At 42.4% G+C, this 144,179-nt stretch overlaps 2 protein-coding genes and 4 long non-coding RNA genes across 9 annotated transcripts; 2 read left to right on the top strand and 4 right to left on the bottom strand.

The window, feature by feature from the left end:
* Nucleotides 1-77,952: 77,952 nt before the first annotated feature.
* Nucleotides 77,953-98,288, bottom strand: LOC124389371. Its single transcript, XM_046854748.1, is given in 10 exon segments — nucleotides 77,953-78,332; nucleotides 78,335-78,723; nucleotides 78,824-79,017; nucleotides 79,119-80,460; nucleotides 80,577-80,864; nucleotides 95,367-95,663; nucleotides 95,665-96,616; nucleotides 96,619-97,539; nucleotides 97,542-97,896; nucleotides 98,002-98,288. Coding segments are annotated over 10 exon segments (5,121 nt in total). The 5' UTR covers nucleotides 98,005-98,288.
* LOC124389336 lies at nucleotides 93,634-94,664 on the bottom strand. 2 transcript variants are annotated; one of them, XR_006926565.1, is made up of 3 exons: nucleotides 94,458-94,664; nucleotides 94,288-94,384; nucleotides 93,634-94,197 (listed from the first exon to the last, which is right to left on the bottom strand). It is a non-coding gene; the product is annotated as an uncharacterized LOC124389336 (long non-coding RNA). The 2 variants fall into 2 exon arrangements; XR_006926566.1 differs by lacking the exon at nucleotides 94,288-94,384.
* Nucleotides 98,289-99,830: 1,542 nt separating the features above from the next.
* Nucleotides 99,831-101,615, bottom strand: LOC124389337. 3 transcript variants are annotated; one of them, XR_006926569.1, is made up of 3 exons: nucleotides 101,310-101,615; nucleotides 100,742-100,845; nucleotides 99,831-100,178 (listed from the first exon to the last, which is right to left on the bottom strand). It is a non-coding gene; the product is annotated as an uncharacterized LOC124389337 (long non-coding RNA). The 3 variants fall into 3 exon arrangements; XR_006926568.1 differs by lacking the exons at nucleotides 99,831-100,178; nucleotides 100,742-100,845 and adding exons at nucleotides 100,854-101,048; nucleotides 101,140-101,236; XR_006926567.1 differs by lacking the exon at nucleotides 99,831-100,178 and having other exon boundaries at nucleotides 100,485-100,845.
* Nucleotides 101,616-119,842: 18,227 nt separating this feature from the next.
* LOC124389370 lies at nucleotides 119,843-133,051 on the top strand. The gene is made up of 4 exons (XM_046854747.1): nucleotides 119,843-120,028; nucleotides 128,616-128,709; nucleotides 130,602-131,233; nucleotides 131,756-133,051. The coding sequence occupies exons 1-3, from the start codon at nucleotides 119,843-119,845 to the stop codon at nucleotides 131,162-131,164; spliced, it is 843 nt and encodes a 280-aa protein (XP_046710703.1). The 3' UTR covers nucleotides 131,165-131,233; nucleotides 131,756-133,051.
* Nucleotides 133,052-136,514: 3,463 nt separating this feature from the next.
* LOC124389339 lies at nucleotides 136,515-139,713 on the top strand. The gene is made up of 3 exons (XR_006926570.1): nucleotides 136,515-136,616; nucleotides 138,975-139,079; nucleotides 139,545-139,713. It is a non-coding gene; the product is annotated as an uncharacterized LOC124389339 (long non-coding RNA).
* A 3,333-nt stretch (nucleotides 139,714-143,046) lies between these two features.
* LOC124389340 lies at nucleotides 143,047-144,161 on the bottom strand. Its single transcript, XR_006926571.1, has 2 exons — nucleotides 143,613-144,161; nucleotides 143,047-143,537 (listed from the first exon to the last, which is right to left on the bottom strand). It is a non-coding gene; the product is annotated as an uncharacterized LOC124389340 (long non-coding RNA).
* Nucleotides 144,162-144,179: the final 18 nt, after the last annotated feature.

Below are 144,179 nucleotides of genomic sequence, written 5' to 3'. Positions count from 1 at the left end.
CTCACATACTTCTCTGACACACTTGACTTCCTCATACAGTACCACAGCTCCTCTCTCGGCACCCTGTCGTACGTTTACTCTAAATCCACAAATACACAATGCAATTCCTTCTGTCCTTCTCTATACTTCTCCATCAACATCCTCAAAGCAAATGAGGCATCAGTGGTGCTCTTTCTCGGCATGAAACCATACTGTTGCTCACAGATGGTCACCTCTTCTCTCAGCCTGGCTTCCACTACTCTTTCCCATAACTTCATGGTGTGACTGATCAACTTAATTCCCCTGTAGTTACTGCAGGTCTGCATATCTCCCTTATGCTTAAAGATCGGTACCAGCACACTCCTTCTCCATTCCTCAGGCATCTTCTCACCTTCCAGAATCTTGTTAAACAATCTGGTTAAAAACTCCACTGCCATCTCTCCTAAACCTCTCTTTGCTTCTACAGGTATGTCATCTGGTCCAACAGACTTTCCACTCTTCATCCTCTTAATCGCTGCTCTCACTTCCTCCTTACTAATCCTATCTACATCCTGCTTTACCAACTCCACATCATCCAACCTTCTCTCTCTTTGATTTTCCTCATTCATAAGCTGCTTAAAATACTTAAAATACCACCAAGTCTGGCTTGACAGACAGGATCACGTGCCCAATGGCAGGTAAGGCAACGCCCCTTACCCGAGTGCATAAGGCACCTGCACGCGCTCCCTTTCCTCAGTGAGCATATTCGCTTCTCGTGCAGCAAGCGGGGCAAACTTGGTGGATCTCTACACTCGATGATTCAGAGAACCGGGGTTACGAAAGTAACCTATTGTTCTCTTTCACCATCTCGTGTTCGAGATCCACCTATGGGAGATATAGACGACAACCCGGTTGCCCAATACACTCACAGCGAGGCTCTGTAAGCCAGAGGACGGCCAAACAAGTGGTGCATGGCACGTCACAAAGCAGTAGACACAATATACTGCTCGGGATAAAAACCCAGCCATGGAACAAAACAAGACATGTGGCAACATGCATGTCAGAACCCTAATGATGGCCTACAAGCGGGCCGCCTGTAGGAAGGAAAAACATGTCCATAGACATGTGAATGGACCAACCTGGGTCTCAAGAAAAGGGGTTCCCGTGTTCCCGGCGGGGCCCAAGAGATGAAGAGCTGGTGTTCCTAGAAAAGAGTTTGTCCTGTCCAAGTAAACCTGTAGGGCACTCACAGGGCACAAAGCATCCAACCCCAGGTCCTCCGCAAAGGAAAAGGTGGAGGATGAAAGGCGGGGAGCACAAACACCTCACCAGCGAAGGCTGGAAAGCATTCAGGCACGAAGGCCGGGTTAGGCCTAAGCAAACCCTATCCCCTTCGACCGAGAATTTAGAGCACGAGGAATGAACTGAGAGCGCATGCAAATGACAGGCACGCCCACCGGAAGCCAAAAACCAAGCCTGAGGGAGATATCCCCAGAACCCAATCCGGGACTACATCTTTGAAGACCGGGATGGGGCGGTGCCGCCGTAGTGGCATGACATGCAGCGATAGCCGCTAAATCGGCCTTGATCGTGGAAAAAGTTCCGGCGCGATCGAAAAGGTCCCGCCAAAAAACACAGAATGTCAGAGACCGCGCACAGATATGAAACGAGCCGAAAAGTGCTTGGCCGAACCTCTCACATAGCAGCCCCCCTATCTGAGGGTGGATCTGCCACTCTAGTAAAGTGGGTTTCCCCTCGACAGAAGGTCCGCGCCCTTGTTTAAAACGCCCAGGATGTGCGTCGCCCGTAAGACAGGAAAAGTCATGTGCTCCATACCAGCAACATGTGAGCTAGAACGTGAAGCTTGGGGGAACGCATGCTGCCCTGATGGTAGATATGTGCTACAGCTGTCGTAATGTCACAGCGCACCAGCAAATGATGCCCCTGCAGGCGAGGCAAAAAATGCTTCAGAGCTTTGAACACAGTGCGGAGCTTAAAATAACTCATATGGGCTGAATGGAGTAAGTTCGGCCATACACCGTTCACTGATCTGCCCTCCTGCGTGGCTCCTCACCCCGTGAAGGAGGCATCTGTGGTTACCACTTTCCAAGGCATGATCGCCCCGAGAGGGGTCTCATGCGCGAAAAATTCTGCAACGCTCCAGTGGCTCAGCACAGCCATGCACGGCCGTGCACTGTCACAGTGACAGCGGCAAAGATTGCGCAATGGGCCGAGATGAAGGGACAAAACCACTTCATGAATGCCCTCATTCTCAGAAGTCATAGAGGCAAACACGGACAGCCAAAGCCGTAAGACCCTGTGATATGAGACATGTGTGAAACTGTACGCGCGCTCCTTCCCCGAACCGTGCGAGACAGTTCACGAGCGCAGTGATATGGGAGAGCACACGGGCGGTGATTTGAACCACTTCCTCTCTTGAATTGGCTAATAAGCCAATCGTGTATGTATGTCATACCCCGAAAACCCGCTGTTCAGCAGCGTAGGTCTCGCCTCCGCACACAGACAAGACGTCCCCAGACTCAAAGCGAGACCGAACGGAATGACCGTGAATTCGTAACACACGCCTTGGTAGGCAAAACGAGGGAAGTTCATGAGTGGAGGATAGATGCTTATGTGGAAGAAAAAGCATCGCTCAGATCGGTCGAGCAAAACCAGTCGTTCTGCTGTATCGAACGAATGAGAGCGCCGTGTGATAACAGTCCGAAATTGTATTTCCTTAAATATTAGTTTAATACACAGAGGTCCTGAATAAGATGGAGGAACCGCCTTATTTCGGGGCCAGGAAATAGCGAGAGAAAAGAGCCCTGAATACACAGATGCGGGGGCACAACTCGAATCGCTCACTTCGCGATAAGATATTACGACATTCAGAATGTGAGCGGAGCTCTAGTCCATATAGGACCATACCACTCCGTTGAACTGCGGGGGTGTTATGGCAAACTGAAACCTGTAACCCCTCGTGACTGTGTGAATCACCCAATCGCGGGCCGAGCCAGGCAGACAGCCTGTCACGTGACCCCGGAGTGATCCCCACACAGCCCGGTGGAATGCCGAGAGCCGATCCGGCCAGATCGCTCATTAATGGGGCAATGGCGTCATCTAGTGGTCAAACCAGAGACGACATGCAGGGATCTGGGGAAAAACTCTCCCAAAAACGAATTCATTAGATTCGTTTGATTCATGACGGTTTTTTTGGGGTTTTTTTTTGGATTTCTTTTTATTTTATTTATTTATTTATTTTTAACTGAGGCAGTGCCTTTATTAAATTTGTGAGAGGAGTGTGAAGGGGAGTGTTTGGTGACACTGCTTCTGCACTTAATCTCACATTTTTCCCAACTAGAACAGGGAAACGCACTCTGGGCGACACGGGGAACAGTGAAGCCTGTGCGGAACAGAGAATGACCCTTGCCGGCAAGGTGGGGCCGGCCTCGCTGAAAAAGAACCTCCGTCTTTTGGACGGGCGAACATGGAGGGAAGAACAGGAGTCCGGAGGGCTGACCGCCCATGAACGCGGATCAAAAAACACCCTGTGTAAGAGCATCAGGTCGGCCGTTTCCTATTAGGACCAGAAGGAGCGGAGTAGGGGGGTCTCCTCGCCGCGGCTGCGGCGAAGGACATCTTACCCCAGGGCCTAGCAGGGGGGGGAGGTGGCCCGCTCTGCTGAGCCGGTGGTCTTCCGCGGGGCCTGTAATTTCTGCCAGTGTAGTGGGGCTGACATCCCGCAGCAGAAGCGTTAGATGGCCGCACAGATGGTGTCTGTTGCTGCACCGGCTTCCTAGGAAGACACAGTTTGAACGCCTCGTCCTCCTTCTTTTTATCATCGGATCGTTGTTGCATCAGCACAACAGCCGGGCCAAAAAGAGCTTGACCAGGTTCAACCGGTGCCCCTGCGATGCGACGTTTCTCACTATCAGGGAGACCGGATAGATTGAGCCATAGCGCACGTTCTCCGACCACCAACAAAGCCATAGAACGTCCACTCGCTTGTACAGCTTGACGGGCATTGCGGAGAACAAGTTGTTTACCCAATTTGATCAGGAGTTCGGCCTGATACGCGGACAACAGCGAGGAGACATTGAGAGCTCGAATCGAAAGAGCTGAGGCTTTATACGATGCCTGAAGAAAAAGCGGAAAAGCGATCCATCTTACCCGGGAGGACGGGCTTGGGTGGGGCGAGCAGCCCGCCCTGAGATGGGTTGAGGTGTCTGGCGATAGAAGGGGATCGCCCATGCCGAGACTCGCCATGTCCTTAACCTCAAGTCCCCCAAGACCGTGTTTCAGATCGAGCGGGTCTCCCCAGCAGTATCTCATGTGTTTCGCACATGCAGGGAGGACGGGAAGAAGCTGCTTTTTTGGGCCGGAAGGAGGTCCCAGAAGCTTACCGTCATATACGTCTCTCTCCTGATCAAAAGCATTCAAGAGAGCCGGCCATTCGATGTTGAGCCGCGTGGCAGCGCGTTCACAAAGCTCCAGTAAAACCAATTGAGGCGGGGCGGGGGAACCTGAGGGACCACGGAAGACGGGGATGGCTTCCTCGTCGTCTGAGCCGTCGAGAAGGCCTGCCTCGACCTCATCCCTGGGACCTGTCGGTCCTTCGGGGAAACGGTTGTCGGCCGGTAGCAAATCCTCGAACGGGGAAGGACACAGGTCGGCCCAGTCAGAGGAAGTCGCACCATGGGAGGCGCCCGGGTGCGCCGCGGTGCCGCCTTTTTCCCCCTCCGAGTCGGAGAGCTCAAAATCGACACACTGCGAAGCGGCCGTCTTGAGTCTGCGACGCAGGAGTTTTTTCGGGAGCGCCAGGCAATGGCTACAGTTCTCCGGGAGGTCGATAGCATCTTGTGCATGCTTGAGACCCATACAGACAACGCAGAAGGGATGGGCATCCCTGGCGACAATGAGAGCACCGCACGCGGCCGGGCAGGCTCGTGATAGGTTGTCCACCGGTGTAGCCGGTGCCGCTTTAGAAAGCGCCATGAAAAAGGAGAAAGAAGCAGGCGGGCAGCCTATAGAAAAGAGAGTGCAAGCGTGGGCGGCTCGTGAAGCTAACCTGGCTGAGGACCTGCACGTCCGGCGGAGGCTGATCAGAAGATATGTCCTCCTGAAGACGAAAAAAGTGCAGTCCAGGAACCAGGGAGCTGTGATGTAGGATGGCAGAAGTCGCGAGAAGCGAATGTTAACTGAGGAAAGGGAGCGCGTGCAGGTGCCTTATGCACTCGGGTAAGGGGCGTTGCCTTACCTGCCATTGGGCACGCGCTCCTGTCTGTCAAGCCAGACTTGGTGCAATTGGATGCTTCTGCAGAGGTCAGGTACGGATGTCCTTCCCATAGGTGGATCTCGAACACGAGATGGTGAAAGAGAACTTCTTTTGTTATCACTCGGCTAGTAAGAAGAACGCATGTAGTGGTATATTACAATATAAAATGAGTTATCACAGAAAAAGAGACTTAGCAGCTACACAAAGTTAGCTTGTGTTGGAAGGTTATAGTGTGATCTTGTTGCGCTATAATATAAACACAGCATCATACAATTTGGAAGAATTCTTATGTATCCAAGTCAAACTTTTATTTTGAATGATGTGGGTTAGCATTTTCACTATCATGGTTCCTAGATCTTTTGCGTGTTAATATCATATCCTCAGTATGTTTTTATGAAATTGCGTAAATGAGTACATTGGGTTTTATTTTAAGGTTCCATAAAGAGCAATATTTGGGGTTATCGCTGGAAAAGCATCTTATATTTCAGACGGCACTTGACGCACTTCCATTGGCTTTACTTCTCGTGTGTGGAGATCGTCTTTCAGAGACAGGAAACGTAACTTCTCTCTATTGTTTCACTGTTTTATTGCAACTTGCAAATGTCAAGAGAAGAAGAAGAAGCTTTTATTGTCATTTCAACCATATACAGGGAGTGCAGAATTATTAGGCAAGTTGTATTTTTGAGGATTAATTTTATTTGAGGATTTAATTTGAACAACAACCATGTTCTCAATGAACACAAAAAACTCATTAATATCAAAGCTGAATATTTTTGGAAGTAGTTTTTAGTTTTAGCTATTTTAGAGGGATATCTGTGTGTGCAGGTGACTATTACTGTGCATAATTATTAGGCAACTTAACAAAAAACAAATTCATACCCATTTCAATTATTTATTTTTACCAGTGAAACCAATATAACATCTCAACATTCACAAATATACATTTCTGACATTCAAAACCAAACAAAACAAATCAGTGACCAATATAGCCACCTTTCTTTGCAAGGACACTCAAAAGCCTGCCATCCATGGATTCTGTCAGTGTTTTGATCTGTTCACCATCAACATTGCGTGCAGCAGCAACCACAGCCTCCCAGACACTGTTCAGAGAGGTGTACTGTTTTCCTCCTTGTAAATCGCACATTTGATGATGGACCACAGGTTCTCAATGGGGTTCAGATCAGGTGAACAAGGAGGCCATATCATTAGATTTTCTTCTTTATACCCTTTCTTGCCAGCCACGCTGTGGAGTACTTGGACGTGTGTGATGGAGCATTGTCCTGCATGAAAATCATGTTTTTCTTGAAGGATGCAGACTTCTTCCTGTACCACTGCTTGAAGAAGGTGTCTTCCAGAAACTGGCAGTAGGACTGGGAGTTCAGCTTGACTCCATCCTCAACCCGAAAAGGCCCCACAAGCTCATCTTTGATGATACCAGCCCAAACCAGTACTCCACCTCCACCTTGCTGGCGCCTGAGTCGGACTGGAGCTCTCTGCCCTTTACCAATCCAGCCACGGGCCCATCCATCTGGCCCATCAAGACTCACTCTCATTTCATCAGTCCATAAAACCTTAGAAAATCAGTCTTGAGATATTTCTTGGCCCAGTCTTGACGTTTCAGCTTGTGTGTCTTGTTCAGTGGTGGTCGACTTTCTGCCTTTCTTACCTTGGCCATGTCTCTGAGTATTGCACACCTTGTGCTTTTGGGCACCCAGTGATGTTGCAGCTCTGAAATATGGCCAAACTGGTGGCAAGTGGCATCTTGGCAGCTGCACGCTTGACTTTTCTCAGTTCACGGGCAGTTATTTTGCGCCTTGGTTTTTCCACACGCTTCTTGCGACCCTGTCGACTATTTTGAATGAAACGCTTGATTGTTCGATGATCACGCTCAGAAGCTTGGCTATTTTAAGACTGCTGCATCCTCTGCAATATATCTCACTATTTTTGACTTTTCTGAGCCTGTCAAGTCCTTCTTTTGACCCATTTTGCCAAAGGAAAGGAAGTTGCCTAATAATTATGCACACCTGATATAGGGTGTTGATGTCATTAGACCACACCCCTTCTCATTACAGAGATGCACATCACCTAATATGCTTAATTGGTAGTAGGCTTTCCAGCCTATACAGCTTGGAGTAAGACAACATGCATAACGAGGATGATGTGGTCAAAATACTCATTTGCCTAATAATTCTGCACTCCCTGTATAGCTGATGCAGTACACAGTGAAATGAAACAACGTTCCTCCTGAACCCAGGTGCTACATAAAACAACATAAAACAACAGTCACAGAACAGAAGAACACAGGGCCAGGAACTAAAGATCCTCGCCACATAAAGTGCATGTGTGCAACTGGTGCAAACAGTGCAAAAGACAACACAAGACAGTGCAAGACAACACAGGACAGTGCAGGACAATACACAATACACAAAATATAAAAATAAAAATAGCAATAGCTCCGCCAGTAAAACCTGTCGTGACAGAATAAGGTGCACAGTAGCAGAAAAATGTCAACCGAAAAATGTAAACAGAATTGTGCAATTCTACAATAGCAGAAAAATGTAAACAGAATTGTGCAATTCTACAATATAGCAGCAATCAAAAAAACTGAACAGTGACCAAAGGATTTGGACAGAATATTGTGCAAAGAGAGCAAGTCCCGGAAGAACAAACGGCATGTAAACATTTTGCGATAATGAAAAGTGTGAATGGTACTGAAACCTGGGTGTGCGAAGTATATGATGTGTGTTGAGTCCGGTTGTACAGATCAGTCACACAGTTGTGTGTAAGTGTGTGTGTGTGAGAGAGAGTTCAGTTCAGATGTTTGTTGAGATGTTTGTCGGTCACACAGTTAGAGGGGAGAGAGACTCCGATGATCTTCTCAGCTGTCCTCACTATCCTCTGTAGGGTCTTGCGATCCGAGACGGTGCAGTTCCCAAACCAGGCAGTGATGCAGCTGCTCAAGATGCTCTCGATGGTCCCTCTGTAGAACATGGTCAGGATATGGGGGAGGGAGATGAGCTTTCCTCAGCCTTCTCAGGAAGTAGAGACGCTGCTGGGCTTTCTTGGTGATGGAGCTGGTGTTAAGTGACCAGGTGAGGTTGTCCGCCAGATGAACACCAAGGAATTTGGTGCTTTTGACGATCTCCACTGAGGATCCATCGATGATCAGTGGAGAATGGTCGCTCTGTGGTCTCCTGAAGTCCACAACCATCTCTTTAGTTTTGTTGACGTTCAGAGACAGGTTGTTGGCTCCACACCAGGCTGTTAACCATTGCACCTCCTCTCTGTATGCTGACTCGTCGTTCTTGCTGATGAGACCCACTACGGTCGTGTCCTCGGCAAACTTGCTGATATGATTCGAGCTGTGCGTTGGTGCACAGTCGTGAGTCAGCAGAGTGAACAGCAGTGGACTGAGCACACAGCCCTGAGGGGCTCCAGTGCTCAGTGTGGTGGTGCTGGAGATGCTGTTCCCGATCCTTACTGACTGAGGTCTCTCAGTCAGGAAGTCCAGGATAGAGTTGCAGAGGGAGGTGTTCAGGCCCAGTAGGCTCAGCTTCTCGATCAGGTGCTGAGGAATAATTGTGTTTAATAATTGTGTTGAAAATGTGAAGTTAACTTAGCTAAATTCACATGAAGTCAGTCTATTAGCAGCTAGCACTTAAGTTAGTTAGCTAACGTAACTTTAGCAGGAGGTGAGGAATTTAAAATCAAATGGCACAAACACTCATTTTACAGATTTATAAAATAATACGAAAACAATAATAAATGTATTTTCTAGTAATGTGATATGCTTGCAATATATTTCTGACAGTTTTATACTAAGACAATAACAATTTCATGTTGCAGGACACTGGGAACTTGAATGAACTTGAACACGTCATAATGGCCATTACTGTGACCCCAAAGCCTGGAGCTTCTACAAGCAACAGCCCAAAGAACATTGAGATTGTCATAGAGGGCGTGGAAGTCATCACAGGACTTGGAGATATTGCAAGGGCTTGCTCTGTCCTCCTTGGCTTGACCTATGCGCTGAATCTCGATTATCCCAGACAGCTAAAGTACACCTTTGAGGTGTTCCAAAAACTTTTCTTGAAACTGGATGATTCAAAGTTTTCAAACAAAGTCCAGTCCCTTAAGAGCAAACTTCAGGCTTGAAATTAGACTGTAATGCAGTGCAGACTTTTGTGCTACACAATGTTCATCTTCTACAGAGCACATTTAATAGTGCTTTGTTTGTAAGTTGGCACTGTTTTGTCCTACGAATGTTGTGACATTTCAATTGTTGTACGTTCAAAGTACAAATGTATTTTACTCTGTTCAATTTGCACTTTTATTATTTATGTTTTGGCACATGCCATTATGGAGCATCAGCATTTTGTCCTTTTCAAAGTTCTGGTTTGAAATGCGTGAGCAAACTTCTGGCTTAAAAATGAGACTGTAGTTGCAGTGTACATGTTTTGCTACACAATGTTTAGCTTCTACAGAGCTTGGGAATTGCACATCTGAAAGTGCTATGTTTGTAAGTTAGCACTGATTTGGACTCTTATCCCACGAATGTCAGTGAGATTTCCAGTTCAAAGTACGAAATGTTTTTTACTCCGTACAAATTACACTTTTATTTGTTTTTGTTTTGGTACATGCACCTCTGGAGGATTTTTCTTTAATATCATTATTGACCCAATTTACTGGCTAAGTGAGGTGAGAAAGCATGGAATCAGGTTTATGGACACATGACCATTCTGTGTCATTTATTTTTGTTTTTACAAAATAGTTTAAAGTAAGCAGTGTACAATGATGTGCTACAATGTGTCTCAAACACAACAGTGCATAAAATTGTTTATAAAATTCTTATTTGAGTATTTAAGTTCTGTACTTTCTGGGCTATATTATTCATAAGAAAGGAATATTTAGATTTAATTAATTGCATTGATTAAATTCAAATCAATGTGCAGATTAATGTAGATGATTACTCAATTATGATATGTAGAAATAAATTATTTTTTATTAGTACTATTTACACATTAGGGAGTTTATCTTTTTTAAATCTACTCAATATTTTTGTTTAGTTTATAATTAATTCTGTACTGTTTTCTATTCAAATCTACTCATATTAAATGGATAACTATTAAGGGTCTCATTTAATTAATATTTACTCAATACCAAACCTTGTGAAATTTGATTAATAATTATTCTTGTAATCTGTTGCCTCATTTTTATTGAGTAGATATGGTGTATTTTTTCTTACAGTGTGGGTTTAGGCTCTGAGCTGAGGAAATCCTCAGGATTGAGTGAAGGTGTTCTTCAGTGAGACTCCTGAGTGGTGTTTTGATCATCTTCATTAAAGATAACAGTTACACACACAGATATGTGCTGGTGAACACAGAGAGTGTTTGATCATCTTGGGCACGGAGTTGGAGCAGTGTGTCTCTACACTGAAGTTCAATCAGCTCCATTTGGAGGTTGGTTGGTGCGCTTCCCACGTCAACCACAAACTGATTACTGAGCAGTTCAAATCTGCATTTCTGGGCTTCAAAGTCGGTAAATCTCCGGGTAAATTCAGCGCTGAGTACGCAGAGTTTTTCCACGGTCTCGACTGACGCACCCGCGCACTATTAAAGCATTCTGGGATTTGTAGTATTAGCGGTGTATGGCTATATACTGGCGGGCCAAATATAATTATAACAGATTTGGCCCGCGGGCCTGAGTTTGACACCTCTGTTATAGGTGATTTTTTCAGAAACCTCATCTAAAGAGGGCCTGAAGTTATGGCGCCGGGGAAAAAACTGCTCCTTACGGGAACGTCAATGCCCAAAACTTCCATTGCATTTGAGAAAATTTTAAAGATTTGTGTACTCTGGTAGACTACATACTGTTTTAGATTTACAGGCCGGCAGTGTGTTCTGAGCTTAAGTGCACACTATTTTCAGAATTCTCAGCACCCTGTCAATGAATCATTTTTTGCCACCAATCTGGAAGAGACTTTCTACTAAAAAACATTCATCTTTTTCTCCAAAGTAAAAAATATTCTGGTTCTTAAGTGTATTCTGTGATGCCATCAGCTGCAGAGCAAAAACGATTCACTGACATATATTACAGTGATGATGTGAACATCTAAAGAAATTTGCTTTTGTTCTCTTAAAAAACATTTGAATTGTGCTTCCAATGACACTTGTAAATCATGTAAGATCATGTGACAGGACACAACAAGAAATAAATGACATCCTAAGTATGCAATATCTTAAATATGACAAAATGAGTTTGCACTTCCTATTATAATAAACCAAGATTCAAAACATTTATTTACTAATTTTGAACTTGAAATAGTCTTTTTTTCTATTACTATTTTTGGAGTACTTATTAATCTTAAATGGAAGAAGTCACTTTCACAAAGCTTGTCAGGAAGCTGGTGTCAGCGTGCAGGGTCGCTGGAGCAGAGAGGATTAATTGCCTTGCTCAAGTGCCCAACAGTGGCAGCTTGGTAGTGCTGGAGCTTAAACCCCCTGACCTTATGATCAGTAACCCAGCACCTTAAACTTTAAACAACCACTGCCTCTAAAAGCAAATAATTCTAATTATTAACAATTTAAAAAATATTATTAAAAAAAAATTATAATTATTAAAATAAATTCTAATATTATCTGTAAAAGTAATCAGAAAAAATTAAAGCTATATGTATATACAGTACAGACCAAAAGTTTGGACACACCTGAGTTTTCTTTATTTTCATGACTATGAAAATTGTAGAGTCACACTGAAGGCATCAAAACTATGAATTAACACATGTGGAATTATATACATAACAAAAAAGTGTGAAACAACTGAAAATATGTCATATTGTAGGTTCTTCAAAGTAGCCACCTTTTGCTTAGATTACTGCTTTGCACACTCTTGGCATTCTCTTGATGCCTACTTTGAAGAACCTACAATATGACATATTTTCAGTTCACTTTTTTGTTATGTATATAATTCCACATGTGTTAATTCATAGTTTTGATGCCTTCAGTGTGAATCTACAATTTTCATAGTCAAGAAAATAAAGAAAACTCTTTGAATGAGCAGGTGTGTCCAAACTTTTGGTCTGTACTGTATATATAATATATATAAACTTTTGGTCTGTACTGTATATATAATATATATAAACTTTTGGTCTGTACTGTATATGTAATATATATAAAGTACAGACCAAAAGTTTGGACACACAAGGTGTGTCCAAACTTTTGGTCTGTACTGTATCTAGAAATTGACTTAATATTCTTATATATTGGGTTTATTAGAAAACCCTCCATCATTTCAATACTTCATGATCAAAAATGACCACCACTACTGCACTGTAAAAAACTGTGTTGTTTTTTAATAAAATATATGTGCACCATTTTTGCATCATACTTTTAAAGTAAATTCAACTTAAGTAGGTTTTAAGTAAAAAATAACAAGAAAATAATTGTCCCATAAACTGAAATGTTTAAGTTTACTCAACTTTAATACTAAAAAAAAAAAGTAAGACCAATAATATTTGACAATAAATTACAAGTTGTTTCAATTTAAACTTTAAGCTTCTATGTAGCTCATTTACATTAAAGCAACATAATTAATTATAATAAAGCAACATAAAATATAACGCTTTAGAATTGTAAATATTAAACGAAATTACCAAAACTGGTAACATTCAGTTATGTGCAACATGCTGTTAACATCCTGCCATCTTAATAAACACATTTACATCATTTACATTTACATTTGCGGCATTTATCAGACGCCCTTATCCAGAGCGACGTACAAAAGTGCTTTAAATCTCTAGTAATGAATAAATCTACACTGGTACGCAAGATTACAAACTTAATATAAATATAACTCGAATTCTACAAACTTGGAAAGTGCTAATTTAGGTATTTAAGGAAGAGGTAGGTCTTCAGTCGTCGCTTGAAGATAAACACCTTAAAGACAGTGCAGAAAAACATTGTTTATTCTGGACACAGAAGTTCAAAGTTTCTCCAATATTTTCTTTAGAAATGCACACTTCTTATTTGCTAAGAAAACAATATTTTGGGTCAGATGAGTTTAGACACATTAACATTTTCCTTTAACAGTAATTATCATGCTTTTTTTAAGCCTGAGAAAATAACACAGTTTCTTCAACATTTGCTTTTAAACAATGCAAGAAAAACAGAATACTGACTAACAATACGGAAGGACATGAGTAAGGCATGTACTGTAAGGTAAGTACATGTATTTCTTTTACATACTTTCAGTTCTTGAACAGTAACACTGTTGAATCTGTGATTGTTAAACATTGCTACTAATAAAAAAGAAAAGAACTACTCTCAAAAAAGATTACAATACAACCACCATTTAGTGCAAATTAACAACATTGAACAAAGATGTGTGTCTTTTGGAGAAAGTTTGCTACTCTCTAGCTCCAGTAGAAAATTCTGGAGAAATCCAAATGTGTAGCGGAGTTCATTTGGGTAACTTAGATTAATTGTATATATTAGGCCTAGTAGCAAAACACAGGCCTTTGCAACACCTGATAACCATGTCAAGTCCTTAATACCTTACAGCACTATCACAGTTCCTAAGGGGTTGTTTTTGGAGCCACCTTTTGTGATGATCCTAAACACATACTGTGGCAGTTCCTGCTGGTATATGTCCCCATTAAGATCCTCAAATAAAATAAAAGACATGATTTTTAATTTTAAACAATGATATAAAACAACAATAAAACAATGTCTATTTATTTTTTGCCTTTTTATTTGAGAAATAAAAAAAACATTTACATCACTTCCACACACACACACACACACACACACACACACACACGCGCAATCTCTGGCTCGGTCTCATTTACACATGTAATAATAGGAGATAATGATATTAGATAACACTGACATACAAACCGCAAATGTTTCAACATTTGGATAAATCAGCGTGAACCAATCTTCAGCAGAAGATGGCTGCTGAAGGCAGGAGTGGGTTGTTGGGCTCCACTCATGCCCTTTGTATTTTACAGTTTTTTTTAATGCTATTAAGTGCTTGGATCTAACCCAGCCATTAGGGGGGCACAAGCCAGTGCACTCTTAGTGCCGGTCCCAAGCCCGGGTAAATGGGGAGGGTTGCGTTAGGAAGGGCATCCAGCGTAAAACGTGCCAAATCAAATATGCGGATCACAAATGAGAATTTCATACAGGATCAGTCGAGGCCCGGGTTAACAACGAAAGCCACAGGTATCGTTAGCCGACAGGGTACCGGTGGAAATTGGGCTACTGTTGGCCGAAGGAGGAGAAGGAGAGGAGGAAGACGTCTACAGAGACGGCAGGAAAAGGAGCAGTGTAGGAGAGTGGAGGTTCGGGTTGGTACTTTAAATGTTGGTACTATGACGGGTAAAGGGAGAGATGTAGCTGATATGATGGAGAGGAGAAAGGTAGATATGCTGTGTGTTCAGGAGACCAAGTGGAAAGGGAGTAAGGCCAGGAACATTGGAGGTGGGTTTAAACTGTTTTATCATGGTGTGGATGGAAGAGAAATGGTGTAGGGGTGATTCTGAAGGAAGAGTACAGTAAGAGTGTAGTGGAGGTGAAGAGAGTTTCTGATAGGGTGATGATCGTGAAGGTGGAAGTTGAAGGATGATGATAAATGTCATCAGTGCCTATGCTCCACAAGTTGGCTGTGAGATGGAGGAAAAGGAAAGATTCTGGAGTGAATTAGATGAAGTGGTAGATGGTGTACCTAGGAAAGAACGATTGGTGATTGGGGCAGACTTTAATGGGCATGTAGGTGAAGGGAACAGAGGTGATGAGGAGGTGATGGGTAGGTATGGTTTTAAGGAGAGGAATGTGGAAGGGCAGATGGTGGTAGATTTTGCTAAAAGGATGGAAATGGCAGTGGTGAACACGTATTTTAAGAAGAAGGAGGATCATAGGGTGACGATAAGAGTGGAGGAAGGTGCACACAGGTGGACTATGTGCTATGCAGGAGATGCAACCTGAAGGAGATTGAGACTGTAAGGTGTTGGCGGGGACAGTGTAGCTAGACAGCATCGGATGGTGGTCTGTAGGATGGTTTTGGAGGCGAAGAAGAAGAGGAGGAAAGTAAGGATTGAAAGAAGAATAAGATGGTGGAAACTGAAGGAGGAAGAGTGTAGTGTGAGGTTCAGTGAAGAGGTCAGACAGGGGCTTGGTGGTGGTGAAGAGGTGTTGGATGATTGGGCAACTACTGCAGGAGTGATGAGGGAGGCAGCTAGAAAAGTACTTGGTGTGACATCTGGAAATAGAAAGCAAGACAAGGAGACGTGGTGGTGGAATGAGGAAGTGCAGGAGAGCATTAGGGGAAAGAGGTTGGCAAAACAGAAGTGGGATCGACAGAGTGATGAGAAAAGTAGGCAGGAGTACAAGGAGATGCGGCAGCAGGTAAAAGGGATGTGGCGAAAGCCAAGGAAAAGGCATATGAGGAGCTGTATAAGAGGTTGGACACTAAGGAAGGAGAAAAGGATTTATACCGATTGGCCAGGCAGAGGGACCGAGCTGGGAAGGATGTACTGCAAGTTAGAGCAATAAAGGATGGAGAGGAAATGTGTTGACTAGTGAGGAGAGTGTGTTGAGAAGGTGGAGGGAGTATTTTGAGCAGCTGATGAATGAGGAAAATCAGAGAGAGAAGGTTGGAGGATGTGGAGTTGGTGAAGCAGGATGTAGATAGGATTAGTAAGGAGGAAGTGAGAGCAGCGATTAAGAGGATGAAGAATGGAAAGTCGGTTGGACCAGATGACATACCGGTAGAAGCGTGAGATGTTTAGGAGAGATGGCAGTGGAGTTTTTAACCAGATTGTTTAACAGGATTCTGGAAGGGGAGAGGATGCCTGAGGAATAGAGAAGGAGTGTGCTGGTACCGATCTTTAAGCATAAGGGAGATGTGCAGACCTGCAGTAACTACAGGGGAATTAAGTTGATCAGTCACACCATGAAGTTATGGGAAAGAGTAGTGGAAGCCAGGCTGAGAGAAGAGGTGACCATCTGTGAGCAACAGTATGGTTTCATGCCGAGGAAGAGCACCACAGATGCCTTTTTTGCTTTGAGGATGTTGATGGAGAAGTATAGAGAAGGACAGGAGGAATTGCATTGTGTATTTGTGGATTTAGAGAAAGCGTACGACAGTGCCAAGAAAGGAGTTGTGGTATTGTATGAGGAAGTCAGGTGTGTCAGAGAAGTATGTGCGGGTGGTGCAGGACATGTATGAGGACAGTGTGACGGCAGTGAAGTGTGCCGTAGGTACGACAGACTGGTTCAGGGTGAAGGTTGGACTGCATCAAGGATCGGCCCTGAGCCCTTTCCTGTTTGCAGTGGTGATGGACAGGTTGACAGACGAGGTCAGACAGGAGTCTCCCTGGACTATGATGTTTGCAGATGATATTGTGATTTGTGGTGAGAGTAGGGAGCAGGTTGAGAAGAGCCTGGAGAGGTGGAGATATGCGCTGGAGAGAAGGGGAATGAGAGTCAGTAGGAGTAAGACAGAGTACATGTGTGTGAATGAGAGGGAGGGCAGTGGAGTGATGCGGTTGCAGGGAGAAGAGGTGGAGAAGGTGGAGGAGTTCAGGTACCTGGGGTCAACAGTGCAAAGTAATGGAGAGTGTGTTAGAGAAGTAAAGAAAAGAGTGCAGGCAGGGTGGAGTGGGTGGAGAAGAGTGACAGGAGTGATTTGTGATAGTAGGGAATGCTGAAGATGGAGCCACCAGGTAGGAGGAAAAGAGGAAGGCCAAGGAGGAGGTTCATGGATGTGGTGAGGGAAGACATGCAGGTAGTTGGTGTGAAAGAGGCAGATGTAGAGGACAGGGTGGTATGGAGACGGATGATCTGCTGTGGGGACCCCTAATGGGAGCAGCCGAAAGAAGAAGAAGAAGATTAAGTGCTTGGATCTACAACTTTTCTGTGCATAATAAGGGCAATTTGTTTGGTCCGAATGATGGTAAACAGACTGAACTTTATTATTTTGGACATGGACATGCCATTCTTCAATTTAACTGGGCATTTAAAAGTCTGTGCAAGAAGGACAGAAACAGCGCTATCAGGTCAATATTACATCAAGATAGAGCGCACGCATCCAAAGTAATAATGGTGCTGATACTTTTGGCTGGAGATGTGCATCTGAACCCAGGCCCCATGCTTGATCGCCGGGCTAGCTCTGTGGAGGTAACGCCTGACCCAGGTGAATACGCGCAGGTGATACAGTGCCAGGAGCTGCCGGAGCAGCGTCATGCAGAGAAGCGGAGTGCATCCGAGCCCCGTATGAGGACATCGGGCCGCGTACACACCGGTGAGTCTCCCTGCCTGACAGATACCCATCCGAGGACTGGACCGGGGGATTCTACGGGTGTTGGGTGTAAATAACCCACAGTTATTTGAGTAGTTTTTTAAATATGCTCTATATTCTCTGCATGCACTATACTGAACATAAGTTTAAGTTTTCTAAATATTACTTATGTGTTTATTCTGTTTTGAAAATTTAATATTGGCAATTAAAGTTATTAACCCTATAGAGACTTTTATTTTGAAATGACGGCTAGACGGACTGCCGCGAAGATCGCGCATACACGGAAATCGGGCACATGTGGAGATCGCTCATGCTCGGAGAGAAGAAGCAACACAGTTACGGAGTCAAAACGTTTAAATATAAAGTCAAAGCAGCAAAAAAGTAATTTAGAGTAGTTATATTTGCCTGATTTGTGTAGCATACGGTTGATATTGGTTTATTTTTGCTTATTTTTGTGTTTTTTGGCCTTCTTTTATTTTAGTACCTGGTTGAAGGAGGCACAAAGGTCAGTCAAGTGTATTTGTGCACTTTTAGGTAGTTAATATAGTTTATGTGCTAGCTTATAAGTATTTGATTGTTATACAAGTAATTTTATCTTGTCTATATTAGATGTTATCTTTAAAATGTGATAGTTTTGCTGTTAAATAGTATATTATTTCATTTTGCATGTATCTGAATTATTTGTGAATGTTGTTGTTTGTTCTAGCGCTTATGGTGTTGTTGTGGACTCAAAAAAAAAAAAGGGAATTGTGGATGCAAATAAGGTGTTTTGAAGTCTAATACGGTGCATTATAAGGAAAATAAAACAGGAAAAAGAGTCAAACGCCAACATCAGTGCAAGAGTCAACTTTATTTCAACCGGGCTGCTACATTGGGTCCGGTGAGAGTTTTCGCATTCGGCCGGGTGACAGAGTAGCGGCGTTAGTTACAGCGGAGCGTGTAAACCTTTGTGAATCTCGGGAAACAATCAACATACTACAAACACGCTCAGGTGGCTCAGAAAGTCGTGCTGCACAGAAAATTAAGAATTAAGAATCTTTCAATCTGTTAATCATGCCCGGGTGCTTTCAGATGTTAAGTGCAAACCTAAGGGAATATTAGGCGGGCAGTTAAACATACGCAGCCTGATCCCTAAACGTGATCAGGTCTCAGCACTTCTTCTGGATTCAAACTTGGATTACCTTTGTTTAACAGAATCGTGGCTTCATAGTAACATTCCAACTAATATGATTGACATTGCTGGGTATCAGTGTTTTAGAAAGGACAGAATAACAGGCAAGGGGGATTAATATACATCAAAAACAAATTTAAATGTCACTTAATTGAACTGAATACCCCCTGGAATGTTTAGCCCTAAATGTAATCCTTTCGCCTACTATGAATTTTAATATCTCTGTCCTCTATAATCCACCTTCTCATAATGTTAAGTTTTATGATGAATTAAAGGTTATAGTTAAACAACTGGACTTTTATAGAGAGACAGTATGGTATGGTGACTATAATATTAACTGGTCTGATAAAAACTGTAAACATAAACTCAAAGCACTTATGACAAAATACAATTATCGACAAATAATTGTGGGACCCACAAGAATAACAAGGCACACCAAGACCCTCATTGATTTAGCATTTACAAATAGACCTGAACGAATAATGAAGATTTATAATTTGATTACTGGACTCTCGGACCACAACATGACTTTGACTGTTAGGAAACTGACGAAGAAGCGCCTGCAGTACTTTGGTAAACCTGTTCATGAAAAAATACAGTTTATTATTCCTAAAAGTAGAATTATGCAATTTGAAAGAGAGCTTAAAAATATAAACTGGGAACTAATAATGACACTAGATGATGTAGAGGAGTGTTGTAATTCTATGACCACATCTATTACAAATCTAATGGAAAAATTTACAAAGCAAATAAAACCTAAACACCTAAACAAAAAGATTTCACGGTGCCCTGGATAAATAATGAAATACGTAACCTTATGAAAAAACGAGATTTAGCTCTAAAACATCTTTAAGATCTAAACTTAATATCGATCTCCTGACTTACAGAAGTTTTAGGAACAAGGTTGTATCTGAGCTGCGAAAAGCAAAAGTAACATATTACACTCATTTAATTGATAGTGCTAAAGGCAACAATAAGTCACTTTGGAGGCATTTAAATAATCTGACTAGTAAATCAAATAAACACAAAAAGATTACAGAACTTAACATTAATGGAAATAGTATAACCGATTGTGCCATTATGGCTGATGAATTTATTCATATTTTTTACAATCTGTTGAAGAATTAACAAAAGAACTCCAGCTTGTCAATCCTCTCAATTATCCATTGAGAGCAACCTCAACAGATTCCTTTTATATTAAAGAGGTGTCGGATATAAAAGTTGCAGAAATAATTAATAAACTTCCAAATTCGAAGTCTGATGACATTTTCAGGATGAACAGTTGTTTTCTTAAAAAGTATAAGGATGTCCTTGTCAAACCATTGACCCACCTTGTTAATCTTTCCATAAGAAATAGTACATTTCCTAGTGCATGGAAACAAGGTATAATTATTTCTGTGTTCAAAAGTGGTAGCCAAGACTCAATGAGTAACTATCGCCCTATATCGATTTTACCAGTCTTATCTAAAATTATTAAAAAAGTTGTAGTAGTGCAACTGAGTGACCATTTAGAAGCCAGACAGCTACTCCATCCTCACCAGTTTGGGTTTAGACCAGGTTATTGAACAGAAATAGCAAATTGCTGTTTAATTGAAAAAGTAAAAAAGTCCCTGGACAACTGTAATGTGGTGGGGGCTGTATTTATTGACCTTAAAAAGGCATTTGATATGGTCAATCATAGTTTGCTTTTATCTAAAATGTTAAATTTTAATTTTTCAAATGAGGCAGTGTTGTGGTTTACATCTTACCTCCAGTCTAGAGTACAGTGTGTTAAAGTTGATCAAAATATATCCACACTCTCAAACATAAAAATGGGCATTCCGCAGGGTTCTATACTTGGCCCCATGCTGTTTAGTCTTTTTATAAATGACTTGCCCCTGCACTGCTCTGATGCCAGATGTCAGCTTTATGCGGATGATGCAGTTATTTATGCACCCGCCAAGTCACCTGAGCAGGCTGCAGCTGTATTGTCTACTAGTATGTTTGACATCCAACAATGGCTCATCCAAAATCAACTAGTTTTAAATCTCACAAAAACAGTTTCTATGTGCTTTTCCATTAAAAAACTCTATTTAAAAGGAAGATTTAATATTAATATACAAAATAAAGAAATTAATCCAGTTACAGAATTCAAATATCTAGGATTGGTTTTTAGATCCTCAACTAAAATTTGATAAGCAAATAAAGAACATTTTAAAAACAATACAAAGTAATCTCAATTGTTTTAAATTAATTAGAAGTTTTATACCACACCAGGCAGCCCTGCTGTACATGCATGCTATGATTTTTTCTTATATATCGTACTGCAAGACTCAAGCCACTCCTACTGCAACCAAATGCATACGTTCTGTATACAACAGAGCAATAAAAATTATGGACAAAAAACCAATTCGACACCATCACTGTACGATTTTTAAGAAATATAATTTAATGAATTTTGAGAGTTTTAGCAATTTTTGCTTTCTTAAATTAATTTACAAGTGCATTAATCATTTAGTACCTGAGCCACTAAGTTCATTTATTGAGAGACAGAGCAGCACTCGAGTCACTAGGGGTTTTACAAATCATGACTGTAAAATCCCATACAGTAGGACCAGTTTTGGTCAGACTACCTTCTCTGTGAAGAGCTCCAAACTCTGGAACTCATTACCATCTGACATTAAGACTATATTGGACTTTAATGTGTTTACTTCCAGGCTAAAAAACTGGTTAAAGACAAACCAAAGGTGCACTCATTTTTATCTAGTAGGTAAGAGTTGTATATGATATATGTGTGTATGTAAACTTTACGGGTAAATCTCATGGGTAAATTTTATTGTGTATGACTAGGGACAGGAATTGTCCATATCATGGTATTTGTTTAAATTGAAGTAGTTTAGTATGTAAATTGTATTGTGTTTAGAGCCCAACCAGGGACAGGAGTTGAAAATTAGCATTTGCTATAAACTTTTTATGCAGCATTTCAGTGACAAGCTTGCTCTGACACTATGTATGTTTGCATTGTCCCTGTCAAATAAATAAAATGAAATGAAAATAATTCAGCTCTATTGTTTCATTTATAGCTTATTGATTTTTGTTGTTAAATTTATTATTTAGGTTTAGAACTCTTTTTACATATGATGATGATCAATAAGTTGCTATACTGTAACAAACAAGTAGATTGCATGTCATGCATTCCAGATACTCACCACATAATGCCTGATTAGATTTTCAGTGTTCTCAGACAGATACACGGTTAAACCTTAAATCACAACTTCTCTGCTGTCTGAGATGTGTGAGCAATGCAGTTTCTGTTGGTAATGTGACAGAAGCACAATGTTGACATAAAAAAGAAAGGTGCTCCCCAGGTATCTGTACATCATTTAACAGATGGACGTGATCTATGTCGACCTAGACCAGGGGTGTCATACTCAAATTTACAGTTGGCCAAAATTAAAAATTGGGACTAAATCGCGGGCCAAACTCAATATTTATTGAAAATTTTACTGCAATTGTGCATGTTTTCCGTCTCTCCAGATGTGTAATGTTAAACCTTTTCATATGGAAACAAACTTAGGTTTAGCATACATATTGAATCTGGAACAACCAAAGTTTAATATTATAAACACATGAGAAATTAAATTTGAAATAAAACACACATCAGTGGTATTCGTTTCTGTATTATGTCTGTCTCTCTCTATCTATAGACCTAATTCCTTTTTAATGTAAATCTTTTTTCACAGGGCAACAACAAAACCAAAAATAATAATCTTCTTCTTCTTCTTTCGGCTGCTCCCATTAGGGGTCGCCACAGCAGATCATCCGTCTCCATACCACCCTGTCCTCTACATCTGCCTCTTTCACACCAACTACCTGCATGTCTTCCCTCACCACATCCATGAACCTCCTCCTTGGCCTTCCTCTTTTCCTCCTACCTGGTGGCCTCATCCTCAGCATTCTTCTACCAATATCATTTATATCCCTCCTCTGCACATGTCCAAACCATCTCAAACTCGCCTCCCTCGCCTTGTCACCAAAACATCCTACATGCGCCGTCACTCTAATGACTCATTTCTAATCTTGTCCATCCTCGTCACTCCCAACGAAAACCTTAACATCTTCAGCTCTGCTACCTCCAGCTCCACCTCCTGTCTTCTACTCAATGCCACTGTCTCTAATCCATACAACATCGCAGGTCTCAACACAGTCCTATAAACTTTCCCTTTCATTCTTGCAGATACTCTTCTATCACAAATCACTCCTTTCACTCTTTTCCACCCACTCCACCCTGCCTGCACCCTTTTCTTTACTTCTCTAACACACTCTCGATTACTTTGCACTGTTGACCCCAGGTACCTGAACTCCTCCACCTTCTCCACCTCTTCTCCCTGCAACCGCACCACTTCACTGCCCTCCCTCTCATTCACACACATGTACTCTGTCTTACTCCTACTGACTTTCATTCCCCTTCTCTCCAGCGCATATCTCCACCTCTCCAGGCTCTTCTCAACCTGCTCACTACTCTCACCACAAATCACAATATCGTCCGCAAACATCATAGTCCAGGGAGACTCCTGTCTGACCTCGTCCGTCAACCTGTTCATCACCACTGCAAACAGGAAAGGGCTCAGGGCCGATCCTTGATGCAGTCCAACCCTCACCCTAAACCAGTTTGTCGTTCCTACTGCACACTTCACTGCTGTCACACTGTCCTCATACATGTCCTGCACCACCCTCACATACTTCTCTGACACACCTGACTTCCTCATACAGTACCACAGCTCCTCTCTCGGCACCCTGTCGTACGTTTACTCTAAATACACAAATACACAATGCAATTCCTTCTGTCCTTCTATAAACTTCTCCATCAACTTAAAGCAAATAAGGCATCTGTGGTTCTCTTCCTCGGCATGAAACCATACTGTTGCTCACAGTTGGTCACCTCTTCTCTCAGCCTGGCTTCCACTACTCTTTCCCATAACTTCATGGTGTGACTGATCAACTTAATTCCCCTGTAGGTTTATAGAAACCGTATCTATTCCTCGTGTAGTAAAACCAAGAATTAAATACACAAGATCCAGAAATAATCTCATTGCAGTTAAAACTGAAAAATGCCAGATAAGCAAACACCAAAAAGTTCTAAAGTTCGGTCTTTTAAACATTAGATCACTTGCACCCAAAGCACTGATTGTAAATGAGATGATCACAGAGAATAATCTCGATGCACTCTGTCTCACTGAGACCTGGATTAAACCAGGTGATTATATGGGTCTAAACGAGTCTACACCGTCAGGATATGTTTATAAGCATGAGCCCCGTCAGACTGGTCGTGGGGGGGGTGTAGGAACCATTTATACTGCCTCTCTTAATGTCAGTCAGATATTAGGATTCAGCTTTAAATCATTTGAAGTGCTCGTTCTTCAAGTTGTACTTTCAGACAGACATAGAAAACTCGCTCTGGTCACCGTGTACAGACCCCCAGGGCCCTACGCTGATTTTCTTCAAGAGTTTGCTTGTTTTCTTTCAGATCTCTTGATCAATTTTGATAAAGTGCTGCTTGTAGGAGATTTTAATATTCATGTAGATGATGTAAACGATGCTCTAGGATTATCATTTGTTGACTTATTAAACTCTTTTGGGGTTAAACAAAACGTCACCAGACCAACTCATCGCTTTAACCACACATTAGACTTAATAATATCACACGGAGCAGACGTCACTGATATAGATATTTTACCTCAGAGTGATGACATCACAGACCATTACCTCATACTGTACACACTACCGGTAGAGCAGATTAGCCGTGTTGCACCACGTTATCGACTTGGTAGGACTATTGTTCCAACCACTAAGGACAGATTCATAAATAACCTGCCTGATTTATCTCAATTTCACACTAAACCCATAACTGATAATAATCTTGATGAAATGACTAACAACATAGACCTTATCCTCACTAGCACATTAGACACCGTTGCTCCCATCCGGTTAAAAAAGGTTAGAGAACAAGCACCTGCACCTTGGTATAATAGTCATACGCATGCCCTCAAGAGAACAGCCCGTAATCTGGAGAGAAAATGGAGGAAATCTAAATTGGAGGTATTTAGAATTGCGTATAAAGACAGTATGCTCAGCTACAGACAGGCGCTAAAAGCTGCTAGAGCTGAACACCTGAGCAAACTCATAGAAAACAACAAAAACAATCCCAGGTTCCTTTTCAGTACTGTAGCTAAACTAACTACAAATCAGGGCTCTGAAAATTGTGTTCCATCACAGTTTAGTAGTGAGGACTTTATGAATTTCTTCACTGAAAAAATAGATAACATTAGAAAAACAATTGTGGCAGTTCAACCCCTGACACCATCTCCTGAGACAGTGTTACCTTCAACTCCACAACTACACTGTTTTACATGTATAGGACAGGAAGAGCTGTATAATGTTATTACCAAAGCTAAATCAACAACATGTCAGTTAGATCCCATTCCTACTAAATTACTGAAGGAAGTGTTATATACAACTGGTGAACCTCTTCTGAATATTATTAACTCTTCACTATCGTTAGGACATGTCCCTAAATCCCTCAAGTTAGCAGTTATTAAGCCCCTCATTAAAAAACCTAATCTGGATCCAAACACGCTATCGAATTATAGACCAATTTCAAATCTGCCATTTATGTCTAAGATTTTAGAAAAGATTGTCGCTGCCCAGTTATGTTCCTACCTACAAGAAAACAATATCTTTGAAGAATTTCAGTCAGGCTTTAGGCCCCATCATAGCACAGAAACTGCTCTAGTTAAAATCACTAATGACCTGTTTTTAGCTTCAGACCAAGGCTTCATCTCGCTGTTGGTTTTACTAGATCTTAGTGCTGCATTCGACACTATAGACCATGATCTCCTCCTAGATCGCTTACAAAATTACATCGGCATTCAGGGACAGGCATTAAGCTGGTTTAAATCCTACCTGTCCGATCGTTACCATTTCGTAGATTTAAATGGGGAGCTATCCAGGCTAATGCAAGTAAATTATGGCGTGCCGCAAGGTTCAGTTCTAGGACCCCTGCTCTTCACAATATACATGCTTCCGTTAGGAAATATTATTAGAAGGCATGGAATTAGCTTCCATTGTTATGCTGATGATACTCAGCTATATATCTCATCTAAACCAGGCGATACAGCTCAATTAACTCGAATAACTGAGTGTGTTAAGGAAATAAGAGATTGGATGACTCATAACTTTCTACTTTTAAATTCTGATAAGACTGAGATTTTGCTCATCGGCCCAAAAACTAGTATACAGACGCTCCAGCATCTCAACCTGCATTTAGACGGATGTTCTGTAACCACTAGTTCAACGGTAAAAGACCTGGGTGTTATTTTAGACAGCGACCTGTCTTTTAAAAATCATATCAACCAAGTTACAAAAACAGCCTTCTTTCATCTTAGAAATATTTCTAAGTTAAGAAACATGTTGTCTATATCCGATGCAGAGAAGCTCGTCCATGCGTTCATGACCTCCAGAATAGACTACTGTAATGCATTACTAGGTGGATGTCCTCGTCATTAATAAACAAGCTTCAGTTAGTCCAGAATGCAGCAGCCAGAGTTCTTACAAGGTCAAGAAAATATGATCACATAACCCCAATCCTATCGTCCCTACATTGGCTTCCTGTTAAGTTTCGAATAGACTACAAACTATTACTTCTCACTTATAAAGCACTAAATGGTTTGGCTCCCATGTATCTATCCAGTCTTTTAACACGCTACAATCCGCCACGCTCCCTGAGATCTCAAAACTCTGGGCTTCTAGTAGTTCGTAGAATAGCAAAGTCCACTAAAGGTGGTAGAGCATTTTCACATTTAGCTCCTAAACTCTGGAATAGTCTTCCTGACAGTGTTCGGGGCTCAGACACACTCTCCCAGTTTAAGTGCAGATTAAAAACATATCTTTTTAGCAAAGCCTACACATAACACACATCACATATCATAACCTTGTGCTCCAGAACATCTGATCACATGCACATTATCAACTTGTGCTGTTAATATCATGAACAGCAGCTACGCTAATTCCTCTCCACTGCTTCTCTTTCTCCCCATCCCGAGACACCCTGAGGTTTGGCCAGCTCCAGTCACCTCCCACCTCGTGATGATTACGGACCTTTGAAGAAGTAGATGCCGAACTCGCAATCCCGAAATCCCGAACCATCTAGAGACGTTCCAGTGCCATTTGGATCCCGCTACATGTGTGGAGTTTTGACATTGGACCTCCTGGAGTGTTTAAAGGCTCTGGCATGGAGAAGCTGATGCTGGATCTGTGGTGACCACAAATGCTGAGCTCATAAAACTCAGAGCTACTAACCATATAGACTGTTTAAGACTGCAGAAAGAACATCACTTATAATCTTATACTCCAGTAATCATGTTAGTTCTCACTGTCCAGTGTTCTGTATTGTTGAAAGATTTATGATCAAACTCTTGATGTCACCCAGATGAGGATGGGTTCCCCTTTTGAGTCTGGTTCCTCTCAAGGTTTCTTCCTCATAACATCTAAGGGAGTTTTTCCTTGCCACAGTCACCACGGCTTGCTCATCAGGGACAAATTCACACCATTCACCATCACTGTTGATTTGTGTAAAGCTGCTTTGAGACAATGTCTGTTGTGAAAAGCGCTATACAAATAAACTTGACTTGACGTGACTTGACACAGGTGGACTATGTGCTATGCAGGAGATGCAACCTGAAGGAGATTGGAGACTGCAAGGTGTTGGCGGGGGACAGTGTAGCTAGACAGCATCGGATGGTGGTCTGTAGGATGGTTTTGGAGGCGAAGAAGAAGAGGAGGAAAGTAAGGATTGAAAGAAGAATAAGATGGTGGAAACTGAAGGAGGAAGAGTGTAGTGTGAGGTTCAGGAAGAGGTCAGACAGGGGCTTGGTGGTGGTGAAGAGGTGCGGATGATTGGGCAACTACTGCAGGAGTGATGAGGGAGGCAGCTAGAAAAGTACTTGGTGTGACATCTGGAAATAGAAAGAAAGACAAGGAGACGTGGTGGTGGAATGAGGAAGTGCAGGAGAGCATTAGGGGAAAGAGGTTGGCAAAACAGAAGTGGGATCGACAGAGTGATGAGAAAAGTAGGCAGGAGTACAAGGAGATGCGGCAGCAGGTAAAAGGAATGTGGCGAAAGCCAAGGAAAAGGCATATGAGGAGCTGTATAAGAGGTTGGACACTAAGGAAGGAGGAAAGGATTTATACCGATTGGCCAGGCAGAGGGACCGAGCTGGGAAGGATGTACTGCAAGTTAGAGCAATAAAGGATGGAGAGGGAAATGTGTTGACTAGTGAGGAGAGTGTGTTGAGAAGGTGGAGGGAGTATTTTAAGTATTTAAAGCAGCTTATGAATGAGGAAAATCAAAGAGAGAGAAGGCTGGACGATGTGGAGTTGGTAAAGCAGAATGTAGATAGGATTAATAAGGAGGAAGTGAGAGCAGCGATTAAGAGGATGAAGAGTGGCAAGTCTGTTGGACCAGATGACATACCTGTAGAAGCATGGAGATGTTTAGGAGAGATGGCAGTGGAGTTTTTAACCAGATTGTTTAACAAGATTCTGGAAGGTGAGAAGATGCCTGAGGAATGGAGAAGGAGTGTGCTGGTACCGATCTTTAAGCATAAGGGAGCTGTGCAGACCTGCAGTAACTACAAGTCAAGTCAAGTCAAGTTTATTTGTATAGCGCTTTTCACAACAGACATTGTCTCAAAGCAGCTTTACACAAATCAACAGTGATGGTGAATGGTGTGAATTTGTCCCTGATGAGCAAGCCGTGGCGACTGTGGCAAGGAAAAACTCCCTTAGATGTTATGAGGAAGAAACCTTGAGAGGAACCAGACTCAAAAGGGGAACCCATCCTCATCTGGGTGACATCAAGAGTTTGATCATAAATCTTTCAACAATACAGAACACTGGACAGTGAGAACTAACATGATTACTGGAGTATAAGATTATAAGTGATGTTCTTTCTGCAGTCTTAAACAGTCTATATGGTTAGTAGCTCCGAGTTTTATGAACTCAGCATTTGTGGTCACCACAGATCCAGCATCAGCTTCTCCATGCCAGAGCCTTTAAACACTCCAGGAGGTCCAATGTCAAAACTCCACACATGTAGCGGGATCCAAATGGCACTGGAACGTCTCTAGATGGTTCGGGATGTTTGCGAGTTCGGCATCTACTTCTTCAAAGGTCCGTAATCATCACGAGGTGGGAGGTGACTGGAGCTGGCCAAACCTCAGGGTGTCTCGGGATGGGGAGAGAAAGGGAAGCAGTGGAGAGGAATTAGCGTAGCTGCTGTTCATGATATTAACAGCACAAGTTGATAATGTGCATGTGATCAGATGTTCTGGAGCACAAGGTTATGATATGTGATGTGTGTTATGTGTAGGCTTTGCTAAAAAGATATGTTTTTAATCTGCACTTAAACTGGGAGAGTGTGTCTGAGCCCCGAACACTGTCAGGAAGACTATTCCAGAGTTTAGGAGCTAAATGTGAAAATGCTCTACCACCTTTAGTGGACTTTGCTATTCTACGAACAACTAGAAGCCCAGAGTTTTGAGATCTCAGGGAGCGTGGCGGATTGTAGCGTGTTAAAAGACTGGATAGATACATGGGAGCCAAACCATTTAGTGCTTTATAAGTGAGAAGTAATAGTTTGTAGTCTATTCGAAACTTAACAGGAAGCCAATGTAGGGACGATAGGATTGGGGTTATGTGATCATATTTTCTTGACTCTGGCTGCTGCATTCTGGACTAACTGTGTGCACCTTCCTCCACTCCTATACGTCACCCTATGATCCTCCTTCTTCTTAAAATACGTGTTCACCACTGCCATTTCCATCCTTTTAGCAAAATCTACCACCATCTGCCCTTCCACATTCCTCTCCTTAAAACCATACCTACCCATCACCTCCTCATCACCTCTGTTCCCTTCACCTACATGCCCATTAAAGTCTGCCCCAATCACCAATCGTTCTTTCCTAGGTACACCATCTACCACTTCATCTAATTCACTCCAGAATCTTTCCTTTTCCTCCATCTCACAGCCAACTTGTGGAGCATAGGCACTGATGACATTTATCATCATCCCTTCAACTTCCACCTTGACGATCATCACCCTATCAGAAACTCTCTTCACCTCTACTACACTCTTACTGTACTCTTCCTTCAGAATCACCCCTACACCATTTCTCTTCCCATCCACACCATGATAAAACAGTTTAAACCCACCTCCAATGTTCCTGGCCTTACTCCCTTTCCACTTGGTCTCCTGAACACACAGCATATCTACTTTTCTCCTCTCCATCATATCAGCTACCTCTCTCCCTTTACCCGTCATAGAACCAACATTTAAAGTACCAACCTGAACCTCAACTCTCCTACACTGCTCCTTTTCCTGCTGTCTCTGTAGACGTCTTCCTCCTCTCCTTCTCCTCCTTCGGCCAACAGTAGCCCAATTTCCACCGGTACCCTGTCGGCTAACGATACCTGTGGCGGTCGTTGTTAACCCGGGCCTCGACCGATCCGGTATGAAATTCTCATTTGTGATCCGCATATTTGATTTGGCACATGTTTTACGCTGGATGCCCTTCCTAACGCAACCCTCCCCATTTACCTGGGCTTGGGACCGGCACTAAGAGTGCACTGGCTTGTGCCCCCCTAATGGCTGGGTTGAAAATAAGTATTTGAACACCCTGCTATTTTGCAAGTTCTCCCACTTAGAAATCATGGAGGGGTCTGAAATTGTCATCGTAGGTGCATGTCCACTGTGAGAGACATAATTTTTTTACTATTTTTTAACTATTTATTTGCATGATACAGCTGCAAATAAGTATTTGAACACCTGAGAAAGTCAATGTTAATATTTGGTACAGTAGCCTTTGTTTGCAATTACAGAGGTCAAACGTTTCCTGTAGTTTTTCACCAGGTTTGCACACACTGAAGGAGGGATTTTGGCCCACTCCTCCACACAGATCTTCTCTAGATCAGTCAGGTTTCTGGCCTGTCACTGAGAAACACAGAGTTTGAGCTCCCTCCAAAGATTCTCTATTGGGTTTAGGTCTGGAGACTGGCTAGGCCACGCCAGAAACATGATATGCTTCTTACAGAGCCACTCCTTGGTTATCCTGGCTGTGTGCTTCGGGTCATTGTCATGTTGGAAGACCCAGCCTCGACCCATCTTCAATGCTCTAACTGAGGGAAGGAGGTTGTTCCCCAAAATCTCGCAATACATGGGGTCATCCTCTCCTTAATACAGTGTAGTCACCCTGTCCCATGTGCAGAAAAACACACCAAAAGCATGATGCTACCACCTCCATGCTTCACAGTAGGGATGGTGTTCTTGGGATGGTACTCATCATTCTTCTTCCTCCCAACACGTTTAGTGGAATTATGACCCAAAAGTTCTATTTTGGTCTCATCTGACCACATGACTTTCTCCCATGACTCCTCTGGATCATCCAAATGGTCATTGGCAAACTTAAGACATGCCTGGACATGTGCTGGTTTAAGCAGTGGAACCTTCTGTGCATGCATGATTTCAAACCATGACGTCTTAGTGTATTCAAATCAAATCAAATCAAATCAAATTTTATTTGTCACATACACATACATACAGGGTACGACATGCAGTGAAATGCTTTTAACGACGGTCCGGCATGAGGGAATAAAATAGGGTAAAAAGGGGAATAAAAATATAAATATAATAACAAAATTTAAAGAAAAAGATAGTAAGGAAAAGAAGGCAGATAAATAAAGATATAAAGATATCTAAATATATATGTATATATACATACATATACATATATACATATATATACACATACACAGAAAAAATTTATGGCAGTGTGCAGTTAACCAGTAACAACAGTAAACAGTAAACAGTAAACAAGTTAGGCATGTTTTTGATTGTCCATAAGTGTCCGTGTGCAGTAAGGTGTGGTGTAAAGTGTCCTTGTGCGGAATGGTGTGGTATAAAAAAAGAATATAAGAAATATGAAATAAATATGAAAAAGAAAATGAAAAATATGAAAAGTAAAGTGCACTGTGCTGTGCAAGTCCAGTGTATAATGTGCCGTAGCACGAAAAGTGTGATTGTGCAGGGGAAAAAAAAGGTGATGATGGAGAGAGTGGGCCAGTTTTTAGATCCTGGGTGTTTCCTGGTTTAAACACCGAATGGCCTGCGGGAAGAAGCTCCTCCTCATTCTCTCTGTGTTCGCCTTCAGGGAGCGGAAGCGTTTCCCCGAACGCAACAGAGAAAAGAGTCCATTGTTGGGATGGCTGAGGTCCTTCACAATTTTCCTGGCTCTGGTCCTGCACCGCGTGCTGTAGATGTCCTGCAGGTCAGGGAGCTCGGTGTGGATGGTACGTTCAGCTGAACGCACCACCCTCTGGAGGGCTCGTCTGTCCTGCATGGTGCTGTTCCCGAACCAGGAAGTGATGCTACCCGTCAGAACACTCTCAATAGTGCAAGTGTAAAAAGTCTTAAGCACCTGAGAGGGTAGTTTAAAGTCCCTTAAGCATCTCAGATGGTACAGACGCTGCCGGGCCTTCTTCACCAGGGTGTTGATGTGACAGGACCAAGACAGGTCCTGTGTGATGTGAACACCCAGGTACCGGAAACTGTCCACTCTTTCCACTGGAGTCCCGCAGATGTTTAGCGGTTGGTATGACCGCTCCTGCTTCGTGCTGAAGTCCACGATCAACTCCTTAGTCTTGCTGACGTTCAGGAGAAGGTTGTTCTCCTGGCACCATCTCTCCAGGTTTTTAACCTCCTGTAGGTAGGCCGTCTTGTTGTTGTTGGAGATCAGGCCCACCACAACGGTGTCGTCAGCAAACTTGATGATGGTTGTGGAGTTGGAAGTGGCCACACAGTCATATGTGTACAGTGAGTACAGCAGGGGGCTCAGAACACAACCCTGGGGAGCTCCAGTGCTGAGGGTGAGGATGGATGAGGTGTGTTTTCCCACCCGTACAGCTTGTGGTCTGTCCGTCAGGAAGTTTGAGATCCATTGACACAGCGGCAGGCTGAGTCCCAGGACCTCCAACTTAGAGGTGAGTGTGGAGGGAATTATGGTGTTGAACGCTGAACTGTAGTCCACGAACAACATCTTTGTGTAATTCCCGTTTCTTTGGTCCAGGTGGCTGATAGTAGTGTGGAGAAGATGTGCAATTGCGTCCTCAGTCGAACGGTTCTGACGGTACGCAAACTGTAGTGGGTCCAGTGTGTCCGGTAGTGAGGCAGTGATGAAGTCTCTGACCAGTCTCTCAAAGCACTTCATCACTACTGAGGTCAGAGCTACAGGGCGATAGTCATTTAGGCAGACGGGCTGGGGTTTCTTCGGGACAGGGACAATAGTGGACTGTTTAAAACATGAGGGGACAACAGACTGTTCCAGAGAGAGGTTGAATATCTCAGTGAACACCGGTGCTAGCTGGTCAGCGCAGGCTTTCAGAACCCGACCTGTGATTCCATCTGGTCCTGCTGCCTTCCTGGTATTCACTCTCTTGAATGCCCTCCTCACGTCACGCTCCGAGATGGTGAACGTGTTTACCTCTCTGGCGCTCTCAGCGTGCATGCTGGTTGTGCCACTAGCGCCGCTAGCGTGGTTAGCTGCAGCCTCGAAACGAGCGTAAAAGGTGTTTAGCTCGTCTGCCAGAGAAGCGTCCGCATTCACCATTCTGGAAGATGGTGTTTTATAGTCCGTTATTGTCCTTAGTCCCTGCCACAGGCTTCTAGAGCCACCTTGTTGGAACTGTGACTCCAGTTTCCTCCCGTAGCGCCGTTTTGCATCCTTCACCGCTCTGCGAACACTGTAAGACGCAGCCTTGTATTCATCCATGTCCCCGGTGGCGAGCCCCGTGTTGTAGGCAGCGGAGCGGGATCTCAGAGCGTCGCGGATGGTTTTATCCACCCACGGCTTCTGGTTGGGAAACTTTCTGATAGTGTTTTTTTGCACCGTATCATCCGTTAGTTTCCCGATGAATCCCACAACCGCTTCCGTAAACATGTTGACGTCATCAGAGCTGCGTCGAAACATGTCCCAGTCTGCGTCATCCAAAGCGTCCTGCAGAGCGGCCACCGATTGGTCAGTCCAGCGCGCGACCTCCCTCTGAACCGGAGCTTCCTGTTTCAGCCTTTGTTTGTAAACAGGCATGAGGAAGATGGCAGCATGGTCCGATTTCCCAAACGGTGGACGTGATTGTGCCTTGTAGCTGTTCTTAAATGTTGTGTAGCAGTGGTCCAGTGTTCTTTCGCCCTGGTGGGGCAGGTGATGTGCTGATAAAAGTTCGAGTGCGCGCTGAGGTTGGCACTGTTGAAATCTCCGACCACAATGAGCGCAGCGTCGATGCTGTGTTTGTTGTTGCGTTAATGACTCATGTAAGTCCCATACTGCAGTGTCCGTGTCCGCTTGAGGTGGAATATAAACGGCACTGACTATGACCGAGCTGAATTCCCGAGGTAGATAGAAGGGCCGACATTTGATGGTCAGTAGTTCCAGGTTTGGTGTGCAGGAGCGTGAAAGAGGAACAATGCTCGCGCTGTCGCACCAGTGTTTGTTCACCATCAGACACACTCCACCTCCTCTTGACTTCCCCGACTCCAGTGTTCTGTCCATGCGGTAAACCGAGAAGAACTCGGCCGGCTGGATGGCGTGGTCCGGTACCGCTGGGTTCAGCCATGTCTCGGTGAAGCAGAGAAGGTTGCAGTCCCGAATGTCTCTCTGGAACTTGACCCTTGCCCTGAGGTCGTCGAGCTTGTTCTCCAGTGACTGGACGTTGGCTAACAGGATACTAGGTAAGGGAGCGCGGTGTGCGCGTGCCCTCAGCCTGTTCCTGACGCCGGCTCGTTTCCCTCGTGGACGCCGGTACGGGTCGTGTCCTTTGTTCACCCTCAGGATCTCTCTCGGCCAGCATGGGTCCGGGTTTAAAAGCGGCGAAAGGTGAGTGCATTGTACACCAATAGATATAAGAGTGTCTCTGTCATATCTAATGGTGTCCATCTTGTGTAGATGGAAATAAAACTAGTTAAATAAAAGTATAAAATAAACAAAAAAAGAAAAACCGTAGCCGGAGCAGTCGTGACGGCAGCCGACCTCACCGGCGCCATCTTGAAGTCTCTATTACCAACAGTTTCTCTATTACCAACAGTAACCTTGGAAACGGTGGTCCCAGCTCTTTTCAGGTCATTGACCAGCTCCTCCCGTGTAGTTCTGGGCTGATTACTTACCTTCCTTAGGATCATTAAAACCCCACGAGGTGAGATCTTGCATGGAGCCCCAGTCCGAGGGAGATTGACAGTCATGTTTAGCTTCTTCCATTTTCTAATGATTGCTCCAACAGTGGACCTTTTTTCACCAAGCTGCTTGGCAATTTCCTCGTAGCTCTTTCCAGCCTTGTAGAGGTGTACAATTTTGTCTCTAGTGTCTTTGGACAGCTCTTTGGTCTTGGCCATGTTAGTAGTTAACGACCTTAAACAGGTGTATCTAATTTAGGATAATAAATGTAGTGGAGGTGGACATTTTAAAGGCAGACTAACAGGTCTTTGAGGGTCAGAATTCTAGCTGATAGACAGGTGTTCAAATACTTATTTGCAGCTGTATCATACAAATAAATAGTTTAAAAATCATATATTGTGATTTCTGGATTTTTTTTTTTAGATTATGTCTCTCACAGTGGACATGCACCTACGATGACAATTTCAGACCCCTCCATGATTTCTAAGTGGGAGAACTTGCAAAATAGCAGGGTGTCCAAATACTTATTTTCCTCACTCTATCTATCTATCTATCTATCTATCTATCTATCTATCTATCTATCTATATATATATATATATATATATATATATATATACGCACACATCATATACACATATAAAGATGAATGTGAAATGTTGGGCAGAATGTACATTAAGGATATAAAGATATAAAGATACATATAGATTTAATAGATTTATAGATTTGAGCAACATGGACATTTAGAAATATGGATGCAACATAGAGCATGAAGACAAAAAATTATTGTAAGTGTTTTAAAGTAATAATGGTGGTTTAAATTACATAAATCATCAGGACACAAACGGAACCTTTGCTATGTTTCCACATGGACAGTTAATGAGGTGATACCGGAGAAAGTCAAGTCAGGAAGCTTTTATATATATAATTAAAGACATTTTACAGATATAAATGATGTATTGTTTTTATCTGTACGATCAATAAAGACAGTAATTTAAGTTCGTTTCGCCATTATGAGGGAAAAACCCACAAAACGCCACCCAGAGGGTAAATTGTGTGAATCTTGGCGGATTTGGTGTTTGATTTGAGAGTTGGCGCAGAAATAAAACAAAAGTTTACTGATAAAAAAAATATTTATTTAATTTTTTTATATATAAGTAAAGGAAGGACGTCGGGAATCATTTTTAATAATTTTTATTTAATGTTTTCATTTTGCTTCTTTTATATTTGGTTATTAATTTATGTATTTATATTTTTTATAAAAATGGTAAAACAGAAATGCACGCTGAATTGATGGTGTGTTAATAAAATTTAGTGCCGTTTAAAATAATTGTAATTTTAACAGCCTAATATATATATATATATATATATTAATACAAAACTAATTAAAAATGTTGTTACCTAATGAATGTTTCCAGGCTGAACATCCACATATAGAACACAAGCAGAGAAAAGATGATGATGATCAGGAATGTCTCTGTTTTCAGTCATATTTACATCTCTGACTCCCTCTGTCTCATCCACATTAGATTTACTTCTTGTTGCTTTCAGCTTGATGATTCTTAGCTTTGTAAACTAGTCTACATATGTGGTGAGTGAGAGTCAGGACTTTATACACCAGTGGATTGAAAAAGACGCACAATGACAGGAAATCAGTTGATTGGCTGAAATCAGCGTGCAGTGAAAATAAAAAACAATTTTGATATTTCACCAAATGAATGAATTAAAACTAAAGTAACGAGCCGGTTTAAAAAATGTAAGAAGTGAAAAGTACAGATATTTGTGTAAAAATGTAATGAGTAAAAGTAAAAAGTTGTTTGAAAAATAAATAGGAGTAAAGTACTAATACCAAAAAAATCTACTTAAGTACAGTAGGTATTTGTACTTCGTTACTTCCCATCTCTGTGTATATATATATATATATATATATATATATATATATATATATACACACACAGTTGTGTTCAAAATTATTCAACCCCCACTGAAATTGATTGTTTTGGTCGGTTTGACATTGATTATGATCATTCAGTCATCCTGCTTACAATTAAATCAAAGAGGCACGTGTAGGTCAGACAAATATAACATAACATTTATAATGAAATAACCACAAATGTCTTTTCTGAGCTCACATCATTATCAGTTTTATTCAACCCCCAAGTGACATTCAATCTTAGTACTTAGTACAACATCCTTTTACAGTTATAACAGCTTTTAAACGTGAAGCATAGCTTGACACAAGTGTCTTGCAGCGATCTACGGGTATCTTCGCCCATTCATCATGGGCAAAAGCCTCCAGTTCAGTCACATTCTTAGGCTTGCGCACTGCAACTGCTTTCTTTAAGTCCCACCAGAGGTTCTCAATCGGATTTAAGTCTGGTGACTGCGATGGCCACTTCAAAATGTTCCAGCCTTTAATCTGCAACCATGCTCTAGTGGGCTTGGAGGTATGCTTGGGATCATTGTCCTGTTGAAAGGTCCAACGTCTTCCAAGCCTCAGGTTTGTGACGGACTGCATCACATTGTCATCCAATATCTCCTGGTACTGAAGAGAATTCATGGTACCTTGCACACGCTGAAGCTTCCCAGTACCTGCAGAAGCAAAACAGCCCCAAAGCATGATTGACCCCCCGCCATGCTTCACAGTAGGCAAGGTGTTCTTTTCTTCATAGGCCTTGTTCTTCCTCCTCCAAACATAGCGTTGATCCATGGGCCCAAACAGTTCTAATTTTGTTTCATCAGTCCACAGAACACTATCCCAAAACTTCTGTGGTTTGTCCACATGACTTTTGGCATACTGCAGTCGACTCTTCTTATTCTTTGGGGACAGCAAGGGGGTGCGCCTGGGAGTTCTGGCATGGAGGCCTTCATTACGCAGGGTGCGCCGTATTGTCTGAGCAGAAACTTCAGTACCCACATCTGACAAATCTTTTCTCAGTTCCTCAGCAATCACACGGGGACTTTTCTCCACTCTACGCTTCAGGTAGCGCACAGCAGTCGAAGTCAGCATCTTCTTTCTGCCACGACCAGGTAGCGTTTCAACAGTGCCCTTTGCCTTGAATTTGCGAATGATGCTTCCTATGGTGTCTCTTGGTATGTTTAACATCTTTGCAATCTTCTTATAGCCATTGCCCTTCCTGTGAAGAGTAATCACCTGTTCTCTTGTCTTCCTGGACCATTCTCTTGACCTCACCATGTTTGTAACCACACCAGTAAATGTCTAGAAGGAGCTGAGTATCACAGTCATTTTAAAGCTGCCTAATTGGTGCTTATTAGGCTTTATTGCTGCTCCCTGATATCCACAGGTGTTTTCAATACCTGATTGAAAACACTTCATTGAACCTCTGTTCTTCAGAGTGGTAGTCTTTAAGGGGTTCAATAATTATGTCAATGAAGAATTCACAAAAGAAACATTTACTACTGTATTACAAAACTAATTGATGTCATTTTAGTTGCATATGGTTCTTTAAGAAGTCCTTGTAGGATTTCATTCTGAATACAATTACAAATGTACACTAAATTCCCTAAAACCATTTACAGCATTGGGGGTTGAATAATTTTGAACACAACTGTATATATATATATATATATATATATATATATATATATATATATATATATATATATAAACTATTGAAAACGTACGATAGACCGAAGGATAAAGAATATAAAATATACTCTTGCAAACGGATGGATCTATAAACAGACATATACTTATAAAATTTAAAAACCTATTAATCCAAAACTCAGACAGTATGACATTATCAAGGAACACCGCTAATTAAATAAACAAATCTTAAATGATGTTTAAAAGACAAGGTTATTGTCTTACATAGTTAAAAATGTCCAATATAAAACTTACCTGAGAAAGTTTCACCACCTTCACCTCCACGCTTCATAAAATAGCTCCTGTTCTTTCCGGATTCACGTTTGCAAATAACGTGGGTAAATAGGTATCACCACTCACATTTTTTCATTCACATTATGCATACTGTGATTTATATTTTAGAGTTGTATGTTGAATTAAGCCAAGAAATTTGGAAATATGTATGCTTTTAAGTAAAATTTTCATATAAAAATACATCATAGTTGTTGAGACAACTAATGACTTTTTACAGTGTGGGATGCATTGTAACAGTATCTTACTCCAATTTAACTATACTATATTCATTTTAAAATATAGCGATGTTCATCCAATATTTGTTAAATCAGATTAACCATGTGTTTTGCACTTTCCTGTTTGACTGCATAGTATGTTCAGTATGTAGAATAAAAAGAATGCATTTCCAATTTAATAGTTTCTAAGTAAACCCACTGAATTCAAATGAACAGTCTAATTGAATCATTATACTTTAAAAGCTCAATAATTACAATAATAGCTTTGATAATAGTGCACTGATTTGCACAATTATAACAAAATAATGGACTGGCTATGTTTCACAAAGTCCTGAAGGACCTTGTGTCTTTAATTTTACTTTCTACGCTATATGCCACTGAATAAATCTTTGGCATTATCAATCAGGTTGGGGGGTCTGCTTGTGATGCTGCATGCTCCAACTTCAGCACATTTAGTGATTTACCAGCTCTATGTATATGTCTGAGATATACCGGGGACAGAACATACAATCTCCTGTAAGATTTTGAAACAACAATCAGTGGTCTCTTAAGTCTAAGCATCATATATATATGGCAATCAGGAATAACTTTATATCCACCTGTTGGTGAGTGGGATATATTAGGTGGAAAGTAAAGAGGTATCTTTTTTTCTAAACAACCGGATATATCCACAAACCTGTGAATCCCTGTCTCTTTGAACCCAGACTTAAATGTAGGTGAAAGCATCCAGCATCTCAACGGTTCTGAATTTATATTGTGACTGTGAATGATTTTTTTCTAATAATTCATATATGCAAATATTGCTATGTCTAATAGTAGGAAGTCATGGTCACTGGGACACTGTCCTGCTCATCTATGGAAATTTCATTCACGCACCTTTATTGGGCCAAAAATTATACATGGAATCCTTGTAGACATCTGAACCACTCTAAAAAAGCTGTAAAAAAGTACAAAATCCAGACAGCAATAATCTGGCTTAAAACTAATTTGTGATTTCTGGACAGAGGCGAGCAACAGCAGTCCACAGTCTCGAGTGGGAATGGTGGGAGGGACGGAGCAACCCAGATGAGGATGAGTTCCCTCTTGAGTCTGGTTCCTCTCAAGGTTTCTTCCTTATGCAATCTTGGTGAGTTTTTCCTTGCCACAGTCACCATCAAGTCAAGTCAAGAGGCTTTTATTGTCATTTCTACTATACACAGTGGTACACAGTACACAGTAAAAATAAAACAACGTTCATCCAGAACCCTGTTGCTTCACTAAACAACATAGAACTACAACACATAACACAAAGCTACATAAAGTGCATCGAGTGCAACCTAGTGCAAACAGTAACCTGAACTTAACACACACTCATTACTCATCTCAATCCATTCCACCACCATTTTTTTTTTCCTTTTTTTATTCCCTTCCTCACAGTGGATTGACCCACTGCCTGCTTTCCCAGTTCATCTCACCTACTCTACACACACGAGTCAGGTGTGAGGCTGTGGCTCAATTAATGTATAACTCCATTAACTAGGGTATTTTATTCACTTTAAATAAAGCGATTCTCTTTAATCTAGCTACTTATTTATCAATTAGTTGCGGCAAAAATGCTGATTACCGATGTAATTTTCAATGAATCTGCTCTAATATGACTTATCTAGTGAACGTTAGCTTGTTTACAATAGCTTGTTGCATAGTGCACTGCAGCTAACACACCAAAGCCGTTTCCCATGCAGTGTTTTATTTGGGGCGACTTGGCATAATGTTAACTTAACATTAACGACCACAATTAGCATATTGTTTAGCTGTGCATTTACTAAATGAAACTGTGCTACGTCCGAACTGACCCCACTGTATTTTTTTGAATAATCAATTTCTATTTTGTTCTTAAGTGTCTTAATTAATTTTAAATAAAATTTTTAATGTTTTTTTTAATTCCTTGTTTCTATTGTTGTGATTATTTTTTTGTGATAGTTTTAATTTCTTTATATAAAGCACTTTGAATTACCATTGTGTATGAAATGTGCTACAGTATAAATAAATTTGCCTTGCAGTGTCATAGAATGGATAAAAAGATGGAGAAAAGGAAAATGGACATAAGACCATTTTTCAGTGCACCTAAACCATAAGAACAATTTGACTGTATTATTTGTCCCTTTCAAAAATTGTTCATGAGAAATTTTATATTCATTGATCCCTCCCTCCCCCCCCCGCCAACTGTTAAATGAAATTTACGCCCATGGTTGTACAGTTTCACTAACATACAGTTGAGTGTGTGTGTGTGTGTGTGTGTGTGTGTGTGTGTGTGTGTTCCAGTTTAATTCTATGAATCAAGGAAAGGAAAGGCTTGCCGGAAAAGCTGTTTCACAGTCTGGATGTGACGGCCTAAATGCTTCGGAACCGCTTTCCTGATGGCAGGAGGGTGAAGTGTGTGTGTGAGGGGTGTGTGGGGTCATCCACAATGCTGTTGTCTTTGCAGATGCAGCGTGTGGTGTAAATGTCCATGATGGAGGGGAGAGAGACTCAAATGATCTTTTCAGCTGTCCTCACTATCCTCTGTAGGGTCTTGCAATCCAAAACGGTGCAATTCCCAAACCAGGCAGTGATGCAGCTGCTCAGGATGCTCTCAATGATCCCTCAGTAGAACATGGTCAGGATCGAAGGAGGAAGATGAGCTTTTCTCAGCCTTCTCAGGAAGTAGAGATGCTGCTGGGCTATCTTGCTGATGGAGCTGGTGTTGAGTTGAGCTGTGCATTGATACAAAGTCATGAGTCAGCAAAGTGAACAGCAGTGGGCTGAGCACAAAACCCTGAGGGGCCCCAGTGCTCAGTGTGATGGTGCTGGAGATGCTGTTCCCGATCCAGACTGACTGAGGTCTCTCAGTCAGGAAGTCCAGGATCCAGGTGCAGAGGGAGTTGTTCAGGCTCAGTAGGCTCAGCTTTTCAATCAGGTGCTGAGAGATGATTGTGTTGAATGCTGAGCTGAAGTCAATGAACAGCATTTGTACATACGTGTCCTTGTTGTCCAGGTGGGTAAGGGCCAAGTGGAGGGTTGTGGAGATGACATCGTCCGTGGTGTGGTTTGGACGATACGCAAACTGCATGGGGACTAGTGAGGGTGGAAGCTGGGTCTTGATGTGCCCCATGATGAGCCTCTCGGAGCACTTAATCACGATGGGCGTGAGCACGAAGGGGCGATAGTCATTGAGGCAGGAGACAGTAGACTTGCTGGTCTGAGTAGCCGAGATGGGGCGGGGCTCCACATGATACGCGCGGAGGATGTTCGTGTAAACAAGATCCAGCGTGTTCGCTCTACTCAATGCAAAGTCCACATGCTGATGGAGTTTAGGGAGCACAGTCCTGAGATTCACATGGTTCAAATCTCTGGCGATAATAAACGATCCATCAATCCATCCAACAATTCACACAGTGGGTGGAATGTACACTTTGACGATGAAAACAGTGATGAATTCCAGTGGTAAATAAAACTGTCTGCATCTTACAGTGATTAGGGACAAACTTACACTTATAAAGAACATCTTATTCATTGTTTATCACCACATTATCTGTGTAAAGCTGCTTTGAGACAATGCTAATTGTTAAAAGTGTTATAAAATAAAAATAAATTGAATTGAAATAAAGTCAGAATTGCAAAAAAATAATGTCAGGTTTGCGAGAAATAATGTCAGATTTGCGATAAATATATAAATATAAACATTTTATTACGAGTGCAATGATAAGTGTAGGAACTTTGATAATGGTACAGTGATTTCCATTACAGTAACCTCTATGATATTTATGTAACCGGGTGTAAAATGGCATTTAAGTTGTTTTGCATGTATTCACCTATAATTCTTAAAGCTGGCGATAGGGGGCCGTATTCGGGTGTGTGTATGTGTGTTTGGTGCAGATGAGGAAGTGCACATGCGCTCTTGTAAATAAACGTTTTTGACACGTGCTCAGCAAGCAGAGCGAGAAAGATGCACTCTCGGGAAAGTTGCAATGTTTAAAATACAATCCTAAGGTAAATGTGATGTTTCTTGACAACATTCTTTAAAATACTGAAGGGAGATGTGCATTTTATAGTTTCATTTAAAATAGTTGTTTCATTTTATTTTGTGCACTGTCTATGTCTATCTTAAGTCACACCATGCGGTGTAGGCCACTAATTTAGGATGTTATCCAATATATGCACTAAAGCTTGTTAATTAGTTCATGTGATTTGAACTGTATGTAACTGTTTGCACAGTGTACAACATGATGGGAATTGCAACTTTTGTGAAGTGAGTGTGGCTGGTTGTCTGGAAGCTCATCATCCTGTAAGTGATATACTTTTCCTACTTTATAGTTGCATTTAGTGGGTAATATTTTATACTCGTGTTATTTTGTATATTTTTTTCGTATAGTATTCCCACTGCCGTATTTTGGGTATTAAGGGTTACAGTTCTGAAGTATATGTGCTTTTTTTTTTGGACCAGTAATCTTTATATTTTGTTTTATTTCTTTTTTTTGGTGCAAATTTGGGTTGTACTTTTGTGTACTGACAAATTGAGATCATAGGTTATTGTGCAAATGTCCCACCGTGAACTACAAGATTTGAATGTGTAGTGTATTCTCAAAATCATTACACTGTGAGTGATATTTCTGTTTTAATTTTTTTTGTTTTTGATCCTTGTGCTTTTGTGTTTTTTGTTTAGAACCAATATAAATCTGTGCACATACAGTGGAAAACAAAATGACTAAAAAAAAAGTTTTATTTAGTAGTCAGAAATTTAATAAACTCATAAAAAGTTAAACCCGTTTAATGTGGTCCTGGTGGTATACTGAAAATCCCTAGCCCACATTTAAAACTTACAAACTGCACTTTTATGTGTTAAGCAAGAGAGTAGTTTGTTCCTCTCACTAATCGGACATACATTTTCATGCATATGTTTTTTTTGCAAGGCAATAGTGTGCACAGAATGGTCATCTAACACAGTTTCTGGTCCCAAAAAGACAGGTGTTTTGGCAGGTGCTCTTAATAATCCTAAAAACACCTGAGTGCATCTATTATTAATGTATGTGCAGGATGATCATGTCGGCAACCTAAACATGGTTTTGGAAATCGAAGAAAAACAGCTAGATATTCCCAAAATGCTGGATCCAGAAGGTACTTCTGTATATGTATATGAATAGGAATTCAGTGGTGCTTGAACATTATTTTTTTAGGATTAATGTCCAAAGACAACCTAATTAAACAACTGAGAAGAAAATATGAAATATGTAATTTTTTTATTGAGGAAAAGGATCCAATATTACATGTGTTAGTGCCAAATGTAAGTGAACCTCGAGGATTAGTAGTTAATTTGAAGGTGAAATTAGGGTTCAGTTATAATCATTGGGATAACAAACAGGTGTGACTAAGAGGCATGTTTTTATAGCAATTTCCATGCTTCACAACACGTTTGTTGAAGTGTTATCGAAAATAGGATATTACGACCCAGTCTAAGGTTAGGCCCACAGAGTAACTAGCTTGGGATTCAAGGGAATTGATATCTTTATAATAACCACAAAACAAGACACACCCAAAAGGTTCTCTTTCTCTCTCATATATATATATATATATATATATATATATATATATATATATATATATATATATATATATTCCTTGAATCCCAAGCTAGTTACTCTGTGGGCCTAACCTTAGACTGGGTCGTAACATCCTATTTATATATATATATATATATATATATATATATATATATATATATATATATATATATATACACACAGTGGAACCAGGTTATGTCGATGTCCTAGGGGGTTGCCAAAAAGCATCGAGATAACCGATGATGGAGATACACGAAAATCAATATGGCGGCAATATTAACGTGCTTGAAATTTCTTTATGTACATGATGTGCGTTAATAAATGAGAATGTGCATGCACGTGTTTTTGGAGGGGTTCTTACACAACAGCGTTGCCGCGATTTGTTTAATGAAGTCATGCTATAAAAATGTACATACAGTACATGTTTGTTAACTGTCAGGAATCCCCTTCGGCGTGGCAGGTGCTTTCTCGGCCGCTTTCTCTGAAGCTCCTGGCTTCAATCGCGCACATATGGTGCTCGTTTAGCACTCATCACCAGCTCCTATTTAAACTTCCACACTCTTACCGTCCGTTATTGTTGGTATATGTTGGTTCACGGCGGTCGTTGTTATCGCTCATGCGTATCCCGGTACGTGCCTTCCCACCGGCACTCTCTCAACAGCTGCTCTTTTCTTCCCAAAGCGCATCGCGGATTTCCCCCGATCCTTGATTTTTCCGCCACTTTCGCGAGTTCTTCTGCGGCTGCACAGTGCCGAAAGAGATAACTGACGTTAAGTGGCAAATTTTTCTCCCCTTGTGCTCGAGATATTAGGGTTCGGCGACATAAAAAAGTCGACATAACCGATAAAAAAATGCTTAGACAAAGCGAGAATTTGGCGGTTCCACTTCAAAAACGTCGACTTAATAGGGTTGTCGAGTTAACCGAGGTCGAGATAAGTGGGTTCCACTGTGTGTATATATATATATACATATATATATATATATATATATATATATGCTATTTCCTACATTCAGCACATTGTCTCTGGTACCTTTTGATATCTCTTGAGAATCCAGTAAGTTCGCCTTAATTCTGCAAAGACTTTCTCAGATCCTGCATGCATCAGGCGGTTCTCAGTATTATAAGTGGATATATTATATTATAAAGGAGTTTAGTTATGGGAGTTTTGGGGCCAACACAATAGGATGTATTGCATCCTCTGGGAGTGTTGCAGCTTTGCATAGCCTACCACCCACTCTAATCCGACTAAGATCTATGTCTAGTGTTGAAGAAATTGATCTTAATCGACTATTTGAATGCACAGGTTAATGGGCTTCAAGAGCATGCATTTCATCTGGATAGCTTACAGTCTGTGTATTTTTGAGGACAGCCATTTTAGTCTCTATGCGTTTTATAGCAGACATATGGTGCGCATGCATGATATGTGGTCACAATAAAGTCATCCCATGATTTGCAATCCTGTATATTATTGTCAGGGATCCACCTGCCACGCCCCCTTTGGTGGCTCTCTATGCCTCCGCTCTCCCTCGAGCTCCAGGTTTAACCACACACACCTGGAGCTCATCATCACTCATGCCTCCACTCTCTCTGGATCAGCTACGCTTCTCCCCATGAGCACCTCGGGCTCTATTAAGGACTTGTGTATGAGTTGGACTTTTCGTGCGATCTATGTTTACGTGTGCAGGTCTTCACACAGAACTCTACTTATCCGTTCCATCCGGACTCCACAATCCCATACCGGCTGCGCTTCACCTCCCCCGCGCATCTCGGGTCAGCTAGCGCACCTCGGACTCTCTCAACCGTAGGACTGCCGTGTGCTTGTGCTTGTGTGTGTGTGTGCGTGTGCTCGTGTCTCTCTCTCCCTCACACTTGCATTAAAACCCAAGCGAGCTGTACTCCGGCTTCCGCCTTCTGTTTCGCTCGCCCCCTGACAGAATAACGAACCTCCTGAAAAGGATTGAAAAATAAAAAATAAAAAAATGATCGGGTTGCTGCCGTGGTCCCAGCGCGATCCAAACCTCGGATGGAGGATTTGCTGTGCCACGATGAAGCGACGGCCAAGCTCCGCCTCTGGAAACACCCGGAAGCACGCAGCTGATTCATCCTCGCCGGCTCTGGAACGTGCAAGCACGGCTGCGCCACGCCCCCTGCTAGTCTTATGGAATTCCCGGATCGATTTTCTGGCGATATGGCGGAGTGGAGCGTTTTGTATGGAGCGTGGGTAAATATGAGTTTCTATCCGTCCTCTTACACCACCGAAACAGCTAAAATCAGGCTCCATATCTCCCTCTTGTCTGGAGACTCTCTCTCTCGCCAGTAAGCTGTGGAGCGCATTCAGAGGGGATTTCCGCTTGTGTACTCATTTCATTGAGCTTCTCACGGGGATGTTCGGGATGAATCCAGCATATCTGCTTTGCAACCCTCTCGATTCTGAACAGGCTCCGCCCCAGGGTTTCCAGGAGGACTTTTTTCCGCTCCAGAGTCCTGAAGAGAGCTCCGTTCCGCTCCAGAGTCCTAAAGAGAGCTTTGTTCCGCTCCAGAGTCCTGAAGAGAGCTTGGCTTCGTCCCAGGACCTCCAGGAGAGCTCGGCTTCGTCCCAGGACCTCCAGGCGAGCTCGGCTTCGCTCCAGGACCTCCAGGCGAGCTCGGCTTCGCTCCAGGACCTCCAGGCGAGCTCGGCTTCGCTCCAGGACCTCCAGGAGAGCTCGGCTCCGCTCCAGGACCTCCAGGAGAGCTCATCTCTGCTCCAGGTCTCCACAAAAAGCTCCTCTCCATCACAGAGTGTCTCCGAGAGCTTCTCTCCGCTCCACAGAGTCTCCGAGAGCTCCTCTCAGCTCCAGCATGTCCCCGAGAGCTCCTCTCAGCTCCAGCATGTCCCCGAGAGATCCTCTTCGCGCCACAGCGTCCCCGAGGGCTCCTCTCTGCTCCACAGCGTCCCCGAGAGCTCCTCTCCGCTCCACAGCGTCCCCGAGAGCTCCTCTCCGCTCCACAGCGTCCCGAGAGCTCCTCTCCGCTCCACAGAGTCTCCGAGAGCTCCTCTCAGCTCCAGCATGTCCCGAGATCCTCTTCGCCACAGCGTCCCGAGAGCTCCTCTCCGCTCCACAGAGTCTCCGAGAGCTCCTCTCAGCTCCAGCATGTCCCCGAGCTCCTCTCCGCTCCAAGGTCTCCAGGCGAGCTCAGTTCCGCTCCCGGATCTCCAGGACAGCTCCTTTCCGCCCTGGAGCTCCCCAGAGCACTCAGCGCAGCCCCAAGGTCGCAAAAGGGACGTCGTGCCGCCGCCCGGCCGCAAGAAGGAGGCCATATCACCTCCGTCCGCCTGTGACGGTGGCATGGCAACCCACAGCTCCTCCGATGGCGACGTCTCTCTCCTGAGCTTCCCCGTTGGTGACGACTCGCCCCAAAGCTCCTCCTTTGGCGACGCCGCGCCCCAGAGCTCCTCTTTTGGCGTCGTTTCGCCTCAGAGCTCCTCCTTTGGTGACGTCTCACCCCAGAGCTCCGTCTTTGGCGTCGTTTCGCCTCAGAGCTCCTCCTTTGGCAACGTCTCGCCCCAGAGCTCCGTCTTTGGCGACGTCTCGCTCCTGAGCTCCCCCGTTGACGACGTCTCGCTCCCGAGCTCCCCCGTCGACGACGTCTCGCTCCCGAGCTCCCATGTCGGCGACGTCTCGCCCCCGAGCTCCTCCGTTGGCGACGTCTCACCTCTGTGCTCCTTCGAGGGCGACGTCACGCCTCTGTGCTCCTCCGATGATGACGTCACGCCTCTGAGCTCCTCCGTTGACTACGTCACGCTTTTGATCTCCACAGATGGCGACGTTTCACTCCTCGAGCTCCTTCGTCAGCGACGTTTCGCTCTTTGGCACCCCTGAAGGCGACGTCTCGCTCCCTTGCTCCCTTGGAGGCGACGTCTCGCTCCCGAGCTCCCCTGAAGGCGAAGTCTCACTCCCGAGCTCCCCTGGAGGTGACGTCTCGCCCCCGAACTCCTCTGTCGGCGACGTTTCATCCAAAGTCTCCTTCAATTGCGGCGTCTCGCCTCTGAACTCCTCCGGAGGAAACATCTCGCTACTAAGCTCCTCCGACGAAGACATCTCTGCCACGTCACCCAAAAGGCGAAACCACACCTCCTGGACCCTCTGAAGGCGAAGTCACGCCTCAGCGTCCCTCTACAGGAGACGACTCAACTTTGGTTTCCGCTGTGAAGGTAGCTCAGCCTCTGGATTCTGCTGCGGGCACAGCCTGGTCCCTGTCCTACACCGGAGACGGCTCTCCATTTCCAGCCTCCGCTGCAGGCGTCCCTCCGTTCCCGGTCTCCGCTACAAACAGATCTCTGTCCCCGGTCGCCGCTGGAGGCGTCTCTCTGGATCCGGCCTTCGTCCTGGCTCCGATCTTCGCCAGTGGTTTCGCTCCATTTCTGGCCTCCGCGATAAGCTACGCGCCGTTTTGGACCTCCGCTGGGAGCATGGTTCTGTCCCGTGCCTTTGGGATGGGCATCGTCCGGTTCCTGTGCTCCGCCTGGGCTGTCTGTTCTGACCAGGTCCCTTTCGACCCTGGACGGACACCAGGATCCTCCTCCGAGTGCCCTGGCTCTCCGAGCTGTGGTGCCGCCCCCTCAGGGGGGGGTAATGTCAGGGATCCACCTGCCACGCCCCCTTTGGTGGCTCTCTATGCCTCCGCTCTCCCTCAAGCTCCAGGTTTAACCACACACACCTGGAGCTCATCACTCATGCCTCCACTCTCTCTGGAGCTCCAGGCCCAATCACGCTCACCTGGGGCTCATCATCACTCCACCCTGCTTCTGTATAAGCTCCTCATTCACTCCCAATCCCCGTTCGTTATTAAATGTGTTAGATGCTACGTACTGCTGCATGGTTTTACAGTTGCATGCAGTACTCTACGGGTTCCGTTCCGTTCCGTTCGAACTCTACCACCCTCGGTACCGGCTGTGTTTCTCCTCCCCACGCATTTCGGATCAGCTACGCTTCTCCCCATGCGCACCTCGGACTCTATTAAGGATTTGTGTATGTGTTGGACTTTTCGTGTGATTTATGTTTACGTGTGCAGGTCTTCACACAGAACTCTACTTATCTGTTCCATCCGGACTCCACAATCCAATACCGGCTGCGCTTCACCCCCCGCGCATATCGGGTCAGCTAGCGCACCTCGGACTCTCTCAACCGTAGGACTGCCGTGTGTGTGTGTGCACATGTGCTCGTGTCTCTCTCTCTCCCTCACACTTGCATTAAAACCCAAGCGAGCTGTACTCCGGCTTCCGCCTTCTGTTTCGCTCGCACCATGACAATTATATTATTACAGGATTATTTTCTGAATCCACGTATTTCCAATTATTATATCCAACAAGGTCTTACATTTTTGTGTACTCTACTCACACTACAGTTCTCTATGAATAACTCTCTATAGCTGACAGGCAGTTTGGACAGTAAGGTGTCAACATGAGATCCACATTGCAGTTCATATCTGTAAGGCTTTTTTATTGTATTCAGCATGCCTACCAGTGTGTTAACAGCAACTGCAAAATGCTTAAATCCTTAAGCATTGCCTGGCCGAATTGCAGGTGCATTCAAAATAACACGCAGCTCACACTGAATTAGATGTCTTGGTTAACCATACCTCTGCTTTAAGGCTTGCATAGCAATGGTTTAGGGAAACTGGCTGTTGACATAAATCTTAGCTACCTGGTAAGCAACAGGCAGTTGCAAATGATCTAAGAGCACCTGATACTTTTGGTCCTCAGTCAAATGCCTGTGAGGGCCAAGGATACTGTCTATTTCTTTAACACTCTGGAGTCTGAATTGCCGCCGGTGCCCAAACGTGCTTTTTTTTCAGATGCCAGCAAAAAGAGCTTAAACTGCTCGGTCATATTTGATCAAAAATGTCAAAGTAATACATCATTTAAATCTGTAAAGGGTCTACTTTCATTTGTGTATGCTCACTATATAAACAAAATGTATTTTTTTTAAATGAATAAAATAGTCAGGGTGCACCATCTGTCGCCTTTGTCTGCGTAAACTTCGTTTAAAAACACGTCATCAAAAAGCGCTGAAACTCGGCCAATAGCTGACACACGGAAATAAAAAATATATCTTTAGACAGCTTAAAGTGTGTAGTTTTAGAATAAGTCGGTGAAATAAAAAACATATGTTTCCAATGAATATAAATCATGTGAAACCAAGTAGAGGCACAGATTTTCCACCTGATAATGAGCTGCGACCAGAGACGCCCCCCCGCTATTCACAGGTAAAACAGTTCACACCTTGAGTCTCACACACACACACGCCCCCCGGACAGTGGCATAAAACAATGCCAGAGAATTTACCTTTTCATCCAAAGAAGATTGCGATTCCGACGAGGAGCGTTTGCATTTTGAAGAGCGAGGACTTTCCAGCAAGTTGCTACGATGAGTAAGTTATTTAGTCTTACATTCTGATCATATAAAACTCATATTGTTTTTAGACATCTCTGCCTCGCTTTTGTCAGCATTGCCTTTTAATGTTACAACAGAAATCCTCCAATATCTGTTCATTTGTAACATTAACTGTTTGTGATTGTATGCCCTAAATATTGTTGACGTTATATAGTTATATTTTAGCCTCAGTTCAGTTCACCGAAAGACTTTGATCACTGAAAAAACACGGCCGTGTCACATAAACAGATGTGATCAGTTTGTTGTGATGACGCAAACAGAAACCGCGGCCCGCACGTGCCTGTCTAAAACAACATGTCTGCGGTGTGGACTTATTTCAGTATATCTGAGAAAGACCCACGGATATCGATTTGCAAAACATGTAATGCCGAAATTTCGTCTGCAAAGACTTTCTCCACGTCGGGTTTAATTTATCACCTGAAATCCAAACATCCCGATCGCTATGCTGAATATGAGAGAAACGCGGCACAGAAAAGCAAAACCCCTCCGAGCACGCGCACTCCGTCTGTGGCGGACGTTTTTGAAAAGGCAGGAAGTTTCCCAGTGATATTGTTGTATTGTATCTTTAAGCAGTTGCACTTGTTCTGAATGCACTTTGTTTTTATGAAAGAACATATTTCAATTTACAACCTTTCAGCAGGCCAGAGGGCCTGTACATTATTATTTAATGTACACGAGTGCATTTAAGTTAAACATTTAAGTTTGAATTTTAATTTATTTTATCCTGTGCATTGTTGCAATGTGCTATAAATAAATATTTTCATAATTTGTAATTGATTTATTCTTTGAAACTTTAATATTAATTTATGCAATTGAAATGCCTTGATTTTAGTAAGGTTAGTACACAGTCATAGCCATTAATACAATGGTAATAATAATTGGCATAATTTCTTTCGGTGTTTTCGGTTTGCTTTCCTTTTTTTTCGGTTTTTGGTTTCAGCCCAGAATTTTCATTTCGGTGCATCCCTAATTTTTAGGAATGTGGCTGCATCACCCCTGCCTTCACTGGAAACTCACACCGGGCCACGCAGGTGTCGCTCCATTTTGAGTTCGACCGAGAATCATCCTGAGTAAGTACATATTTTTGTATTTTCTTAAATTATATTTAGTTTGAATCATTATTGCATTGTATAACATATGCAAACAACTTTACCAATGACACAATTAGTGATGTGTGTGTGTGTGTGTGTGTGTGTGTGTGTGTGTGTGTGTTTCATAAACAGATGTGATCAAGCACCTGCTCCAAAAAGGGCAAAGGCAGCACACACAGTCCACCATGTCATGGAAGGATCAGACAGATAACGACACAGTTCCACAGACTCTGCGATTCCTGCCCACACGTGAACCTGGACCTCAACTGAGGTCTTCGTAAGACATGCAAAGCAATTTATCATCCTAGTAGACATTTAGCCGTGAATGAGAGGATGGTAGCATGCAAAGCTAACACTGGGAGGACACAGTACATGAAAGCCAAGCCAACTAAGTGGGGGTTCAAGTTGTTTGTTCTTGCCGATTGCTCAAATGGATACACTATTATTATTTAATAAGGACTAGACAGTAGTCCTTTACTAGAAAGTAGACCTTTGATCTGCGGTCAAAGTATTTGACCGAAGATGGCAGTGCGATCAGATGCAGCAACCCCTCTCTCTCTCTGATATCGGTGTTGAATTGTGCATTTCTGAATGCTATTCTTTCCTGTTCATGTTCGTATACTTCGCTGTCATCTTTGTCCCACGTAAGATATTCTTGCTATTTCCTTTTGGAAATTGAAACAAGCACATAGACTTTCCCACAAGGGACAATAATACACTGGACTTGGCATACTCAAACAGCAAAGGAGCATACAAAGCCTCCCCTCTTCCCCACCTCAGACTCTCTGACAACATCACCATCATGCTCAGACCTGCGTACCAACTGAAGGTGAGAGTCAAAAGACCAATCAAAAAGGAGGTATGTGTGTGGCCAGAGGGGTCGCATTCCACCCTAAAAGACTGTTTTGTTACAACAGAATGGGACATCTTCAATGAAGCGGCAAATTACAATGACCACACAGACATAGAGGAATATACTGAGGCTGTTACTGCTTACATTTCAAAGCGCTCTGATGATGTCAAACACAGGAAAACCATCACTATTTGGGCTAACCAGAAACCATTAGTGATAGGAGAAGTACACAAGCTTCTCAGGGGTTCGGCGCGCAGCCTTTAGAGTCTGTGACTCTGCAGGCCTAGCAACAGCAAGAGCCGGACCAGACAACATGCCAGGTCGGTTTGTAAAAGACTGTGCAAAAAATCTCAAGGATGTACTAACTGACTTGTGTACCCAGTTACAGCACCAACCACATTAAGTTTGCAGATGACACGACTGTACTGGGCCTCATTACCAACAACAATCAGGCCAACTACAGGAGCGAGGTGAGCCGACTGGACTTCACCACTAACTATCAGTGGTGCCGCAGTGGAAAGGGTGAGCAGCACCAAGTTTCTGGAAGTGCATGTCTCTAAGAACCTTGTCTTGATGACAAACACCACATCACTGACCAAGAAATCTGAGTCATGCCTCTACGTCCTCTGCAAACTGAAGAAAGCACAAGTTCCACCTCTCATTATGTGCTCTTTTTACCGGGGTGCCATTTAGAGCATCCTCACCAGCTGCATTAATGTGTGGTATGGTGGCTGCACTGCCTCCTGTAGAAACACTCTGCAACGCATAGTGAATGCAGCCAGCAAGATCACTGGTGTCTCTCTGCCCTCACTTATGGACATCTACCACACCCACCTCAATAGCAGAGTCATCGGCATAGCTACTGATAGCTCACAACCATCAAACCTACACTTCAACCTCTGCCTTCAGGGAGAAGGTACCAGAGCCTCCAGGCTCGCTCCACAAAACTTTCAAACAGCTTTATCCATCAGGCTGTCAGGATGCTGAACTCTGTCCATTACCTCGCCCCTCTCCCACCTACTCCTGAAATCCTGAAGAATTTACAGCTCACCCCACACTTCTTCATTGCAGTTACTTTATACTCTTCTACCTTGATAAGTACTGTTTGAAGAACAACTTCTGTTACTGTTTGTGCACCTACTACTGTATGGAGGGCATTTTATAGGATCGAGGCTCTTTTTCCCAGCTGCCACCAAAGTGGGGTGCATTAGGTGGGTTGAACCGAAATTCAATCTTTTGTTTGGCGAGATGTCTTTGGAGTTCCTAGCTGCAATTCATTATGGCATCTCTTAACTCTCTCTCTCCACCCTGGAAGTTAGTGCCCTGGTCGGATAACAGTTCTGAAGGGGTGTCTCTGCATGTTATAAATCTCCTCAGAGCCATAAGGAAGGAATCAGTGTCTATAGATGTGAGGAGCTCAATGTGTACACATCGAGTCGTGAGACACTTAAAGACCCCATCTTTACTCTAGGCGTCTGCCTATTTTGATTTGGAAAGGCCCAAAACAATCCATATGAGTACTGTAAAAGGGTGGTTTGTGGAGTCTCAAGCGTGCTGAAGGGAGATCAGCCATTCTAGGGGTTTTAGGTTTAGCCTTCCACTTACGAAATTCCATGCAGTTATGTTGGGATTTTATAATTGCCTCACAACCTCTTAGTATCCAGACGCTCCTCTTCATTTCAGCAAATACTCGTTCTGGTCCTGGGTGACACAGCTTGCTATCATAGTCCCGAATGAGTAGTTTTCTGGCTCAATGTTAAGGATAACGGGGTGAATTGTCTGCAGTTTCACGACGTGGCCGCCCTATGACCCATATAAGATGGCTGGCTTTGTCAATCTCTGGGGCTAAAGTGAGTAATCTGCTTGTAGTGAATACGGGCTTCCCAGACTTTAGTTGTTCATATTCCTCTGGAAAGATGTCTTGTTGTATGTTATGGAAAAGGAGATGTTTTGTTGTCACATAGTCCTTAGCCGTAGGTAAACTAGACTGATATAAACCACTTTGACGGTGTTGAACTGTGGCTTTAACAAGGTCTTTCCAGGAACTGTACTCACTTGGCTCTAACGAACTTGATGTTTGTGTGATGCCGCAGAATACACTAACTCTCTTTTCCACTTTATCTTCAGAGGATTTTAGGGATGGCAGAATTGGCCACTCTGATTCAGCTTGAAGCAAGAATGGTGGGCCTTGACTCCACCTGTTTAGTGTAACAAGATCTAGTTTCCTAATCTCTTTATTATATGCAACTGCCTTCATGAAATGTATTGCCAATTGCCGCTTTATGCTTCTTAAGTTGGGCATAACAAAGTCTTTAGGGGTACAGAGTTGTGGCTTATTAGCTTTCCTCAACAGGGGTGTTGCATAGCGATTCACTCCATGTACCATCACCCTGGTCAATCTGGTTTGTAGTAAATCCATTGCCACTTGATCCTGCTTTGATCATTTGACTAATTTCTCATTCCTGTGTGGAATAGTATTACCTTGCCAAAGAGATAGAGATAAGTAAACATTGCTGAGGCTGTAGCTGTTGCTGCAGGAAGCGTGTTGGGCCTTGTCATGTCCAACCTAGTGTAGTTCTGATTGCTGCTGGACCTCCAGGGGTATATAGGTATATATATATATATATATTAAAAAGAGGGGTTGTAATTTGTCAATGGGATGTAAAGCAATGCCTTTTAGGTGTTGGCATCTCTGCTGGAGCATTGCAATGGGTTAAGAGTGCTCAGCCAAACCTTTTTCAGAGTTTTCAGAGGTAAAGGCATTCTGGATCCGGTAGCTCCATTGGGGCTGCGATATAGAGTGTACTCTAAAGAAAACTGCTGCCCGATTAAGTTTCTTGACATCTTGTCGAATTGTTCTTAATGTTAAATCATCTTTGTGTCCTTGTAGCCCTAGTTTCTGAACTGCAGCTGAGAGTAGCATGGTCGTTTCGGATCCGTCATCGAGTATTGCATAAGTGTTTAGGGTTCGATTGTTGTGTTGTAATACAACAGGGATTACTTTCAGCAAAACATGCTTGGACCCTTCAGGCCTGTCTAAATATAGGGTTTTGTTTAGGGATGCACCGAAATGAAAATTCTTGGCCGAAACCAAAAAAAACGAAACACCGAAAGAAATTGTGCCAATTATTATTACCATTGCATTTATGGCTATGACTGTGTACTAACCTTTCTAAAATCAAGGCATTTCAATTGCATAAATCAATATTAAAGTTTCAAAGAATAAATCAATTACAAATTATGAAAATATTTATTTATAGCACATACAATGCACAGGATAAAATAAATTAACTTAAATGCACTCGTGTACATTAAATAATAATGTACAGTCCCTCTGGCCTGCTGAAAGGTTGTACAATTGAATATGTTCTTTCATAAAAACAAAGTGCATTTAGAACAAGTGCAACTGCTTAAAGATACAACAATACAACACCATCACTGGGAAACTTCCTGCCTTTTCAAAAACGTTCGCCACAGACGGAGCGCTTTTCTGTGCCGCGTTCCTCTCATATTCAGCATAGTGATCGGAATGCTTGGATTTCATTTGATAAATTAAACCCGACGAGGAGAAAGTCTTTGCAGACGCACCCCATCTTGAAATTTTGGCATTACATGTTTTGCAAATCGCTATCCGTGGGTCTTTCTCAGATATACTGAAATTTGTCCACACATGTTGCTGCAGGCGCGGTTTCTGTTTGCGTCATCACAACAAACTGTTTCGGCCGTGTTTTTTCGGTGATGAAAGTCTTTCGGTGGCCGAATATTCGGTGCATCCCTAGTTTTGTTCATAGAACTCACTAGACAGGTACTCTGTGTTTGAGGTTCGCTATTAACCTAATGAAGGATATGAAGGTGTTTCCCACTGCACAGACGACAAGGCTTCTTTAGGGTAAAATTTTTAGCTAAGTGTGATCGCCCACCTTTCCAACAACGCTTGTTGTCTTTGATCTATTTGATCATCTGCTCTGTACTAAACGCCTGGAAAGTGGTACACTGGCTCAAGTAATGTTCGGTACTGTTGCAGTATGGGCACAGAAGTCTGCACGCACGCGCACACACACACACATGCATGCACACGCACACACGCACGCACACACACACACACACACACACACACGCACGCAGAAGCGCACACACACAACCCCGACAGCCAGATTGGCCTCTCTGGTTGACTTCACAGGGACCCTCAAACCATAAAACAATTCACTGTTGAAACTCAGTACGCCTGTTTGTGACTCACACACACACACAGAGACACACACACACACACATACAAGGGAGCATTCTTTTATTAATTAAATAATAATAAAATGTTCCACATCACATGACACAAACATACATCTTGTATATATTTTCTTGTGTAAATAAACCTAGTGTTTAACTCTACCTTAACAATAGTTACACTTTGAAGGTTTATTAATATACCCCTGTTTTAATGCTGTCTTCTTTTTTAAGGATTAATGTCAAAGTTGCTATAAAATTATCTGCTCTTTACTTTCCTAACAAGGGTGCATTTTATCTATCAGAATATAACATTGTATTAACATCAGTTATACCTTAAATACTGGTCCCAGTATATTAATGTACCCTTGTTTTAATGCTGTCTTTTCTTTTAAGGCTTGATGTCAAAGTTGATATAAAATGATCTGCTCATGACTTTCTTAACAAAGGTGCATTTTATATACAAGAATATAACATTATATTAACATAAGTTATACCTTAAATACTGGTCCTGGCATGTTAATGTACCTCTGTTTTAATGCTGTTTTTTCTTTTCATGTTTAATATCAAAATGATACAAGTGAATTATCTGTTTCTTATTTTCCAAACAATGGTGCATTTGATCTGATCATGAAATGCACCATACTGTCTTAATACACTTTGGATAAAACTTTAAGTTCTCCAAAGAAAGAATAAACCGGAAACCACACCTACAAACACATAACCAAAGGAAGTTTCTCCCTCCAAGAAAATTCAGGGTAGCATTGGTCATTTCGCCAAAGATGGGTGTGGTTCGGGACCTTTAAAATATTTTGAACCCAACAGCTCAGATCGCTCGGCTCGAACGGAAAGGCTCAGAGGCCCGGACGCCTTGTTGGATGTGTACCATTAAATAAAAATACATTATGATTTAACCTGATAGCCTTCACCACAGCTTTTGGGACTCACAGCTGACAATTCCCCCACCTAACTATAAGTGTTTAGTTCCTGATAAAAGTGGGCTACATAAACAATTTAAATATGTTTGAAAAGAAGACACTTTGAGCTTTACATCATTCAAAGTTGATATTGCTCAAAAAGATAAGTTATAGATAATCCAGTACTTGGTTTGAAAGCCACATGTCTCATGAGTTTATATTTCAAATTTTATGAAGATTTTCATGAAAAGTAAGATGCTTACTATACATTTATATGAGACTATGTCTGATTCTTTTCTCCCTCCCCCTGTTTGAGAGCCACTTGCTAAACTCAGGTGTCCATTCATACTCTATTTATACAGTCTGCATATAAATGAATGGCTAACCATTAATGCTATTGTTATACAATATACATTTGACTATAGATATAGATTTGGCATTTATATTGATGGAGAGGTAGCTATTATTTTATAGTCAATGCCATTCATATTGATGTGCAGCCATTCCAATCCCAACGACACACACACCCACACACACACACACGGGCCATAAAACGTATAGCATTGTATGAAACTGTAAAGGGAGATATATTGTAACTTACAGATGTAAAATAGGCTCAGATTTTCCATCCTCATGCAGATCAACAAGTCACTGTTGTTACTCCGCCCTAAGAATATTTTTCTCATCGGTGCTTTGTGCAAATCTTTGATTAAAATTTTGGACTGTTCGTACTTTTTTCTTTATTTTTTTGTAAACAAAACTCAGTTAGCACGAGCTGGAAAAAAGCTGTTCATTCAGAACTGAAAGCTGCATCCAATTTCTGGTATGACACAGTGCACTTGCTCCTCTCTTTGACCACTAAGAGTTTCTGAAGAGTAATAAAACTAAGAGCTCACCCACGTGGGGAAAAATATCCTCCCTATATGTCGGTAGAATCCTGCACTCATTGGCTACATTTTCAATCAATGATTTTGTTTCCATAATGTTACTGGCTGGGAATAAAAGGTTTGAAATGATAGGTGGTGATCAGGTGCTTTTACTTTGTTTTATTTTTTAGTGGGCAGTCTCATTTGTTTTCTAACAATATATTCTACCAGCCATATATTTTTTTTTTACCATCAAGATAAAGTTTTTTATGCGAAAGTTATTCTAAAACATATACAAACAATACACCAACTGAAGTACTGTGACGTAAACAAAATAATAACCATCTAAATTACAACACTATTGTTTTGTTGGAGGAAAAATTCTTTATGGCATGTTGTTCAGTGGACCCTTATCTTTAAAAAAAAAAACGGGATTTGCAGCAGTGGATGCGCTTGTGACTCGTTATTACAATAATTGTGTAAGTACTGCATTTTTTTTGCATGCTGTTTGTTTGTACTGCTCAAACAAATTCAGCAATCTAAATCGCTGCTTGAGGCTTAGACCTTTAGAATGATGCATAGTTAGTCATGGTTACTCTTCTCCCTTTTTATTTAATCTATTGTTAAACATAAACACCTCCGAACAATAGGACATCGGTTGCGCTTGCGCAGCGCTGAAGGCTAAGGAGTTAACTAGAACAATTGGTGAAGCATATGGGCTACAACTCTCCCGAATGATCTCAGCCTCCAACAAATGATTTATATGGGGCTTCACCAAGTCATAATCTAACGGGGAAATTCACAAAAAACGCTGCCAAACTGGCGTCTCATCTCATCTGTCATGGGAAATCAATTTGGTTCACCCCAAGTCTCCCTCCCTAGTAATGAACACTGACTGAAACTTATAGAGTAAAGCCCTTACCTGCCTTTGTTCTACCTCAGACAATCTTGACAGATCCAATGTCTCGACCTGCTCCTGGATAGTGGGTACCACCTCTGCATTCTGAGCACTCACAACAGTCACAACTGGCACAATAACCACATAAACACTATTCAACATGCCAATCATGGAACAAGGATAAAGCATGACATTGAGCATTGAGTTATAAAACTTCAAGTGAACTGTGGTTGCACATTTAACAGGGACAAGTGTTTTGTGTGTAAAATTGTGAATGTTCATTGAAAACTTTTGTTTTCTCACTGTTTTGAATGTGATTGTGTTTCAAAAGGTCAATTTAAGTGGATCAATTTAGTTCTAAGTGAAGTTCTAAGTGATTTTAGAATTTGAAGAAAAATAAGAGTTTGTGACCTTTTATTTATTTTTCTTTGTTTTCATTCTTTCAAGTAATTGAGACTAATTATTGTTTAATAAATTATATATAGTAAATAAACAAGGTTTATATTTCTTTATACTGACCTGAAGTGTAGTCTTTAAGTGAAGTCTGTCAGGGAGTAAGGGCGTCTCACCTACCTTAATAGACTTGGGGAGGGAGGAGTATGTGAACCTTTTATATATAATTCTGTCTCACACATATTTTTACTTCAGAAGGCTTTCTCGTGACATTAAACTAACTGAAGCCTACCCTGAAGTCAGTCTGTAGGGCCATTCACCCATAAGGTAGGAAACAACATACATAATCTATTGTGTACAGAGACTAAAAGCACTGGGAGCGGGGACAAAGATCCTTTCGTTACACAGTCTTCCAGGGCAGCACTAATTCATTCCCTTACTATACGAGAATAATTGTTCCCATTACAGTAGTACCAGTCGATGGTGGAAATAGAGGTGCAGCAAATATTGCAAAGCTACTGGGCCCAGCATCCCCTACCTACCGCACTGCAAACACCCTTTCCTGTTGCAATCTCTCATTGTCGGCCCTAAGTTGAGCCACAAGCTTGTTAAGTTCCTGTAATTCTCCCGCCATTATGAGAATATATATATATATATATATATATATATATATATATATATATATATATATATATATATATATATATATATATATTTGTTTTTATTATTTTTTTTTTTTACTATAAATCACACCTAAGGGAGTAAAACTAACCCAGCCATTAGGGGGGCACAAGCCAGTGCACTCTCAGTGCCGGTCCCAAGCCCGGGTAAATGGGGAGGGTTGCGTTAGGAAGGGCATCCAGCGTAAAACATGTGCCAAATCAAATATGCGGATCACAAAGGAGAATTTCATACCGGATCGGTCGAGGCCCGGGTTAACAACGACCGCCACAGGTATCGTTAGCCGACAGGGTACCGGTGGAAATTGGGCTACTGTTGGCCGAAGGAGGAGAAGGAGAGGAGGAAAACGTCTACAGGGACGGCAGGAAAAGGAGCAGTGTAGGAGAGTAGAGGTTCGGGTTGGTACTTTAAATGTTGGTACTATGACGGGTAAAGGGAGAGATAGCTGATATGATGGAGAGGAGAAAGGTAGATATGCTGTGTGTTCAGGAGACCAAGTGGAAAGGGAGTAAGGCCAGGAACATTGGAGGTGGGTTTAAACTGTTTTATCATGGTGTGGATGGGAAGAGAAATGGTGTAGGGGTGATTCTGAAGGAAGAGTACAGTAAGAGTGTAGTAGAGGTGAAGAGAGTTTCTGATAGGGTGATGATCGTCAAGGTGGAAGTTGAAGGATGATGATAAATGTCATCAGTGCCTATGCTCCACAAGTTGGCTGTGAGATGGAGGAAAAGGAAAGATTCTGGAGTGAATTAGATGAAGTGGTAGATGGTGTACCTAGGAAAGAACGATTGGTGATTGGGGCAGACTTTAATGGGCATGTAGGTGAAGGGAACAGAGGTGATGAGGAGGTGATGGGTAGGTATGGTTTTAAGGAGAGGAATGTGGAAGGGCAGATGGTGGTAGATTTTGCTAAAAGGATGGAAATGGCAGTGGTGAACACGTATTTTAAGAAGAAGGAGGATCATAGGGTGACGATAAGAGTGGAGGAAGGTGCACACAGGTGGACTATGTGCTATGCAGGAGATGCAACCTGAAGGAGATTGAGACTGTAAGGTGTTGGCGGGGACAGTGTAGCTAGACAGCATCGGATGGTGGTCTGTAGGATGGTTTTGGAGGCGAAGAAGAAGAGGAGGAAAGTAAGGATTGAAAGAAGAATAAGATGGTGGAAACTGAAGGAGGAAGAGTGTAGTGTGAGGTTCAGGGAAGAGGTCAGACAGGGGCTTGGTGGTGGTGAAGAGGTGCCGGATGATTGGGCAACTACTGCAGGAGTGATGAGGGAGGCAGCTAGAAAAGTACTTGGTGTGACATCTGGAAATAGAAAGCAAGACAAGGAGACGTGGTGGTGGAATGAGGAAGTGCAGGAGAGCATTAGGGGAAAGAGGTTGGCAAAACAGAAGTGGGATCGACAGAGTGATGAGAAAAGTAGGCAGGAGTACAAGGAGATGCGGCAGCAGGTAAAAGGGATGTGGCGAAAGCCAAGGAAAAGGCATATGAGGAGCTGTATAAGAGGTTGGACACTAAGGAAGGAGAAAAGGAGTTATACCGATTGGCCAGGCAGAGGGACCGAGCTGGGAAGGATGTACTGCAAGTTAGAGCAATAAAGGATGGAGAGGGAAATGTGTTGACTAGTGAGGAGAGTGTGTTGAGAAGGTGGAGGGAGTATTTTGAGCAGCTGATGAATGAGGAAAATCACAGAGAGAAGGTTGGAGGATGTGGAGTTGGTGAAGCAGGATGTAGATAGGATTAGTAAGGAGGAAGTGAGAGCAGCGATTAAGAGGATGAAGAATGGAAAGTCGGTTGGACCAGATGACATACCGGTAGAAGCGTGAGATGTTTAGGAGAGATGGCAGTGGAGTTTTTAACCAGATTGTTTAACAGGATTCTGGAAGGGGAGAGGATGCCTGAGGAATGGAGAAGGAGTGTGCTGGTACCGATCTTTAAGCATAAGGGAGATGTGCAGACCTGCAGTAACTACAGGGGAATTAAGTTGATCAATCACACCATGAAGTTATGGGAAAGAGTAGTGGAAGCCAGGCTGAGAGAAGAGGTGACCATCTGTGAGCAACAGTATGGTTTCATGCCGAGGAAGAGCACCACAGATGCCTTATTTGCTTTGAGGATGTTGATGGAGAAGTATAGAGAAGGACAGAAGGAATTGCATTGTGTATTTGTGGATTTAGAGAAAGCATACGACAGAGTGCCAAGAGAGGAGTTGTGGTATTGTATGAGGAAGTCAGGTGTGTCAGAGAAGTATGTGAGGGTGGTGAAGGACATGTATGAGGATAGTGTGACGGCAGTGAAGTATGCAGTAGGTACGACAGACTGGTTCAGGGTGAAGGTTGGACTGCATCAAGGATCGGCCCTGAGCCCTTTCCTGTTTGCAGTGGTGATGGACAGGTTGATGGACGAGGTCAGACAGGAGTCTCCTGGACTATGATGTTTGCAGATGATATTGTGATTTGTGGTGAGAGTAGAGAGCAGGTTGAGAAGAGCCTGGAGAAAGAACAAAGAAAGAACAAAGGATAGGGAAAGTGTGACATGCTCTCACTCGACCTGCTTTAACACACACAGACACGTAAAAAAAGCAACACATCACTACAACCTTGATTTAAAAGCATGCAAGGTTTTTATAATTACAACACTTATGATATGACAGCGGATACAGAACTCGTACGGTATCTTTTCCAAAGGTGAAAACAGTAACAGCTGGCACCCCGACCTAGATCACGTGATAGCTGTGATGCTGCACCACGGGAGCACTGAGGGCACACCACACTAAAACACATAACTGTAGCCCCTGTTAAACTAAAACCAACTCCCGCAACCCCAAGCACAAAACATTCAACTTACCTGACAGTAAGCAGCACACCGCTCTGGGTATTTTTTGGTAATCTGTTGTTACACTAAACGAGTAAAATCGCATATGTCACAAAATAATACCTATGTACAGACAACTAGCTAAACAGCTAAAGAAACAAATACCTCTGCTATCTACGGAAATGGAGAAGGAGGGGGCGGGCTTTCGACCATGACTCATCCCGTGGGGCATAAGCTAGGCGCTTATATACGATGACTTGATGCTTATTCATTGACAACATATTTAATGACTTTGACATTTTAGACATCACCAACATGACCAGACGTCACCAACATCACAACATATACATATAATATATATGTACCGTATTTTCCGGACTATAAGTCGCTACTTTTTTCCCACGCTTTGAACCCCGCGGCTTAAACAATGAAGCGGCTAATTTATGGATTTTTCCTGGGTTTTTTCCCTTTTTCACAAACGTCAAGCCAAAAAACTGAGCCCTATAACATTAGACCAATGAAATTGCGGAACGGGTTCAGGTGAACCAATGAAACTCTTTATATTAAATCAGATGCGCTCCCACTGAATCGGGCCGCACCACATCATATATATGGATGCGGTTCCTCTGACGTTTGACCTGCCGCTCACTCGGACTGTCTACAGGAAATGCGAATCATTCGTCACGCTAAAAACAACACTTCACCTGTGTTCTGAGCTGCACGGCATCAGGAGAAAAACTTCACCGATGATGATTTTTAAACGCACGACGATGCCAAAATATAAACTTCCGAGAGAAATTGTGAAAGGAAGGAGGAAGACAGTGAACAATGACTTTCTTGGTAGGCTACTGTTTAGATACAAGCTGTGTAACAGACACTGTCTTTAATTAAAGCCTGTGTAAAGTTAATTAGTTTAAATGTGGACACCTGCGGCTTATAGACAGGTGTGGTGTATTTATGTTCAAAATAAAAATCTTTGTCAAATTCAGTGGGTGCGGCTTATATTTGTGGTTAATAGTCCGGAACTACGGTTAACTACGGTATATATATATATATATATATATATATATACACAGTATATATAAACCCTAACCCAAAGGGAATGGCAGCCACACCCATACTGCCAGTAAAGTAAGAGACTATGTACAGTGTTAGATATATACAGAAGTCCAAAAGGGAATACCAAACTTAGGGTCAGAATACAGGTGCAAGTAAAAACCAATACAAACATTTACCAAACTAAGCCAAGCACAAGAGATCATGAACAACACACCAAACACCACTACCACAACCCTCCCTGGTTACATCTTTTCCTCTTCCTTAAATTGGAGCACCAGTCATGATGTCATCAATGGGGATGTGGGATCAAGGCAGGCTAGGGCAGGCTGGAAACTTTGTTTGGGTGTTGGACCCGCAAACAACACAACATACAATGAACACACAACAGAATACAGACACATATCAAGGGTTGTGAAAATGGTTTCTGAGGCCCCCAGAAAAAGAGTTAATCATGCTATAAAAGGTTATAAAATTATACTAAAGTGTATGGAGGCCACCAGTCCACAGACAGTCAGAGAGATTGTATAGAAATTAAGAGGATTCAAGACCTGTGTGATAGATATCCAAATTGAACATTCCAAGTAGAACATTGCTGGCTGTCTGCAGTTTGTCTAAAGATCACATCGACAAGCCAAGAAGGCTACTGGAAAAATGTTTCATAGACAGCTGATATATGACCAAAACATCAAAACAGATATTTTTTATTGTCTCTTGCAGTAAAGAGATGTCAGTATGTTAATCCTGTTTTGTTTTCAGAATTATATATGGAGCAAATATTTGTGTTTTTTCAGCGAGCTAATAAAGGCTGAGTTTTTAGCAGGCTACACTCATTCATTAGAGAGAGAGGTAAATGCCAGAAGTCGGCAAATTGGTTTTCAGTGGAGATAGAGATGCTTGTATTCAAGGTTGCTGCACAGTAGAGCACAAATGTGCCACTTATTTATAGTGTTTTGTCTAAGCTCATTGTGTCAGGTTTGATATTTTTGGAACTTATTTAAAGAAACAGAACAGAAAAGGTCCTTGATATCATATATTTATATTACCAGATTACCAGACTTATTATCTTATCCCATTCAGGTCTATAACGAGTATAAATATAAGGTAGACAAATGCATGTTCCTTTTGTTTATATGCAACAAACAAGTGTTTTTAACTGTATAAAGACGTACTACAATAAATATATAAATGTACAGATGTTCAACTTTATTAAAAAAAAAAAAAAAAGTCAGCATGAACAGCAGCTTTTCACAATGAGCAGGAGTCCAGATAAAATTGAATGGTGAAGTATGGAATGGTAGCCATGTTGGTTCAGTTTTTTCTTCTAGTCAATTGCTGTATAATTCTTGTCTGGGTTTTTTTGCCTTTTACCTAGTTTATTGCGTACAAACGAAACATCCATGTGTCTCAAAAGCAATTAAAGTTTCCAAAATTTCAACAGGCACTCTAGTGTATATATAGTGAGGAAAATAAGTATTTGAACACCCTGCTATTTTGCAAGTTTTCCCACTTAGAAATCATGGAGGGGTCTGAAATTGTCATCGTAGGTGCATGTCGACTGTGAAAGACATAATCTAAAAAAAAAAATCCAGAAATCACAATATATGATTTTTAAACTATTTATTTGTATGATACAGCTGCAAATAAGTATTTGAACACCTGTCTATCAGCTAGAATTCTGACCCTCAAAGACCTGTTAGTCTGCCATTAAAATGTCCACCTCCACTACATTTATTATCCTAAATTAGATGCACCTGTTTGAGGTCGTTAGCTGCATAAAGACACCTGTCCAAAGAGCTGTCCAAAGACACTAGAGACAAAATTGTACACCTTCACAAGGCTGGAAAGGGCTACGGGGAAATTGCCAAGCAGCTTGGTGAAAAAAGGTCCACTGTTGGAGCAATCATTAGAAAATGGAAGAAGCTAAACATGACTGTCAATCTCCTTCGGACTGGGGCTCCATGCAAGATCTCACCTCGTGGGGTCTCAATGATCCTAAGGAAGGTGAGAAATCAGCCCAGAACTACAGGGGAGGATCTGGTCAATGACCTGAAATGAGCTGGGACAACCGTTTCCAAGGTTACTGTTGTTAATACACTAAGACATCAAGGTTTGAAATCATGCATGGCACGGAAGGTTCCCCTGCTTAAACCAGCACATGTCCAGGCACGTCTTAAGTTTGCCAATGACCATTTGGATGATCCAGAGGAGTCATGGGAGAAAGTCATGTAGTCAGATAAGACCAAAATAGAACTTTTGGGTCATAATTCCACTAAACGTGCTTGGAGGAAGAAGAATGATAAGTACCATCCCAAGAACACCATCCCTACTGTGAAGAATGGGGGTGGTAGCATCATGTTTTGTATTAAGGAGAGGATGACCGGGGCCATGTATTGCGAGATTTTGGGGAACAACCTCCTTCCCTCAGTTAGAGCATTGAAGATGGGTCGAGGCTGGGTCTTCCAACATGACAATGACCCGAAGCACACAGCCAGGATAACCAAGGAGTGGCTCTGTAAGAAGCATATCAAGGTTCTGGCGTGGCCTAGCCAGTCTCCAGACCTAAACCCAATAGAGAATCTTTGGAGGGACCTCAAACTCTGTGTTTCTCAGCGACAGGCCAGAAACCTGACTGATCTAGAGAAGATCTGTGTGGAGGAGTGGGCCAAAATCCCTCCTGCAGTGTGTGCAAACCTGGTAAAAAACTACAGGAAACGTTTGACCTTTGTAATTGCAAACAAAGGCTACTGTACCAAATGTTAACATTGACTTTCTCAGGTGTTCAAATACTTATTTGCAGCTGTATCATACAAATAAATAGTTAAAAAATCATACATTGTGATTTCTGGATTTTTTTTAGATTATGTCTCTCACAGTGGACATGCACCTACGATGACAATTTCAGACCCCTCCATGATTTCTAAGTGGGAGAACTTGCAAAAAAGCAGGGTGTTCAAATATTTATTTTCCTCACTGTATGTATGTGTACTGTATATGTATATGTATATACTATATGGATAGTTGTATTGGGACTACTGACCATTACACCAACATGGACTGTAATAGTATTGCATTCTCAAACTTAGAGATAATAATATTGATTTGGTTCTTCGCAGCTTCTGGTAAAGCTTTTCACAACATTTTGGAGTGTTTCTGTGGGAATCTTCGCCTATGTATCCAATAAAGCAAACACCCCCATACTATTTTCCCTCTTCCACCAAATTCTACAGTGTATATAGTGTGGGGTGAGTCTAATGGCAGCGTGCTTTACTGCTCCGTCCGATGCTTGCATTATACTTGGTTTATATACTTGGGCTATGGAAACACTTCCTTGGAGCTCCCATTACACAGTTTTTGTCATGATAATAATACCAATGGAAATATTAACTGTTCAGCTATAGACTTAGCAGAGTGGTGGTGACTTGTATGCACCATGCGCCTCAGCACTCAGTGATTCGATTCTGCTTTGGTTTCTTCTAAATGTTTCCACTTCCTAATAAAACTACTTGCCGGCGACCATGGAATATCTTTCACGGATGAAATTGTTTTAATGCTTTCTATGCTTTCACTGGGCTCCTAAGAATGACAGTTATTTTAAATTTTTAGTTATTTCGTTATTTATACACCTGTGGCAATGGGTCTGATTTAATGTAAAAATTAAGTGTGGTATCCCACTACTTTTGTCCATAGTGTGCAATCTATGTTGCTCCTTTCATTTCATGTCACTACTCCAGACATCATCAACACCCCCATCATTAAATTATTATTTCAGTTTTTAATCTGGTGCATTATAAATACTTATTCAGATCAAGAAATCAGATGAAACATTTGTTGAAAACACCCCAGTTAGGGGTAAAATGCTTTATTGTGAACATACATATAACAGGTTGTTTTTCTAAAAGCACAACATAAAACTAGGCACCTGGTATCAGGAGCAGTAGTGCAACGATTCAGAACACCACTTAACACTGCAAACTGATTTTCCTCAGTTTTTGGTTTGTTAATCTGAATGAAACCAGACATATCAGTGCCAATCCAATAACATAAAATAGAAAAAGTGCATAACAGTGCAAACACAACATTTTCCTAAAAGAACAACAAACAAAAAAATTAGGCACCTGGTATCTGGAGCAGTAGTGCAATGAGTTAGAACAGCACTTTACACTGAAAACTGGCTTTTTCACAGTTTTGGGTTTGTTAATCTGAATGAAACTAGATATATCAGTGCCAATCCAATAACATAAAATATAAAAAGGGCATAACAGTGCAAACAAGTCGCTTTTCTAAAAGAACAAACAATATTTCTCATATCTGGAGAAATAGTGTAACAACACCTCTTTACACTGTAAGTTGGTTTTTCAGAGTCTGAATTTTGGGTGCCAGCTCACTTTTACCCAGGTTCAACATCACCTGCTGAACAAAGCAAAAAGTGTTTTTCATGTATTTGGGATAGTCCAGGTGCAGGGCATATATGAGTCCAAAAAGGACTCAGAAGGCCTGAGGAAGGTTGGCCAGGTCATCCATCACCACATTCCCTTCCAAGATGATTCCCACTTTGGATGGGTTCAGCTTAAGGTTCTCTTCACCGATGAAAAGCAATCCCACTGGAGTTTGCCTGTACAAGTCATTGTCAGCTGTGTCCTTACAGAGAAACAAATGTACAATCGTGTGTTAGTTAGCGTGTGTTTCATGCCACTGATTAAACATACAGACAATTTTATGGTAAAAATAAATTGAAAAAAGTCCAAGTCTGAAATACTGAATAAATCTGTAGCACATAGTCCTGATTAATGGTTTGAAAATAAAATAAAAACAAAGAACATGCATCAAAAAAAATGAATTTGCTTACAAAGCAGGTCTTGAAGAAAGCAGAATGATCATCGCCCAAGATGATCGGAAGTCCCCGAAGACAAAGGCATCTGACGTCTGTTGACACAGTTGTCTAGACGATAGTGGACATTGAATAAAACACTTTATAAGGATACTGACTGTAATTTACAAGAAATTAAAAGAAGAGATTAGGAAAAAATAAACTGGAAATAGGAGATAAAATTATGAGAATAGAGAATGCAGAGGTAAAAAAAATCTTCATAAAAAGGAAACGCTTCATAGGAAAACAGGACTGATGTAGATATGTTAACTTACCTTTGTCTGGCATAAAAGTTCAGCCAAAAGCTGACCAGTAAGGCCTTTCTTCTTTTTGAAGAGGTCCATGAGGCTTGGAGTGCATCCAAGAAGTTTTCTCTGAGATTTTTCCCTACCACTCAAATTCATAAGAAACCTTAAACATGGCAAACAATGCATCAGTCAATGTTCACACTGTTTTAATCTGACACACTCAACACTACATGATATGTAGACACTTAACACAAACCTGATTTTCTGTAAAAAAGAGCTGGCCAACGATGCACCAGCTGGCTAATGGCAGGCTTCTCTTTGACAATCTCCTTTCTGCGAAAAGCAAATGTCACATCCATCTCTTTCTTAACCAGGGATTCCTTTGGCTTTGTCTTCATCATTTCATTGACCAGAACCTCACGAGCTACTTCCATGTTCTGGTCATTCATCCCCTCTGGAAAATCAGGCAGGACATTTATTTCCTCTTTCTTTGGCTTCTTGATCTGTGTGTTGGGAGGATCGCCATTTGTAGTGTCACTTCCTCGCTTGCCACCATTGGCAGTAACATCAAGTCGACCCAGCTGCCGCATTTTGTTTCTATAATTATTCATTTTGAACTTAAGGCTATTCTTCCAACCGTTCCAGCCAGAGGGTGACCCGGTTTCTTTAAGGCATGGGTGTGTTTGCACTAAAGCCTTAGCAACAGTCTCAAAATCTTCTTTCGTTGGGTATGCTTTAAATGCATACATGGTCTACATGCATACATGGAGAGCTTATTGATTTGACGGAGCTGCTCTATCACATCTTGCACTGCATTCTCTGGTATGTGCAAAACAGTGTGCATCTTTAGTAGTAAAGATGTCAAGTTGTGCTCAAGCTGTTTTTCTAAATCGTGCAGGTCACATTGTTACCTCATTCAACTCTTCTGTGTCCTCAATATCATTAGCATCTGACATCTGCTCTTGTGAAGCATTACTGTCATGGCTTATAATATTGTCACCAACAATTTCTGATTTAAACCTCTTTGAGATCTGTTGTTTGTGTACCTTACTCTTGTGTGCTTTGAATGTGGAGTAAACACTGCTTTCAAAATTACGTCTTCATAAGGGCATCTGACTTTATGATTTACTTTTAGATGTGCTTGATGCAGGTGAGTGAAAAAGTCACTCTCTGAACAAGACTCTGTAAATCCACACGACAGACAACTAAACTTAGTTGGTATATCTGTACTTTGTTGCTGATCTGGAGTTTTTGTGTGAATGCGGGACAGGTGAACTTTTAGTGCATTTAATGATTTAAATGTGCACAGACATTCCTGATGTAAACAAGGAAAAGGCTCGGTTCTGGTATAACTTCCGTGTTTTAGCCTGTAATGGTTAAACAATTGTGCTCTTTTTTCACAGCTAAAAGGACAATACTTGCACTTCCAAACCATTATTTAATCTGTTTCTTTAGACTTAACTCAAAGAATTTCTCTTTATTTTCCTGCAAATGAGCAAACATTTACAACATTTACCTTATGAAACCTAACAGACTGGAAATGTCTGAACACTGACATCACATTTATTATTTTGCTAGTTCACGGAGAATTAGCTAATAAAGGGCATTTTAAGTCACATACACATCTTAAGATACACATATTCGCTTACGTTGTCTTAAAGGAACTTACCAGATACAATAGGCCGTGGTAAACCACATAAAACAGCTGCACGTGTTCCCGCTATCTTCTTGGAAAAAACGCTGCTTGCAGCCAGCCAGGTGAAAGCCTAAATGCAGTGAAACTGGTTAAAATCATGTTTTTACTGCACGCGATCAGCAACTCGCGTGAGAAAGTGATCTAGCGTTAGATATCGATTAGTTGTGGATAAAAAGTGAACGAACCGGTAAATGTTAAAAAATTGTTTCCACCGCTGCCCCAAAACCCCTCCCCCCACAGTTAGCTAAATATACATTACACAGGTAAGTTAGCCAGTGTCTAAAAATGCCTGTCGAAATGGTGAAAGTTTAAATGAGGTTTTTACAACTCTCTGAGTTATACTCACATTCCAGTTCCTCTCCAGCAGTGCCTGAATCCACACAACCGCAACAAAGACAGAAAACGTCGACTCAGTATGTGGCTGAAATCAGTTTTGGACTGTTTTTGTTTTGTATTATATGTCTGTATGTATTTGTGTGTAAGAGCAAGCTGTAATCTTCTTCATCTTTCGGCTGCTCCCATTAGGGGTCGCCACAGCGGATCATCCGTCTCCATATTTCATATCCGTCTCAGGTTTATTTGTATAGCGCTTTTCACAACAGACATTGTTTCAAAGCAGCTTTACACAAATCAACAGTGATGGTGAATGGTGTGAATTTGTCCCTGATGAGCAGCAGTGGCGACTGTGGCAAGGAAAAACTCCCCTTAGATGTTATGAGGAAGAAACCTTGAGAGGAACCAGACTCAAAAGGGGAACCCATCCTCATTTGGGTGACATCAAGAGTTTGATCATAAATCTTTCAACAATACAGAACACTGGAGAGTGAGAACTAACATGATTACTGGAGTATAAGATTATAAGTGATGTTCTTTCTGCAGTCTTATACAGTATATATATGGTTAGTATGGTTAGTAGCTCCGAGTTTTATGAGCTCAGCATTTGTCATCACAGATCCAGCATCAGCTTCTCCATGCCAGAGCCTTTAAACACTCCAGGAGGTCCAATGTCAAAACTCCACACATGTAGCGGGATCCAAATGGCACTGGTACGTCTCTAGATGGTTCGGGATGTTTGCGAGTTCGGCATCTACTTCTTCAAGGTCCGTAATCATCACGAGGTGGGACGTGACTGGAGCTGGCCAAACCTCAGGGTGTCTCGGGATGGGGAGAGAAAGAGAAGCAGTGGAGAGGAATTAGCGTAGCTGCTGTTCATGATATTAACAGCACAAGTTGATAATGTGCATGTGATCAGATGTTCTGGAGCACAACGTTATGATATGTGATGTGTGTTATGTGTAGGCTTTGCTAAAAAGATATGTTTTTAATCTACACTTAAACTGGGTGAGTGTGTCTGAGCCCCGAACACTGTCAGGAAGACTATTCCAGAGTTTAGGAGCTAAATGTGAAAATGCTCTACCACCTTTAGTGGACTTTGCTATTCTACGAACAACTAGAAGCCCAGAGTTTTGAGATCTCAGGGAGCGTGGCGGATTGTAGCGTGTTAAAAGACTGGATAGATACATGGGAGCCAAACCATTTAGTGCTTTATAAGTGAGAAGTAATAGTTTGTAGTCTATTCGAAACTTAACAGGAAGCCAATGTAGGGACGATAGGATTGGGGTTATGTGATCATATTTTCTTGACCTTGTAAGAACTCTGGCTGCTGCATTCTGGACTAACTGAAGCTTGTTTATTAATGACGCAGGACATCCACCTAGTAATGCATTACAGTAGTCTATTCTGGAGGTCATGAACGCATGGACGAGCTTCTCTGCATCGGATATAGACATCCTACATGCGCTGTCCCTCTAATAAACTCATTTCTAATCTTGTCCATCCTCGTCACGCCCAACGAAAACCTTAACATCTTCAGCTCTGCTACCTCCAGCTCCGTCTCCTGTCTTTTACTCAATGCCACAGTCTCTAATCCATACAACATCGCAGGTCTCACCACAGTCCTATAAACTTTCCCTTTCATTCTTGCAGATACCCTACTATCACAAATCACTCCTGTCACTCTTCTCCACCACTCCACCCTGCCTGCACTCTTTTCTTTACTTCTCTAACACACTCTCCATTACTTTGCACTGTTGACCCCAGGTACCTGAACTCCTCCACCTTTTCCACCTCTTCTCCTGCAACCGCATCACTCCACTGCCCTCCCTCTCATTCACACACATGTACTCTGTCTTACTCCTACTGAGTTTCATTCCCCTTCTCTCCAACGCATATCTCCACCTCTCCAGGCTCTTCTCAACCTGCTCCCTACTCTCACAACAAATCACAATATCATCCGCAAACATCATAGTCCAGGAGACTCCTGTCTGACCTCGTCCGTCAACCTGTCCATCACCACTGCAAACAGGAAAGGGCTCAGGGCCGATCCTTGATGCAGTCCAACCTTCACCCTAAACCAGTCTGTCGTACCTACTGCACACTTCACTGCCGTCACACTGTCCTCATACATGTCCTGCACCACCCTCACATACTTCTCTGACACACCTGACTTCCTCATACAATACCACAACTCCTCTCTTGGCACTCTGTCGACGCTTTCTCTAAATCCACAAATACACAATGCAATTCCTTCTGTCCTTCTCTATACTTCTCCATCAACATTCTCAAAGCAAATAAGGCATCTGTGGTGCTCTTCCTCGGCATGAAACCATACTGTTGCTCACAGATGGTCACCTCTTCTCTCAACCTGGCTTCCACTACTCTTTCCCATAACTTCATGGTGTGACTGATCAACTTAATTCCCCTGTAGTTACTGCAGGTCTGCACATCTCCTTTATGCTTAAAGATCGGTACCAGCACACTCCTTCTCCATTCCTCAGGCATCTTCTCACCTTCCAAAATCCTGTTAAACAATCTGGTCAAAAACTCCACTGCCATCTCTCCTAAACATCTCACGCTTCTACGGTATGTCATCTGGTCCAACCGACTTTCCACTCTTCATCCTCTTAATCGCTGCTCTCACTTCCTCCTTACTAATCCTATCTACATCCTGCTTCACCAACTCCACATCATCCAACCTTCTCTCTCTCTGATTTTCCTCATTCATCAGCTGCTCAAAATACTCCCTCCACCTTCTCAACACACTCTCCTCACTAGTCAACACATTTCCTCTCCATCCTTTACTGCTCTAACTTGCAGTACATCCTTTCCAGCTCGGTCCCTCTGCCTGGCCAATCTGTATAAATCCTTTTCTCCTTCCTTAGTGTCCAACCTCTCATACAGCTCCTCATATGCCTTTTCCTTGGCTTTCGCCACATCCTCTTAACCTGCTGCCGCATCTCCTTGTACTCCTGCCTACTTTTCTCATCACTCTGTCTATCCCACTTCTGTTTTGCCAACCTCTTTCTCCTTATGCTCTCCTGCACTTCCTCATTCCACCACCACGTCTCCTTGTCTTCCTTTCTATTTCCAGATGTCACACCAAGTACTTTTCTAGCTGCCTCCTCATCACTCCTGCAGTAGTTGCCCAATCATCCAACACCTCCTTAACACCACTGAGCCTCTCTGACCTCTTCCCTGAACCTCACACTACACTCTTCCTCCTTCAGTTTCCACCATCTTATTCTTCTTTCAGTCCTCACTCTCCTCCTCTTCTTCTTCGCCTCCAAAACCATCCTACAGACCACCATCCGATGCTGTCTAGCTACACTGTCCCCTGCCAACACCTTACAGTCTCCAATCTCCTTCAGGTTGCATCTCCTGCATAGCACATAGTCCACCTGTGTGCACCTTCCTCCACTCTTATCGTCACCCTATGATCCTCCTTCTTCTTAAAATAAGTGTTCACCACTGCCATTTCCATCCTTTTAGCAAAATCTACCACCATCTGCCCTTCCACATTCCTCTCCTTAAAACCATACCTACCCATCACCTCCTCATCACCTCTGTTCCTTCACCTACATGCCCATTAAAGTCTGCCCCAATCACCAACCGTTCTTTCCTAGGTACACCATCTACCACTTCATCTAATTCACTCCAGAATCTTTCCTTCTCCTCCATCTCACAGCCAACTTGTGGAGCATAGGCACTGATGACATTTATCATCATCCTTCAACTTCCACCTTCACGATCATCACCCTATCAGAAACTCTCTTCACCTCCACTACACTCTTACTGTACTCTTCCTTCAGAATCACCCCTACACCATTTCTCTTTCCATCCACACCATGATAAAACAGTTTAAATCCACCTCCAATGTTCCTGGCCTTACTCCCTTTCCACTTGGTCTCCTGAACACACAGCATATCTACCTTTCTCCTCTCCATCATATCAGCTATCTCTCTCCCTTTCCCCGTCATAGTACCGACATTTAAAGTACCAACCCTAACCTCCACTCTCCTACACTGCTCCTTTCCCTGCCGTCTCTGTAGACGTCTTCCTCCTCTCCTTCTCCTCCTTCGGCCAACAGTAGCCCAATTTCCACCGGTACCCTGTCGGCTAATGATACCTGTGGCGGTCGTTGTTAACTCGGGCCTCGACCGATCCGGTATGGAATTCTCATTTGTGATCCGCATATTTGATTTGGCACATGTTTTACGCTGGATGCCCTTCCTAACGCAACCCTCCCCATTTACCCGGGCTTGGGACCGGCACTAAGAATGCACTGGCTTGTGCCTCCCTAATGGCTGGGTTAAAAGGCTTCAGTAAAGACAAAGTATGGAAAAGGGTTGGAAGTACAATGATAGGAGCAATTCCAGAAGGAGGGCACTAAGATGTGTGTCCAAGGTGGCGGCGTGGCAGTAGCTCGCAGCGGCCGCTCCGGACCCACAATGGTGCTAATTTCATTTTGAAGCCCGCCCTACACAACACATGGACATTGGAGCAACCGGTGTCTTTGTGTACAACCTCAAAACACTGAAAGAACTCAGAAACAACCCAAACAACACAATTAATGATGACCTGCGGCAGATGTTTCTGCGAGAGGAAGCAGAAACGCGAAAAGCCAGCGGGTGCTAATGCTAGGCTAAAAGCTAACCCTAGCCGTCCCGCTCTACCATCACTACTGCTGGCAAATGTCTGCTCCCTGGACAATAAATTAGACTACATCAGACTCCAACAAGCTACTCGGCGTGAATACAGACACTGCTGCCTTTTTGTGTTTACTGAGACGTGGCTGAGCGACAGAGTTCCGGACGACCCATCCAGCTGGACGGGCTAGCCGTGTTTCGTGCCGACAGAAATGCAGCTCTGTGCGGTAAGACTCGTGGCGGCGGTCTGTGTGTTTACATCAACATGGAATGGTGTAAGAACTCTGTGCTTGTTTCCACCTACTGCTCATTGCTGCTGGAGTTTATTGTTGTGAGATGTAGACCTTTTTATTTACCCTGGGAATTCACCACTGCTATTGTGCTCGGAGTGTACATACCACCTAGCGCTAATGCCAAGGAAGCGCTCAGTGTGTAAAGTGGTGTTTATTTACAGCGTGCTCAAGTGCAAAGTCCAAAATATATATAATACCCCAGAAAAGAAAAAGTGGCAAAATAACAAAACAAGGACAATTACGAGGAAAGTAAAGAAAACTATATACAAAATAGGCGCACCTGCTCATGTGCATTCACTACAATAGTTCTCAGACTCCGTTATCTCCACAATGCACCACTCCTACAACTCCACACTGAATTGAAGTAGGAGACCGGTTTATAACGTGTAAGCCCCTCCCCTTGGACTCAACCATCTCACCCAAAAGGGGTTTGGTAATTGGTAGCCAGTCATAGAATGGCGTAATAACATTATGTATATCATAATAAATAATAAACATAATAACAATAACAATACTAATAATAACAATAATAATGATAACGAAAATTATAACAATACCAATAATAATAATAATCACCCCAAAAAAAATGTCCCATCAACATAAACTTGCCGACTTCCGGTTTTACCGCGCATGCGCGATGCAGCGCTGGCGCTTTAAAGCCAGCCGCTATTCAGCGCTCCGGTTGGCTGCTATCCAAACCCAACCCGGAAGACCGACGCAACAAACAGGTGAGTACACAAAGTTTTAGGAAGTCCTTCCGTTTGTGTGTGTGTGTGTGTGTGTGTGTGTGTGTGTGTGTGTGTGTGTGTGTGTGTGCACTTATTGTCCGGGACGAGAGATGAGAGAATGAAGTGAGTGTGTGTGTGTGTGTGTGTGTGTGCGGCGTGCTACCTGGCGTGTGTGCACCCACAGCGCTGTAGCGAGAACAGAGGAGAAGTGAAAGTGTAATGTGTGTGTAGCATCATGCGGACCATAGGGACAGTTCACTCTGTCACATCACCTTCCCCCTCTCCAAGCCGCGAGCTTGCCGGGTGGCGAGACAGGTAGTCAGCAGTCAGGTTCTGTTTCCCTGGTCGATGTCTGATTCTGAAGTTGTACGGCTGCAAGGAGAGGTACCACCTGGTCACCCGAGCATTGTGGTCCTTCATGGTGTGGATCCAGGTTAATGCTCTGTGGTCTGTTTCCAGGGTGAATTCTCTTCCTATCAGGTAATACTTCAGGCTCTCCAGGGCCCATTTGATTGCCAGGCATTCTTTTTCAATAGTGGAGTACCGGGTTTCACGTGGCAGCAGTTTCCGACTCAGGTCGGAAACTGGTCTCTGGTTGCCTTCCTCACCCTGGGTCAAGACTGCTCCAATGCCCACGAGGATGCATCAACCTGGACAGTGAACCGCTTTGTAAAGTCTGGATTGCGTAAGACAGGCTCTGCACACATTCCTTCCTTCAGCATGACAAAGGCTGTCTCACAGTCGTCAGTCCACCGTATTGGGTTCCTCACTGCCTTTCCCAGCAGGTTGGTCAGCGCTCCTGCAGTGGTGGAGAAATTTGGGATGAACCGCCGGTACCATCCCACCAGTCCTAAGAAGGACCTGACCTCCTTCTTAGTTGTAGGCCTCGGGCTGTTGCGAATGGCTTCCACCTTGTCCACTTGCGGCCTCAGCTCTCCGTCACCCAAGCGGTAACCTAGGTAGTCTGCCTCAGCCTTGGCCCACACACATTTATCCACGTTCAGTGTCAGGCCCGCCTCCTGGATCCTCCTCAGGGACAGAGATTACGGGCAATGGTTGTAGAGGGGCCCTGTCTCGTCGTCGCACAGCACTAGTCTGCTGACAGGTGGGGCATGTGGTGCAGTACTTTTGTACATCCGTGTACAACGCCGGCCAGACGAATCGTGAGCTGATACGTGCGTAGGTCTTCTGCAGAGCCAGATGTCCTGCCCAGGGAACTGTATGTGCTAGATGCAGCACCACGGGGCGACAACATCTCGGCACCACCAACCTGGTTACATCCGGGGCTTGCATATATAGGATATTGTTGTTAATGACATACTGCTCCCCACACACGTCCGCTTGCTTGCCTTGCAACGCTTTCTCAAATAAAGGTTTTAACGACTCGTCTGCGCGCTGTAGCTCCACGATGTTCCACTGACCTCCAGTCCTTCGGTTTTAATCTCCGGCACCGGGGTACCAAGTCCTTTCTCTAGCCGACGTTGGCGACGTGATTTTCTGGGCCCCTTGGTCCCGCCTTGCAACAAGCTACTGTCCATGTTAGGCAACGGCTGCAGTCCCATCTTGGCTTGGGCCCGAGTGACGACTGGACAGGCTAGCTGGACGTTGGATCTCGTTCGTTCGTCCTCCCAGTTTGCTTGTACCAGTTCGGGTAATACCGGTACATCACGTCCCAAAATAACATCTGCCGGTAGGGTTTCCACAACAGCCACAGTGAGTAGGTAGGTCTGCCCGTTTATGGACACATTCACCTCGGTTTGGCGGTACTGTTTTACCTCTCCATGCACACATTGTAACTTTGTGTGATGCGTGAAAGACACACTGGTCACGTGACATCTTTTCACCAGTGACATTGAACTCCCAGTGTCCAACAAAGCCTTCAACTCCTTCCCATTAACGGTCACTGGAACGATTTGGGGGTTCCCCATACAGTTCACTGTACTGTCCTCCTTCCTTGGGACATAACAAAACCCCGTCAGCTTGGCCTTTCTTGCTGGGCACACGGTTGCTTTGTGTCCTGGCTGTTGGCAATAGTAGCAGATGAGTTTCTGTTCTCTGGTGTCTTTGTCCCCCTTGCTGGCTTGAAGGTGGCGGGGAGATTCTCCAGCGCTCCATCCACTGGTAGAACTCTTCTGGTCACCTTTCACCAGTTGGAAACGACGACTCTCCTGGTGAGCGTTTCGATACTGCTGGGCAAGTTTGGCAGCAGCTAGCCCAGTTCTCGGCTCCCGTTCCTTTACCCATATCCTGATCTCGTATGGCAGGACACGGAGAAACTGCTCCAGGATGACCATCTCACCAATCTCCTCCTTGGTGTGTAGTTCCGGTCGCACCCAACAGCGGTACAAGTGCCTCAGCCGATTATACGTCTCTGAAGGTGTCTCTGCAACTGGGGTCGTAGTCGCACAAAACCGCTGACGATAGGTTTCTGGAGAAACATTAAACTTCTCCAACAGCGCCTTCTTGAGTGCACTGTAGACCACTGCTTGGTCTTCATCCATCGCCAGGTAGGCCTCCAGTGCTTGTCCGGTAAACAGTGGAACCAGCTGGTAGCTCCATTCGTCCTCTGGCCACTTCCAGGTTCTGGCGAGCCACTCGAACTGATGCAGATAGTTCTCAATGTCTTCCCCTTGCTGGAAGCTTGGCAACTTGGGCTCGGTTCTGAGCATTGGCTGACTGGTGGGCGTCGGTGTGCTCTGGACCCTCAGTGCAGTAGCACTTCCACGGGGGGAGCTGGTGTAGGAAGCTCCAGTTGTGGGCTTCCTGTTGGAGTGTGCGAAACCCTTGGGGACAGGCTAATTCTCTGGGGTGCTGGTGTGGGCAGCTCCATTCGTGGGCTCTCCAGGCCCAGTGATGAAGAAGCTGGTTGGATGGCTTGCTGCATGGTCTCCTGCAGAGTCTGCAGCGCTTGGAGGTAGCGTTGCTCTTGCTGCTCCTGTGCATGCATGAACTGCCAGAACACCTCTGCCATCCCTTCTTCGAATGGTTTAATGGGCGGCCCTGCTCCAGTCCTGGATGCCGTACCCTTGGGTCGTACAGGAGGCAACCAATCCTCCTCTCTTTCTTCCTCAGTTGAATCCACTGTTCCCCAGGCTCCATCTTTATCAGTGGCTGCCTGGGTCTGGGAACGAAGCATCATCCTGGCCTTGCGTCCTCTTGGCACTGTCCTGCGAGTAGCCATCCCACTTTTGACACCAAATGTGTTAGAGCGGCCTTACGGATTCGCCTTCTACCCAAATTATGGCAATACTCGCTGTGATGTTCCGTGTAAAGTGGTGTTTATTTACAGCGTGCTCAAGTGCAAAGTCCAAAATATATATAATACCCCAGAAAAGAAAAAGTGGCAAAATAACAAAACAAGGACAATTACGAGGAAAGTAAAGAAAACTATATACAAAATAGGCGCACCTGCTCATGTGCATTCACTACAATAGTTCTTAGACTCCGTTATCTCCACAATGCACCACTCCTACAACTCCACACTGAATTGAAGTAGGAGACCGGTTTATAACGTGTAAGCCCCTCCCCTTGGACTCAACCATCTCACCCAAAAGGGGTTTGGTAATTGGTAGCCAGTCATAGAATGGCGTAATAACATTATATATATCATAATAAATAATAAACATAATAACAATAACAATACTAATAATAACAATAATAATGATAACGAAAATTATAACAATACCAATAATAATAATAATAATAAAATCACCCAAAAAAAAATGTCCCATCAACATAAACTTGCCGACTTCCTGTTTTACCGCGCATGCGCGACGCAGCGCTGGCGCTTTAAAGCCAGCCGCTATTGAGCGCTCCAGTTGGCTGCTATCCAAACCCAACCCGGAAGACCGACGCAACAAACAGGTGAGTACACAAAGTTTTAGGAAGTCCTTCCGTTTGTGTGTGTGTGTGTGTGTGTGTGTGTGTGTGTGTGTGTGTGTGTGTGTGTGTGCGCTTATTGTCCGGGACGAATGAAGTGAGTGTGTGTGTGTGCGAGCGGCGTGCTACCTGGCGTGTGTGTGCACCCACAGCGCTGTAGCGAGAACAGAGGAGAAGTGAAAGTGTAATGTGTGTGTGTGTAGCATCATGCTGACCATAGGGACAGTTCACTCTGTCGCAGCCATCAGAGAGGCAAAGCGCGCACACGCCAAGAGAATCCATGGCCACTTCCAGGACAGCGGAGACACCCGGCGCATTTGGCATCCAGGCGATTACGAATTACAAGACCGCATCACCTGCTTGTGACCGTGACGCCTCCCTTCCAGATGCGCTGAATGACTTCTACGCCCGGTTCGAGGTGCAGAACAACGTGGTGGCGAGGAAGACCATCCCTCCTCCCAGTGACTAGGTGCTCTGTCTAACCACAGCTGAAGTAAGGAAAACTCTATGCAGAGTTAACCCACGGAAGTCTGCTGGACTGGACAACATTCCTGGCAGAGTGCTCAGGGAATGTGCAGAACAGCTAGCGGATGTCTTTACCGACATCTTCAACATCTCCCTCAAGACGACGACCATCATTCCTGTGCCAAAGAAGTCTTCTGTCTCCTGCCTCAATGACTATCGTCCCGTTGCACTCACACCCATCATGATGAAGTGCTTCGAGAGGCTCGTCATGAGGCACATAAAGACCCAGCTCCCACCCGCACTGGACCCCATGCAGTTCGCGTATCGTCCAAACCGCTCCATGGACGATGCCATCTCCACAACCCTCCATCTGGCCCTCACCCATCTGGATAACAAGGACTCTTATGTAAGGATGCTGTTCATAGACTTCAGTTCAGCATTCAACACAATTATTCCTCAGCACCTGATCGAGAAGCTGAGCCTACTGGGCCTGAACACCTCCCTCTGCAACTGGATCCTGGACTTCCTGACTGAGAGACCTCAGTCAGTACGGATCGGGAACAGCATCTCCAGCACCACCACACTGAGCACTGGAGCCCCTCAGGGATGTGCGCTCAGTCCACTGCTGTTCACTCTGCTGACTCACGACTGTGCACCAACGCACAGCTTGAATCATATCATCAAGTTTGCCGATGACACGACCGTGGTGGGTCTCATCAGCAAGAACGACGAGTCAGCATACAGAGAGGAGGTGCAACGGTTAACAGCCTGGTGTGGAGCCAACAACCTGTCTCTATACGTCAACAAAACTAAAGAGATGGTTGTTGACTTCAGGAGAACACAGAGTGACCATTCTCCACTGATCATCGATGGATCCTCAGTGGAGATCGTCAAGAGCACCAAATTCCTTGGTGTTCATCTGGCGGACAACCTCACCAGCTCCATCACCAAGAAAGCCCAGCAGCGTCTCTACTTCCTGAGAAGGCTGAGGAAAGCTCATCTCCCTCCCCCCATCCTAACCATGTTCTACAGAGGGACCATCGAGAGCATCTTGAGCAGCTGCATTACTGCCTGGTTTAGGAACTGCACCGTCTCGGATCACAAGACCCTACAGAGGATAGTGAGGACAGCTGAGAAGATCATCGGAGTCTCTCTCCCCTCTATCATGGACATTTACACCACACGCTGCATCCACAAAGCACACAGCATTGTGGATGACCACACACCCGTCACACTCACACTTCACCCTCCTACCATCAGGGAAACGTTCCGAAGCATTCGGGCCGTCACATCAAGACTGTGCAATCAGGCTCCTCAACAAACATCTGAACTGAACTCTCTCTCACACACACACACAACTGTGTGACTGACAAACATCTCAACAAACATCTGAACTGAACTCTCTCACATACACACACTTACACACAACTGTTTGACTGATCTGTACAACCAGACTAAACACACATCATACACTTCGCACACCCAGGTTTCAGCACAATTCACACTTTTCATTATCGCAAAATGTTTACATGCCGTTTGTTGCTGATCTTCCTGGATTGATCTCTTTGCACAATATTTTGTCCAAATCCTTTGGTCACTGTATAGTTTATTTTGATTGCTGCTATTGTTGAATTGCACAATTCTGTTTACATTTTTCTGCTATTGTAGAATTGTACAATTCTGTTTACATTTTTCTTCTACTGTGCACCTTATTTTGTCACGACAGGTTTTACTGGCGGAGCTACTGCTATTCTTATTTTTATATTTTGTGTATTGTCCTGCACTGTCCTGTGTTGTCTTGCACTGTCTTGTGTTGTCTTTTGCACTGTTTGCACCAGTAGCACACATGCACTTTATGTGGCGAGGATCTTAGTTCTTGGCCCTGTGTTCTTCTGTTCTGTGACTGTTGTTTTATGTTGTTTTATGTAGCACCTGGGTTCAGGAGGAACGTTGTTTCATTTCACTGTGTACTGCATCAGCTATATATAGTTAAAATAACAATAAAAGCTTCTTTACTTGACTCTTGACTCTTAAAAGATTAGTCAGTGAATTGATTGACAATGAGCAACATAGGGAGGGGGAGGTGGAGGACAATTTGGAGTTAAGTGTTTGTGTTGATGATTCAGGGAAATCAGAGATGGAAATTAGTGATGAAGAAGGTGGCCACCAAAATATTTAGTTGGATGTTGAAGATAAGGAAGTAAATGAAGAGACTGCAGCTTCTGTTGAGGACCACTCTGATCTTGGAAAACCTTGTAGTCAGAGAGATAGTGATTTGCAGAGTTCACTAGCAGTTGAATTTAGAATTTCACTAATTGGTTTGTCAGCACTTCTTACCATTCTCAAAGTCCATCATTCCTCTCTGCCTAAGGATGGAAGATCGTTGCTGAAAACAAAAACACGCTACAGCATTAGCAGTATAGCTGGTGGTGTGTTCCATTATTGTGGAATTCTGAATTCTGTTTGGAAAATCCTTGATAAAGTTTGGCATACTGTGCCAGACAAACATGTCTTCAAACTACAGTTGAATTTTAATGGACTACCACTATTTAAGAGTAATAGTACATAGTTTTGGCCGATTCTTGGTTTGCTGCAAGGTCACACTAAGGCACCTGTGTTGATTGGACTCTTTTGTGGTGCTTCAAAGCCAAATTCTTTGGCTGATCTTCATGGCTGATCTTCTGTTCAAGAAGAAAACTTTCTTTTTGCATGTTGTTCCTGTTGTGTGCGATGCCCCTGCCCGAGCCTTCATCAGAGGTGTGAAGTCACACACTGCATATCGTGGATGTGAGAAGTGTCACCAAACAGGTGTTTGGAAATCAAATCGAAATGACATTTCCTGAGTTGAATGCAAAGCGCAGAACTGATGAGAGTTTTAGGCAAGCATGATGAAGAACACCACATCCAGCACTCTTACAGACATTGGCATTGACATGGTCACTTGTTTCCCACATGATTACATGCACCTGGTTTGTCTGGGTGTAATGTTGCGTCTCTTAGACTTGTGGATCAGCACCACTGGTCCCTTGCACTGTCGCATATCATCCATTCAAGCTTCCATGGTGTCAGATAGACTTATTGCCTTGAGAAATTACATTCCACGTGAGTTTGCTCGAAGGCCTCGGGCACTAGCAGATCGATGTAGGTGGAAAGCAACAGAGCTATGCCAATTCTTTTTGTACACTGGTCCAGTTGTGCTGAACGATGTTCTACAGCATCAAATCTACAACAACTTCATGCTTTTGTCTGTAGCTGTGTAAATTTTGGCAAGTCCAAAATTTTGCATGAAGATGAATGACCTTGCAAATACTCTGTTGCTTTCATTTGTTGAACACTTTGGCCAGCTTTATGGTGAAGAGTTTTTGGTTTACAATATTCATGGCCTGGTGCACCTCAGCAAAGATGTCAAAATCCATGGCAATCTAGATCTTATATCAGGATTCCCCATTGAAAATTTCTTAGGAAAAGTCAAAAAACTGGTTAGAGGGCCTTGCAATCCTTTGACTCAGGTTATGCGTAGATTGTCAGAGATAGAAAATAGCAACTACAGTTGTGATGTTCAAGAGGCAATTCAAAAATCGGATAAAGAACATACAGATGGGCTAGTACAGGGGTGGCCAACCCGCGGCTCGCGAGTCTCATGCCGCTCTTTGGCTGGTTTCATGCGGCTCTTACGTTCATATCGAAGTTTGTGTTTGTTTGTTTTTAAATGTGCGTGTTCGCTTCGCTTGAGTTCAATACAGTATTTTTAAGACTTAAATGAGCTTGCCCCTACTGGGAAACTACGGCCAATCATAAATTACAGGGATGCACCGAAAATTTTCGGCCGAAATACCTAAATCACCGAAACAACACGGCAGAAACACAATTGTAATGACGCAATAAAAAAGCACAGCCAGCACACGGTTATCTAGATAAGAGCCAACATGTCCGCGGTGTGCGGATAGCGATTTGAAAAACATGCAATGCTGAAATTTTAAGAGAGGGTGTATCTGCAAAGAATTTCTCCAAGTCAGGTTTAATTTATCACCTGAAATCCAACCATCCCGATTGCCATTCTAAATATGAGAAGAACGCGGCGCAGAAAAGTAGTCAATCCGAGCATGCGCACTCCGTCTGTAGAGGACGTTTTTGAAAAGGCAGGAAAGTTTTCCAGTGATGGTGCCAAGGCAAAAGGCATAACACAAAAAATTATGGAATTTATTGCCTTTTGAATTGAATTTTCATTTCGGTACATCCCTAAAATATTATCGTTGGTGTGGCCCTCTGACACAATTCAGGTTTCTCATGTGGCCCCTTGTAAAAATTAATTGCCCACCCCTGCGGTATATTCATCTCACACACATGCGCATTTGACGAAAATACCGTGTTGCACTCATGCGAAGTAAACACGCACATAAAAAAAAAAAACACAAACAAAGTCTGTGTTTTCTACCCTGAAACACGTGAAATCAAAGCATCGATCTGTTCTGACTGACACCCATGTGAAAGAATTGCTTCAAGTGGCAACAACGGAATACGAGACAGATTTGAAGGGGATTGTTCAAGGCAAGTGTGAGACAGTGCACACAATGTTCATTGTTGAAAATGACTGTCCTGTGGTCTTAGAACAGTAGGAGTCAATTTCTGTCATTATGTTGGTGTGTGCCATTTACAATAAATCTGGCTGAGCAGAGGTGTGTGTGTGTAAGAGGAAGGGATGGGTGATGTTCATGTGTGCCCATGTGTATGATGTGGCTCTTTGAGGTAACACAGTAAAAAATGTGGGTCTCGGTCTCTGACTGGTTGGCCACCCCTGGGCTAGTACCAGAGTGCTTCTCGCTACAAGCTCGTCAATTTAAAGTTCTTGCGATTGATGATATAGTTGTGAAGCTCAATGAGAGAGATTCTTGTGTCCAAATCGACAATCAGTTGGTTTTAGTCCAAAACCTTGTTGAGGATGAAGGTGCAGTATACCTTGTGGGCAATGAATATAAACAAGTGGAACACTTCTTTAAATATCCTTTGATAAAGATAATATATTATCTTTGTCTCTTTAGATGTTTCACATTGTTGTCTTTGACAAGACAAATGAGGTTGAAGTTGTGCCTACAGTCTGGATTAAAAATGGAGAGTGCATGTGGCCTCCAAATAAAAGTGATAACAAAAGCTGTTAAATCGCAAGAGAGTCCTGGAGATGATTGGAAGCCCCATAAGGCCAGAATTATTTTCACATCATGCCACCACTTCCTTTAAATTAAATAATAGTAATTTAATTTAAAATCATTGTTTTACTTTTTACATTTCTTCTTTTTGTGATGCTACTTTTCCAGTTAGCTACAAGGAAGCAAGACGTAAAATACCTCTAGCTGTTGATCACACAGACATTGATCAGACCGATGGAGGGAACTCACCCATGACATAAGATATTTTGTACTTTGCAGGAGGCATGCCTTACCTAATGCTCCAGTGATCACTATGGAACAGATTTCTCCTGTAGTAGACAACCTCCAACTTAGTGGCCAAAGCAGTCCTGACCTTCATTCACATGGTCAAAACAGTCCTGACGTTAGCCCACATGGCCAAAGCAGTCTTCACCAAATGAGTCACAATCTTCGCCCAAGTTGCTACTACAGTCCTGACTTGTATGCAGATGGTCACAGCACTCCTGAGATCCACTCAAGTCCCCAGACCAGCACTACTATGTTATCCTCCGGCTGGCATGTTCGCTCTGAGAGCAGTACATCAGGTAAATCAAGCACTGAGACCCTTGCAAGGCATGCCGACATTGAGGTCAGAAAAACAGCCTACAAAAGTAAGGAGATCCATAAAAAAAGGCACTCTGAACCTTCAAGGTCACACCACACCAGGGACATCCAGCAAACTTCCAGTCACCAAATGTGTGAGTATATTAGTGTTTATCACTTTTCACAAAGAGAATGCACTTATAGTATGTCACAGGATTAGCTTTAGGATCATCTGATTTTGGTTCATTCACATTGCCAGTGATTTTAAAATTGATGAGCTTGTTGTGAGAAGCACTCTGGTACAGGGCCATCCATATGATCTTTATCCAATTTTTGAATTGCCTCTTAAACATCACAACTTTGCTATTTTCTCTCTCTGACAATCTACACATCACCTGAATTAAATGAGTATAAAGAATAAAAACAAAATTACATGTGCATTTATTTGTGACACAGCAAACAGTGGGATCACTAGATAGCAATTGGTATGTGGGCATTTCATTTTATAACATTCAAACCTATTTGGCTAGCTTTTATTTTCCAAATAAGCCTTTTTTTCTCTTCAGCTTTAAGGTATATTTAACCCAAAAATCTTTAGTGTATTCCTCCTTTCAGATGAATACAATTGGAGTTATGTTTGAAAATTTCCTGTATCTTTAAGCTTTATACAGTAATTGTGATAAGTAGTCAATATAGAGTTTGGTTGGTTAAAGCCAAAAAAGTGCATCCACCCATCATAAAAGCAAATCACATGGCTGTATGGTGTTAATTAAGGCCTTCTGAAGAAAAACAACAATTTTTTAAGAAAAAATATCAATATTTACAACTTTATAAACTAATTAATAAAGGATTTCAGGTAAACACACTGGCTCTTAAAGGTGAGAGGGACGTTCGGGAGTGTGTTAGGAGAATCATGCATGGACTGTTGCAAACTCCTTGGCGAGGAAAGTTAACATGAGAGGAGTGAATGGAAAGACTGGCTTCCTACACCTACAGATACGAGATTTTGTGATTGGTAAGTTGCCATTTATGCCCAATATATACTGTCATTCTGTCAGGGATCCACCTGCCATGCCCCCCTTTTGTGGCGCTCATGCCTACGCTCTACCTGTAGCTCCAGGTTTAACCACGCACACCTGGGGCTCGTTGTCTCTCATGCCTCTGCTCTCTCTGGAGCGCCAGGTTTAACTATGCACACCTGAAGCTCATCATCACTCCACCCTGCTCCTACATAAACCCCTCACTCACATTCACTCCCCGTTCGTGATTGAATGTGTTGGACGCTACGTACTGTTTGTTTTATGCTATATTCTATGTTTTCCGTTCCGTTCGGACTCCACTATCCGGTACCGGCTGCACTTCTCCTTCCCACGCATCTCGGATCAGCTACACTTCTCCCCAAGCACACCTCGGACTCTCGCAAGGACTTGTGTGTTTGTGAGTGCGTGTGAGTGCGTGTGTGTGTGTGTGCGTGCGTGCGTGCGTGCGTGTTTGTGTATATCTCTCTCCCTCACTCTTGTCAATAAAGCCTGAGCGAGCTGTACTCCGGCTTCCGCCTCCCGTTTCTCTTGCACCCTGACCACATTCATACTTTTAATAAACATGCGAAGGAAGAAACAATAATTAAAACAGGAAGACGGGTACACATGAAAAGACAACACAGAAGTTTATCCAGAGGTCCTAGGTGCAGTTTGTCTTGTAATATTGTATTTTATCCTATATCCACGTTACCTGTTGGTGCAAAAGTTAATTACACGCCATGTGTGCTTGTGTTTTTCAGCGGCTGTGAGGCGTAACCGTCTTACATCTGAGGCAACAGAAAAAGAAATCGATTCCACAGTTAAAAGACAGAGATGGTGGCCGAAAAGAGAGAATGAAGAGCAAGGTCTGTGAAGAGAGTCTGACTGGTTAACAGACTTCAGGAATAAATAAATGTTCAAAAGCTCTGTCCAGAGCTTGTTCATTGACAGAATCATTAATGTTTCGGATTTATTTGAAGCGTACTACTTGTTACTGATTATAAAAGTGGAGGCTCAAGTGTTATGTGAAGTGAAACTTGTTGATGACTAGAAACACGGATGTTTAAGTGTTATAGGTTGAGTAAATTTTGTTATTAACCAGGACGTTCAAGTGTTATGCAAAGTGTGAAACTTGTTAATGACAAACATGGATGTTCAAGCGTTACATGTAACTTCATGAACAAAAACATAGCGGAGAACTTCTACTTGTTTTATTTTTGCTTTTATTTTAATTGCAGAACTGACGGGTGGTATTTTATCTGCTGTAGATATTGTTTACTTATGGTTGTATTTTGGTTCCAATGTCATATTTTGACCTTGTATGGGATACCAGACCTGGTCCACACTAGGACAGTAATTCATTGCAGTATGTGGGCCAAGCAAAAGCTGGTTGTGTGGGCCAGAGCTGGGCCAGAGAAAAATTGCTATGTGGGTAGGGCCTAAAGGAGAGGAATGTGGAAGAGCAGATGGTGGTAGAGTGGAGGAAGGTGCACACAGGTGGATTATGTTCTATGTAGGAGATGCAACCTGAAGGAGATTGGAGACTGTAAGGTGTTGGCAGGGGACAGTGTAGCTAGACAGCATCAGATCTGTAGGATGGTTTTGGAGGTGAAGAAGAAGAGGAGGAGAGTAAGGATTGAAAGAAGAATAAGATGGTGGAAAGTAGAGTGTAGTCTGAGGTTCAGGGAAGAGGTCAGACAGGGGCTCGGTGGTGGTGAAGAGGTGCTGGATGATTGGGAAACTACTGCAGGAGTGATGAGGGAGGCGGCTAAAAAAGTACTTGGTGTGACATCTGAAAGGAAGACAAAGAGACGTGGTGGTGAAATGAGGAAGTGCAGGAGAGCATAAGGGGAAAGAGGTTAACAAAACAGAAGTGGGATTGACAGGGTGATGAGAAAATTAGGCAGGAGAACAAGGAGATGCAGCAGCAGGTGAAGGGGGATGTGGCGAAAGCCAAGGAAAAGGCATGTAAGGGGCTGTATTAGAGGAAGGAGAAAAGGATTGGCCAGGCAGAGGGACCGAGCTGGGAAGGATGTGCTGCAAGTTAGAGCAATAAAGGATGGAGATGGAAATGTGTTGACTAGTGAGGAGAGTGTGTTGAGAAGATAGAGGGAGTATTTTGAGCAGCTGATGAACGAGGAAAATGAGAGAGCGAGAAGGTTGGATGATGTGGAGTTAGTGAAGCAGGAAGTGGATAGGATTAGTAAGGAGGAAGTGAGAGCAGCGATTAAGAGGATGAAGAGTGGAAAGTCAGTTTGACCAGATGGCATACTGGTAGAAGCATGGAGATGTTTAGGAGAGATGGCAGTATAGTTTTTTACCAGATTGTTTAACAAGATTCTGGAAGGTAAGAGGATGCCTGAGGAATGGAGAAGGAGTGTGCTGGTACCGATCTTTAAGAATAATGGAGATGTGCAGACCTGCAGTAACTACAGGGGAATTAAGTTGATCAGTCAAACCATAAAGTTATGGGAAAGAGTAGTGGAAGCAAGGCTGAGAGAAGAGGTGACCATCTGTGAGCAACAGTATGGTTTCATGCTGAGGAAGAGCACCATAGATGCCTTATTTGCTTTGAGAATGTTGAAGGAGAAGTATAGAGAAGGACAGAAGGAATTGCATTGTGTATTTGTGGATTAAGAGAAAGCATACGACAGGGTGCCAAGAGAGGAGTTGTGGTATTGTATGAGGAAGCCAGGTGTGTCAGAGAAGTATGTGAGGGTGGTGCAGGACATGTATGAGGACAGTGTGACAGCAGTGAAGTGTGCAGTAGGAACGAGAGACTGGTTCAAGGGGAAGGTTGGACTGCATCAAGGATCGGCCTTGAGCCCTTTCCTGTTTGCAGTGGTGATGGACAGGTTGACGGACCAGGTCAGACAGGAGTCTCCCTGGACTATGATGTGTGCGTAAATGAGAGGGAGAGCAGTGAAGTGGTGCGGTTGCAGGGAGAAGAGGTGTAGAAGGTGGTGGAGTTCAGGTACCTGGGGTCAACAGTGCAATGGAGAGAGTGATAGGGAAGTAAAGAAAAGTGTGCAGGCAGGGTGGAGTGGGTGGAAAAGAGTGACAGGAGTGATTTGTGATAGAAGGGTATCTGCAAGAATGAATGGGAAAGTTTATAGGTCTGTGGTGTGACCTGCGATGTTGTATGGATTAGAGACAGTGGCATTGAGTAAAAGACAGGAGGCGGAGCTGGAGGTAGCAGAGCTAAAGATGTTAAGGTTTTCGTTGGGAGTGACAAGGATGGACAAGATTCTCTTGAGAGCGCCTCAGGTCACCGCTCTCGCCAAGGCAAGGTCGTAGGGCTCGCAGGCCGGCCTAGCAAAATGCATGGATAGATGGTTTGGGGAATGCGGCTATGGGGTGATGCCCAGAGTTGACAAGACACTAGCAAATGGCTATCTCTTCACAGGTAATGCGTCACAGTACACCCCGGTATTGCCTACAAAAGCCCAGAGCAAAGAAGTTGCCCAACCTGAGGGTGGTCCTCTCCTTAACCCTCTGGAGTCTGAGGGTGTTTTTGGCCCCTTGAGAGATTTTGACATTCTCTTAAATTTGGTTCTTTTTAGTTGCTTTTAAAATATATTATTGATATGTGTGTGTTTGTATTTTTGACAAAATAAGGGTTATGCGTGGTTTTTAAAAAAGCAAAAAAAAAACCTCACTGAAATAAGGCCACAAACCTATAGTAAACATGTTTTCACAAGACTTTTTGAGAACAGAGATTCTAATGTAGGGTTTTTTTTTTTTTATCATGTGAAAATCATCCTGCCTGTTCATTCACAATAAACAATATGGGTCGCATAATTAGCTGTCGATTACATAATGAGCTGTGGATCACTAAGCCAGGATCACAGTGAGAAGTACAGTACTACAAGAAAGAATGTGTTTCCTTTGTGGTTTATTTAAAATACACATTAGCAAGGACAGCATTAAAACGGGAATTGTGTAACAATAAAACAATACAGTACAGTATGTATAAAAAATAGAGTGCAACAAAAACAATAACACAATACACTACAGTAGGGTTCCTCAAATCCTAGCCTGTAGGGCTACAATACTATGCATTAAAAATATATATATATACAGTGAGGAAAATAAGTAACACCCTGCTATTTTGCAAGTTCTCCCACTTCGAAATCATGGGGGGGTCTGAAATTGTCTTCGTAGGTGCATGTCCACTGTGAGAGACATAGTCTAAAAAAAAAAATCCAGAAATCACAATATATGATTTTTAAACTATTTATTTGTATAATACAGCTGCAAATAAGTATTTGAACACCTGTCTATCAGCTAGAATTCTGACCCTCAAAGACCTGTTAGTCTGCCGTTAAAATGTCCACCTCCACTACATTTATTATCCTAAATTAGATGCACCTGTTTGAGGTCGTTAGCTGCATAAAGACACCTGTCCACCCCATACAATCAGTAAGAATCCAACTACTAACATGGCCAAGACCAAAGAGCTGTCCAAAGACACTAGAGACAAAATTGTACACCTCCACAAGGCTGGAAAGGGCTACAGGGAAATTGCCAAGCAGCTTGGTGAAAAAAGGTCTACTGATGGAGCAATCATTAGAAAATGGAAGAAGCTAAACATGACTGTCAATTTCCCTCGGACTGGGGCTCCATGCAAGATCTCACCTCATGGGGTCTCAATGATCCTAAATGTAGCGTGAGGGGCCCAAAAGACCCCAATATGTACTTGTTACTCGACTACGCCACCCTGGGATCTACCCATGGGAAATACTAATTTAAATTAAACAGGTTCAGTGTGTACCAAATAAAAAGGAACAGAGACAGATTTCTTATTTTAGTGTTGAATTTTATTAACCTCCTCAACACATCCAGAATCAGTTAAAATATAAACCTTTATTATTGGTACCTTATTTTATTTAAATCTGCAACATGAATCATATTAAAAGGATACCAACTGTTACAATTACCAATTAACACCAAACATTCCAGTGGATACAAAGGAAAACTGACAGGCCACAGGTGCAGGCCCACTTTAACCCCAAAAGGTTCACCCAAAATGGTGCCTGTAAAGAAAAACACATCAACACACACACACACGCGCGCACACCCACGCAAAGTGCCACACACCGTAAATTCATAAAATTCACACAGCATGCAGTGTAAACCGTAGCACAGATTCCACCATCAAAGGACCAACACCCACAATCCAACCAGTGCTCCCAGATGATCCACTGGAAAGGAACAGATACACAAAATCAGTTGGTTATCATACAGTAAAATATCTGCAAACAATCCCCCTATAGTCTTTTTAACAATCAGCTAAACACAGCATCCATACAACGTGATGGGTGCCTTAAATAAAGAAAACCAAACAAACATTAAATCACAAAACCCAAAAATAAAGGGTAAAGAAGGACAGCAGTGACCAAATGCAGTTCCTAAAAAAACAAAATAAAACATTAGAACTGCATAATCACATCATAACTAAAAACACACGTTTAGCATTATTTATTAAAAACCCTACAAACCCCTCCGTTTAACCAGGCCTGCACAACAATACCACACTCAAATGGCAAACAAACAGCACATCCACAGTCCAGCCGCCAAAGAGCAAATCTGATCACCCTAAAACCAAACTCTTACAGATTAAAAAGCAGGATAGCAACCAAACACCAAAAGGGAAAATTATCCTCCTTACCTCTTATTAAATGCACAACACTTGCACATGAAGGATAAACGCAGCCTATGGAAGAGAAAAACCCCATAAAACAATACTTCTTTCTACCTGAACACAAAAGAAAACATCGATTGCTCACCTTATTAGAGAAGAAATCTGACGATGAAACAAACAGACAATCAAGCAGCAACCATTCCTCACAGCTGCTCAGACACTTTATAAGAGTACGGAATCAAGCGTTTGTTCATTCGCTCACGCTAATCGGGACACTTCCTCTTAAAGGGGCAATGCACTCACTGGGGCCTACCTCTTAAAGGGGCTACGCTTTTTTTATGCTTTTAAAAAAAAAAAGGTACATTTTAAGATAAAAGGCCCCATAAAGGACCTCACTACAATCTACCAACCTTTTGTTATCGGCGCCCCGACGATAAGAGAAAAACTAAACCCCATGGCCTAAAAACAGCCAATGTCATATTACTAGACCCAGGGACTTGAGAGGCTGCAGCCCTATCAACTCTACTTATAGCTACTGGCAAATGATGAGGATTGGAATGTCTTCCTGCAGTCTCTCTGGTACTCCGTCTGGGCTGAAATCCACTAGTACTAGGAACAGAATCCCAACTTTCGTCCGTGTGATTTACATCTTCATCAACGACTGGGACACCCACTTCTTGACTCAAGGTACGTTCAACAAGATCCAAAATTGGGGCCTCTTCTACAGACTGAGGAGCAATCCACCAATCTCCCTCCAGCTCTTCATCACCTACTGATGAACCAGTATCTGTTGATGGACCCGGGGATGCAGGTGGCAAGTTGACAGGTGCAGCTCGAAGATGGACACAGCACATGTTTGACATTACCACTTCCATGAAGGGACAAGATGGAATAGACAGCCCCACCGTCCTTGGGGGCTTTAATTATTCTATAAACTGTAGGCCCCAAACATCTTGGATTTTTGCTCTTCCTCGAATATCATTAGCTCGAAGATAGACCAGCTCACCTTCCCTGAAACCCACAGAAGTCACCTGCTGGTCATGACGCTCCTTCCGAAGGACTGCAGCAGCTTTCAGCCGTTCCTTAGCTGTATCAAAAGCTATTTGCAGACGTTGGCGATGCTCTTGCACCCACTCACTCACAGATCCTGTTACTGGCTCCTTAACTCTACCCAAAAGAAAGTCAACAGGTAAATGAGGTTCTTGACCAAACATTAAAAATAAGGGACTCGCCTGTAGATTGATGAATAGTGGTATTATATGAAAAAATCATCTGGGGGAGATAAAGGGGCCAATCATGCTTCTGATCTGGCTGAAGAGTTCTCAGAAGGCCATGCAACGTCCTATTAAATCGTTCGCACTGTCCATTTCCTTGAGGATGATAAGGAGAAGTGCGGGTCTTCTGGATTCCATAGAGTTCACACAACTGCTGAATTAGAGCACTTTCAAAATTTCGACCTTGGTCGGAGTGGATACGAGCAGGCACCCCAAACTTATAGAACCACTCTTGAACAAGTACTCTTGCCACTGTAGGGGCCCGTTGATCTCTAGTAGAAACTGCCTGGGTAAACTTAGAGAAGACATCAGTCATAATTAAGACATGCTCTCTTCCATCCCTTGAGCGATCGAGAAGGGTGAAATCTATGGCCAAGATCTGATTTGGTCTAGAGGCCAACAGATGCCCCATTGGAGTACGAGTTATGGATGGAAGGGGTTTTGCCATAGCACATCGCTGACAGCGCTGGCACCACTGTTTTATGTGTTCATACATCCCTGGCCAATAGCACCTCTGCCGCACCAACTCCGTTGTCCTCTCGATGCCCTGGTGCCCGTGACCCTGATGCAACTGCTGCAATACTTCTTCCCTCAAGGCTTCAGGTAGGATCAACTGGTATTGTTCTTCACCACCATCGGGCCGGTGGAATCTACGATACAGGAGCCCCTCTCGATCAAACAAACGATCCCACTGCCGTACCAGTTCTTGAACAGACCTAGAAAGTCTTTTCCGTTCCAACCGATCAGGGCTTCTTTTCTGATGCCAAAAATTAAGAAAAGGGCCTATAACTGGATCCTGTTGCTGAAGAGTGATCAAGTGATTAATGTCATGACTTGGGAGCACAGAAATTGCCAGTTGTGTTACCAAAGTAGGTATTAAGTCAGGATGTAACTGCAAACTTTCTGGAAGGGAGTCCCTGGAAGAAGAGGTTCTAACCCTGATGAGATGTCAACAGAATGGGGTTGCCTTGAAAGAGAGTCTGCATTAACATTTGTTCTTCCTGAGCGGTAACAAATTGTAAAATCAAAGTCAGATAACTGGGCTGCCCACCTCTGTTCAGTCGCTCCCAATTTTGATGTATTCAAATAATTGAGTGGATTGTTGTCAGTCCACACAACACACTTATGCCCCAAAAGATACTCACGAAACTTTTCTGTCATTGCCCACTTCAAGGCCAAAAACTCAAGCTTCATAGAGCTGTAATTGGACATATTTCTTTCAGAGGGGGATAAAGCTCTGCTGGCATAGGCAACTGGCCTTACCTGTCCATCCTGATCTTGAGACAGCACAGCTCCCAAGCCACTATGACTGGCATCAATCTCCAAAATAAAAGGCAGAGAAAAGTCTGCATAAGCCAACACTGGGGCAGTGGTCAGGGAGACTTTTAAGTTATTAAAACTCTCTTCACACTCCTTAGTCCATGCAGTTCCTATTGGGTGCCTTGCACCCGTCCTATGGTGTTTGCCAGTAAGCGTAGCAACCAGATGATGCAATGGTGCTGCTAATTTGGAGAAACCCTCCACAAAACGTCTATAATAACTGGTGAATCCAAGGAATGATCTCAGCTCGGACACTGTGGTGGGATGACCCCAAGTTGACACAGCCGCTACCTTTTCAGGGTCGGTGGAAACACCCTCTTCAGTGATCACATGGCCAAGATACTTCACTTCTGTTTGAAAGAAGCAGCATTTTTCCAGCTTAACTTTTAGTCCCTCCTTCTGTAGTCTAGACAGCACGGACTCCAACCGGACAAGGTGCTGATCTACGGTAGATGAAAACACAATAACATCATCCAGGTACAACAGTAAAGACTGAAAATGTTGTGCACCAAAAGCCGTTCCATAAGTCTCTGGAATGTACTAGGTGCATTGCAGAGGCCAAAGGGCATACGATTGAATTCAAAAAGTCCAAATGGCGTGCAGAATGCAGTCTTCCCCTTATCCTTCTCAGCCACGGGCACCTGGTTGTATCCACTGGCCAAATCTAAGGTAGAGAACCATTTAGCCCCAGAAAGTGCATCCAGGGATTCTTCAATGCGTGGCAATGGAAAGGCATCTCGACGAGTCTTACTGTTTAGCTGTCTATAGTCCACACACATCCGCAGGCTGCCGTCTTTCTTTTTAACAAGAACTATAGGGGATGCATAAGGACTGCAGCTCTCCCGAATCACCTGGGCCTCTAAAAGCTGGTTTATATGGGCCTTAACAGTATCATAATCAGATGGAGGTATCGTCTGTACCTCTGCCGAACAGGCACATCATCGACTAAGGGAATTTCATGCATTATAAGATTTGTACATCCCAAGTCACCCTCATGTGCTGAAAAGACAGAAGCATATTTATTCAACAAGTCTCTCACCTTCAGCTGATCTAACGCAGACAACGCCTGCAGATCTACAGATTTTATAATCTCATGCATGGGGTCTACCTGACCTACGTGGGAATTTACCATAGCTACCTCTAGATCATTGGATTCAGTGTATACTTCTGAAATCCCTGCCGGTAAACTGACAATTTGAGCTTGATGTAACATCCCTAATGGACATCGGGGACGAAGCTTTACAGCAGTCCTATTAACATTCACTACGGGACATAGGCTGTACCCTACAAACCTTGACTACAGCTGGATAAAGTACTAGACCTGACGGAAGAGAAGTACATCCAGAAGACGGCTCAAAAAGTGCAGTATTAGCTAATGAAAACACCTGCTGGGAGCATGTAACTGCAATAAACCTCACAGACTCAGCAGGGACAGACATAGCATATCTACCCCTAACCCTAGCCAAACACCCAGTACGCTCAGGCTGAGTTTGATGGCATAACTGAAGGGCTTGTTGCAAAACATCAGGAGCCTGCGTGACCTGTGGGAGGGCAAATAAATCCGGACCGTAGTGCCCAAATAACTCAGTGTAACATTCCCTTATAATATTCATGCCCAACACACCAGGCACGCAAGTTGTGGATGTAGAGGTTTGAGGGCCTCGCACCACCAGGATGCCACGCTTAGGAATAACCCTATCCAGTACTTGAACATCAAGCTCCACATACCCAATGTAAGGAATGTCAAGACCGTTAGCGGCCTTAAGCTGTAACCACTGACATGCATGAGGAACTTGTGAAAAATGCTGAAAAAAATAGGTATCAGAAATGGTAGAAACCATCGACCCAGTGTCTAAAAGACATTTTACTTGCACTCCCCCCATTGTCACAGTAATTGATGGACACATACCAACTAATTGAGAAACAGTCTCATTACTTACAGGACTGGGCAACCTTGAGCCAGTAATATCCCCTTCTGCTCTGTGGCTCTGCAAAACAGAGGGTGCTAGTTTTCCGTCGGCTGATTGGAAGCCACATTCTGTGGCGGGCGAGGCTGCACACGAGGCTGATGGTGCCGAGCCTGCAAAACACGCTCATTATCACAACTACTAGCAAATGGCCCGGCTGCTGACAACGTCTACATATTATTGGGGCATTACGTGACAGTGAAGTGTGTGTACGAGGTTGCTGCAAAGACATAAACCGTTCAGAAAGTTCATTAAGCTGTTGCTGTTGTTTCAACATCATCTCTTTCAATTCTGCTAATTCAGATATCTGGATAGAGGGCTGCTGCTGTACACTATTATCCTTAAAAGTCTGTATGGCACAAATGGATGGAACAGAATGACTCCTAGCCCTATCAATAATAGGTCTACCTTCCCGTTCCCATCGAATTGCTTCAGCCCTTACATCAAGTAGTGTGCAACCTGGTTTAGCTCGGACCGTCTGCTTCAAAGTCCTGCGAAGATTAGGATCATTAACATGTTCAACAAACTGATCTCTAAGTAAAACAGCAGAATTAGGCAGTCCATTAGGTGCACACTTAACCACTCTTTCCATTAAACTAAACAGGGCATGTGAATACTCTTGTAAGGACTCTCCCTCTAGCTGCTTCCTAGAGAAAAGTCCTCCTGTAAGGCAACATAAGATTGAGAACAACCATATAGTTCTTGCAAAATGGACAAGATCTTTTCAGGATCTTCCCGCTCTTCCTTAGATCTATACCTTATTTCATTTTTAGCTTCTCCCTCCAAATGATCATAAATAAAATAAGCTTGATCTATTGGGGCTAAATGTCGAGCCGAATACTTGCACGTACCTCTTCAATCCATTCAACAATATTGAGCCCTACATTACCACGGAACAAGGGACATTTTCTCTCTCGTGGCACATATAAAAGACGTTCAGAGCCCGTTGTTGGGGTAAAATTATTATGTGAACCAGGGTTGTTAGAATCAGAGGCCCCTGATGAAGGTACTAATGTCACCTCAGTCCGTTCATGTACAAGTCTCTCATTTTCTGCCCTTAACTGGATCACCAAGTCTCGAAGCTCCTGCAGCTCGTTGTCCATCTTAATGAAGACCAGGAAATCGTGTCCACCAGAAGCCTCTTACAATGCTTGTTGAATAGTGAAGTTTGATACACCGCTGTCCTTCTAAACAAACAAAAAAAAAAAAAAAAAAAAAAAAAACACAACCACAACCAAAAAGAACTACAGGGGGACAAAAATAAAGAAAAATGTCTCTGTTTATACACATCCTGCCGACTACGCCAGATTGTAGCGTGAGGGGCCCAAAAGACCCCAATATGTACTTGTTACTCGACTACGCCACCCTGGGATCTACCCATGGGAAATACTAATTTAAATTAAACAGGTTCAGTGTGTACCAAATAAAAAGGAACAGAGACAGATTTCTTATTTTAGTGTTGAATTTTATTAACCTCCTCAACACATCCAGAATCAGTTAAAATATAAACCTTTATTATTGGTACCTTATTTTATTTAAATCTGCAACATGAATCATATTAAAAGGATACCAACTGTTACAATTACCAATTAACACCAAACATTCCAGTGGATACAAAGGAAGACTGACAGGCCATGGGTGCAGGCCCACTTTAACCCCAAAAGGTTCACCCAAAATGGTGCCTGTAAAGAAAAACACATCAACACACACACGCAAGCGCACACCCACACACACGCAAAGTGCCACACACCGTAAATTCATAAAATTCACACAGCATGCAGTGTAAACCGTAGCACAGATTCCACCATCGAAGGACCAACACCCACAATCCAACCAGTGCTCCCAGGTGATCCACTGGAAAGGAACAGATACACAAAATCAGTTATCATACAGTAAAATATCTGCAAACAATCCCCCTATAGTCTTTTTAACAATCAGCTAAACACAGCATCCATACAACGTGATGGGTGCCTTAAATAAAGAAAACCAAACAAACATTAAATCACAAAACCCAAAAATAAAGGGTAAAGAAGGACAGCAGTGACCAAATGCAGTTCCTAAAAAAAACAAAATAAAACATTAGAACTGCATAATCACATCATAACTAAAAAAAAACCACATTATTTATTAAAAAAAAACCCTACGAACCCCTCCGTTTAACCAGGCCTGCACAACAATACCACACTCAAATGGCAAACAAACAGCACATCCACAGTCCAGCCGCCAAAGAGCAAATCTGATCACCCTAAAACCAAACTCTTACAGATTAAAAAGCAGGATAGCAACCAAACACCAAAAGGGAAAATTATCCTCCTTACCTCTTATTAAATGCACAACACTTGCACATGAAGGATAAACGCAGCCTATGGAAGAGAAAAACCCCATAAAACAATACTTCTTTCTACCTGAACACAAAAGAAAACATCGATTGCTCACCTTATTAGAGAAGAAATCTGACGATGAAACAAACAGACAATCAAGCAGCAACCATTCCTCACAGCTGCTCAGACCCTTTATAAGAGTACGGAATCCGAAGCATTTGTTCATTCGCTCACGCTAATCGGGACACTTCCTCTTAAAGGGGCAATGCACTCACTGGGGCCTACCTCTTAAAGGGGCTACGCTTTTTTTTATGCTTTTAAAAAAAAGGTACATTTTAAGATAAAAGGCCCCATAAAGGACCTCACTACATAAAGAAGGTGAGAAATCAGCCCAGAACTACACGGGAGGAGCTGGTCAATGACCTGAAAAGAGCTGGGACCACCGTTTCCAAGGTTACTGTTGGTAATACACTAAGATGTCATTGTTTGAAATCATGCATGGCACTGAAGGTTCCCCTGCTTAAACCAGCACATGTCCAGGCACGTCTTAAGTTTGCCAATGACCATTTGGATGATCCAAAGGAGTCATGGGAGAAAGTCATGTGGTCAGATGAGACCAAAATTTTTGGGTCATAATTCCACTAAACGTGTTTGGAGGAAGAAGACTGATGAGTACCATTCCAAGAACACCATCCCTACTGTGAAGCATGGGGGTGGTAGCATCATGCTTTTGGGGGTGTTTTTCTGCACATGGGACAGGGTGACTGCACTGTATTAAGGAGAGGATGACCGGGGCCATGTATTGCGAGATTTTGGGGAACAACCTCCTTCCCTCAGTTAGGGCATTGAAGATGGGTCGAGGCTGGGTCTTCCAACATGACAATGACCTGAAGCACACAGCCAGGATAACCAAGGAGTGGCTCTGTAAGAAGCATATCAAGGTTCTGGCGTGGCCTAGCCAGTCTCCAGACCTAAACCCAATAGAAAATCTCTGGAGGGAGCTCAAACTCCGTGTTTCTCAGCGACAGGCCAGAAACCTGACTGATCTAGAGAAGATCTGTGTGGAGGAGTGGGCCAAAATCCCTCCTGCAGTGTGTGCAAACCTCGTGAAAAACTACAGGAAGCGTTTGACCTCTGTAATTGCAAACAAAGGCTACTGTACCAAATATTAACATTGATTTTCTCAGGTGTTCAAATACTTATTTGCAGCTGTATCATACAAATAAATAGTTAAAAAACCATACATTGTGATTTATGGATTTTTTTTTTTTTATATTATGTCTCTCACAGTGGACATGCAACTACGATGACAATTTCAGACCCCTCCATGATTTCTAAGTGGGAGAACTTGCAAAATAGCAGGGTGTTCAAATACTTATTTTCCTCACTTTCATATATATATATATATATATATATATATATATATGAGTGCAACAATAACAATAAAACAATACACTACAATACTATGCAAAATCCCTGTGCCACTATTGAAAGCAGTTCCTGTTCAACTGAAGACACAGGTGAACATCGCACGCCAAGCATTTCCATGGTGTTTTGTGGTGCTTACCATGCAATGTTTTGCAATGTACACAGCTCTTGCGGCCAGCAGTGGCAACATTTCTGACATCAGAGGACAGTTCAGCTCCTGGAACTGGTACATGATCAGAGTTGGTCCATTTTGGCACTACTTTCTGTGTGACAATACAAAGCTAGGCAATAAGTTGTTCCATAAATTCTTTATGGGACACGTCACCATACAGTTATTTATGCACAATGAAACTGTTGGTGGCAGCGATGTCCAAGAAATGTAGAAAAAATCTTTCAGTACCACTTCATTGTTTTGTGCTGTGCTGTGTAGTATTGTACTGGTTGATCAGACAGGCCAACGCCCCCCATGTGCTGGTTCTATGCAGTTACAATTGCAGTGCATGGAAATGTCTTTGTTTTCCATTTACCTTGTAATTTCACCCTCCTCTGCACAGTGTCTCCTGTATATGCAGAATTTATGGTGGAACACAATGAGACCTCTTGTGTGTCCATCCACTTCACAAATACAAGAGGCCCATCCCGAATACACCTGATGGATCCCCTAGGAGAGTTTTTAGAGAGAGAATTATCTGCATTTCGAGGGCAATCTTTCCTGTTTTCTCCATACGTCCCACATGCACCAAACTGCACACACACAGACACATGAACATCATTAATTGTGTCATTGGTAAATTTGTTTGCATATGTCATACAATGCAAAAATGATTCAAACTAAATATAATTTAAGAAAATATAAAATATGTACTTACTCAGGATGATTTTTGGTCACACTCAAAATGGAGCGAAGCCTGCGTGGCCTGGTGTGAGCTTTCAGTGAAGGCAAGGGTGATGCAGCCACATTCCTAAAAATAAATCAAACAATGTGTTTTAGGACGAAGAATACACTTGAACAATAAATATTTGTTAGCATGCATTGTATAGCCTATAGGCCTATTTGTTGATGGGCAATAGGACAGATAAATGTTTGTTGATGGGCCATAGACCATAATGCATCTCAGACATTTACACCATCACCATTTACAGCTGAGCAAATAATATTGTAATTGATAAAGTTGTTTGCATATGACATACAATGCAATAATGATTCAAACTAAATATAATTTAGGAAAATATAAAATATGTACTTACTCAGGATGATTCTCGGTCGAACTCAAAATGGAGCGACGCCTGCGTGGCCTGGTGTGAGTTTTCGGTGAAGGCAAGGGTGATGCAGCCACATTCCTAAAAATACCCAAACAATATATTTTAGGATGATAAATACACTTGAACAATATATATTTGTTAGCATGCATTGTACATATAGCATTTACACCTCAGCATTCTGAAACATCTCTGCTAGCTAACACTACATAACAGCCTTTCAGGATGATAAGTGAGACTAACCAAAACTGAACTGAGGCTAAAATATAACTTTATATAACGTCAACAATATTTAGGGCATACAATTACAAACAGTTAATGTTAGAAATGAGCAGATATTGGCGGATTTTTGTTGTAACATTAAAAGGCAATGCTGACAAAAGCTAGGCAGAGATGTCTACAAACAATATGAGATTTATATGACCAGAATGTAAGACTAAATAACTTATTCATCGTAGCAACTTGAATCGTCGGAATCGCAATCTTCTTCGGATGAAAAGGTAAATTCTTCATCACTGTCCAAAACCATCTGAAGAGCTTCCTCACCGGTGTAGCGGGTCATCTTTCAAATGCAGCTAAAAGTGTAATAATCTCAGTGGAATCGCATTGTTTAATGCCACTGTCCGGGGGGCGTGTGACTCAACGTGTGAACTGTTTTACCTGTGAATAGCGGGTCGCGTGTCCGGTCACAGTTTATTATCAGATAATGAGCTGCGGTGGAAAATCTGTGCCTCTACTGGGTTTCACATGATTTGTGCCCCAGCAGTTCTGGGAGAATTAGTAACTAGCCTCGAGAGGTTGGTTCCCCGATCAGGTGTCTTGGCTTGGGATGCCACGGCATGTGCCTTGGAGCGCAGCCTCCCTCGAAAGGGTGCTTCCCCCTATCTCCTCCTGAGTAGCCGCTGTGGGTGGCGGGGACCCGCCGCTATTCGGGAGGCTTTGTCGGCACCTCTCTGGAGGTTCCAATGGCTGCAGGGCATTACTCCATCCACTTTGGGAGGGTCAGAGGCCAACCACAAGTGGTTGGTTTCCCTGAGAGATTTTCTGACAGCCTGGAAAGAGCTGCCGGTCGTATCTCCATTTTGATGCAAGGGCTGAGGCCCGGGGAATGGAGGCTCCAACCCGAGGTGGTGGAGCAGGTATGGCAGAGATTTTACAGAGCCAAGGTAGATCTGTTTGCGACTCGGAAGACCTCTCACTGTCTTATCTGGTTCTCTCTCTCTCTCTCACACGGCCCCACTGGGGCTGGATGCTATGGTGCAGACACCTTCCCTCCCATCGCGCTGCTCCCAGGAGTTTTGGACAGAATCTGCCGGGAGGGAGTACGTCTCCCTGGTGGCACCCAGTTGGGGTGGACCCCTGGAGCCCCCTAAAGTCCCATGGATCTCCATCCACAGGCTGGGGGAACCCTGGTTCACCCCCACCCAGATCTATGGAAGCTATGGCTATGGCCCCTGAGGGGGTGCAGTTTCTAGTGAGGTAGTTGAAACCATCCTCCATTCCAGAGCTCCCTCCACGAGGAGGTACCATGCTGCTAGATGGCAGCTGTTTGCCACGTGGTGTGAGCACCACGAGTTGGACCCAGTCAACTGCCTGACCAGCGGGTCGCCCGCCGATGACATCACGACTTGCCTATTGGGCGGGTTTTATACGTGATTCAGAGCGTGGACCACGCGGGGCATTCCCAAAGTGTTTCGACGCAGCGTCTTGTTCCTTTAGGGAACTAGGGTTACATCCGTAGAGAAGTGCTACACAAAAAGTGTGTGTGTGTGTGTGTGTGTGTGTGTGTGTGTGTGTGTGTGTGTGTGTGTGTGTGTGTGTGTGTGTGTGTATACGCAATCATCCTTTCCCATTTATTTATTTTATTTTATTCATTCTATACTAGATTCAGAATGTTCAAAGGATAATATATTAGCATCTCTTTAATTGGGGTGTTGAAATATTGTATTGCTCAAAAGAGATTGATAATTAATTAAATACTTTGGTAACATGCTCCAGAATCAGTGTGTATTTGAATTATAATTCAGCATTGGTCATAATAACCCAAGTTGCCTGTTTAAGCTTATACATTAGTTCTCACACACACACACACACACACACACACACACACACACACATACATATATATATATATATATATATATATATATATATATATATATATATATATATATACACACACTATAAAATAGAAAGGGATTAGTATGGATTTGACAGAGATATTGACAGTAGTCTAGAAGTGTCCCAGTGTGACTGTCAACAAAGTGTTCATATACTTCACCCTTCACTCTTATTCTTATTTTTCCTGCACTGACAGTATACCCTTAATTCTACTGCATACTGTTCCATTTGCACCCACATCCTGCCCTGAAGCAGAGTTTTCACTAGATTAGAATAGATTAGATTAGATTAGATTAGATTAGATTAGATTAGATTAGATTAAACTTTATTGTCATTGTGCAGGGTACATGTACAGAGCCAATGAGATGCAGTTAGCATCTAACCAGAAGTGCATAGATAGCTGATTTACAGTGGCAGTGTAATAAATAAGGGTATGAGGTTATACAGAAGGTGTAGTAATATGTACATATAACTGAATAAGGGTATATATATAGTGTGGTTTTCATATAAGTATGATACAGTATGAAGTGGTATGACCAGATATAGCTGTACAAAAGGAATGTCATTATGAATATATACATATATATATATATATATATATATATATATATATATATATATATATATATATATACAGAATAAACAGAATAAATATTGCTGGACATACAGAAGTTTAATGTGGAAAGTGGAAAGTTTTTGGGTGGTGCAAGGATGCATGATTTTAAAGTGGTGCAAAATAGTGCAAAACACAGAAGAAAAGTGACAGTGCAGTGGTGATTGTTAACACCATATAAGATGTTCAGTGGAGAAACAGCCACAGGGAAGAAGCTATTTTTCAGTCTATTTGTTCTGGCTCTGAGACAATGGTAGCGTCTGCCCGATGGGAGAAGTGTAAACAGTCTGTGGTTGGGGTGAGAGGGATCTTTGATGATGCCCCTCGCCCTTTGCAAACAGCTTTTTTTTTTTTTTCTTCAAGGTGGGTAGTTCAATACCGATGATTTCACCACCCTCTGAAGGGCTTTACGGTCTGAAGCTGTGCAGCTGCTGTACCACACTGAGATGCAGTTTGTGAGGATACTCTCAATGGTACAGCGGTAAAAGTTCTCCAGTATCCTGTAGCACAGACGGGACTTTTAAAGTCACCTCAGAAAATATAGGTGCTGTTGTGCCTTTCTGATCAGGATGAAGGAGTTCAGAGACCAGGTGAGGTCCTCAGGGATGGTAGAGTTTATTGCGGCAAACCACAATCAACCCGAGAGCATCCACATGTCATGACATCGATGGTCTGACCACACCTGGCATTTCCTCCTGTTTTTATACATTTTGACCCTTAACATTGATAACTCCCCAAACTTGTGCCCTCCTCAGTTGCCATAAGTTATTACCATTATTGGAAGTTTTCAGATGTTAAACCTTCCCCCAAGTATTTTTAACTATCATTAACATTCAAATATTTCAACATTCAAAAGGTCAATTCTGATTACCATTATCTTTAAATTCTTTGAGAGGGTTGAACCACAAAAATTGGGAAGTGTACCACTGTTTCACTTCATTATTTTACTTCGCTTGGTTGCCCGTGCAATTTGATCATGCGTAAGTACGTTGCTTTTTCCTTATTTCATAGATTATTCTATATTATTATTTTGTTAGCAATTTTATTACTTTGCATAAGCTCATTAGTATTTTTTTTAATATATTCTTAACTTTATTACTTTGATGGTTTTAGTAGGATGCTTAGGCTTTCCACAAATGTGGTAGATTTCACTGAAGAGGTATCATTCCCTTTTTTTGGCCTGCACTTGGGGCGAGCTTCACGGAAGACATGTTCTCCATTCCCTTTTACGGCAATATCAATAAACTTCCCCATTCATGACTCCCACTGTGTCTGCGTACAACCTACATGTTGTTATTGAGTGTCATATGACCTGTGGGACTTTCCTATGGGCTATGTTTACTCAAACACAAATAAGCTAATATTGAATCCTTCATTCCCCCCTTAATCCGCAACCAATATGCCACTGACACTGTAACCGTCCACTCTACACACCTACATTCCCCACAACGCATGAACAACATTTGAGCGCCAGGAGCCTGTAAAGCCAGGAGCCTGTAAAGCCTGTGCAGAGACAAAAGGCAGATATATGTATACATTGAATATATATATTCATGTATATGCGTCTGGACAGAGGTGGCAGAACAATCTACAAACAGGTTTTAGACACCCAGGGAAACCAAAGTGAAGCTACAAATTGATTGGCATGAGACAGATTCCATACATTTGGGCAAATAAAAAAGTCTGTGCCATGTTTTTGAGATGAATAGACAGTACAGTCCTTGGTCTCATGTGAAACTGTGCAAAGGTAAGCCTGTGGGTCGACCAGGAATGAAGCTCACAGCGGAGTGGGTCTGCTGGGTGTCTACTGATCAGGGGTGCTCCCTTCATGGTCATATACTGGCGCAGAACAGCATAGCAGACTGGTCAGAGGAAGTGGTTGAAGTCGATCACATCAGCTGAGCCTCGAAGGTTGCCAGGGGCACACACTCCAAGTGAACAGCCTTTCGCCCATCGGTGGAATGGCCTATGCAGCCAGTGTCGGACAGGTCTAGACTGCATACCTGCACAGAGAACTTTAAAAATAGAAACACCATAGTTCTGGATAGGAGAAGCAGAAGGGTGGTTTCTAATCAGAAAAGCGACAGGGGGAGGAAAGACGCAAATCTTCAAAGAGGACAAACGATTGTGGGGTTCAGGTTGGGGGTGCAAACTCTCATATTTGGTAGAGTCATCTTGGTCAGGGACATGAACTAAGACTGTGAGGGGTTTCTAGCGTGTCTAGGGATTAGTACACTATATTGTCCTATGGACCAGGTAGTCAGGGAGTTGACAATATTATGGAGGATTGGAAAACAGCAGCAAAGAAGGAGGAAAGTGCAAAGTAATGCAATGCCTATGGTGAGTCCCAGACGTGTTAATAAGGAGGTCCAATTGGCGGAGAAAACCATGCCCACCATCCAGTTTGGGCAACGCTAGTGTGGTGAATGTGTTCTTCCTTTAGTTTTGTCATTTGATCTAAGACCTTATTTAAGGCTCCCTGACTGCCAATATGCGGTGGAATAATCGTGCAACATTCATCAACGATAAGTTTACAAACACCATCATGGGGGCCATTATGGAATCCAATATAAATCTGTTCTGGACTGCCATTATAGTTATGGCATGTAGTTGACCTTTGATTAAATCTAGTGCGGCAACTGTGTAAATAATAAAACGCTGCTGATTATACCATATGTAATTTATCAAGTGGGATTTGCACAATATCTGAGCCCAGGGGAGCAAGGCGGTTAGTGCAGTTGCCCCCGAAGAATCCATGGCCCGATGTGCATTGGGAACACCTATAGGTGCCCCTAGCCAATCCATTTTGATAGTAGGGTCTTTTTCCCATTGAGGGAACGAGCTGACATTTGAACTATCCTCTGAGATATATTTATGCCAAAGGGCTGAACGCTTTGCTTACGGCTGCGAGGCGGAGAGTGTACTAGTTCAATGATACAGATTTTTCCTTCTAGCAAAACTGGAGCACAACAATTCTTCCAGTCGGGAGGGAGAGTCTGCCTAGTGCCATCTCCTCCGCAATACCAAAAGATGTCTGCTAAGGGGTTGGTGCCATTGTTTACTGTTACAATAAATGGCACGGTGCTGCTAGTATTAAGTATTTAGTATTAACCGCATCGCTAGTGGTGTGTCAAAACAAATTTCTGATGCTAGATGAGTGGACTCGCATTGCTCAAAAAATTGTGCCAAGAAAATTACTTCCGTTGCCACAAAGACAAAAGGGATATTGACGATCTTTGGGCACTCTTACAAGGGGATGGCTTTCTAACAGGGTAGGGATAAAGCGATGGGTGAGCTGATGGTCGCAACTGGCTATAAGGTTAACAGGCGAATATCTGTCACCTAGCGCTCTGAGTAGGCAAGTAAGTGGGCACAAGTGTTCTACATCATATGGGGTAATGAACATTCGGTAGGACCTCGAGTAGGTTGTACGTGGGGAAGATGACTGGCCCTATCGTGACATACTATACACGAATGATGTGTCACACTCCGAGCACTGTAGTACAGCCATTTTTGGTACAGATTACCAATATAATAGTGGCCACTAGGGTCGTTTGAATCTTCCTTAGGGGAAACAGAAGGGTCTTAAAAATTTTGGTGCTGTTTCTGTACAGAGTTAAGAAGGAGTTAATTTTGCTCAGGGGTACTGAAGTTGGGAAATTAATATTACACGCCATGCAGTGAGTTGTGTTACAGTTGACACCGAGTGATAGTTGGAGTGTTGGAAGGCCATAAGGCATATGTGTACGTGAGACAGAGTTGTCAGGGGACGCAAGAACTGATGAACCAAAGGGAGAATAGAAGAAAGATCGGTTCTATATAGCAGTTGGCATGGAGCAGTTCAATGGCGTGGCTGTTGCAGTAACGCGAACGTTAGCGATGTCTATCGTTGACATGACAGCGGAGTGGTTGGAGTATGTGGCTTGAAATTGTGCATGCCTTGGTCGAGGGGAAAGATGAAGGATGCCATCTAAGGCTGAGGCACACGTCATGTGAATTTGGAAAGCTTTGTACATTTCAGCTGCTCGATTTCTACCAGATCCTCGACCAAAAGAGCATTTCTGCTGGTACAGAGGTGATGGAACATCAGTGACGCTTTCAGATATGTTCTGTGGATAAACAAGAGTGGTTGGGTCGATGGACATGCAGGAAAAATAATAATACACGATATAATACGTATAATACTTCGTCCCACGCTAAAGTGCTTATTACTTTGATCGCAATATGCCATGGTGAATTAAAGAAGAATGTCAATTTGCAGCCTACACAGGGCAATTCAAGAGCTGAGAATTAGCAATTAGGTGAGAAAGCTGATTGTTCTTTGGCAGCTTGCCGCTTGTTGCGCTTTTGTACTTGAGCACGGGTATGTTTTGCAGGACCCGAATTAGAGTCACTGCCTGAGGCGCATGTGGGTGTAGTTCCGTCTTGGGGTCCCCCCTTTGTCTCTGGTGCCTCTTGCGGGTCGTGGGCCCTGCTGCAGTGGTTGAGGTGGTACCAGTGCTCCCTACCTTCTACCCTCACTGCTGTAGGAGTTGTTAATACCACTTTAAATGAGCTGTTTCGCTTTGGATCAGACCAGTGCTTTTTCCTAAAGTGTCTAATGTACATCCAGTCTCCTGGTTCAACAGGACATTAGTTTGTGGGTGGCTCTCCGTGTGTGGTTTCTGCAGTATGTGAAAACAAATTCCTATGGGTTTTTTGTTAAGTGTTTACCATAACTTTGAAGCTCGCCATCGACAAAAATGAGCTTGACATTTAACTATAGCTGCTTTGGCTGGCAAAGGCATAGCATACAGTATAAGAGTTTAGCTATATAGGGACCAATTTTAATTGTTGTCCCATTTGCTTGTTGCTGTGCCAATGTTGGGCCAAACATGTCAAAGAGGCCGTGTGCATAGGCTGAAACTGTGTATATTGTGAATGTTTTCCCTTGTGCTAACTTACAAGGTGCTGTTAATACTTTAATTTCTGCTAATTGGGCAGAGCATGGCTGAGGCACTGATACTGAGGAGACAGCATAAAAGGAGTCCCCTTGTGGTGTGACTATTGCATACCTAGCTTTATTTCCGTCTACGTCACGAAAACATGACCTATCTACAAACAGCACCAGGTCTGCATTTGGTACTGGTTGATTTTGAGCTGTCGCCGCTAGGGCACGATAGCATGGTGGCATTTCCATGTATATGTTATCTAGCGCTATAGGTGCTATAGTATGCAATGGGTTGTTTTCCCATTTCATGCTGTTGTTTGCTTTAACACAGAGGAGACAAAGCCTCATCTGTCATACACATACAGGTGAAATGGTTTCTTATAATCAGGACTAGCTAATGTTAGTGCCAAGGACAATGTTGTCTTAATTGCATTAAATGCTGCTAACACTCCTGATGTCTATTTTAGTGAAGCTTCGGGTTTAGTTTGGTCTGCTGTCTTTATCATGTTCCTCAGTGGTTGTACCTGCTGAGCAAAATCACATATCCAGGGCCTACTGAACCCTGCCATTCCTAGGAAAGATAACATCTGACGAACTGTTTGTGGTTGTGGAGCCTTTTGAATAGCCTCCATATGTGCAGGGGAAATTTTCTTTGTATTTTCCTCCAATACTCTCCCCAGGTATTCAACGGTTGCACGACAGAATTGCAATTTCTCTTTATTTACCTTGTAGCATATTAAGTATGCTTAGTGAATCTTGCTGACGTTGTTCTTTTGTCAAACAACAAATCAGTAGATCATCTGTATATTGGAGGACTGTGCTAGTCACATCTAATGAAGCTATGTCTTTTGCCAACACTTGATTAAAGATGGATGGACTCTCACAGTAGCTCTGTGGTAACCTAGTGTAGGTATACTGTTGCCCTTCATAGGTGAATGCAAATATTGGCTGTGAGTCAGGATGGAGGGCAGAGGTGGGAAGTAACGGAGTACAAATACTTTGTTACTGTACTTAAGTAGATTTTTTTGGTATCAGTACTTTTCTCCACTATTTATTTTTCAGACAACTTTTTACTTTTACTCATTACATTTTTACACAAATATCTGTACTTTTTACTTCTTACTTTTCAAAACCGGCTCGTTACTTTAGTTTTAATCCATTGATTTGGTGAAATATAAAATTTTTCTTTTCACTGCGTGCCGATTTCAGCCGAACAACCGCTTTCCTGTTACTGCGCGTCTTTTTCAATCCGCTGGTGTATAAAGTCCTGACTCTCACTCTTTACGAAGATAAGAATCAGCAGGCAGAAGGCAGTAAGAAGTTTGGGGTTAACGTGGATGAGACAGAGGGAGTCAGTGATTAAACATGACTGAGAACAGAAACATTCCTGATCATCATCATCTTTTATCTGCTTGTGTTCTATATGTGGATCTTCAGCCTGGATACATTCATTAGGTAACAACATTTTAAATTAGTTTTGTATTATATATATATATATATATATATATATATATATATATATATATATATATATATATATATATATATATATATATACAGTACAGACCAAAAGTTTATATATATTATATATACAGTACAGACCAAAAGTTTGGACACACCTGCTCATTCAAAGAGTTTTCTTTATTTTCATGACTATGAAAATTGTAGATTCACACTGAAGGCATCAAAACTATGAATTAACACATGTGGAATTATATACATAACAAAAAAGTGAACTGAAAATATGTCATATTGTAGGTTCTTCAAAGTAGGCATCAAGAGAATGCCAAGAGTGTGCAAAGCAGTAATCTAAGCAAAAGGTGGCTACTTTGAAGAACCTACAATATGACATATTTTCAGTTGTTTCACACTTTTTTGTTATGTATATAATTCCACATGTGTTAATTCATAGTTTTGATGCCTTCAGTGTGACTCTACAATTTTCATAGTCATGAAAATAAAGAAAACTCAGGTGTGTCCAAACTTTTGGTCTGTACTGTATATATATATATATATATATATATATATTTGGCTGTCAAAATTAAAATTATTGTAAACGGCACTAAGTTTTATTAACACGCTATTAATTCAGCGCGCATTTCTGTTTTTACCATTTTTATAAAAAAATGTAAATACATAAATAAATATCTAAATATAAAAGAGGGGAGATTAAAACCTTCGGGAAAAAATACATGTATCCACGATGTCCTTTCTTTAAGATATAAAATAAATAAATAAACTCCAGATAAAAATATTATTAATCAGTAAACTTTTGTTTTATTTATGCGCCAAGTCTCAAATCAAACACAAAATCCGCCATGTTTTACACAATTAACCCTCCAGGTGGCGTTTTGTGGGTTTTTCCCTCATAATGGCGACACGAACTACTTTTTACTTATGTACATGTCAGAGCCAAGACTTCTTTACTTTCACTTGAGTAGAAAAGTTTAATCAGTACTTCAACTTTTACCCGAGTATTTTAAAACATGAGTATCTGTACTTCTACTTAAGTAAAGGATGTGTATACTTTTGCCACCTCTGATGGAGGGGAACGCTAAAAAATGCAGAGCATAAGTCAATGACAGTATACCACTTTGTATTTGACAACAGTGTGTGTGTGGATCTGGAACATTAGGTATGTCTGCTATGACCAATTGATTTATTGGTCTTAGATCATGAACTAATCTCCATTTGTCTGAATTGGGCTTCCTAACAGGAAAAATTGAGGTGTTGCAATTGCTACACCTAATTGTATTAATACCCCTGCCTCTATTAGGCCTTTAATAGTGGGCCTTATCCCTTCCCTAGCCTGTACTGACAGTGGATACTGCTTCTGGTATGATAGTTGAGCACCTGGCTTAACCGGTATTTTCACTAGTCCTGCAGATTTTACTAGTCCTACATCAGTTGAGTGTTTTGTCCACAAACCTCCTGGCACTGTTTTCAGTTATTCCTCTGTCTGCTCATCTATCTCAATCCCTGTCAATGCTAACTGTTTCACTTCCCCTTCTCCTATTTCTATCTCTGTGTGTGTAGCTAAAGTCTGATCTACTGATACCTGTGAAATTCGCAGATAACATTTATCGGGTGATAGGTGTATGTAAGCATTGTGTGTTGGCACCCACATCCCAACCCCCTGTGCTTCCTGCATCATAGAACCTACATCTTCCCACTTGAAATTTTTCGCATCCATCAGGGAGACATTGATATCAGTTTCGAGCTTTCCTCCTCTTCCTCTTTCCCCTTTTCCTCGGTGAAATGTCTAGCATTTTGGTTGTGCTGGGGCCATTGCAGTCCGCTGGCAAACACATATACTGGGGCTGCTAGTTGGATCATTGGCAGGGTTGCTTGTTGGGCCACTGATCCACTTGGTTGCGTCATTAGTTGCGTCCGATGTGCCCCTGCTTGAACTGGGGCCTGTGCTTATTGCATTTGGTCCTGTGAATTAGACATAGCTGTTGGAATCATTACTGCAACTTGCTTTACTGTAATGTCTCTCTTCTTTTCTTTCTCTTTTCTGGTTGTGTCAGGTGATCTCACTCAGTTGGGCCTTGTGCAACTCTGTCAATACAGCCTCACGTGCCTCTTTGTTCTCTTTTTTTTTCTTGCTGTATTGGTTTACAAAATGGATCATGTGGGCTTGGTAAGTTTTCCAAGGCATTATGCTTATGCCTATTACTCCTTCCAAGGACCCCTGTACTTCAGACGGAAATGTTTTTTTCCAACACCATTCGAAACAAGCTTTTATTGGTGGCAGAATCGTCACAAGGGGCACCAGTTTCCTTTTTCCAAGCATCTTGGAATGTTTGGATAAACTTTGCCACATTTTCCTTTTTTCCCAATCGCATGGTTTCCAATCTTTCTGGGTCCAGCTTTGTGGTGTATTGTTTTCTCAAGGTACCCCAGATGTCGTTTCGGAAGGGACCGAACGGAAAATGATCATGTCTGGAATCTTCCACATCATATCCGACTTTCGCTTCTTTAAAGATCCCCACTGTTTTTGGCCTTCCTATGGTTTGTGCCAGAATCGCTTTGATATCTCCAGGTGCAAGCTGGTGTCCCATCGTTTTTTCTTCAAATTGTGTTATCCACCGTTGTGTTCCTTCACACACGTCTGGCAGACGGTGCATTACTCCCGCTACGTCCATGAATGACCATGGGACATATTGGAGATCTTTTCCTTTTACTATTAAGGGTAGCTGACGTACCGCATACTGCTGTGGTGGGTGCTCCTGACTCTTGCCATATACAGCTTGTTCTTCGTCACTTGAGGTGTCGTCATCGCTGTGGTCACTCAGCCTGTTCTGCATTTGAGCGGGAACCCTGTTTATTTCTCTTTGACTGTCTTATGTGTCTCTTGTCAGGCTTCCCAGTATGGCTGTAATGTGCTGGGGGCTTTAACAGAGTTCTATCTCTCAATGTTCTTCCTTCTTTTGGATCAGATGGCGTTAGGACCATGGGTGTTGTTTCTGTACTTGTTTCTCTTCTTGTGCCTCGCTTGTCCACTCACATGTTTTTTCAAACTGCTTCAGGCTGGTGTTCAGTAGTTTACTTCCTTCTTGCACCAGCCCATAATTGGCGGCCACTTGTTCCTGGCTTTTCCTGGCCAGTTCTTCTATCCCTTTTACTTCTTTCTTGAGCTCTGCTACTGATTCTGCTATCTTCTCCAGGTCTTCCTCTTGGTCCAGTGGAGTTATTCTTACTTCTCCTTCCATTCTCACTAATTTACTGTTTACTTCCCTCTCCCTGGAGGTTTTGTCGCCTTTTAGGGGACCATGCTGTCCCTTACCTCCAGACATAGGTGTGATCTTGGTGCCCTTGGGGGTGCTTTTCGTTCTCTCGGTTCTTGTTCCGGCTCATCGCCAAACAGTTTCATCCCCCTGGCCTCTCTCTCCTTCTGGCTCTCTGCTTCGCTGTGTTCGCTTCCCCTCAGCCCATAGGGAGTGCTGCTCTTGATGAACTTGGCATAATATTGTTTGACTTTTTCATTAGCCTCGTCCACAGTTCTTTTACTCTGAGAGAGATTGTCTGCCTGTTCCACTCGGAATAACGGCTCTGGGCAGAGCTCCCGGTGTGCAGTTGCCAGTGTTGCTCTTCTCCTATTTTCTTCAAGCTTGTAGCATCCGCTTAGAACGCCATGCACTTTTATGTCTCCAGTAGTCCATCCATGATTTTTTAGTTCCATCTGTGGGTAAATTCCTGCTGGCTTTTGAAGACATGCATCATTGTAAGGTGGTGACCAACTGTGTCCATCATGCAGCCCTGAAAGTGGCGCTGTTCCCTTCTCTTCCTGGCTTTCTACACCCTGCTCCCCCCTTCCTATAACTATTTCCCCTTTCTTCTTCCGCTCTTCTGTCTCTCTTATTCTCCCCTCTGTTTCGCACCACCACACTATGGTTTTCTTCCACTCCAATTTACTTTGTCCCTTTCTTGCCATTTTGTGCTCCTCCCACTCATCTAATTTTTCCATCAGTCCACACAATAAAACATTAAATGTGCCTTCTTTTGGCCATTGCAACTCCCCACTTGTCCTGTTATGCCATTTTTTCATGTATTTTTAATATCCTTTTCAAAAGGCTTATGCTAAAATACTATGTCGTCGACAGGACATTCCTCTTTATGCATAATGTTAGCTTTGCTTTTTCACTTCCTCTTTAATCAAGCGTTTCATATAAAGTCTCCCTATGAAGTTATTTTAAGAACATGACAGTCAGACCAGATTCAACCCAAAGTTCTTTATTGACAGAAATCTCAGTTTACCTGATTCTTGTTAGTCTCGCTGCTTCCTTATCACCGTGATCAGTGCCTCTGTTCTGCTCTGTTTGGATAACTTCTTGCCTCTGTTTCTACACAAAAACAGTCTTAGTTTCTTAACACAGCTGTCTGTCACAGGCTATAATGTTTTATAACAGTTTTACTTTATCCACACATTCATGTATTTAATATTACAATATATTTTATAAGCTTGCTTGTATCTTGTATCTAGTGTAGTGTTATACTTACCTTCCGGGCACACCCAACTTTTTCCCTAAGCCAAACCACTTCCCCAAACACATGCAGACAAACACCCCTTAACCTTAAAACACTAACACACACACTGGGTCCAACCCTGTCCTAGTGACAGTGACTCACCAGCCCGAGCTCGGGTCCCTACCATGCAGACCTATCCTCACTGATAGCGGTATCTTGGGCAGGCCTCACACCTGACCATTCAGTCCTGCCCGCCCGTGAAAATCCAGTCACCTCGGCAGCGGTATTCTCAGGAATTTCAGTGCACTCCACTCGCCCGTGCAAACCTATATCACACAAACCGTCATCACACCTGGAAATGCTCTTGTCATGTGCAATATAGTGGTATCCGCGAGACTTCCATTCACACAATTCACATTTACACACATCCAGAGTTTCCCTATTCCTCTCTCTGGAGGCACAAACTTAAGTTACATCCTCTGCAACTGCTCATCCATTCACCCACAGGTAAATTAACCAAATTGTTTGCCAAACATCCCAACTTTTGTACCTGGGGTCCTTTTCTCCGGGACTAGTTTTACCCTACCCCCACCCTGGGCCGAAGCATTCCCAGGACAGCAGATAACTAAGCAGAATTTTGATTAAACAGGCTTTTGCTCACCTTTTATGAGTTGGCCATTCTGCCGCCTGTGAGATGCTGCAGCCCCGAAGGGGAGGAGGGGCTCCGCCAGCCTCACCGGGAATCCTGCCAACAATGCCAATCATGTCAGAAATTTCTTGTCCTCCTAGACAGAGTGGCTTCCAACTTTAGTTGGGACTTACACAATCAATGTAAAATAGTCTCTTCAAAAGAAGCCAAGCCACTAGGATGAGTAGAGCAAAGGTAGAGTTTATTGCGGCAAACCACAATCAACCCAAGAGCATCCGCATGTCATGACATCGTCTGATCACACCTGGCATTTCCTCCTGTTTTTATAAATTTTTACCCTTAACATTGATAACTCCCCAAACTTGTGCCCTCCTCAGTTGCCATCAGTTATTACCAGTATTGGAAATTTTCAGATGGTAAACCTTCCCCCAAGTATTTTTAACTATCATTAACATTCAAATATTCCAACATTCAAAAGGTCAATTCTGATTACCATTATCTTCAAGATTCTTCGAGAGGGTTGGACCACAAAAAGTGGGAACTATACCACTGTTTCACTTCATTATTTTACTTCTTTTGGTTGCCCGTGCAATTTGATCATGCTTTAGTACGTTGCTTTTTCCTTATTTCATAGATTATTCTATATTATTATTTTGTTAGCAATTTTATTACTTTGCATAAGCTCATTTGTATTTTTTAAATATATTCTTAACTTTATTACTTTGATGGTTTTAGTAGGCTGCTTAGGCTTTCCACAAAGAGGTATCATTCCCTTTTTTGGCCTGCACTTGGGGCGAGCTTCACGGAAGACATGTTCTCCATCCCTTATTATGGCAATATCAATAAACTTCGCCATTCATGACTCCTACTGTGTCTGCGTACAACCTACATGTTGTTATTGAGTGTCATATGACCTATAGGACTTTCCTATGGGCTATGTTTACTCAAACACAAATAAGCTAATAATGAATCCTACAATCTCCTCCCTGTAAGTCGTCTCGTCGTTACCTTCAATCAGGCCTACCATTGTGGTGTCGTCTGCAAACTTTATAATGCTGTTTGAGGTATGGACAGGTATGCAATCATGGGTGAAAAGGGAGTATAGCAGTGGAGACAATACACATCCCTGAGGAACCCCAGTGCTGATGGTGAGACTGGAGGAGGTGACAGTGTTCAGACGAACAGACTGTGATCTGTTTTTAAGGAAGTCCAGAGTCCAATTAAAGAGTTGTGTGCTGATGCCAAGTTGTTCCAGCTTCAGGGTTAGCTTGGAAGGGCTCACTGTATTAAAAGCTGAGCTGAAATCAACAAACAGCATTCTGGCATAGGTGTCAGGGTTATCCAAGTGAGTCAGGGCAGAATGAAGTACAGTGGAAATGGCGTCCTCAGTTGATCTATTTGGGCGATAGGCAAATTGGTAAGGGTCCAGGCTGGGTGGCAGACAGGCTTTAAGGTGGATGAGGACCAGTATTTTGAAGGACTTGGCAATGACAGGTGTGAGTGCGACGGGATGAAAGTCAGCCAGTTCTGTTGCAGTGGAGCGCTTTGGCACTGGCATGATGGTAGCAGACTTGAAGCAGGTGGGAATGATTGCCTGGGCCAAGGATAGATTAAAGATGTTTGTGAAGACCTCGGCCAGTTGGTCCGCGCATGCTCTGAGTACACGACCAGGGATGCCATCAGGGCCAGCTGCTTTCCTTGCATTCACCCTTCCAAGGGTGGCACACACTTCAGAGGTGGAGAGTGTAAGTCAAGTCAAGTCAAGTTTATTTGTATAGCGCTTTTCACAACAGACATTGTCTCAAAGCAGCTTTACACAAATCAACAGTGATGGTGAATGGTGTGAATTTGTCCCTGATGAGCAAGCCGTGGCAACTGTGGCAAGGAAAAACTCCCCTTAGATGTTATGAGGAAGAAACCTTGAGAGGAACCAGACTCAAAAGGGGAACCCATCCTCATTTGGGTGACATCAAGAGTTTGATCATAAATCTTTCAACAATACAGAACACTGGAGAGTGAGAACTAACATGATTACTGGAGTATAAGATTATAAGTGATGTTCTTTCTGCAGTCTTATACAGTCTATATGGTTAGTAGCTCCGAGTTTTATGAGCTCAGCATTTGTGATCACCACAGATCCAGCATCGGCTTCTCCATGCCAGAGCCTTTAAACACTCCAGGAGGTCCAATGTCAATACTCCACACATGTAGCGGGATCCAAATGGCACTGGTACGCCTCTAGATGATTCGGGATGTTTGCGAGTTCGCATCTACTTCTTCAAAGGTCCGTAATCATCACGAGGTGGGACGTGACTGGAGCTGGCCAAACCTCAGGGTGTCTCGGGATGGGGAGAGAAAGAGAAGCAGTGGAGAGGAATTAGCGTAGCTGCTGTTCATGATATTAACAGCACAAGTTGATAATGTGCATGTGATCAGATGTTCTGGAGCACAAGGTTATGATATGTGATGTGTGTTATGTGTAGGCTTTGCTAAAAAGATATGTTTTTAATCTACACTTAAACTGGGTGAGTGTGTCTGAGCCCCGAACACTGTCAGGAAGACTATTCCAGAGTTTAGGAGCTAAATGTGAAAATGCTCTACGGCCTTTAGTGGACTTTGCTATTCTACGAACTACTAGAAGCCCAGAGTTTTGAGACCTCAGGGAGCATGGCGGATTGGAGCGTGTTAAAAGACTGGATAGATACATGGGAGCCAAACCATTTAGTGCTTTATAAGTGAGAAGTAATAGTTTGTAGTATATTCGAAACTTAACAGGAAGCCAATGTAGGGATGATAGGATTGGGGTTATGTGATCATATTTTCTTGACCTTGTAAGAACTCTTGCTGCTGCATTCTGGACTAACTGAAGCTTGTTTATTAATGACGCAGGACATCCACCTAGTAATGCATTACAATAGTCTATTCTGGAGGTCATGAACGCATGGACGAGCTTCTCTGCATCGGATATAGACAACATGTTTCTTAACTTAGAAATATTTCTAAGGTGAAAGAAGGCTGTTTTTGTAACTTGGTTGATATGATTTTTGAAAGACAAATCGCTGTCTAAAATAACTCCCAGATCTTTTACCGTTGAACTAGTGGTTACAGAACATCCGTCTAAATGCAGGTTGAGATGCTGGAGCTTCTGTATACTAGTTTTTGGGCTGATGAGCAAAATCTCAGTCTTATCAGAATTTAAAAGTAGAAAGTTATGGGTCATCCAATCTCTTATTTCCTTAACACACTCAGTTATTCGAGCTAATTGAGCTATATCGCCTGGTTTAGATGAGATATATAGCTGAGTATCATCAGCATAACAATGGAAGCTAATTCCATGCCTTCTAATAATATTTCCTAACGGAAGCATGTATATTGTGAAGAGCAGGGGTCCTAGAACTGAACCTTGCGGCACGCCATAATTTACTTGCATTAGCCTGGATAGCTCTCCATTTAAATCTACGAAATGGTAACGATCGGACAGGTAGGATTTAAACCAGCTTAATGCCTGTCCCTGAATGCCGATGTAATTTTGTAAGCGATCTAGGAGGAGATCATGGTCTATAGTGTCGAATGCAGCACTAAGATCTAGTAGAACCAACAGCGAGATGAAGCCTTGGTCTGAAGCTAAAAACAGGTCATTAGTGATTTTAACTAGAGCAGTTTCTGTGCTATGATGGGGCCTAAAACCTGACTGAAATTCTTCAAAGATATTGTTCTCTTGCAGGTAGGAACATAACTGGGCATCGACAATCTTTTCTAAAATCTTGGACATAAATGGGAGATTTGAAATTGGTCTGTAATTCGATAACGTGTTTGGATCCAGATTAGGTTTTTTAATGAGGGGCTTAATAACTGCTAACTTGAGGGGTTTAGGGACATGTCCTAACGATAGTGAAGAGTTAATAATATTCAGAAGAGGTTCACCAGTTGTATATAACACTTCCTTCAGTAATTTAGTAGGAATTGGATCTAACTGACATGTTGTTGATTTAGCTTTAGTAATAACATCATACAAACCCAGCCATTATGGATGCACAACCCAGTGCACTCTTAGTGCCGGTCCCAAGCCCGGGTAAATGGGGAGGGTTGCGTTAGGAAGGGCATCCAGCGTAAAACATGTGCCAAATCAAATATGCGGATCACAAATGAAAATTTCATACCGGATCGGTCGAGGCCCGGGTTAACAACGACCGCCACAGGTATCGTTAGCCGACAGGGTACCGGTGGAAATTGGGCTACTGTTGGCCGAAGGAGGAGAAGGAGGAGAGGAGGAAGACGTCTACAGAGACGGCAGGGAAAGGAGCAGTGGAGGAGAGTGGAGGTTCGGGTTGGTACTTTAAATGTTTGTACTATGACGGGTAAAGGGAGAGAGGTAGCTGATATTATGGAGAGGAGAAAGGTAGATATGCTGTGTGTTCAGGAGACCAAGTGAAAAGGGAGTAAGGCCAGGAACACTGGAGGTGGATTTAAACTGTTTTATCATGGTGTGGATGGAAAGAGAAATGGTGTAGGGGTGATTCTGAAGGAAGAGTACAGTAAGAGTGTAGTGGAGGTGAAGAGAGTTTCTGATAGGGTGATGATTGTGAAGGTGGAAGTTGAAGGGATGATGATAAATGTCATCAGTGCCTATGCTCCACAAGTTGGCTGTGAGATGGAGGAGAAGGAAAAATTCTGGAGTGAATTAGATGAAGTGGTAGATGGTGTACCTAGGAAAGAACGATTGGTGATTGGGGCAGACTTTAATGGGCATGTAGGTGAAGGAACAGAGGTGATGAGGAGGTGATGGGTAGGTATGGTTTTAAGGAGAGGAATGTGGAAGGGCAGATGGTGGTAGATTTTGCTAAAAGGATGGAAATGGCAGTGGTGAACACTTATTTTAAGAAGAAGGAGGATCATAGGGTGACGATAAGAGTGGAGGAAGGTGCACACAGGTGGACTATGTGCTATGCAGGAGATGCAACCTGAAGGAGATTGGAGACTGTAAGGTGTTGGCAGGGGACAGTGTAGCTAGACAGCATCGGATGGTGGTCTGTAGGATGGTTTTGGAGGTGAAGAAGAAGAGGAGGAGAGTGAGGACTGAACGAAGAATAAGATGGTGGAAACTTAAGGAGGAAGAGTGTAGTGTGAGGTTCAGGGAAGAGGTCAGACAGGGGCTCGGTGGTGTTGAAGAGGTGTTGGATGATTGGGCAACTACTGCAGGAGTGATGAGGAGGCAGCTAGAAAAGTACTTGGTGTGACATCTGGAAATAGAAAGCAAGACAAGGAGACATGGTGGTGGAATGAGGAAGTGCAGGAGAGCATAAGGAGAAAGAGGTTGGCAAAACAGAAGTGGGATAGACAGAGTGATGAGAAAAGTAGGCAGGAGTACAAGGAGATGCGGCAGCAGGTAAAGAGGGATGTGGCGAAAGCCAAGGAAATGGCATATGAGGAGCTGTATGAGACACTAAGGAAGGAGAAAAGGATTTATACCGATTGGCCAGGCAGAGGGACCGAGCTGGGAAGGATGTACTGCAAGTTAGAGCAGTAAAGGATGGAGAGGAAATGTGTTGACTAGTGAGGAGAGTGTGTTGAGAAGGTGGAGGGAGTATTTTGAGCAGCTGATGAATGAGGAAAATCAGAGAGAGAGAAGGTTGGACGATGTGGAGTTGGTGAAGCAGGATGTAGATAGGATTAGTTAGGAGGAAGTGAGCGCAGCGATTAAGAGGATGAAGAGTGGAAAGTCGGTTGGACCAGATGACATACCGGTAGAAGCGTGGAGATGTTTAGGAGAGATGGCAGTGGAGTTTTGACCAGGTTGTTTAACAGGATTTTGGAAGGTGAGAAGATGCCTGAGGAATGGAGAAGAAGTGTGCTGGTACCGATCTTTAAGCATAAAGGAGATGTGCAGTCTTGCAGTAACTACAGGGGAATTAAGTTGATCAGTCACACCATGAAGTTATGGGAAAGAGTAGTGGAAGCCAGGCTGAGAGAAGAGGTGACCATCTGTGAGCAACAGTATGGTTTCATGCCGAGGAAGAGCACCACAGATGCCTTATTTGCTTTGAGGATGTTGATGGAGAAGTATAGAGAAGGACAGAAGGAATTGCATTGTGTATTTGTGGATTTAGAGAAAGCGTCGACAGAGTGCCAAGAGAGGAGTTATGGTATTGTATGAGGAAGTTAGGTGTGTCAGAGAAGTATGTGAGGGTGGTGCAGGACATGTATGAGGACAGTGTGACGGCGGTGAAGTGTGCAGTAGGTACGACAGACTGGTTCAGGGTGAAGGTTGGACTGCATCAAGGATCGGCCCTGAGCCCTTTCCTGTTTGCAGTGGTGATGGACAGGTTGACGGACGAGGTCAGACAGGAGTCTCCTGGACTATGATGTTTGCGGATGATATTGTGATTTGTGGTGAGAGTAGGGAGCAGGTTGAGAAGAGCCTGGAGAGGTGGAGATATGCGTTGGAGAGAAGGGGAATGAGAGTCAGTAGGAGTAAGACAGAGTACATGTGTGTGAATGAGAGGGAGGGCAGTGGAGTGGTGCGGTTGCAGGGAGAAGAGGTGGAAAAGGTGGAGGAGTTCAGGTACCTGGGGTCAACAGTGCAAAGTAATGGAGAGTGTGTTAGAGAAGTAAAGAAAAGAGTGCAGGCAGGGTGGAGTGGGTGGAGAAGAGTGACAGGAGTGATTTGTGATAGTAGGGTATCTGCAAGAATGAAAGGGAAAGTTTATAGGACTGTGGTGAGACCTGCGATGTTGTATGGATTAGAGACAGTGGCATTGAGTAAAAGACAGGAGATGGAGCTGGAGGTAGCAGAGCTGAAGATGTTAAGGTTTTCGTTGGGCGTGTCGAGGATGGACAAGATTAGAAATGAGTTCATTAGAGGGACAGCGCATGTAGGATGTTCTGGTGACAAGGTGAGGGAGGCGAGATTGAGTTGGTTTGGACATGTGCAAAGGAGGGACATGAATTATATTGGTAGAAGAATGCTGTGGATGGAGCCACCAGGTAGGAGGAAAAGAGGAAGGCCAAGGAGGAGGTTCATGGATGTGGTGAGGGAAGACATGCAGGTAGTTGGTGTGAAAGAGGCAGATGTAGAGGACAGGGTGGTATGGAGACGGATGATCCGCTGTGGCGACCCCTAATGGGAGCAGCCGAAAGATCAAGAAGAAGAAGAAGAATAACATCATACAGCTCTTCCTGTCCTATACATGTAAAACAGTGGAGTTGTGGAGTTGAAGGTAACACTGTCTCAGGAGATGGTGTCAGAGGTTGAACTGCCACAATTGTTTTTCTAATGTTATCTATTTTTTCAGTGAAGAAATTCATAAAGTCCTCACTACTAAACTGTGATGGAACACAATTTTCAGAGCCCTGATTTGTAGTTAGTTTAGCTACAGTACTGAAAAGGAACCTGGGATTGTTTTTGTTGTTTTCTATGAGTTTACTCAGGTGTTCAGCTCTAGCAGCTTTTAGCGCCTGTCTGTAGCTGAGCATACTGTCTTTATACGCAATTCTAAATACCTGACCTTTGCGGTCAGTGATAGCCTGTATACCTTGCCACATGCGTTGGGGGTCAGCATAGTTGAAGTGCTCCTCAATCTGCTGTTTGTAAGCATGTTTGGCCTTGCAGATTCCCCTCCTCAGATCGGCTCTGGCGACGCTGTAGGCCCCCCGGTCTCCAGACCTGAAGGAAGTATTGCATGCTTTGAGCCGAAGACGGACCTCCTGGTTCATCCATGGCTTCTGATTGGGGAACACTTTGATTTTTTTTGGTCTAGTCACCTGATCCACACAGCTATTGATGTGATCAAGAACAGCGTTGGTGTAGGTGATGATGTTAATGACTTTTAGGGAAATTCTTGCTATTTTACAGACATGCACACACACACACACACACACACACACACACACACACACACACACACACACAAAGTCTTTCCAGAGAATTGCATTATGGGTAAAGTCATGGGTACTGTGGGAAAGGAGACCACAGTTTACTCTGCAGAGAGACGTATTTAGCTGCAATCCGCTGCAGATTTAAGGCAGTAATTGATATGTTGTATCATATATATTTTATTAAACACACAAAACATTGCATAATAAGATTTCAGAATATTGTCCTGTTCGGGAGCTACTGACTCGCTGCAGTCATGTGATCGATGAGTGTTTTATTGACCTACGGTAGCTGAGCTAATGCAATCTGTTAGGGAGTGTATATTGTGGTACATTTAAATAGAAGTGTTTGCTGTTGACATGAAAAAAAAAAAACATACAAACATTTAGGTGGGTAAATGTACTTGATACAGTTGATAGGCAAACAATAATCACTAATTAATAAACTAATGGCTGACACTTAATATTGGAAAAACAGAAATTTCCAGAATAGTTGGTAGGTTTTCCCCCTTTTTATACAGATAAGGTGCTAGTGTCTGTGCCTGAACTGGCAGCATTTTGCAGCTGGTAACTAGTTAACTTAACTAGCTGGCAGTTCTACAAAGCTTAGCCTATTTATAAAAATGCTAGTCAATGCTAGGTTATCAAGGCAGACATAGATAATGACGTACTATCATGCTTATTGTAAACATTTGAACAATTATTGTGATTTATTTCAAAACATGGAAAATATTGTGTATATATTTATATATAAAAATAAATGGCTTTGTTTATTTGGAAAATGACTGGAGTCCGCTGGAGTGATAATTATTTTTGATTTGCAGCAAAGGGGTTTAGAACACTGCTGCTTTCTCACAGGATGTCTCAAATTATGTGTGTGTGTGTCTGTGTGTGTGTGTGTGTTTGGGTAAGGGTGGGGGTGTTAGGGCTGGTATTTTTTGGGAAAAACACTTAACGGGTTGCATTCTCAGCAAACTTTTCCATCATGTCTTTGACTCACTGCCGAACACAGCTGGGATTAAATAGCTTTTAGTTCAGGGACACACACACTCGCACCTCCTACATGTCACGAAAAAGTACAAACTTTGCCAAAAAAAAAAAAAAAGTTAAGTGATGTGTGTTCAGACCATTTTAGTAAGGATCAGAATCATGGGATGATGTGATGATCAAATTTCCATGTTGTGCCACTCAGATAGTTGCAGTTTATCTTTCATGGCTTTCATCAAGCTCTCAGCCTCTGAACAGAATTATGAGATTTCCTTTTCCAGGAATGACATGTGCAGTACACTCTACACTCTACTCGACAGTCTTTACTTTGTCCTGAAGTGCTCCCTAACTAGACAGACAGTTTTAAATAGAACACAGCCCTGTGTTTAAGATAAAGATTTTGTAATAGCTGTGGTAGTCCATTAACTAATTTCTGCATTCTTTCACTTCTTAATTCAGTTGAACCAAGTTTCAGATTTCTGTTCACTTCTGAAACTAGTAAAATCTTACTATCCTATGACATGGTGCCCAAGGTGTTCTGTGGTGCTTTTCTGCTCAGCATTGTTGTCAAGAGTAATTATGTGAGTTATTGTTTCCTGCCTGTAAGCTTGAACAATTCTGACCATTTTCTTGGAACTCTCTCACTGGGTGTTTTTTTATTATTATTATTTTTTTTTTTTTGTACTATTCTTTTTTTAACTATGGAGTCTAATATGTGTAAAAATCCCAAAAGAGCAACAATTTTTGAACAACTCAAATCATACGAACCATGCCAATGTTAAATCACATTATCAGCCCCTAAACCTCCCCATTCTCACAAACTCTGGACTTGTACCTCTATGATTTTGCCACTGTGTTGCTACCTGGTTGAAAAATGTAAGTGTGTGTAGAACTGAAAAATGTAAATGGTGAGTGTAGGTTTTAATTGATGTGTTAATTGTAATATGGTTGGTGTTTCTATAGTAAAAGCCCATAGACGGGTACTTGTATGTTCATTGAACATTTGGATAATGTTTATATTGTCATCCCTTTTTACCCTTATTTTACCCTCAAATTGACTACAGGACATAACTTTTCTTTTCACTTTACTGTGGTATAAAAACAGTTCAGGATCTGGAGTTCTACTGGAACATAATTAACTTTGAGGTGCTTACAGTTTCTTTGCCTTTCAACACTGATATACACCGACCAGGTGACATTATAACACTACAAAAGGTGAAGTGTATAACACTGGTACTCTCTTTATCATGGCACCTGTTAGTGGGTGGGATATATTAGGCAGCAAGTGAACATTTTGTCCTCAAAATTGATGTGTTAGAAGCAGGAAAAATGGGCAAGCATAAGGATTTGAGCGAGTTTAAAAAGGTCAAAAATGTGGTGTCTAGACAACTGGGTCAGAGCATCTCCAAAACTCCAGCTCTTGTGGGATGTTCCTGGTCTGCAGTGGTCAGTATCTATCAAAAGTGGTCCAAGGAAAGAACAGTGGTGAACTGGGGACAGGGTCACAGGCAGCCAAGGCTCACTGATGCACGTGGGAAGCGAAGGTTGGCTCGTGTGGTCTGCAGAGGTGAGAAGTAACGAAGTACAAATACTTCGTTACTGTACTTAAGTAGATTTTTCTGGTATCAGTACTTTACTCCACTATTTATTTTTCACATTTACTTTTTACTTTTACTCATTACCTTTTTACACAAATATCTGTACTTTTTACTTCTTACATTTTTTAAACCGGCTCGTTACTTTAGTTTTAATTCATTCATTTGGTGAAATAACAAAATTGTTTTTTATTTTTACTGCGCGCTGATTTCAGCCAATCAACTGATTTCCTGTCATTGTGCGTCTTTTTCAATCCACTGGTGTATAAAGTCCTGACTCTCACTCACCACAGATGTAGACTAGTTTACAAAGCTAATAATCAGCAGGCAGAAAGCAACAAGAAGTAAATCTAACATGGATGAGACAGAGGGAGTCAGTGAAGTAAACATGACTGAGAACAGAGACATTCCTGATCATCATCATCATCATCTTTTCAATGCTTGTGTGTGTACATGCTTGTGTAATAATATAACCTTTCACTTCTGCACATTTCCTCTTCAATGACATTGCCTTAGAACATCTATCTGTACCTCACGTCTCTGCACTGGTATAGCCTTTATATTTAATCACTGTATATATGCTTACATATATATTCCATGCTGTAAATATGCCACATATTTATCTGCACTATTTGCACGATTGCTACTTTTTGCACTTCTGGTAGATGTCAAACTGCATTTTGTTGCTGTGTACCTGTACAATGCAATGACAATAAAGATCGATCGATCGATCGATTAATTGAATAATCGATTAATCTATCTATCTATCTATCTATCTATCTATCTATCTATCTATCTATCTATCTATCTATCTATCTATCTATCTATCTATCTATCTAATATTAATATGATGTGAGGTCCAGTTAACAGCTAAAACAGGTAGATGTAATAGTCAAGTCAAGTCAAGTCAAGTTTATTTCTATAGCGCTTTTTACAACAGACATTGTCTTAAAGCAGCTTTACAGAAATCAACAGTCGAGGTGAACTGTGTGCATTTATCCCTGATGAGCAGCCATGGCGACTGTGGCATGGAAAAACTCCCTTAGATGTTATGAGGAAGAAACCTTTAGAGGAACCAGACTCAAAAGGGGAACCCTCATTTGGTTGACATCAAGAGTTTGATCATAAATCTTTCAGCACTGTGTGTGTGTGTAACGAGTTATGAGTGCAATATAAATGGGATAATTTCCTTTTTTTTTACAAAAATCCTGTGTTGCTATATTTATGTTTTCTTTATTTGAGTATTTGATGTTAATTTTGCTGTTTGCTGTGAGAGACTTTTATTTTGAGATTTACTCTTGGCGTTATGCGGACGGCATTTTTAATTGAGCGCACACGTGCCTCGTCAGTTTGCTATTGTAAACAACCTAATGTCAACTAGATAAGTTATATTTTAATCACTAATATAGCAGATTCATGAAAAATTACATCGGTAATCAGCATTTTTGCCGCAACTAATTTATGAGTAACTACATTAAAGAGAATCGCCTTTATTTAAAGTGAATAAAATACCCTAGTTAATGGAGTTGGACATTAATTGAGCCGCAGACACACACCTGATTCGTGTGTGTGTGTGTGTGTAGAGTAGGTGAGATGAACTGGGAAAGCAGGCAGTGGGTCAAACCACTGTGAGAAAGGGGAGGGGGAACTCAACTGTTTCTAAATGCATTTTTTGTATTTTTTTTTCCCCCCCCTAATTACACAAGTATTTAGGTATACATACATATATTTTTCACAATAGTGAGACTATTTTGATGTCTCCCTGTCTCTTTCTTTCTCGCCTTGTCTATGTCAAATATGGTCTAATAGATGGTCTAATAGACAATCCGCTTCCTCTCTCTCATTCTCATTCTCTTTATCTTAGATGGACCAAAGAAGGCCGAGCTCATCCACAGCTCTTTATCGTCCTCAGTGACTGAGGTGGAAGTAAAATTTACAAGACACACAGATCACAGTGTCCAAAAAACAGAACTGGGCCAAACTCTCATCCATCTCCAGGGATGTGAACCAGCTCCCAAGTCTGAAAGCTGTTCCAGCAAGGTCCAGGCTTCCAAACAGGCCTCTATTAAGGAGAATGGGTTTGAGGGGAGATGGAAGGATGGAACCTACCCCAGAGCTTGCCAGAAGGCTGACATGGCTGACTGTGCTGACATGGCAGATACAGGTCTTCCAGAGTTAGTGATGCCTCCAGTCACAGAGTACTGCACCTCCTTGGGTATGAGTAAGCTATCTGGACAGGGAGTCTACCTTCAGCACCTGGAGAGGAGTAGTCATGCTTGGGTGCTGTCCTCAGGAAAAGCCCAGGCTCTGGATGAGGCCTACACAGCTTGCTTCACAGAGCGAAGGCATGTGACTGAAAGTGAGAGCAACATTTGGTACAACCCAATCCCAGAGAAAAGGACTGCTGGGTCAGTGGAGAGAAGTTGAAGGAGAAAGATATAGTTGAAGATCCATGGAGAAGGAGAGAGATAGAGAGGGTGCCAGAGGAGTTCAGAGGTGAGATATCAAATGGAGTCCAAAAGTGTGCAGTTTTTGGAGGAAAAAGTTGGGCATTGAACTTTAGAGTGCGCATTGACAATGATGGATTTCCCGATCCATTGGTTCAGGTTGCCCTTTAAAATGTAAAAATATGTGTAGTTTCATAACGATGTCACCCAGTTTGTGTGTTGTTGCCAAATTATGGTCGGCTGGTTCCCCTGTGGGCTTCTATTAACTTTTTTTTATTTTTTTCTCAGGGTTTCCCAATTAGATTTACTATTCACTGTGCACAGCATAATTATTTGCATTCCATGCCTTTTAGTGGTCTATGGAAGATGTTTACTGTACACCTCCTTGTTCCTCTATGAAATATTAGTTTCATTCGATTAGATGAAGGGTTCATGATGCGAGTTTAAATTGATTCAAGTTCAACATAAAAACAGATTTTTTTCCCTTTAAGTTTTGTAATGTTATAATACATTATGATGTTTTGAACTCTTTTCACATTACACAATAATCTCTTCTTTCGATTCGATTCAGGGTTTTAATTGGCGGGTCTAAGGGATCATTTCAAGAGACACAGGAGTCGCCACAATCTCCTCCACACTGCAGATGGCAGGATACAGTCGGGTCATTCCGGCCTTACACTCTAGCAGAGCAACCGAGGTGTGCCCAGAGAGTGTCAGGCCTCCTCATAGTGCATCTGCTTGGAGTCTCTGATCTTGTGCGATCTCGCACCGCTAAAGACGTCTTCTGTGCCATCCAGGTGGACGGAGTGACACGAGCTCGCGCAGCTTTGCTCACGTCAGGAGACGTCACTCTCGTTAAACCACACCTTCAACCTGGAGCTGGAGCGAGCACGCATGCTGAAGCTAATTGTACTCACACCAAATGCTAATGCCAAATGCTAATGTGTGTGTGTGTGTGTGTGTGTTTGTTTTTTTAGATTTAATAGTAGTAATCCACAGGCCCCAGTGGTCAAGCACGCAGCCGGGTATGCTGCCTCGGTGCTGTAGCAATTCCTCATATTTTGCATATTTTATATCCATTCATTTAATTGATTAGATATTAACTGTAAAGGCCTCAGTATTCTTAATGCAGGGTCACATTCTCTCTGTGACTATAAATTTGATAAAAAAAAATTGTATTAATAGTCAGAAGGCTCGTCATCTAACGTGTTCGTGTGCGAAGTTTCCTCATGTCCTAAATTTGCGCCACAGTTATGTCATCTTTGTAAAAGCCAAACGTCATCTGGCATTAAGTAAGCTGAGGCCTTAATGGTGCCTTTTTGTCATAATAGAATTATGATAATTATTAGTTGATGTCATATAAATACCATTCCTTTTAACTCAAAATGACTAGTTTAGATTTTTAAGATCGGAGGATCTCTGGAACGGAGCGACACGCTCTGAGGAACTCAAGGTGCAGACGTGGAGATCCGCTGTTGTCATCCCGAACATCCCCAGGAGTTGTCTGATGAATACGAACCATACGAACCAAAATCGCCTCCATTGGCGTTCCATAGGAATCCCCCCCACTCTGCCATCTCACCGGAGAAGTGAGCCAGGAATTCCACGCTTGCATGCGAGCATGACCTGCGAGAAGCGCCCGTGAGCTTCCGGGTGGAAATCGAAGCAGAATCGTGCTGCTAATCATTTGCGGCAGGGCGATTCCCTCCGTTTCGTTTTTGGTCTCCAACTTTTTGGTAACAGTTTGTGAAAGAACCACATAGTGCTGTAAAAGTCATGTATCCCAATACTTTTGCCCACATAGTGTATTTATTTGTTGAATATTCTCCTATTTTTATGATTGGAACCAAATTATATTTAAATTTTATTTGTGTGTTCTATTTCTATTCAATTTTATGTCACAGAACAGTCAAATATGACAAATGACAATGACAAAAGTGTCAAATATAACAAATTATAATGAAACATTACATTAAATTTTATTTTTTATTTTTAATGTATGCCTACAATTATAAGATTTCTCAATTCCCTATTTCATGCATATGCTCTTACAGGTCACTGCAGTCTAGGAAATCTACAAAACTGAGCACTAAAACTACATTTACTTGTCTTTATTTGTCAGATGTGTTTATGCAAAGCAACTAGTGAGCGATGCAGCGTCAAAATCTGCGAGCTGTTAAAGCAAAATCCAATCCAAGAATAGAGCTGTTAAAGGTCTGATGTAGTTGTATTTGTGTTTACAGCTGTAGTAAGCTGTAAACACAATTGCGGTCTTCATTCAATGATCTAAATCAAGTTCATCTGACTGCATGTTCCAGGTAATCTGTGTATATATTTACTCTAAACGCAGCAACATGTTAAACCTATCTATCTCTATGTGGAGCAGTAGAAGGCGCCAACTCCCCGCCTTAGCGAGCTCCCGCCCCCGTCTGTGTTCGGAGTGTAGCTGAGCTGCCTGGTGGAGAAAGAGGCCTGCGTTCCCAAAGTGCCTCTTCTCATTCAGAAATGTGTGGCTGAGATTACACTGTACACTGTCATGAAATCTCTTTACATAAAGCGAAGAAACATTTTTTAGCAAAATGTCTTAGAAGTACATGTGATTTATTTTAGCTAGCCTTCAAGAAAGCCAAATCAATAACAAATCAAGAAAGAAAGCACAAGAAAAGTGTGTCCAACATGCCATTCAATTTAGTCGTTTACTAGTGCCGGTCCCGAGCCCGGATAAATTGGGGAGGGTTGCGTTAGGAAGGGCATCCAGCGTAAAACATGTGCCAAATCAAAAATCGTGCGGAGGATCCGCTGTGGCGACCCCTAACGGGAGAAGCCGAAAGAAAGTTTTACTACAATCACAGTCCAATCTTTTTTTACTTTACTATATTTATAAGGTATTCTCTAGCACAAACATACGTACCAGTGACATACCATTGTAGCTTTATTCATTGCTAGAGACTCAAAGCACTTTTGTACGTCCCTCTGGACAAGGGCGTCTGCTAAATGCCTCAAATGTAAATGTTAACATATTAGATAATATATAAACATTAGGGATGTAACATTTCAATTACGCTACGGTTAGGGGGAAGAAATGCAAAACATAAAATTGCGTGTTGTTTTTTTATTAACGCAGTTTATTATTAACATTCGTGAACATCAACAGTTTATATTTTTAAAACAATTTTAAATAAAATGCTTGCTTGGCTAAATAATATATAAAATAATATTTTATCATATAAAAAACCCCAGAATAAATCGAATGAATGCAATACATTTTTTTTATATTGATTAAATTGAGTAATTGTCAAATAATATTGTCAAATTAAATTGATTAAATAAAATTAAATTAATGGACATTTTTAATTAAATAATACATTTGTTTGACCTCATTTAGGTAATACAGGTATGGTCCCTGGTGATCTAGTGGTTAGGATGCGGAGCTCTCACCGATACGACCCGAGTTTGATCCCCGGCCAGGGAATGGGGAGGGTTGCGTAAGTAAGGGCATCCAGCGTAAAAACGTGCCAAATAAAACAGGCGGATGATCCGCTGTGGCGACCCCTAACGGGAGAAGCCAAAAGAAAGTTTTTATTCAGGTAATACAGTTGTGTGTGTGTGTGTGTGTGTGTGTGTGTGTGTGTGTGTGTGTGTGTGTGTGTGTGTGTATGTTTTTTTTAGATTTAATAGTAGTAATTTTCTAAGAATATGATCTACTTACCTGTTAACAAATGTCTTTATTCCTTCCATCCTTTATTCATTTACATATTTTCTGCCAGATCGTCTCGTCGGCTTAGTGATCCTTTGAGACTTTCCTGCCCCTCGTTTTTGCTTCCCGGATCCTTTCGTTTTGGTTTTGGATCTTCCGGGGTTTTTTCTCGGATTCTTGCTTTTTTGTTTTTTTTTTCTATATTTTAAAACTCACACTGGTTCTCCCTCAGCCCTACCCCTGCGCTGCACGGTGTGGTCGTATATGTTTTCGGACACTTTGGTTTTTTTTTTTTTTTCCATTTCATACGTGGACTGTTCAGCCTGTGGTCATATGTTTTCGGACACTTGGTTTTTTTGCCTTTTGTTCTGCTAGGACTTTGTGTTTTGCCTAAATTTGTTTTTGTGATTAAAGACTTTAAATATATACCTTGCTGGCGTCCTGCACTTCAACTCCAACTACCCGCATTCTGACAAGGACAGCGTGACAGCAGTGAAGTGTGTAGTAGGAACGACAGACTGGTTTAAGATCGAGGTTGGATTGCATCAAGGATCGGCTCTGAGCCCTTTCCGGTGTGCAGTGGTGATGGACAGGTTGACGGATGTAGTCAGACAGGAGTCTCAATGGACTATGATGTTTGCGGATGATATTGCGATTTGTGGTGAGAGTAGTGAGCAGGTTGAGAACAGCCTGGAGAGGTGGAGGTATGCGCTGGAGAGAAGGGGAATGAAAGTCAGTAGGACTAAGACAGACCACGTGTGTGTGAATAAGAGGGAGGGCAGTGGAGTTGTGCGGTTGCCAGTAGAGAAGAGGTTGAAGAATGTGGAGGAGTTCAGGTATCTGGGGTCAACAGTGCAAAGTAATGGAGAGTGTGTTAGAGAAGTGAAGAAAAGAGTGCAGGCAGGGTGGAGTGGGTGAAGAGTGGCAGGAGTGATTTGTGATAGAAGAGTATCTGTGAGAGTAAAAGGGAAAGTTTATAGGACTGTGGTGAGACCTGAGATGATGTATGGTTTAGAGACAGTGGCATTGAGTAAAAGACAGGAGGCGGAGCTGGAGGTAGCAGAGCTGAAGATGTTGAGGTTTCGTTGGGAGTGACGACGATGGACAGGATTATAAATTAGTTTATTAGAGATATGTTCACTTGGGGTGTACTCACTTTTGTTGCCCAATATTTTGATATTAATGGCTGTATTATTGCTTGTAAATTAGCTTTTTGAATATCAGATTCCACATTTAGTCCCCATTTGCTCTACTAAATTTTGGAGTTAAGTTTTAGAGATCTTTGCTCATTTAGAACAAGGGCATTTGTAAAGTCAGGTACTGATGTAGGGTGATGAGGCCTGGGGTGCATTCAGCAAGTCCAACCCATGTAAACCATGTGTTCATTGAGTCAGCTTTGTGCACAAGGGCAATGTCATGCTGGAGCAGGTTTGGGTCTGCTAGTTTAAATAACATTTTCTAATACTACATCCAAAGACATCTTATAAAAGTGTGTGCTTATTATGATTTAAAAAGTAAGGTGTACTTTTGTCTATATAGTGAATTATCCGTTTTGATTGATTTGGAATAGGAAGCTTATAATTAAAGTGTGTGTGTGTGTGTGTGTGTGTGTGTGTGTGTGTGTGTGTTGTATAGGTCGTGGGTCTGTTAAAAAGAAGCTACGTGATGCATTTGAGAGACAGCTCGTCCATCAGTCTTGATGAAGAGCTGTACCCTGACATCAATGGCATAACAGGTGAATTTAAGCACACACACACACACAGACTCAGCCTGAGTTCCTCAGTGTGATGAGTCAGTGTGTTTTTTTTCTGCAGGTATTCTGAAGGATTATCTGCGTGAGCTAAAATCTTCATTTGCCTAACGTCTATAAGTTAAACCTTTCATGTCACAAAGCATACATTTAATCAATGTACACAAGCACTGCGGCTTTTTTATGCCTTGCTTACAGACCCTCTCAGCAACGAGTGTTATTTATTAGGGCATCCTTAAAACACTTCATGTCTGTCAGCAGTAACGGCTGCTTTTTCAGTCCTGCCACATGCCTCATGTGTCATGCACACAGCTGGATTTTCAGCTAATCATTCCATGTGTCCATAAAAAGATTCAAAACCTTGATTATGTACATATTGAAAGACCCAATGCTGAAAAAAATCCACTGCAGATACAGGTGATCACATGGGCAGTTTATGATGAAGGTCGATGACAAGCAGGTTCTTCTGCTTTAGTAAAGTGTGAATGAAGGTTTATTTAATAAGAATACCCAGACAGAGAGGTCTGTAGGGCAAGTCAAATCCTGCAGAGTCTTTAGATGAACTTGATTCACCTTAAAAATTACAAAAGTTATTACATTCGTTTCCTAGGGATTTCTTAGATAATTTAGGTCTGATGTCATTATAATTAAATCCTTAAAATCAAAGTGTTACACCCCAGTTCCTTGATTCACCACCATTTTCTCTTGCTTTATGCTCAGGATTCACTGATACTGCATCACTAATTGCAGTTAGTCACACTATTGTATTCTGCACCATCCATTATACATTTCCCAGAAGTTTCCTAGCAGTTTGATGTTCAATTATAACTTTACTTAACGCTGCATGTCACAATACAAGTTATTAGCTCTGTTTAAGCTATAAAAAAAGGAACCTGTAATAATTCAGGAAAAAAAAATAATAATTTGTACCACATCATAACTGCATTAATACGCAAAGATGATGTAGATGCTCATACCTTCATCAGGAGACAGGTTTCAATTTGGATAGAAGAAGAATAAAAGTAGATTACTGAGGTTACTTGTCAAACTTATAGTGCATAAAAGCACAACTCGGGCAGCAGTTCCAGCTGTGTTTTGAACAATCGGTTATTATTAATGCGCTCGATGAAACATTATTGTTTCTATACGTAACCCCATAGAACAGCATGAGCAGTGGTTCAATTTCTGGAGCTGTTTCCTGAAGACAAAGAAAATTCTGTTCTCTATAAATAAATTATAAGCCTGTATAAAAAATTCTATGCAAATTGCTAGGGCTTAATCTTGCAGTAACTATTTATGCATGCCTCCTTTCCCCTGAAATAAATCTTCCCGTCCAGTGTGACCTGCCAGCGGCGCTTGGGCCAAATATTGTGTAAAGTTTTCCACTGGGACATTTCGTAACTGGTCCAGTCTTAATGCTCGGGATGCTTTACTCGTTCTATTCCTGAGCTCAGAAAGATCGCATTTTGTTATCGTGAGGAGAAGATTTCTCGTGCAAAATGAAAACACAGTCTTTTTAATGTAAATTCGATTTAATTCAATTAATTTTTATTTGAAGAGCGCTTTTAACATTGGACATTGTCTCAAAGCAGCTTTACACAGATAATGCGGTAATAAAGAATTCATACGTTTGGTATTCATTCAAATGCAGCCTACGAGCATGCATGAAGGCCTGGATTCGGGATCTGAAAATTTTGATGCCTCTTTACCTCTGAGCTACTAGTCAGGTGTTTGGATTCGAGTCGTATTCAGTATTAAAGGGGATTTTGAGATCATTTTGAAGAATTCATTTGAATTTTGCACAATTCACTTTGAGCTTGGCAGCACAGCAAAAAAGAAAGAATAAGCAAATGAAGGAGTAATAAGCCTTAAATATAAGGCACGGTGTACATCAGATAATCAGGACACACACATACACACACAACTTCAAGACCAAAGACACGTTTGATAGTTCTTTTGCACTTCTGTCTATTGCGTATATGGTTATATGATGATGATGCTTACTTGGTCGTTTGCAGTACACGGTGTTGCCGTTGCTGGTGTAGCACTGTTTCTTTAACATTGAAGCACGGTACATGTTTATCCGACTGTGATTTTAGCTATAAAAAAAAATGAGCATGAAAAAATATACATATTTATTTTAAAGTATTTACTTTATTACCTGTTTTTTCCTGCCTCCAACACAACTTCCGGTTGAAAGGTTTTGGCTGCCGCTCCTCTCCCCCGTATATTTTTATTTTAGTCGTTTTTTGAGCCAGTGAAGACAATTTGCGTCTTTTTTTGTGATGTGGATTCATGCTTCGCATGTTGGATTACTGCTTTTATCTACTGCTTTTGTTTTAGTGCTGTTTACTGGACCTTACTGTTTCGTTGCCTGGTCCAGGACGTACACTGCTTACACCGCTGTGAGGCTGCTGTTGGTGTGGACCCTCCCCGAATGGCTCTCAGGTACACTGCATACCAGTTGTTGAACCTGAACAGACATTGTGATTTGGCGAAAGATGTACGTGTTCTCTGCAGTCATGCTGAAATATTGTGACCTAAGCATTACATACATCGCTCGTTAAGGCGGAGCTTTAAGAGCTCAAGATCTAAACCTTATCTGAGATTTCTGTGCAAACCCCATAGACTGTTGTTTAGACCTACAGGGGTTAATTTTAATAATTTATCAGCTCTCAGGCATGGGGAGGTTGCATCGAATTCATCTCCTCTCTCGTGTCTGCTGAAATCAGCACTGTTTAATGCGCGCTCTGTCAACAACAAAGCTGTAATTTTATCTGACATTATCTTAGAACAAAAGCTGGACCTTGTCTGTTTAACTGAGACGTGGCACAAAGAATCTGACGATCTTCTTTTTAATGAACTAACACCTGCTGGCTATGGATTATTTGTCTTTTTGCTTTTTTCTGGCAGAGGTGGGGGTATCATTGTGTTACACAATCAACAGGTCAACTTGCATATGGTGGCTGCCCCCAAATTTGACTCATTTGAGTGCCTTGTTTTGAGTGTTTCTGCCCCTTGTTTTTAATGCAGTGGCTACAGTCTACAGGCCTCCTAAGTCAAATAAAGACTTTTTATCTGATATGTCGTCTTTTCTCTGCGTCAGATTTAAAAAAATTCTTCTCCTGGGTGATTTCAACATCCATATGGATGTAAAAGACTCCACAATAACTAAAGACTTTTTGTCCATATTGGAGTGCTTTGAATTAGACCAACTCGTGGACTGTCCTACGCATGACAAAGGCCACACTATAGACCTTGTGATTTCCAACGGTTCATTTGTGTCTCATTTTTTCAACTTCTGATTTAGGTCTGTCTGATCACCGGGCTGTCTTTTTCAAAATGAAGTTACCTGTCATGAACACTACCTCTTCTCGCATCAATAATTATCGCAAGTGTAGATTTATTGATCCCACTGACTTTATTGACTCTTCTTTAAGTTGTGATTCTCTATCTCATGATCTGGATGATAACGTTTTTATGCTGAACTCCGTCCTCCAGTCTGGCCTTTACACATTGGCTCCCTTGAAGTCACGATCTGTTTCTCTTGCACGCTCTGCTCCGTGGTACAATGATGATTTGCGTACAATGAAGGCTTTGTGTCGCAAAATGGAGCGTAGATGGTGCATTTCAGGTTTAACTGTTCATCACCAGGCCTGGAAAGTCAGCTTACTTAAATATAAGGCTGAAATGAAGTCAGCCAGATCTGTGTATTTTTCTCAGATAATTGTCAAAAATCAGAAAAACCCTAAACAACTGTTTCACTCAATCAATAAGCTGCTTAAAAATCACAGCCTCTCTAATGTTCCAGCTTCAACTCACCTATGTATTATATTTTAAGTGTGTCTGCAATCTCTGGTATCTGTCTCTCTAACTTTGCTGTTCATGACTCCCAGTCATTACGTAATATGGTTTCAAAACTGAAAGCCTCAACTTCCAGAGTTGATCCGATACCATCTTGTCTTTTTAAATCTTGTTTTGACTCCCTCACTCCTGTTGTTTTGAGAATTATCAATAACTCTCTGTAAACCAGTGTTGTGCCAGCAGCACTTAAACCTGCTGCTGTCACCCCAGTACCAAAAACTAACAACATGAATATGTAACATAAAATTGTTTTGATAATCCAAACAATTTTCGTCCCATCTCTAATCTTCCATTCCTCGCCAAAATTTTAGAGCAAACTCTCTACTAATGATCTTTTTGAGCCACTTCAGACTGGTTTCCGTAAACTCCACAGCACTGAAACGGCGTTAGTTAAGGTCACTAATTAATAGGGATGCACCGAAATTAAAATTCTGGGCCGAAACCGAAAACCGAAAACCGAAAAAGAAAAAAGCAAGGCCGAAAACCGAAACACCGAAATAAATTATGCCAATTATTATTATTACCATTGCATTTATGTCTATGACTGTGTACTAAACTTACTAAAAATCAAGGCATTTCAATTGCATAAATTAATATTAAAGTTTCAAAGAATAAATCAATTACAAATTATGAAAATATTTATTTATAGCACATTGCAACAATGCACAGGATAAAATAAATACAAATTCAAACTTAAATGTTTAACTTAAATGCACTCATGTGTACATTAAATAATAATGTACAGGCCCTCTGCCCTGCTGAAAGGTTGTAAAATTAAATATGTTCTTTCATAAAAACAAAGTGCATTCAGAACAAGTGCAACTGCTTAAAGATACAACAATACAACACCATCACTGGGAAACTTCCTGCCTTTTCAAAAACGTCCGCCACAGACGGAGTGCGCATGCTCGGAGGGGTTTTGCTTTTCTGTGCCGCATTCCTCTCATATTCAGCATAGCGATCGGGATGTTTGGATTTCAGGTGATAAATTAAACCCGACGTGGAGAAAGTCTTTGCAGATGAAATTTCGGCATTACATGTTTTGCAAATCGCTATCTGTGGGTCTTTCTCAGATTTACTGAAATACGTCCACACCGCAGACATGCTGCTTTCGACATGCACGTGCGGGCCGCAGTTTCTGTTTGCGTCATCACAACAAACTGTTTCGGCCGTGTTTTTTCGGTGATCAAAGTCTTTCGGGCAAAAAACGAAAATGCACTTTTGGGCCATTTTCGGCCGAAAACTTTCGGTGGCCGAATATTCGGTACATCCCAACTAATTAATTGTTAATGGCTTCTGATTCCGGCCGTCTATCTATATTGATTCTTTTTGATCTTAGTGCCACTTTGGACACTACAGATCACACAATTTTGATCAACCGCTTAGAGACTATCTTTGGGGTTTCTGAATCTGCATTAGAGTGGTTTAAGTCCTACCTTTCTGACCGTAAGCAGTTTGTTTTGATGGGGGATTGCAAGTCTAAGGTTGGTGTGGCGCAATCTGGTGTTCCTCAGGGATCGGCTTTGGGCCCATTACTTTTTAGTATTTACATTTATCCATTTGGCCAGCTTTTAAGATCACTTGGTCTTAACTATTACTTTTATGCCGATGACACTCAGATTTATATACATTCTAAACCTAATGTCAATATGCCTGTGTCTTTTCTCTCTCTCAATGTTTTACTGAGATCAAGAAATGGATGTCTGAAAATTATCTTTGTCTGAACAGTGACAAGACTGAACTGATGCTTATTGGTTCACCTCATCAGTTGTGTAAAGCAGAGTCCGTAATCTTAATTTTGGATGGCTCTGCTTTACAATTCCAAAATAAACAAAAAAATTTGGGGGTGATATTTTATGCCAATTTAACATTTGACCATCATGTTCGTAGCACTGTCAAAGCATCGTTTTTTCATCTCAGAAACATTGCCAAATTACGTCCCACACTGTAAAAAATAAACCGTACATTTTACGGTAAAAAAACGGCAGCTGTGGTTGCCAGAACTTTACCGTCAAAAGTACGGTAGGAACGTTATTCATTTTACAGGATTGCACCCATTGTACTGTATATTTTATGGATTTTAATTGTTTTTTTTACGGTTTATAACTGTTCAATCAATGTTTATGTTGTTATAAAATGCAGTTTATACCCGTCAAAATACAGGGTTTACATTGTAATAATTACGGGTTATAACCATCTTTTTTACAGTTCAGAACTGTTTAATTCTCTTAAAACTGTTTATTTTGTATTAATTACAGTTAAAACCTATAATTATTTCACAAAGAAGACAAGAAACTATTTAAACTAAGGAAAAAAACATTAAATATGTAAATGCTGTTAAACTATTTTTTATTATAAATAACCACAGTGAATTCAAAGCATCATTTAAATTACACTAGCTGGGAGCTAGAAGAGATAAGTTACATTTCTAAACATTCAGATTTTATCTTTTAGAAACTATTAAGAGTACTTTCATTCTAATTGAACACAAACCTAAATCAAATCATCAAAACCCATCAAAATCTATTAATAGACTTGGACATCAGTGTGGTCCCATGTATTTTTTTTTATTAAAGACTGGCAGGCATTTAAAACAATAAATGTATTTTTCTGTTCGTGTTTTAACAGAAGTAAAGAGTGGCTTAAGATCAGATTAAGATCATTCATTTAAAAATTTAGACTCAGAATTTAAAGAATTTCTGCTATCTAACTGCCACTTTAAACTGAGCTTGGGAAGATACAGTAGGTAACGGTTCAGATAAACATTTAATGTAAGAACTACTAAAGCAGAACAAGGCACAAGTGCTTACAGAGTATAGCTACCACTAAACATGTGGTTACAACGCAAGTCATTAACATTTCAATGTTCATAAAATTTAAACTGGGAAACCATTTGCAGGCCACCTTTACAAAGTCTCTCACCACTCATGATCAGAAAGGTCAGAGATTAGGGTGAAGGCTCTTGGGTTCACTGGGAGTCGCTCTTTGTTCTTCTTTTCCACAACTTTTGTGCCCTTTTCGGGATTGATGATGAAAAAACACCTTGAAAAGAAAGAAAAAACATTGAAACTCTGTAAATATTAAGTGAACCTCCCCTCCGAGGTGTCTTTCAAATACCTTTGCAGGAATTCAAGCACTGACGCCAGTTCAGTAGGGTAGTGAATGTTGAAACTGTAGTAACTGCCGAACATTAGGCAAACAGCAGCGATGAAAGTAGTGATGTCATCGTTCACATTCTTGCGAACAGCAGCATAGCAGGAGCGTCCTGTAGATACATTTTAGTTCAATGAAGACATGTACATGTAGCAAGGTAATTGTGTATTTACATATATGACTATCATACTGTTATGCGAGGTACGGGGGCGGAAGCCGGAGTAACGGCAAACATAAACTTTATTCAGCAAAGGCAGAGCCAACACAAAATACCCGTGCAGAATCGGGATAATCCGGCAAACGGCAGTTCAAAAGAATACATCCACGGTGCGTGAAGAAGGAAGCGCAGCACGGGGTGAAGCGACGGGGAAGCGTCTCTAGTCCGAGGTGCGCTGGGAAAGCCAAACGCGGCAGTGGAAAGGACGCGGAGTCCGGGAGGAGAGAGTATGCAGCGGAAGCAGCGGAAGCGCGAACACACACAGCAGGAACCTGCACGACCACGCATGAACCTACAATAACGGACCCCGAGTG

This window comes from Silurus meridionalis, chromosome 7, assembly GCF_014805685.1.
Source record: "Silurus meridionalis isolate SWU-2019-XX chromosome 7, ASM1480568v1, whole genome shotgun sequence".
Classification (NCBI taxonomy): Eukaryota; Metazoa; Chordata; class Actinopteri; order Siluriformes; family Siluridae; genus Silurus; species Silurus meridionalis.
The sequence above is the reverse complement of the archived record's forward strand: the minus strand, read 5'-3'. Positions and strand labels throughout refer to the sequence as shown.

Coding starts and splice junctions, on each gene's coding strand:
- LOC124389370 (XM_046854747.1), top strand. CDS start 119,843: ATGGTAGCAGACTTGAAGCAGGTGGGAATGATTGCCTGGGCCAAGGAT. Junction 120,029..128,615: donor ACACTTCAGAGGTGGAGAGT/GTAAGTCAAGTC, acceptor AAGTGGTCCAAG/GAAAGAACAGTGGTGAACTG. Junction 128,710..130,601: donor GGCTCGTGTGGTCTGCAGAG/GTGAGAAGTAAC, acceptor TCTTTATCTTAG/ATGGACCAAAGAAGGCCGAG.